At 37.5% G+C, this 144,179-nt stretch overlaps 2 protein-coding genes across 16 annotated transcripts in view; both read left to right on the top strand.

Moving 5' to 3' along the window:
• Positions 1-17,641: 17,641 nt before the first annotated feature.
• On the top strand, positions 17,642-93,817 carry fuss (SKI family transcriptional corepressor fussel). 5 transcript variants are annotated; one of them, XM_087340286.1, is made up of 9 exons: positions 17,644-17,779; positions 26,413-26,460; positions 34,972-35,113; positions 35,892-36,440; positions 37,671-38,291; positions 80,606-80,657; positions 81,947-82,072; positions 89,854-89,946; positions 91,588-93,817. In XM_087340286.1, the coding sequence occupies exons 3-9, from the start codon at positions 34,997-34,999 to the stop codon at positions 91,698-91,700; spliced, it is 1,671 nt and encodes a 556-aa protein (XP_087196412.1). In that variant the 5' UTR covers positions 17,644-17,779; positions 26,413-26,460; positions 34,972-34,996; the 3' UTR covers positions 91,701-93,817. The 5 variants fall into 5 exon arrangements, 4 of the variants coding, with proteins under 4 accessions (XP_087196414.1, XP_087196413.1, XP_087196412.1 ...); XR_015532540.1 differs by lacking the exon at positions 26,413-26,460 and having other exon boundaries at positions 81,955-82,072; XM_087340284.1 differs by lacking the exon at positions 26,413-26,460.
• Positions 93,818-132,187: 38,370 nt separating this feature from the next.
• The window catches only part of EndoA (SH3 domain containing GRB2 like, endophilin-A), a 103,060-nt gene continuing 91,068 nt past the window's right edge, over positions 132,188-144,179 (top strand). For all 11 annotated transcript variants that reach the window (XM_087340695.1, XM_022080940.2, XM_022080885.2 and 8 more), the window contains exon 1: positions 132,188-132,384. The gene's annotated coding sequence lies outside the window, so the exon portion shown is untranslated. The remainder of the gene's footprint in view (positions 132,385-144,179) is intronic.

The raw sequence follows: 144,179 nt of genomic DNA on the forward strand, positions 1-144,179 counted from the left end.
AATTCTTCCACATCTGCAAATGTACAGAATAATTCCCATGCGGGGTGAAAGTCCACATAACCAGAGAAATGTTTAGGACGTCGCCGGTCTACTTTCTTCAATTGGGCAGATATAGGCCTAGCAACATATTTGCCGTTCCCATGAGACCTACTGTATATCAAAGTCCAGTGGTTACCTGCCTACCGCGTTGTCAAGTTTCACTGGTCTTGACTCTGCATCGTTTGTAGTGATCTGTTTATTTTCTCTGCTAATTCTATATTATTTCTCTGGCCATTATTTTCCACAGACCTGTTCTCCATAATCCAGATACCACATTGATGAGTTCTGTTTCGTGTGCGTTAGTGGACTTTCTCGAGCTGTTGTTTCTTTAATTCTGCTTATAGCTCTTATCTTCCTCTGTACTCGTGTCTTGGATACCTACATTCAGTTTCGAGGTTGGCAAATCCAACCGTCAAACAGGCCTACGGTCTGCGCTAGTGTCTCCTGTTATGCGGACGCGATCATCCGTAACTCTGGCGGTACTTGATACAGAAGATCGCCAAGGAACACAGCAATAACAAGGAAGCCCAGAAACCAGAGAATCTCAAGCCAATGAACGAGTTGTCAGGACACAGACAAGTCACGCCATTAGACTTAGCAAATAATAAACGTGAGTAAAATAAAACAAATATTTTAGTGCTTAAAGCCGCGCTAAAGACGCAAAATGACGCTTGGTAAATCATTTATTGTTATGAACAAGGCTATATTTTTGGGATCTTCCTCTGTTTTGGCTGCTAAGAACTGACTGACGTTTCGTATGTGATTTTTGCCTCCACTATCAGAGCGATAAGTATGCTAAGCTGATCGCACAAGGCAAGTCTCAGATTAATTATTCTAGTTGTGGCAATACAGCATATTCTGGTTAATTGGGCCATCGGTTAATCGAGGCAGCTGTTTATTTGGGGCAAATCTTGAGGGACAAACGTTTTTAACTCTTTACGTGGAACTTCGCATAATTGGGGCAGCCGCTTAACAGGGCCAAAGTGTCCTAGTCCCGGTGTGTCCCAATTAACCCGAATCCACTGGATATCGGTAACATATAGTTATGGACGTATAGCGGCCCGCAGACCACCGGTTGATTAAGACTGGTCTAAAGATGACAGCCTTTTTGGAATTCTGCGTCGTGTAATCTCGCAGAAATTAAACGACATTCCAGAAGTACTTACTGCCTTCATCATCAGGGTAATAAAATGGGCCTAGTTATCAATGCGTATTCATCTACCTATGCGCTTTTCTAGATGACAATTCATCAGGATAATTTATCTGCACACTGACTGCTTACAAAGAAATGTCTTACGCCATCTCCCGTATACACGGAGATTTAGCAGAGCTGACCGCAGAATATTGATTTTTCAGAATGCGAATCAATAACAAATGAGCTGTAGATGGCAAGCAAGTGTGTGTCGCCATCTGACGAGGGTATTTCCAACTAGAACGAAGTTCATAGTGAGAATTCATTCAATAGAGGGCAGGAACAGTCAGAATACAATATTACCTACGTATACAGAATGTGCTAAAGCGTCCTTGTCCTCTAATTCAACACAAATGGAGTAAGAGGCTGGCTGGTCCCCAGAGTAGTCTGAATGTGGGGGCGTCCCTGCCTCTGCGAGAAATCGAAACCTGAGTTCGAGTCTCTAGTCTTTAGCCCACTGCTTGATGGAACATTGTGGCAGGACTTCATTCATGGTTAATATCAGCAGATATCGAAGGGGAAATTGATTTAACATAACGCACCAAAAACCAGTATAAACAATTTATTTGTCACTAATACCTGGGAATAATTTATTATTCATATATGCAATAGATTCTTTCTTAAATTTGTCAGATATAACCTCAAAACTTTCCTACCGTCACCATGTTTGTAATTGATTATATATAAACAATATTTCATGCATATATATACTATATATATATATATATATAGATATTTATGTATCCAATATAAGTGCCATATTTTAAATACATCGCTCCAATTGGTCTTTTGTCATTGCGATAAAACTGAAAGCTAAAGAAAATGTTCGCAGGATTGCTGTGTACGTTTCTTAATTCAACAAACGTTTACCTTCACAGCATTTGCTTATTTTAATTAGGTCTGTCATGATACACAATTTCCAGACTGTATATAACATGTTGCTTGTCCTTATCAGCTCCCCATTCGAGCGTCGACCCCATGTTCATAGGAACATTTTTTCTTATTTTTGATCCTGGAACACGCACACAAAGTTTGTAAACATACTTTTGAGTCATCCTGTATAAGTTACTGGATACTTGGATATTGGGAACGATCCGTTCTTCAAGTGCCTGAGCACTGCGGGCCCCAACTTTTTTAGTTGGCTTGATCAATAGACATTCGGTAGGACTCCTTGGACGAGGGATCGATCCGTCACACAGGACAGCGCAACACAGAAAAACATCCATGGCTTGAGTGGGATTCGAACCCACGGTCCCAGCGACCAAGCGGCACAAGGCCCACGTCTCAGACCGCGCGGCCACTGCGGACCCCCTCTGTATAAGTCACCTAATTTTAATATCAGAGCCTGTATACTTTTTGACGTTTATATAACACAATGTTTCTAAGTTTACATTGAAGCAAACTCTGTATATTGTATTTTATTTGGGTTGGAGGGACTTACACAAACTACGCCGTCTATATTTGACTTTGCTGTCTTTAAACGTTCCAGAGAGGCGCACTGGCTCGACTACGACCCTGCAGGCAAGCGAACAATTTTTTTCAGATTAATAAATAATAATAATAATAATATTAACAACAACAACAACAACAACAACTATCACGCTTGCTAACTCAGCGAATTGGGTATGAACTTTATAGTTGGGGTTACACTCCCAGTAGCTTCTGTTTCAATGAAAGCCAGGACATCTTACTTCGAGCTGAAGAGAGCCGAGGAGTAAAACTGACCTCTCACTTCTGTGTAATCGAGAAATTATATTCACCTTTTCCACTCATCCTGTGCATCTTCATAAGTGATGATCACGGTAAAAACATTAAAGCAAACCGTTTTCTGGACATTAACTATCTTCCAAGATTAAATCAAATCAAATCAATAAAACCACTACGTTTTGGAGATGGGAGTCTATCTCCGTCTTCAGGTAAAACCTACTCTGTTGGGCCCAATCGATAGAGCTAATCCGTATCTCTGGACCGAAATCCCATCTCCGAAACGTCGTGGTTTCATTTATTTTATTTTATTTAATTTTGGACGGTGGATATTGTCCAGAAAACAATTTGCTTCAACAACGCACCATCGTCACAAATTTTCAGAGCTATGATAAAATTATGTTTCTGTCTTAAACTTAGTTTACTAAGCTATTTTATGATTGGGGATTCAACATAAACTACTATTGTCTTCCGTTTCCAATTTAATTATTTTCCTCCCGCTCTTGTAATAAAACCGATTCATAATGGAATGAAAATACTCGATAAGTTAACCTTAAGCCTAAATGTAATCCATGTAATTTGTAAACGTGTGTTAAATAGCCTAAATCAAGAAATAATTCGTCTCAATGTCTTATGGAAGAAAAGGATTAAGTAAATTTAGAACGCCTTTTGAATATCTGCTTTGGAGACAACCTTAATTAAAGCCCAGACTTTGAAATTCGTACATACAGACATACGCTATACACTGTATGTATATATCACATAGGCTTACATAAATTACATTCTAACAGTTGAATTTCAGCTTTTATGATAGAGAATTTTGCAAGGTTCGACCCTCTTTGAACAATAACACCCAATTAATTCTGACTCCTCAACATTGAACATGTGTTCAGCACACCCCGATCAATAAATCAAGATGTAAATGATGATCATAATAAAAATGTGTTCCGTCCGGATACTCACGCTTCATTCAACGGATATAATGACCAGTTATTCCTACATCTGCACGTGTAACACCGTAGGGGGGGGAGGGGGTTGCAACCACCGAGCTGTAGTAAATTCACTATGCCAAGTGCTCTTGCACTCATCTGAGCTTCGAAGCTCCAACTGTACCCATAAATTCTCGAAAACTTCTCATTTTCTCACTCACTAACTGAATAACAAACTCTTAGGCCCAACTACTAGAAAAAAATTACCCGCATTTTATGGAGTGAAATATTCATTACCTTTTCTTTAAACTCCGCCACTGAAACTTGCCCTGAACCAGGTTATTTCAGTCCACACGCCACGTGATTTATTTAAGAACATTTTTAATATTATAATTCCACTTACACCTTGTCCTTGTAAGATGTCTATTCTTTTCGGTGTTTCAGACTAAATCTAAGCGTGCATTTATTATCTTAAAACTTTGCATACCGTGTAGTATCGGATCACTATATAAAATCACATATAGCCTACAAACAAACAAACCTCATGAGGTTGAAAAGCGTCTGGCACGAAATATTTGTGTTTTAAAGTGTAAAAAGTTTGTTTGTATATGCAATTTTATATAGTTGCATTTATCATCTCGCACATAAGTGTTAAAATCTGTTCGAGTCTACCCAACTCCCTGAGATATGCGTGTGTATTTTATATTTTTTCCAAATAATGTCGAATCTGACCAAATATAACTTACATATAAACGGTTCTTTAATTGTTATTCTCTAATAGGCCTATTTATAATTAGTTTAAGAAATAAATACCATTAAAATGAGAGCAATTTCTATAATCTAGAGAAAATCAAACCAAATAATTTAGATAATCTTAATAGGTACCTTAATTAATCAGTTTTCTTGTTTAAATGGAATATTCGAATTGTGAAACGATAAAATGGTGGCAAGTACAATTTGAATCATGCATGTCGTAATTTAATATTTGAAACAAAAGTAAAATAATGTAGTCTTGTAGGGCTTAAAACTTAGTGTGAATGCTTCACTGAGCTTCAAATTCACTGCCTCTTTGTATCACACAAGATTACGATTAGGCTACTGTGACCAGCATTTCATAAATGTTCACCATATAAGACGTTTAGTCTAGATTTCTGTGCAATTACGCTGGGTTCCTCAATATTCCACATTATTTTCTTATTCAGGGCTAGAATATCTCACAGTTCATCACAATAAAGATAGTACCGTACCTAACCAACACAATCATTAATACATTAAATAGCTTATAAAATAGTGTTACAAAACAGAACAAACAACTTTGAACTGAAAGGTACGAAACTAATTTTTGATACCATTATCATCCCAGGAAATGTATCGTGGATGCCAGTGACTTTATCAATGTATAATCACGTATAAATCGTAGATGAATAAAATAAAATACAACAGTTGGCGAAATTGGGTACTTAAAATCCGCTTTCGAAAAACGAACCGCGGTTTGCTACGGATTGCTATATAAATTACCAATAGGAGCTGTTTAAAATAATGAGTAAAACTTTAATAACGAGCCCTAAGTGGCCCAAACCTACGGCTACTTTAATTAGGTCTATAACCAAACGTTATTTGTTCTCCGTATTAGGCATATATTTTAATAGTTACTAATGTTATTGTAAAATTTAATGTTGTTCTTTAATATATTTAAAAATTATATATTGATCCAGGGTATTAAAATGGGACATTAGTTGCAGCTGAAAATCTGAAACTGCTTTTGGTATAAAATATAATTACGTTTGGCACTCCAGACACCTGCACTACGAATTTGCGAACTCTAATTTAGGCAGTGCAGACAACTTCGAAGTTCGAACTAAGATATTCATGTTGCAGAACTAACCATGATCGACAAATCACCATTACCTATTTGTAATCCTATTAGCCTAGAGGCATAACAGTACATCGTTAAACAATACAATCCTTGTTGTAACAGTTGGTGGTGAAATTAACCATCCCTCTCAGTAATAATGTGAATATTGCCCCATCCTACTACTCCCTGCGATGGGTTATTTGCTTAACAATGTTACTCACCCCATCCCACCCCATTCCACCCCGGCTCGTTTCAATCCCCCGCCTATTATGGCTCATATAATATGATCCAGCTTAGCACAGATCTTATGCCAGACTTACAATCATCAGATATAATCGACGTTAAGAGAATCCTGGCTCCAAGGCGACAACATGATAAACAGAATACATCGCCCTGATGACGGAAGCAGCATGGACCTCTGAAATGTTGGTGGAAATCTACCAGACTACACGGCGCAATAACCCAAAATACAGCAATCTTCAGAATACGGAATATTTGTTCCTGTGAGCCAAACAAAATTATGTTAATTAATTTAAGGATATTGTTTATTTAACGACACTTTTTTATAACTTGTACTGCATGCGCCGGAAGATAGGATGTTTAATGCATAACAAATTGTAAAAGAGGTAAAAGTGGTCGCAACTTGTTTTATGCAAATATAGTGGCATTTGCCTGGAGAGGCCGAGGGAAGGACATCCGATCTACGGGACGATAATTGAGCCCTGAACCTCCCGATTTGAGAACAGAAGCTCTGGCCACTCTGCCACGACATTCGGCACGAGCGTCCATCTGCATTGCCTGATATCAATGCCAATTTCGCTTTAGTGAGAATTTCCCACAAGAAATACACATAAAATGACAAGCCAGATTTTAAAATTTACACTGATGTAATAGGTTTACCGTTTACTGGCGTAATAGAAAAAAGTACTTTTTCTTTAAACTTGGGATAAACAAATACAGTAAGAATTAATACTAAGTGTGATTTCTCTGTAACATCTTGGATTCCCTTGTATCTTCTTCATCTTTCGTCAACCTATTAAAACCACTTTTCTCTTTTTAATATCTACTCAGAAACTTGATTTCATTAATCTCTTTATGACATCTTCCAAGTCATTTGAGTTTAGTAGGCCTAATATCTTTGTAAATTGTTTCCAACCGCTTGAAGTCACTGACATGATTCAGATGTTCTTGTTTCGTGACTCATGTATTCTTAGATTAAACCAAACTCGTTTTAGTTAGAAGTTTACTCTAGCAGCAATATTTGTGATTAAACCATTCAATATTTCAGTTATTGTTGAAAACATACTGACAAACGAAATATTAAGACAAATAAAATTTTTACAAATATGAAATCTTTGTTGCAAATTAAATATTAGATAGCCTACGTTATTATCCACAGATTTTGAACATATGTACACGTCCAAAAATTTAGCCATTATTTTTGCTAATGTTTATTTAAACAAATATTATAGACAGTGCGATTAACCGGGTTATAATGGACCATATACATAAAAATGAAAAATTTAATACGAATTAGGGCTATTACAAGTCTTAATTTTGTGCTTTATTATAATTACTTTACGCCTACAGCAGTGGCTAATCCTGATCTAGATGTCAGGTCTTGTGGAAATGCAATACTATTAAATTTGCCCAACAGTTGCGTGATTGTTATGACTATTATGCCACTGTTGTTTTGTATGGTAAAAATCATCTCTTTTTTTTCCTTCAATTTTCTATGTCTGACTAAGCACTACTTGCCATACCGAAGCACCCCCCCCACCCCCACTGGCACATAGAGTCATCAATTCACTTCATAGAACAGGCTTTCTGTCGGGATATTACAGCACATAGGCCTACTTTACTCGAAACAGTGAAATCTCAGCTCGGCCACTTGATACAATGACGAGGGCGGTTTGTCTATTTTGGCACTTACAGGTAAATACAGTATATTTACGACTTCATCATCTTTTAATTTTTTTAAATTCACTGTGGAAAATAATCTCCTCATTATATTGGTAACTAAACAAAATATGCAGCTGAGACACTGTATTTATACAATCTTTAAATCTATAACCGTTAGCCTAAGTCAGAAGCAGGCTTTTTTAAAACTTCCAAAGAGCCTTTTACCTACATAAAATAATTCTGTACAAACCGAGGTTGCCAAAAATATTTTTACATCCCAGGGATAATGATTCATCAACACAATTCTTTTCATTTCATAAATCTAGCAACTTGGTTTAGCGGAAAATCTTCAGACTTTTATTTACAAAACACAAGGTCCTAATATCAGCTTTGTTAACGACTATCCTAAATTTAATATTTCCTTATTTCCTTTTAAAAAAATTACAGTTCCTCCGTTATATTCTATCTGCGTATCATTATCAACTTTACATCACATAAGAATCGTCGTTAAAGGCCCTAAAATCAATTTGCATTATAAGTAAGAATAAAGGCAATCAGGCTACATAAGCCGCTTTCTCAATCATGAAAGCCGAAGTTTTCCCACACGATAGCTGTTGTTACAATCTCCGTCCCACAAGAAGCTTTGCACTGAGACTGCAATGTTGTGAGCCTTGGGCCACTGCCCTGTATAGAAGACGACTGATTCACTTTAGATCGAACAAAGCAACTCCGAAATCACTGATTTCAACTACGAGAAGAATGGAATGAAGTAGCAACTAACTGTTTCGTTCTATAAACGCTGAGGATAAATTTAATTAATTAGAACAGAATTAAATTTACCTTTATGTGACAGGTTGCTTGTTAATTGAATTCCCCGAGGTTATACCCTTTGATGTAAAGCAGGATCAGTTATTGCAAGAATATAAATATAATATTCGTGCACTGTGGGCCTACCATAAAGAACAATTCAAAACGTCCCTTTAATACCCTCACTAATCCTACAATACTAGATCTGCTGAAGGAGTACTGTGTGATGTCACACATCATCATGTACCTTTCAAGATGATTGGGGCAAGTATGCTCCGGGCCCCGGTTTAATAGGAAGCCCCAATTAGCGAAATTAACTGCAGACCACATCCTGCCACCCTCACTCACCTTTGCTACAAAACACAGCTTGCTTCTGGAGTTCCACATCAAGAGGGCCTCCTCACTAGTAATGTTGATTACGTTAGACTTCGATAAAAGTATGGTGTATGAAAAGTAACAAAATGTGTAATGTTTTTATTAGTGTAATGTGAACCTGGAAGGTGAAAAATATTTTTTTCCCGTAAGTTGAAGCTATGGCTTCTGCTTTTCAGATAAATATAAGTAGGCACACTTGTTTTATATTTTGCGTACTCCACTTTTCAATTTTAAAACTTGTTTTTTCCAAGTTATGAAGGAGTAATAATTTATTTTCATGTGTACAAAAAATCAACACGAATAAAAATAAATATAGTACTGAAAATCCTTTCATCGACTACGAGAAGGCATTTGATAGCGTCGAACCCGAGAACTTCTGGGAGTCGCTGCGGCAGCAAGGAATAGAGGAGGAGTACGTCTGCATTTTGCAGGCGTGCTACGACCGCTGTTCCACCACGCTCATCGCTTACCAGAGAGGGGTCGTGGTGCCGGTGGAGAGGAGCGTCCGTCAGGGCGACCCCATCTCCCCAAACCTCTTCTCTGCGATGGTTGAAAACGTGATCTGTCGCTGTTGCTGGAACGATCAAGGCCTCCTCATTGATGGACGCCGCCTTAGCCACCTGCGCTTCGCTGATGACATTGTTCTCATCACCGCGACTCCGGGTGAAGCCTCCGAGATGCTGGTAGGGTTGGACAGAGAGAGCCACGCCGTCGGTCATAAGATGAACATCAGGAAGACCAAGACGATGCGCAATCGATTTACCGCCGCTGCTCCGGTCGCCGTCGGCGCCTTCCAGCTTGAGGGCGTCAAAGAATAAATCTACCTCGGACGCCTCATCACAGCGCATAACGAGCTCAAACCAGAGCTGGCGCGGAGACGGCGAGAGGGATGGGCAGCATTCGGGTCCATCCGATCGGTGATCGACGCCACGCAGAATGTAAAACTACGTGCGCAACTCTTTGACTCCATCGTACTGCCGGCACTTTGCGTCGGCTCCGAGACGTGGTCTCTTACTAAGGGCCTTGCGGAGCAATTTCGAGTCGCCCATGCCTCCCTTGAGCGTCGACTTTTCGGCGTCACCCTACGCCAGCAGAGAGACCGTCATCTTCACTCTGCTGACATCAGACGGATGTCAGGCGTTAGGGACCCATTACGGCATGTGGCGAAGCGGAAGCACCGCTGGGCAGGCCACGTCGTGAGGCGAAACGACGGAAGATGGAGTACCGCCACTGTGACGTGGTACCCAGGAGAAAGGAAGTGTCCGCTGGGTCGGCCCCCTGCTCGTTGGGCAGACTCTCTTGCCGTCGAGTATAACATCAGAAATATACGTGGCCATACCACCAGACAGGTCCACCCGAGCACTGGACAGAGAGGAATGGAGGAAATGCTGGGACCCGCGCAAATCGAGCTGAAGAACGGGTCGTTTAAGTGCTAAGTGCTAAGTACTGAAAATCCTAAATATTATTAAAGCTGAAATAAAATGTGATAAAAGTGATTAAAATTAATATTTATTGTGTTTAAAATGTTTTTATTTTATATTTCATAATTTTCGATTTGATAAAATGTTACCGAAAATAAACTAAAACAGCGAATATAAATTGTCTAGAACTGAAATTGTGCTGATATTTCAGGTTCTCACAGCTGTGAGTATGAAGATGACTGTCATTTTTGATGATGGAAGCAGTAAGGACCTCTGAAATGTCGATAACTTCTACCGGACTACGCGACGCAACATTCCAGATGGCAGGTATTTCAACTGCAATTCTGTTTGTAATTAAAGTCCCACAGTGCTAAATTATATCAAAGATGTTTAGTATACGTGTGTGTTTAAGTTCTGACACGGCCTATTTCTCGACGCGGATGAGTGTATTGGCTGGAGTCTGGTGTCCATATTCCTACGCTGGCCAGTTATAGCACGTAAGTCGTCCTATAAAACACACGGCTTCGAGTCCAGGCGCTTCGTAAAGTCACAATGCTTCCAGAATTTACTATAAGTTATGTCTTTTTGCAAGTTGAAGTAAAGTAATAAAGTTTTGTTCCACTGTTAACGGAACACGTTGAGGGAAAATTATGCTAATGGCTTTATTATTACAACTGGTGGGAAGAACGGTTAAATAAAAAAAATCTTTCTATAGTATCCGGTTTATAATGTTCCCTGGAATTAATGTTAATCATAGAAAGTTAACTATAAGAATATATACAATTACTTTTGTGGAATATAATATTTAAATACTATATTACTGTAAAAAATAAGCATTTAAGTCATGTAATTATAAGAGTTAAAGAATGTTAACATTTTAAAAATGTATAGAATCTGCATCAAATACTGATAAACAGAAATAAGATGCATAGTTAAATAATAAGAGTAAATAGTTTAGCTGCTTGCTTTTTGAGATAAAACAATTGAAGCAGCCTGTCTGTTTCGTATAACGATGAAAATAAGAATTTCCACAGAAATAATATTTACAATTGTTTTGTATGAGCGTGAGGAATGAATATAAATTATCATTTTGAAAACAAAATTTTACATTAAACTGGATCTTAGGAAAGTAGACTTTGAGGCTGGTAGGTTGGCGGAACTAACCCACACCACGTCCAGTGGTGAGTATTATTGTTGGTCTTGAATGTATGGTTTCTGTTGCCACAAAGTCAGTTAAGCGACGTCTGTTTGCTCTTAGCGACTTGGGCCTGGTCTCTATCGGGCCACTGAACGACCCGAGCACCTTGAACACTTTTGAACTGATGACGAGGTGAAATTCAAGTCGCTCTGGGCTGTTCAAACACTGAGACCCGATTTCTTCTCCGTCGAGAATCGATACGCTGTTCTATCGCAGGAACAAATGTCTCGATTCCTCTAACGATTATACTTAGTGGATAAATACGAAATCGGTCCCTTAACTGATGTTATTTTGGACGTTATTATCGAAGTATTAAACAGGAGTACGGGATATGTTCCGAAGCTATTAATGTAATTCATAGCTGCAACGCTGCCATTACACTTTATCTGTCATTGCTTCCTGGATTTTAACATACTAAACACAAAAGAGGTCTCGTTGAAATTTGCCCAACTCTTTACTGATAACAAGTCTACGAGGTCTGTATGAAGGAAACTGCTTCACTTACTCTTATCACTTAGCAACTTATTCTCTTGCATTTAAGTACGAGGTGCGATCGGAAAGTTTCAAGACTGTGTCAATAGAGGGCGAATCGGATGTAGCACGAGCTTCTGCCGCTAGAAGGTGCGGCCTACATTCATAGTGAATCAGTGTGCCAGCCGACATCATCGAATTAGCATTTGTTTCTTAGTTACGGGCGTTTTGGTAGTGCATTACACCGACCCTCCTGCGATTTCGGAATGGCGTGTGCATCAAATTTTGCCAAAGACTCGCCAAAACGGCTACGAAAACCTATGAAATGCTAAAGCAAGCATTTGGGGAGTCCGTAATGGGTCGTGCACAAACTTTTGTGTGGCATTCACGTTTTTAAAAATGGCCGAACCTCTGTCGATGATGACGAGCGTTCTGGACGACCATCTTCGAGCACAACGCCCGAAAATGTTACGAAGATTCGGCAGGCCATTCACGAAGATCGACGTCGTACCATCAACGACTTGTGCGACATTGTTGAAATAGGCTATGGGACCTGTCAGCTGATTCTAAAGGAAGAACTCCACATGCGACGCATCCTGTCTGAGGACCAGAAGCAGAATCGACTTCTCGTTTGTCAGGAGCTCAAAGATTTTGCAAGAACCGACCCCAACTTCCTTTCTTAGCTCCGTGTGACTTCTTCCTCTTCCCAAATATGAAAATTCAGCTAAAGGGAAGGAGATTTGAGACGATAGAAGAAATTCAGGCAGAATCGCAGATGGTGCTTGACAGGCTGACAAAGAAAGATTTCCAGGGATGCTTCCAGGCTTGGCAGCGGCGCTGGGATCGTTTTGTTCACTCCCAGGGAAACTACTTCGAGGGTGATGGATGAATTTAATACCTGAGATAAGTGTACGGGTTTTTATACGCGCAGTCTGGAAACCTTTCTATCGCCCCTCGTAGATAGAGCGCTCACTTCTTTTGTCCGGTATTGATCCGACGTTAAGATTGCAACTGTAAAACCCGATTCGTAATTAGTAGGCCAGTAGTAAACAAAATGCCAAAAATTAATTACTGTGAGTCTTTAATTGCTTGGGCTATGATCGCGGGACAGGAGAGTGTATTTGCTGATCAAATGTGCCTGGAAATTAACATACTGTACCATTATTGGTGTGTTTTGATCAACGAATACTTTCATTATTTGGAAATTTTTAAGTTCACAGTTTAAATTGTGACGAGCGCTCATATATTTGCCCCATTTGTGGAAGGGAATGTGGAACAGTGGGGCAATCATATGAAAGTAAATTTTCTACCGAAGTGATAGTCGTGGTGGAATTCATTATTGCTTACTTTTCAGTGCGTGTTTATTGCGACAGTTAGGTTTCTTGTGTTTCTCTGTTTATCTTTCAGATTCACCTAGCTGCTTTTTGTAAGAACATAACAAGATTTATGATTATTTCCTAATTGCCATCTTCTTTCTCTGAGGAAATGGGACAATACTTTCAGGAGAAAATCGTTTGTTCTGCTGTACTCTTTCGATCGAGACACGGTTGTAGCTTCAAGCTGATCTGCTGCATTGGTTAAAATAACTTATTATTTTGCCCAGTTGTCTTGTGTAAACTATTGCACACACAGTGAACATTTTCTGTTCTATAAGATTTGCTGTTATCTACAGCAACTTTTCATAACAACTACGGCAAAGAAATACACTTAAAGATCACGGTTTCACAGTGTTGTAATAGATTAAGCTGCATACTAGATATTTTAAACACTTTTATATCATATTTTTAAAATGGTAAAATACTTAAAATTACATCTCACGCTATTTATCAAGTTTCCCTTTCATGAATGCTATTGAAAATATTGTTTGGTAATTGCCAGTCAAATTGTCGCTCCGATCAGTACAAAGTCTGTGAACTGCCATACAGAAATTTTTAATGCGTACTTTTACCGCACTTTGCTGTATGTAGTATAATCGTTTCGCATTTATTATAACGTTCATCTTAGACATGAGAGAAGGAAAGTAGCAGAAAGCTGAAGAGAAAGGCTTGTATAGGCCTAGAACTTATGGGTCTGTTAGTTTAGGTCAGATACGAATTCGGCGATCCGCACCACGAAAACAGCACGCCGTGTTATGTCTCCATAGTAAAAAACCTTTAGCTTTTGTGAGGGCCACAACTTTTGTCCGAAACATTAACTATTGTTCTAGTCAATACTGAAGCAAATTAAGTGAAATATGTAAGCCTATTCAGTTCCTCCTATAGTTCTAAACCGGAAATCTATGGCCCGTAGGTCTAGACCTAACAATATCAAAAGTTGAAAATTGCTGTCTTCAGGGTGGTTGCGCCATATAATCTGGTAAAAGTTTACCGACGTTTCAGAGGTCCTTGCTGCCCTGATGATTTATTTATTTATTATTAACTGCAAATGGGTTTATACCCGATGGCAGTGGTGCTACAATAAGACATAAGAAAACAATGAGACACAACAAAACAACACACATCACACAAAATAACACACCACACTCAAAATAAAACAACTCATAAGATTACAAAACCATAAGGCAGAAGTATTTAAACACAACAGAAAACCGTCATGAACCGATGCACTCACATTTCATCAGGACCTTCTCTTCACTTCACTACACTTATGAAGCCATCCCATCCTCACCCCGATTTACCTCCCTTCACCTCACTTCACTGCACCCACCCATGTACTCCCTTCACTTCACCTCATTTATCACTTTCCTAACCTTCTTCCTAAAAGTACTTGGTTTACAGGAGAGAGTCCTTAAAACATCCGCAGGTAACTGGTTCCAGAGTTGGATGGTCCTATTTACAAAGGAATATTTTCCGATGTCTGTCCTTTGCCCTCTGCTCCTAATTTTCCGAATATAATCGACTGGAACTGATGATGTAGGCAGCAAGGACCTCTGAAACGTCGGTAAATTTCTTCCAGACTACACGGCGCAACAACCCAGAAGATAACCAGCTTCTTACTGGTCGCCGTCAGAACCTGAAATATCACTCATTAAAATTTGCTCAACCTGCGTGGTTTTAGGCCTTGGACCTATAGCCTATGTGTTTTTGCGGGAGAAAGTAAAACTTTTGCACATATTGCGACTAATTTGCAAACAGTTTATTATTACTCGAAGCTGACTTCATAGAGCAAATCATGCCTAAAGACGTAACTTGGCCTACGTCCGTCTAGGTTAGTTAGCACAGACAAAATTTGTCATCTTCGCCCACGGACAAAATGAACGAAGCGTGAAGCTGACCACCCACCTCTATCTAGTGCCGAGGTTAAGAATGCGTGGAGCTTCACCTCCTCTCTCCATTACGCCTTACACTGCGGGCTTATACACAGGAATAACTTTGACTTTACTCCCCACGCCGTAAACACTTAGTATTGAATTTTTTATCAATTTAAGATTACCTGATAGGCCCCTAGTTTATCGTTATGACCACAGTCTTCCCCAGAGATCGGTTGTCTCACTCGACAATCCACGAAGTGGATGAGTCGAAGTTAATTAATTAACACACCCCTTGCTTATTCATTTTATGGGTAGGTGAAAAGAATGGGTGGAATATATTAACACAGAGCATGAAGACACATGTCCGGTAAGCAATCATAGTCAATGGAATCCGTAATTACTTTGATGCAAAACCGAAGCGCCCTGAGTAATCAAGTTACAATCTTCTCGTTAATAATTCAACCCCCTTCACTGTTGTGGTTGTGTTGGCAGTGAGTTTATGCACTTAAAATGCGGGAAAGAATTTAAAAATTTACGACTCACTGACACGAAAGTGAATCAGTAATGATGCAGTCTTTAGTTATAATTTCGTTATCAGGAGTATGTCTGCTCTCGTTTGTTTCTGGGTTTATTTATTCTGTATGCGAATAAACCTATTCCATATTTTAAAATCGGAAGTTAGTTTCTCCTTTCAATCTGTGACAGAAGTAACGTCTTAGAACATTTAGTGACCAGGTATGTTTTTGGTCATTTGAATTTCTTCATGCATTGACTGAAAACAATTTGAAGAAACTTTCTATAGTAAAAGTAGCTAAGTAATTTTTCTAAAAAAATTTTATCACATGCTCTGGATCCAAAATTTGACTATTTCAGCCAAATGTTTAGTTTCGGGAACATAAGTCACACGGGATCCAGCACTGTTTTTTACATTCTGGCAAATAGATTACTATGTTTCACTGTCGTAACTTGCTATTCTGTATTGCTGTAGTTTACAGAAAGATGTGCTCCATAAAAAAATATTAGGCTCGCGTGTTTCAGAAAAGTGCTCATGAAATTCCGATCGGAACACCTGAATAAAATCACAAACTGAAAGTTCTAGACATAGGTACATGGGAGGATCGTATTCAAACGCGTCTTTCAAAACTATTGTGTGCCGTGTGTTGGATTCAAATGCTCTCGGATAAGGTCCAATGTGCTTCTGTGAGCACGAATATGAACATTCGGGTTCCGTAGAAGGTGTGAAATTTCTTATATAGCTGAGTTTGTTGTGTCATCATGTAAAGAACAACTCTTATCTACTGAATTGGTGCGTAAATAAATAAGTGCATCGCAATGTACATTCATTACTACAACGGTTTCAGTAGAGCCCTGGAAGATCAAGACCAGGCACGTCATATTATGTCAGTCGCGGCTTACTACGTTTCTCTTATCTACAGCTGATAGAATGAAGATCCTCCCCAGTGGTCAATTTCAAAGCAGTGGTACGAAGCCTGCTTCAATTAAACACGTAATGATGGTTGAAAAGCCACCTTTCCCCAGCAAGGGTCGCCAACTATCCTAGGATGTGGGGTAAGTTAAGCAAATGCACAGTTCCATTAAACACTGTTTTGCTGACAAAGTAAAATCAATAAGTTTTCCTACAGACAGACTATGTTACTGTTAGCTCAGTAAGTGAACTTGTTGTAATTAGAGATCAGTCTGATATTTTCAATATCTTTACTGCATTTGGTAAAATTCCTTAGCATCGACACTCGGCCTATTTCCCCTTACACTAAAATTACCAAATAGGCGTACATTATTTCTGAAAACGTAGATTTAGTGGTGAATGACTTAAGCCCATAGTACAAAAGGCCTTCAGTTACTTAACTGATAAAGAAATCATCAAATTTTGGAACCCGTCACAAAAGCTCAACATTATAGCTTATCTAAAGCCACTTTGATCATATCCATACTTTTCCCCTCATCTTCTGAGATTCATTTTAATATTATCCATCCAATTACGGTTATGTCTCAAATAATATCTTCCCTTAAAATTCAGCGACCAAATGTCTGTTTCATTCGCCATTTGGTAAAGAAAGAAGAAGAAATTATTAAAACATCTATTCACGAAATTACTGTTCACACAGACCTCATAATGAGGTATGCTTAGCACACCGCCCTGTTTATTTAAACAACTTAAATTTCGCAGAAAACAAAATTACCTTAACTTTAAACTGTATGTAACGCGTTATCATACACAACGGGACTGACAGCTTTTTTTTTAGCAATTACCTTCCGCTCATCAGTGTTACATAAGACGTAATTACAAGGTGTCGTCTTGAACAACAGACATTAATCAATGTGACACTCGGCCGTCTGCGCAGAGGGCCCACTCAATGAGGTCCGGGGGATGGACTCATTCATCTGTAGTTAAAGCAAGACTCGGCCTGCCGATTGGTTACCATCTTCAGTCACGTGACTACACAGGGGGTGGGGAGTGTTCAGAGACCGCCCATCGGACTTGGCCGTGGATGTTCTGCCTGCCCTCAACTGACTGCCCGATTCGACCCCATCACGTACGGGTTCTCACGTGTTCAACGATGCGCTTACAGATTGTGTAGTGGTGTGGACACATCTCATAGGAAAACTATTTGAAGGTATGTGGTAATTCCTAAGTACCCTTTCTGAGACATCTTTAGCAATGCCCGGAATATCTTTCTTACCTCCCAGGATGAAGTAAGAAACTTAAATTTTATTCATGATGTTTTTTCTGGGGTTTGGCGACTTCTATAGTAGTCGGTAGATGCCAACATTTCGGAGAAACATACAATCTCCATCTCCAGTCCTGAAGATGGCGACAAAACTTTTTTCCGAAACGTTTGCATCTACTGACGAGTCCGGAAGACGCCAAACCCAGAACGTTTGCATCCTCACCGCCGTAATAACCTCAAATCCCACTAAATATTCTTATTAGATAATGGTTATTTGGAAGACCACGACAGAGAAGGAAAATTCGAGTGTTCTTGTGGATTGGGTTGTACTGGCTCAGAATAAGGACCATAGATGATCCTCATAAAAGTGGATCCCAATATTTTGATCCGAACGTTATGGCTGAGTGGTTTGCACTCCTGCTTTGCATTCGGGAATGTCCGTGGTTTCAGTTTCAGTCCATGGACCAACTATCCTGACAGGGTTCTTGTAGTTTATCTCAGTCCTTTCAGGTGAATGGTAGGATAGCAGCTTGCCCTAAATTACGTCATGGAAACTCCCTTCTATATGTCTAGCCCTTCAGATTAAAAATTAATTAATCATATTATAATTCGCCGCCATACACCTGTCGTGTAAGCTACTGACAGCGTCGTCTAACAAACAACAAATAAGGTCATCATCCAGATTGTAACTTACTGTCACACATCATTAAATTGTTTAATTTGTTACGCTGTGCGTTTCAGAGGTTCTTTTTGCCTCCATCATCAGGACGATCGCCCTGAAAACCTCAAATCCTCCTTAGCGATTATTGCATTTAAACATGGTCGTGTTGGTCGTGTTTGAGGTTCTTAAGGTGGCGAGTCTGAAGATGGCTCTCTTGTGGGTTATTGAGCTGTGTAGTCTGGTAGAAGTTTACCAGGCCTGCAGGTGCAAATAGCCGAGAACATCAAAATTTGGTTTCAGAACCTCATTTTTGGTAAAACTTTTACTATACCGCTGGTTTGCTCAAGAAAATGTAATTTCTATCCTATTTGAAATAGGCATTCTATTCGTTTAAAATATAATTTCTACAAACATATTTTAATGTAGACCTTGGACGCCAAGATATCTAAATCTGTCCGATAAATTTAGGAAGTAAAACATAGCCAACGTTCAGGGGAACAGAGAATATTTCTTTGCTATTCTCTCACTCTGTGCAGATCCTAAGTAACGAATAAAATTAACCTAGACCTCGAAAACGAAGAGTAATAGGTCAAAGTTAAAATATTTAGGACGGCAACAAATCAAAATTGTATTCTTGAAGAGAAACAGTTTCTAATCTTTAAAGGAGGTTATACAGTACATGAAGTCAGAAATTGACTTTAATAAGCAATAACACAAAACTATAATTTTACCTGTTTTGTACGGGGCGTGAACACTTGTTTCCCACGTTAAGGGAACAACACAAACTGAGGGTTTTTCAGAACAGGGTGCTTGGGGAAGAAGAATGTAAGTTTCTGGACTGGATTAATCTAGCTCAGGTGAGGGGCCAGTGCCCGGCTCTTTTTAATATTATAACTAAATTTATGGTGCGATAAAAGACGAGAACTTCCTCTCATGTTCCTAATAGCTTCCGAGAAAGACCTCATCTCTGCGTAGTTACTTGATAGGCCTAACAAATCCTGTGATATGTTGGCCTAATTAACAGCAGAATAACGACAGGTGAAACGGAATTTCATTGACAATTTATTTATTATTTTCTTGAGAGTGTAATTTGTCAACCAAAGGTCTATTTATCATATAGGGCTAAATGTTTGACAACTAATTAAATGTAAAGTAACTTTAATTTTGTTACATTAGGACTGTAAGGCTAAAATTTGCTAAGATTAAAAATATAACCCCATAAAAAATTACCTATTATTTTATAAACAAGACGTTATCCGACCTTCACTTTGAGACCAGCCAAAATCCGGATTGAGGAAGAAGCTTAGAACTGGTTTTACGATAACATGCTGCTTGGTCAGACCTATCTGACATGAAATGAGACATTGACTGATGAATCCGGAGTAACTGTGAAATGATAATTATCAGGAGAAAACGTAATAATTCGTAGAAAATCCTGCTCCAATGCCATTTTTCCACCACGAATCTGACTTCAAATTACTCGCGATATGAACCCGGTTTTCTGCTGTTAGAATCAGATGTCAAGAGATGTTTTTTATAATGGACGTAAATAGGAATGGAGGGTGTGGATTTGATTCATCTGGCTTATGATAGGAACCTGTGTTAGGCTCTTGCGAACACGTAAATGAACGAAATGCAAGTCTTTTCAGTTATGACAGACGATTAATAAGTTCGTGATTCAAAGTGGGTACCTTTAATTTTGCGTTGCCGTTAACAATACAAAGAGCTCCAAGCAGCCTTAAATGTTAAAGGCAAATCTTTATTAGGATTGCAGTATACAAACTTAGTAAAGATGTAGCCTAAATTATATTTCTTTGGAGACTAAACGTCTAGTTGGTACGAGGTCGAATGTTATCCAATAATATGGCATGTCTTGGTTTAAAATACAATAAAACAAATAACTAATTTGCAATGGTAGGTTTAGACGAGCGCCACTTCATACCGATTGTTTCATGCTCGTAGTGTAAGTAATTACTTCGCTGATACTTCGCCAACACAAGGAATAAATACATTTAATCAGACTGCTATTCCGCGTTCTTGCGTCGTGTAGTCTGTCGCATAGCCAGACTAACGATACCGATGAACCTGTTGCCTCCATGTTAACCGTTCAAGCTATTACAATTCAATTTATTCTTGCTGATTCTTCCTCACAGGTATTACCTAAATGTAATTTTGGCCAAAATTATTTAAAAAAATAAGCTGCCTGAGATGGGGAACGTGAGCTCCATTTCAATAGGCCTACATGTCCACTAGACATAGCCTTTTAAAATATTTCAAAGAAAATTTATTTAACGTGTTCATCTTTGTGTGAAATTTCGTTCTGAGACGACGTTGACGTATAAGAAGTGCGGCAATTTGTAAAACACCATGTTCTTATAGTTCGATTCAGGCAGACAAATCCTATTAAGGCGCAGATTATTCAACGTAAGAACTTATAAGAGCAAGTTCAGTCGACATTTCGATTAGACCTAGATTCTTAACTTCACTACAATCGGAATCTCCTGTCTACTAGGCCAAGTGCTTGTCTGTGACGCAGAGAGACCTCCACTTCTGTTTCGGCCGGTGTATTTCCCATTCTGAAAGAGACTTTTATCTCTCTTAAAACAGAAAATCTAACGTCTCGGTCGAAAGGTTAAGTCTTCTGCTTCGTCTTTGAGATATCCAGGATTCGAATCTCAGCCACAAGATAGGCAATCCTGATCGAGATTTTTCCTGATTCCCCTTCGATAACAACCTCCAGGCAAATAGGTTGACAGTATCCTATAATAGATTGTTGCTTCGACACTATTTTCAATTTATTAATTGTAAACTGACATTGACATTTCGGTATTAAATCTGTTTGTTAAAGTTTGCAATGTTGTACATAACTTCCTGTCCACTTCTAAATAAGTATGTGTCAGTTTTACCATTTTAAATTCGCAGCTATCATCTTATACTATACTATTAACTCTCATCTTTGATATCCCAAGTTTTATTAATTTGAAATGATAAGTTAAATTCAATTTATGTCGTTGACGGAACGTTATAAAATATCCAATTAAATCAGTTAATTAAAAACACTGGGATATTTGGAACTGGCCTTTTACTGGAACGTTAACACTTTAAAGCGTAATGTGAACATGTTCTACCACCTGCTCTAACAGCAAGTAACACTGCCTTTTGCTTATAATGTGTATTTTTCGGTTACGCATAATTTTAGAGTAAACAGCGATTATTTATTTTAAGAGAATTACCATGGTAAATTGATCTTTTTAATGACTGTGGCTTGAGTTTTCTTTGAGGTAAGGACTGTGTTGAAGAAAGTATTTGCTGCCTTTTACCACATCCTTCCCAATGCATCAATTACCATGTTACCGGTTCCCAATAGATCTAAACGTATAGAATGTTTGTTTGTGTTATTTTCCTGAAGAAATGGAACCTACTCTTTACTAGATAAAAGACTATGAAAGACTGTGGAAGGAAGCGGTCGTGGCCTAATATAAGGTGCTATCATGGAATTTTCCTGAGAGGTCTGGGAAAACCACGAAAAACGTCAGTCAGGATAGTCGGTATTTGTACATAGATTTACCAAGGACCTCCCTAATACGAAGCAGCAGTGCTAAACACAATATTTTGTGCAGCGATGAGGGAAGAATCGATCGTCTAAATAAATTACTATCTATTCTTGGTTTGGAGCGACCGAATAAGACCAAGACAAGAAACCACTTGGATAATCTGTTCTCTGCAGGAATTCAAAGTTGGAACCTAGTAGGTCTAAATGCGAGTGGAAAGCATTACCGCTAAGCTAAACTATTTGGTTACGTAACTGTCTGACAGAAAGAACACTGTAATGCTCACAAAATTTAAAGATTATAATAAATCGGTCTAAGGCTGAGTTTATTAAATACGCCCTACCTTTTTTCTTTTTCGTCAAATAGGTACTATTCAGTCCCTGACATTTATGTGCAAAGATGAAGATCCAATCTCAGGTTTTCAAGTAATATTCTTAAAGATAAGTAGGTTTATTACGCCTACTACGAACCGACAATTAACTTCAGAAGAAGGAAGTTGAATTTGCGGTTTTAACTGTGGTGATTCTGAAAATAGCTGTCTTCTGGGTTTTTGCCCCGTGTGGTGCTATGAGAACGTCCTAATGATGGAGGCAGCAAGGACCTCTGAAATGTTGGTAAGCTTCTATCAGACTACACGGCGCAATAACCCAGAAGACAGCCTTCTTGAACAAGGACTCTGTATTTTGAAAGTTGGCTACTGAGCTAGTCCGACATGACCTTCATACCAATTGCGTGAGTAACACGGTGAGGCGTACGTATACAGACTAAAATAAAATACAGTGGAAATATCGTATGTGATTTAGTATTCAGCGTGATTTATTGCAGCATTTGTTTTGAACTAAAATGCGACGTTTTCATGTCCATTTAAATACGCGTCATGTTTAATAGACCTATAAGCTATATCAATATTACAATTTTGTAGAATAAATAATGATATGTCGGTATAGTCACTGCACATAGGCCAGAGCGACATTTGACGCGCAAGACTATGAAAATGTAGATAATACGATGGATAAACGATCAACAGATTTCCCGGAGGACTCGTTACAGGGACTGTCGGCCTATCAGTCTTAGTGTTTATTTAATGACTGTCGTGTCGTAACACGCAGACCAGACACGTCATGATAACTTACAGGCTACTCAGTTGAAAGAGTTCAACATAGCCGGACCAGGTAAAGGCTTCTGACCACGGAGGACGCTGGAGGCTATGAGACGGTTAACAGACTCTTTTGAAACGATTTACCTGAAGACAATTAAACGTATGCATAGGGAAATGAAGTTAGACAACATGGCTGCTCACTTTATTAATCTCGACACTACAGAAGAAGACGTTTGATTACCTTTACATCTGGTAGCTATATACCTCGGGAAAAACCTGGGTTTATCTGAACGTCGTGGCAAAGAGAAAAATTCCGCAATGCCGCAAATAGACACCCGGTTGTCCAGTCCGTGGTCTAGACACTACACTGAGCTGTCCTATTCTGTTGAATTCTAGCTTGATTCACGAGTTATTTGGCGGTAGTCCATTTTAATAACTTTCCCAGCAAATGTGTTACTGACTGCAGAATAAGTGACAGTAGGTTTGTTAACAGCGCTATATGCCTCTCAACAGCAGTGGTTATTTAATGTCAAAGAATACAGTCGATGTCAAGAAAAATTATATTTAATTCTATTACGCACACCGAGAATTTTATCAATTTTACCTTTATTGAAGCCATGATAGGGACTAGGTTTGGTTACTATTTAGACGTGTTTTAAATTTCCAATTTTTATCTTGTTGCTAGAATGATAATTAAGGAAAATTATTTTTTTAAAATTTAATAACGGTCTGCCTGAAAGCGACTTCGAGATAGTACGATTACACTAGGCCTATCACTATAGTTACTCGAGAAGAACAAACAGAACCGAAGCGAACAGAGTTTTCGAAGCACGTAGGCTGCCGGTAGAGTTGACACGCGAACCAGTGCTAATGTGCTTACGAAATCAGGAAAAGCTCCGTAACACGCGACAAGAGCCCATGAATAAAATACAAAGGACAAAGCAACACGCAGAGAAGCCTCGTCTACAACGGCTCCTGTCTGTATTCTCTAGTTTTAATTGTTCATTTTGTGTCGCATATTTAACGACACCTATTAAATTCGAACGAATGTGTCGCTTAGACAATTATTCCTACGCGTATAGTTCTGTAACGTTTCATAGGCTCTTGCATGCCTACAGCTGTGAATAGTTTGAAATGAATCAACAAATACTACAATAATGATAAGGATCTGGTTAGATGTGTCAGGGAAGTGATTGGCTACGATCCGGGTTCAGTTCCCTCTAGGGGTACGGATTTTGCTTCGCGGCCCCGCCTAGGTCAGCTGTGCGTCTCACCTAGGTTCGAATTCAGTTATTGGTATCAAGGTCTATTTCCCCGGACATAAAGCGACCGGAGCGTCAAGCTGACCTCTCCCAAACTAGATCAGAGGTGAATAATGAGTGGAGCTTTACATTCAATCCTCCGTACGCGCTCAAATCGCGATGCTCAACAAGAAGGAACATTTTTTCCTGCAGGAACTGAACTAAATTAAATTTATTAATAAAGTCTTCTCGGGCTATCAGCCGTGTTAGATGGTGATTAATCACCGACGTTTCGAAGACCATCTCTGTCCTCATTTTCAAGGCTGTTTACTGTGTGGCTAGTAGCGCTAGATAGCCCGAGAAGATTTTATTAATGAAAGCCGCAGTGAAAGCTTCACATCATATAAATCCAATTTCTTATTTATTTACATGCTGACGTAATAGTCAAAAAGCCGGTTACAAATTATGCGCGAGTTAAAGAGAAAAAAAGAGAAGAAACAGACATAACAGATAAATACAAACAAACAGAAAACAACAACAACAAGAAAAATGATTTGCTGTAAACTTTGTAATTTGTGAGGTTTAGTAGGCACGTTTAAGACATGCAGGTTACTTACGAATAAAGAATCTTGTAAAATGTGAGCAGAATATCTCTGAACCTCTGCTAGTTCAAATACTCTCTTGGCTTTCGTATGTGGAAGCCGACGCAAACTATAAAATTCAGAATCAGAGACATCGGTTTTTGGCTTTTGTACTTTTCGTTTTTGGTCTAATTCAAAGAATTTCATTCATGTTACAAATTACATACATAAATCCAGGACTTAATTTCCTTACAGCGTAAAATAACGAACGGCTAGCCAACGATCTGAATGGTCTAAATTTGAAATTTCAACTATATTTTGACGGTAAACAACCGTTCATACCCGTATTTTGATTACAACTTCATATCGGCTTAAAATAAAAGCCATATTGTATAGGAATATTTGTTCTTATTGACTGAGTTTAAATAAAGCTTAGGAAATTGAACAACCGTGGAAATACATCAGACACAGAGAGTTTCAAGGATTTCAGAACGTAAAGGTAAATACATTCATATCACTCAATTTCCGTGATGAGTAGGCCTAATTATTCGTATCCTTCAGTAAAAGGTCCAATTCTGTTCAACTCCTATGACGTGCAAGTACCAGAGGATGCAGCCCCTAGTAGCACTTGGAGAGGCCGACGGGATGTGGAAGGAAAATAATTGTTTTTCTCTCGGACGGCAAAATCCCAGATAATTGGACAACTAATATTTTGCTTGAGAGTTCTACATATTGCCTTTATGCCTACTCTGTGCATTAGGCCCAATAGAGAACGGCTTAATTAACTTTTTATTCCTTACTCATAACATTTTAACCTACAGTCGTGATTGATAACTTAGCACCCTTACTTCATATTTGGGAGCCCCGATTTTGATTCTTGCTTCTCAGTGTTTTCCTTGTTCTTCTCAGTTTCTCCATTTAAACACTAAGATAATAACTTAAAATTAAATAAGTACCTTTCATTTACTTCCTTCTACACTCACCATCATATCAAATCTAAAACTTCTTGACGATGGTGAAGAGTCAATTGAATAAAAATTTACTTGGATATTATCCATCGTCTAGTAATAAAACGTAAAAACGTAAAACGACGTTTCGGAGATGGGGCTCTATCTCCGTCTTCAGGTTCCTACTCAGTTGGGCCCACTAGATAGAGCTAATCCCTATCTCCGGAGATAGTAAATTTTTATTCAATTGACTCACCATCATCCTTTAATTTACTTAATTTTAAACAATGCACCTGAGAATGTTTAGTTAAATAAACTGAGACCTTTGTTCCATTTTTACTGATTCCTATAGTGGGTTCTATTAGTTTGTCATTCAGTTATGGATGAGGTCTGAAATTAGTTAGTGTAGAAGGTTACTGTAGAGAAAATTAAAATCTGAGGGTTTTCTTCGTGCTTCGAAGTTACTAAAAACAACAATTGTGTTGTTTCTTGGTTCTAGGCAGGACTTCAACCAATAGGGAGAAATCCGACGTGTTTAACTGACCAGGTATGCGAGAAGCTGATTAGATTGAACGTTTGAAATATTTAATTGCATTTTATTATAGGTAACAGTCATTATATACATGCTACGATACTCAATGGACTAAATTATATCAATATGGAAGCTGATTGATTGAGCGAACTAACGCATGCACCTTTATTAATTACTTATTTACTTAAGTACGTATTTGTACAGGATCAGTTACAATACCAAATCAACAAATAATGCAAGATTTTAGGTTCTGTACTCAAGAATAAAACAGAGGTAATCATAAATGGCGTTAAGATATTTGGACGGAATGGGAAGGAAACGAATTATGGAAACAGGTACCTAAATTCGCTAGAACTTTATTAAGATTGAGTTTAGTTTCGGGACACGTTTATGGACTTAACTGCTTGAATCAGATGAGAACGGCATAATAACAATAATTATATAGCCCTGTGCATAGTTATTTTATTATTAATCTTAGTACAAACAGCAAACTATTAATCTCATATAATGCGTTAAAGCTATCAGTACACGAAATGAACGCTTAATGCTGAAATAGTATCTGTTTGCCGCTCTTAATTCCTACCCAAATTACTGATTCATTTTCTTCTAACGAAACTGGTATGTAGACCCTATATGAAGAGAAGTTTCTTTGTGTGTCGTTATTAACGGTCCCACAGATAATCAATTATCTTTTAATACATAATCGTTTTGTCCGATGCTTCACCGTCTCCTGTCTGACAGACGACCACAGACGGTTGTTATATAGTAACATAAAAGTGATATCATATTAATCGCTGTTCCGTTGGCTATCTAAGAGTTTCGTGAGAAACTTTCACTATACGAAGCCACTTCGATACAAAATGAAACATTTATCAAACAATAAATAGGTTGCAGTAATAAAAATAAGCTTTATTACTTAAGTAGTCATTTTAAGACATTTCAGGTCGAAAACATAAGCTTTTGTAAATTTAAATTTAATTTCATATCTTTATCTCATCCAGTTTTATTTACTGATTTCGATCATTTTTAAGACGTTCATTAGCTTCGTTTTCTAGACCGTATGTTCTTTTTGGCTGGACAGGACAGACATTTTTATTGACCATAAGATCTCAAAGGAATGTTGGAAACTGATCCAAAATGGATTAGGTTAGAATTTTGCAATCCCGTTAAAGGTAACAATTATGTAGGGTCTAACCGTACGCCATAATGCGATTCCTATTCGTCAGAGTGTACGCCAGAAGTCCGTACACACCGACCCAGTGTGGCTCTCAATTGCTATAATTACCTATACGGATTACCTGCTTTCAAGTGATCGTTAGTGTGGCAATGACGGGCTAATGATTACTAATGCATTGCATTCTCTGTACACTCTGTTACTGATCAAACTGGTCCACGTGAGCTGCACTGCATTTAACTTTAAATAATCACACAATTAATACAGTTACCACTCCTAATTGAATGTCAAAAGGGATCAAAAATAAATTCAACCCTGTCACTCTTGTGCTCTCCTTAAAGTTCCCTGTCGTCTGCTCGCCACACAGAACAACGTGGTGCATGCGCATTAGTCCCACTATAATATTACATTAATATGTAAGAATCAAGGTTCTCATGGTGGTGAAAATGTGGAAAAAACCTCAAATCTTACTTGGATGTTCTTCACTGGGTGTTAACGCCATGTGACTAACATTTTGGAGGAACTTATAATTTGTTGTTTTATGTAATACGGGTTTATTAACTAACTAACAAAGCATGGAAAAATATGGTCTATAGCAAATTGTCTCAGCCACCTTGATATTTTATTATATAGACTTATAATGATGTGACATTTAATTTTAAGATTAATAAAGTAAGAGTTTTGAAATTGTACAAGGCAACTTAAAATATCGCTGTTTATGACTGAAGTAAGACCTACGCCATATTAAAGTGTTGTAAAATTGTTTATAAGATGTATATAAGCTATAAGAAATCCGTCACTGGTATTACAAATGATGGAAAAGAGAATTAAGTAAACCAAAATATAATTCACTGTTTTCATATAACTTAATTGGAGATGCCTATATTGCCTTTTGCAGTAGGCGTAACTCAGTCCCTGCTAGTCTACCCTTGCGTGTATGATTGTGGCGTTAATAATTAAATATTCGAACAAGATTCACCACAGTTTGATGAATTCATAGTGGCTTGAATTGACTTTCTCGCTTCAGCGTTAGCTTCCTGAGGAAACATTAAATTACATTTGCATGGGGAATTGTTGAGCATACAGTTATTGTAGCAGAACAAGTTTTATTCTGCAATGTCGACGTCCGTATGTATGCCTGTCTGTTGTTTAGATAAAAAGCTACGTTGTGCAGTGCGTATATTAGAGAGGCGTACATAAATAACACGAAATATGAAAGGTTATTAAACAAGAAGTAAGAGAAACACTTCCTTATTAGACTTTTCAGCATCACTATTCAATTTGCTCTAGAGGAAACTTCTACATAAGTAGTAATCTTTATTGCAGTTTCTGATTCTTAAAGGGTTCGTTATCAGACAAAGCACCACAGGAAAATGTATCAACTTCATGGAGCAAAAACTGATAGCCGAACAACTACTCAACAAATTCCCTGACTTTTTATGGAAAACTAAAGTTTATTACCGTTTTTATGAACACCCGCCACTGTACTATACTCTGATTCAAATTAGTGTAGTCCACAACCTTCCACATTCGGTTTATACATTTTAATATTATCCTCACATTTACATCCGTGTCTTTCGAGCGATTTCTTGAATTCGGTATTCCTACCAAAATGTGTATAAATCTATCAGCTTTGTCATGCGTGTACATGCCTCGGCCTTTATCCTACTTAATTTGATCATCCTAATAATATTTGGTGAAAAGCATAAATTATGAAGCTCGTCACAAGGGTAGACACAATTTTTCCATCCACTTGTCACTTTCTCCCTCTTCAGTTCGGCAGTCTCTTCATAGACTCCTTAATGTGAGAGACCAAGTCTTATGGACGTAAAAAACAACAGGAAAATTTATTTATAGCTTTTTAACTACGCTTTTTCAGTAGCTCAGGATATACCTATAGCGTCGAATGAGATGATGAATTAGAAAGGAGGCAGTCGTGGCCTAATTTTCGGTATTATCCCGGCATTTTCATGGAGGGACTGAGGAAAACTACGAAAATATTATTGACGATAGCAAGTCTCCGGGCCGAGATTTGAACCCGGGACCTACTGAACAGGAACATTTAAGGTTTCTATAGCTTTAAGTCTCAAAGTTTTAAATAAGCTTAGTATACAACAAGACGAAAGATTCTGAACTGGCAGTAAGAATTCTCAGAATTTAATCTGCTCATAGTTCCTTTGTGAATGGAAGTTTTATTTGTTACTATAAATACAGAATATTTTAAATTTGCCACATTTTAACTGTGATTATACAGCAACTTCGTCTTGCATTATGACGCGACATATGTTGAAGTTTAGAATATGAGGTTATCACGGCGGTGAGTCTGAAGATGACTGCCTTTTGGGTTGTTGCGCCTTGTAAACTGGTAGAAGTTTAACGACATTTTTAGAGATCCTTACTGCTTCCATAATCTAGGCGATAATGATAGAGGCAGCAAGGACCCTGAAACGTCGGTAAATTTCTACCAGTTTACAAGGCGCAGAAACCCAGAAGACAGTCATCTTCTGTTAAAGAATTTTGTTTTTTATATATGCGTATTAGTTTTGTTTTGTCAGCGTATTTAAGGATTTTATAACTGTATAGGTTAAGAATGATTATGACGATTAATCAGGGATCTATCAAATGTGATTCAGTGGTGCTTACTATGTAAGGTACTTAAAGTGGATAGGGTCATTGGAGAAAACTTAGTTATATTTCTGACACACTTATACATCCACAGATTGTCAAAAGCAATCAGCAACATTAGGTTCCAAGCTGTGTTTAGTGAGACAGTTGCCAACTGCCCAGCGCTGCGTGTTATCAGACGCTATTTAAATGTCAGTAGAACAAAAGAGAAGCAATGTGCATATATCTTTTTATTGACATGATATTAATATTCATAAACAATAAATATAAATTTGCTTAGTGCTTAATCAAAAGAAAACTTTATGAATTTTCATGTAGAACAACTGGATTTTATGTCGTTCTATGTTAATTCTTCTTTTAACAGAAATAAAAAGGAATATACCTAGTGAAGGTTATATGACTAACGTTATTGATTTCAAGGTTTCTCACATTACAATCTAAAAATTGCACTGAGGAAATTACGAAACATGAACACCAGAAGAAAACTGATTTACTGTCAAAGATTATTCTGATAGACTCAAAGAATTAGTAAAGCTATTACATATTATAGACAAGCCTAAACGGATTTACAGTGCTGACGAAAGAGATGTAACTCTTTTGTTACTTTCACATCAAAGCGTAAAATAAATCCTAATATAACTATATTAAAAGTTCTGATTCCTTGATTCCTTGCTTTTATTAATACATCTGAATTTAAATATCTTTTATAAGGAACATTTTGTTGTCATTATTAACTGCACTGCGCAGATAAAATGGCCAAAAGTATATTTTCAACAAATTAGTTATTTTCAGACACTCATGATAAGAGACTAAAAGATAAATGTAAAAATATTATTTCACTGTATCTAAATTACTCAGATATCGTGATTGTTTCAAAAAGTTTTAATATTATGAAAAGCATAGAGAGTTTACCACTGCCATATCAACTTCAAGTACCTTATTCCATGGAGAAGTTTTGTTTCAGATATCTAGGTACGGATATTTTTATTATATCACCGATAACGTTTATAATTGAACGATTATTGAGTTATTTAACGGTGCTGTTTTAATTACAGAGTTTAAATATGATATATAATATAAAATGCATTATAAGTGGTAAGACATGAAAATTAATTTTGCTTGTGAAATGTCGTATAGCTACACAGAATGTTGACTAGCTTTGAAACAATAGATTAAATTTCTAATCAAGTTTATGAAATTTAATATAGGCGACGATATAATAATTGCACTTATAGGTCTATTGCCTTGTGTAAACTATTTATTTATTCCTATTTATTTTATTGAATAAGCTTATGTAAGTTGTCAGTCATTACGACCAAAGAACTATGCATTAATTAAATTCGAAGTCTAAAGTTACTTTATGAACAGTTGTATACTGCGCAGAGACGAAGACTGTCAAATAACAGAAAATCTTTACTACTCTAAAAGTCTTTCTACGACGGTTTAATACAGCCGGCTCTTGTTCGCGATACAGCCTTCACTTGTTTGTTTCTTCTAAATAAAGAGACACCCTCCCATACGACTACCCCGTCCATCACCTACAATTTAATTTCCGGCGTCACAAAAGCAGAACAGTTTGTTTAACGCATTCGCGACATGGCCGGAGTGTCAAATTGAATTATCTAATCCCCTGGGAGTCAGTCAGGGGGAGGGAAATTTTGTTCAGGATTCAGGCGCAGTTCCAATTAAAATTGACCTGCTCTTCTACCCCACCTCCGGTTCTATTAAACAAATTGGGAAACAAGGGAAGCCTGTAGCTACTCCAGGACTTGAAGCAGTACTCAATCCGAGTTTCCACCACTTGCCATTTAAAACGCGAGCGCTCTGTTCACAGTTACGTAAGCTTACTGCTTTCAAAATGGCGACTTAGAAATGGTTTAAAATAGCGCCCATTTATAATTTAGGCTAAATAATGTAGTTCGCTAATCTGAGCTATGGTGAACAAGGCGACAGAGTCTGACTGTAAATCGTGTTAAGATGAATCGACAGGCTTACTTATATCATAAAGTGTAAATAAACTCAGTCTGATCAATTGGCAAAAATAAGTTCTCATGATTAGCGTGTTGACATTAATGTAAACAGGTTAGACTTACAACTTTGAAACACTAGGAAACATAAATGTAAATTTAATTTCCATGTAAAATATACGTAGATCTTTTAATATCACTGTAAACTTAAGTCACTTATATCAGCTTTAATACATAAAAAAATTCATATAGGCTATTAATTCGATTTAACAGTCTTTCTTGAGTCGCTGATAGTCGCTCAAGTGGTTAAGGAATTCCACACTTTTTACTGAACCTGAAGGCTTTTATTTTGTGTCCACAAAATATCGCTGCCGGATTCTGTCCTGAGCCGGATTATTCCATTCCAAATTCTAACCTAACCTAACTTAAAATATTGCATGTAATTTGCATTTACACTTTCATGCTGATGCTCCGCCCATCTCATTGTCCTTAATTACACCACTCTTGTAATACTTAGCAAAGAACACAAATTATGAAGCAATCATATGCAGGCCTAATGTTCTTAATTCTTCTGTTAATTAGCTATAAATAGGCCCTCAGAATTATTTTCTTACACTCAACCTGCCGATGGGACAACAGGACATGGTTCATACCTAAGCCAATATAAAACAACAGACAAAAATATAGTTTTGAATATTTTAATAAGTGGGTTTTTGCAATCTATATAGGCAATGCGAAGAAAAATAATGTTATGAAATGATGGCAGTAAACATTCCCTGAAAATCAGCAAACCTTTCGTTGACGTTCTTTCTGATTTACCGCTGTTTAGTATTTAAACACTGTCACTTTCTTTTGGAATTTATCGACTGTCTTTTACCAAAGAACAGCACATCGCATAAGCCTATTAATTTCTCTCAGCGTTTGTTCCTAGATAAATTTCTCTCAAGGTTGCAATACAGTGATCTTCGTTATCGGTCGACTCTGAATCTTATGTTTCCCACATCTGTCAGTTAATCTTTAACACCATTGTTTCTGTATCAGTCGTCGGTTTCATTCATCCGCCGTTTTAATCACGTGACATTCGTAAATACGACTCACAAGATATGAAGTCTCACCGCGCGCTCCATTCTGCCATCTTTCCATTTGTTCGACAGGCCAGTTACTACACTGACTTGTTTTTGGCCTCCTAAAATATGATTACGATAAAATTAGTGGCAATGCCCGCGCAGTCAGTTAAGACTTGTAAGAGGCCAAGCGTAGTCACGACTTTGGGAACAATAATGAAAATTATTGCTGGTTTTGCAAATGGTAAACTAGCATGAATACCACATACAGCAGCAAGAAACATTGTAGTTGACAAAAAAAAAATAAGGATGTTCTGGCCAAGTAACTAGTCTGATTCGATCTTGTATGTTTACCTTTTTCAGTTACAATTTCGAATTTCACCTTAAACTGACCCCAACACAGGTCGTTCAAAGAAAGAAATGTCGAAACATAAAAAACGTTACATTTAAACGGGAAAGAGTTATAGATCCTAGACCTAAGATAAAGATTAAAATATAATCTCTCACTATGAAGGAGGAACATAGATTGCAGGTGTTTGAGAATAGGGTGTTGAGGAGGATATTTGGGCCTAGGAGAGAAGACGATGCGGTCTGGAGAAAACTGCATAATGATAAACTTAAAAATTTATACTCCTCCCCCAGTATTGTCAGGGTGATTAAGTCGAGAAGAATGAGATGGGCTGGGCATGTAGCGTTCATGGATGAAACGAGATGTGTGCATCGGGTACTGGTTGGGAAACCTGAAGGGAAGAGACCGCTGGGGAGACCTAGACGTAGATGGGAGGATAATGTCAGGCGAGATCTATGGGAGATGGGAGTTGAAGGAGACTGGATTTTGTTGGCCCAGGACAGGGTCCGGTGGAGGGCTTTGGTTGATTCGGAAAGAATTGCGGAAAACCGATCACCGAAGCTGATCAGCATCGGCAGAAGTCTGCAGAGACGACCAATACAAAGACTGAAATATTTTAATCCCCGCAAACACAACTATCCAACAGCCTCATGTCGTGATATTGATTATGACGCTGAATTCGGTAATTTGCATTCTTACATAATGTTTGATGAAGTTTTCATAATTGTATTGCTCAATCTAATTTGAAATAACCGACGTTCCGAATTCTTATTTACGTATTCTACAGAGTTTCATGTTGTTATGCAAAAGCCGAATATACAAATACGACGTTTGTTGCAAACTGAAACAAGTTAACGAAATATTAGCAAATCAAACCAACTTAATCTGCATTAAGGGACACAAAGATAGAGCTTTGAACTGAAGCCACAGGCCCTAGTAGTCCTTTACGTGAATTAAAATCTTTCCTAAGAAAATTTAACAGGTTATTATTTTCCGGACATTATTTTTATTAGTTTGGTAACTGTACAACCGCATCGGTTGTAATAAAAAAGCTATCTTTATAATACATGTATGTATTCTTGGCGTGTATAAAATCTTCAATTATCTCAATAGTCTAGTTTTAGTGTTAACATTGAATACAACTTTTATGCCATAATCACGTTTATCAGCGAATTTTAATAATATCCATATACTCTCCGAATGATGAAATAGTTATGAACGTTAAATTTAAAATAAATTTTAAGGAGAGCGTGACTTATGTCCCCCTCCAGTTTCTTGTAGTTATGAGTGAATAATGTATTAATTATTGAAGGTTTTAATATTAGTTAACATATAATTTGTTCGTAGGCTGCAGAGTCAAATTCTCCTGGGAATGGAGTCTAACACAGGACTTTCTCCCACTTCTGCAAGCCACGTAACAGAATCACGGAGTCCAAAGGAGCCAAAGTTGTCGTCCAATCAACCGCAGCTTGGCTCAAAATCAAACCAGGTAAATTAATTCACAAAATCGAATTCCTACAGAAGCCTATTTGACAATTACGTGATAAACATCAGTTCGTACATCAATATATCACACAAAATAAATTTCATCTTTCATTATATTATCGACGTTCAATGGTGCTTATACACCATCCTATAAATAAACTTGCTTTCGTTTTGACCCAAGTCACTGGATAAATATATTTGAATATCATATGTTTGTTCCTGTAGCTCTAGTCTAGGCTACACAGCGTCGAATGGTATGGTTACAAATTAATAATTAATTAGAAAATATGTGGAAGAAAGCGGCTGTCTCATAATTTATGACATTAATCCGGTAGTTGTTTGAGTTAAATGACGAAAATTACAATAACGCAGTTAGGTTACCCAGTTTGCTGGCCCAGATTTGAATCCGAGACTTCTTGAACATGAAGCAACTATACTAACCACTCTTCTGCAACGTTCGATTATTATCATAAATAGATATATCTATGTAGACGTTCATGAGAAATCCTTGTTCATACTCCAGAAGGTAACTAAAAGTGCTGATAGAGATACCTCGATTTTCAAGGTCACCAGAAAAACCTGTTGTTCATCATAACATATCAAAATATTTCGATCTCAGGTGAGCATATTGCTGACAGAATATATCGATGTTCAGATGGGTGTGGTATAGTGACGCATGTAGGTCTTTAAATTTATTATATAACGAGACTCGATGATCAGGTAAGCACGGTGCTGATACACGAAGGGATCTTATAAAGTTGTCGATATATCTCGATGCTCAGGTGAGCACTGTGTTGCTGTACGGGATCCCGATCGTATCGCTTGTGATCGAGTCTCAAGAGAGGCTGTGCCTGGCGCAGATTTCCAACACACTGCTCAAGGAATTCAGCTACAACGAAATTCACAACCGGCGCGTGGCTCTGGGGATCACTTGCGTGCAGTGCACCCCGGTACAGCTGGAGATCCTTCGGCGGGCTGGAGCCATGCCCGTGTCTTCCCGTCGCTGCGGTATGATCACGCGACGGGAGGCCGAACGCCTCTGCAAGTCCTTTCTGGGTGACAATAGCCCTCCTCGCCTGCCGGAAGACTTCGCCTTCTCTGTGCACCACGAGTGTGCCTGGGGGTGCCGCGGGGCTTTCTTGCCCGCCCGCTACAACTCCTCCCGGGCCAAGTGCATCAAATGCACTCTCTGCGGCCTATTTTTCTCGCCAAACAAGTTCATATTCCACTCGCACCGCACAGGGCCTGCTGCCAAGTACATCCAGCCCGACGCCGCCAATTTCAACTCCTGGAGGAGGCACATGAAGCTTAGCGGTTCACCACCAGAGGAGGTAAGTAAGTAAAGTAAAGTAAAGTTTGTCCCACTATACGCCATGCAGGCGTTTGGGGTGAGAGGAGGTATAGCTCCTCTCTTCCTTGACCTCGGCACTAGATGGGGGTGAGTGGCCAGCATCACGCCCCGGCCGGCTTTACCCCCGGGAAAGGACCCCGGTACCCATTGTATAGGAGGCTGGGTGGGCCCCAGAGCCGGTCTGGACGCAGAGGCTAGAGGAAAAATCCTCTGCCCCCGTCGGGGATCGAACCCCGGTCGTCCAGCCCGTAGCTAGTCACTATACTGACTGAGCTATGGAGGTACTTTTGTTTTGTCCCTCTTATTATATTGCATCTTAATTGTTATTCTTATTGGTCAACTTGTGTCGAAGATTCAGGATGATGTTTGAGGTTCTACGGTGACGTGTCTGATGGTGGATGTCTTCTGAGATACAACAACATTTCTTCTTGTAGATATTGAGCTTTACAGGAGCTTCTTGCCTCTATCATCAGAGTGATAATGCAGCAATAACCTCTGGAATGTCGGTCAGTCAATACCTACCGTGCTACATGACAGCCATCTCAGACTGAGAATGATTCAGCAAAAGTGATCTAAGAAAGGAAGTAGCAGAAGGATGACGAGATTGGAATTTAACTTCTTAATTCATACTCTTCGTCAAATGACAGGTTGATGAAATCCATAAGTAATCTTATGGGATGGCCGGGAATGTGGCACGCATGGAAAATATGACATATATAGACTTACACACAATTTTAGTAGGAAGATAGAAAAGAACAAATAACTTTGGAAACCCAGACAACGATGACAAAAATAAAATAAAAATTGATGTTAACAAACTATGGCTTTTCTAAACATGTCAATGGACCTTCGAATTTCATAAAATTCTTGAAATTGGTATCAGCTACTGTCTGTTAATCGAGAATGACAAATTGTAATGAAGTTAGTTTGTAATTATTGGCAATTACATTTGAGCTAAAAGTTTTTACAGAATTGGGTACGGGATTACTTCGTTAAATAGTAGAAATGGAAAGAAAGAATTTATTTTACTAGTTTGATTTCCATTTCCTACTTTCCTACAATAAGGAGCAAGAGAGAGAGACACAAAGAGAAAAAATAAAGGAAGAAATAGGAAAAACAAGAAAAAGAACAAAATAAATAAAAATAAAATTAGACGTGGTTTCGATCTATGTGCACAGAACAGTCACATAGACTACGTAAACTGTTCTAGATCATTCACGCCTGGGAAGACGTCAAGGCGATGTTTAACGGTGGCACCAGAAAACGTCTGTTGGCATCAGCGGCTGTCGTTCATAACCAAAGTCATCACCCCCAGCCAACATCGACACCAGCAAAGCAAGCCAAGGTAACGCAAGAGCCTTCGACGTCCACAGTCCCCTTTTCGGCGACCCCTGCTCCTATTTCCGCCCCGCCACCTCGCGTTCCACCATTCCCTGATCTCCCACTACCACTTTCCCGCAGCCTGGTCATGGACTACGTGTGGCACCACAGCACAGGAAACATCAAACACCATCAGTTCCCGTTCCCGCCCTACGCGGCGGCACTTCCCTGGTTGGCGAAGCGAGGGAGCCCTTTTCTGGGTTTTGGTCCGACGCCGCATCCCGACGGATCGCTCCACGCTGCGGTGGGACCGCAGCCAGGAGACAGCAAGTTATACCAGTCGGCTTTCCGGCCGGTGTACCCCGTACTACCTCGGCCCTTGGAGTCAGAGCAGCAACCCGACTACGACCTGGAGGCCTGTAGCGACGAGGAAACTGTCGACATCGAGACGACAGAGGAGGACCCACCCGCAAGCACAGACACTGCTGCCAACTGCTGGAGCAAGGATCAGGTCAGTTTTACTGTTGGGCACTTTGGTCGTGTAGGGTGTACAGAGTGGCAACTGTGTGTCTTCTTGAAAAAGACGGGACAATATCACGAATTCACAGATGCGTCGTAGATAAACTGTGATTCAGAAGTATTATTTTGGTCTAGCTGTAACAGCCTAAAAAAATGTTCATATTATAAGTCTACAACGGGATAGGAAAAACAAGGCTATAAACATAAGCACAGAATTGTTGTTAGGAAGGTGTTTAAAATGACCGCTTGGAAGTCAAAGGGCACGGGAGGATAAAATTAGGGCGTAGCCTATCTTACAAGAATATGTTAAGCTGGCTTCGGTGTTAGCGGTTTGGAATCTTAGTGTTCTGTTGCCACAGTGTGAAGTGAGATAAGCTTTTCTAAAGACATTATGTTAATTATTTGTCTGTCGTGTACATATACGACAACTGAAATATTTGAGTTATACTAACCGATGTCGGCTGGAATCCCTCCCGGTATATTTTCACAATTTATTCTATTGCAGTGAAGTAAGCAGATATTCAAAAAGAATCCATGTCCAAATGCCTCGAAGAATTAAAAACGCGTCCTTTCTACAGAGGTCTGAACATCTCTGTCTGAGTGCATGCCTCCTGTACGAAGTGGTTTATTACGGTAACTTTGGTCTAAATTGTGTGAAAATGAACTTCAAAGTTAATTTAAGTAATCAACTCGAAAGATTCCGCAGGAGAGCAGTTTCAGCTTAATTCGAGTTTAGAACAGTCGTTCCGAACGTACTAGTTCGCATGCTAACGAGCGTTAAGCAACACGCACGGTCATGCGTGTCCTTATTCCAAATTACTGCAGATTCTAGAGCTACAATCCGACGCGAGTAGTCACGGATTTGGATCACCGTGGGATTTCATTCTGTCCGATGACCCCTTTGCCACTGTCCAATTTGTATACAACACTTCCATTTTAAGCAGCATAATTACGTGCTACATACAGAGCTTTGCATTATCATTGCTAGGTATCTGCAGAAGCAGTTTAATTTTGAGACGCTGATAGTTTCTTATCTGTCCGAGGAATTTCCAACCTTTTGTGGAATCCTAAAATTAAGTAGGCCTATTTTGTTAGTATGGAGTAATGAATTAACCTATATTACTTTAAGATCCATTTTAAAATTTTATTCCTATCTAATTCTGGCGTTCACAAGTCAAATGTACATTTTAGGTATACCGCTAATATTCTGTATGTATATCTTAAGTGCTCAGGCACTTGAAGAACGGGTCGTTCCCACTATCCCCCAGTATCCCAGTATATCTTAAGAATGTACAAGGTAGAGTAGCAAAGCTCCTAAATTTGTATATAGAAACCTCTCCGGTTTGAATGAGGGTCTAATTATTTATCTTCATGCTCTCATGGTTTTTTTCAGTCTTTCGTGTAAAACTAAAACAAGTCTAGTACCTTGAAGTAGTACCAACTTATGTTTCATGGTTATCTATTCATACCGTATAAGTTTCTATATACAGTTGAAATAGCGTTGTTCAAAAAGTAAAGCAATGAATTTTATTGATGAGCTATCGCGACATTTTTAAAACTTGCAGTAGAATGATTACTATCATATTATTATTAATATTATTCCACCTATTCACCACTTTATAGGGTATTTACTTCTAAGTACCCGAGACAAACCTTGCCGCTGAGGTACCTACATAGTGCAGCAGCTATTTCCGAAATACATTTTGTTTTTAATATGTGTTACATGTATTATATAGTTTTATTGTGAGGGATGGCTATATATTTTACTTAGGCGTCTTTCGAATGATGTATGAAGATCCTAAAATTTCAGTTTACTGAAGTTCCCTGATGTTGTGTTCGCCCGGGATGTTGACAAAGTATTTTCTAAGTGACTTGGAGACAGTTCCAGTTGCTCCTATAATTATTGGGATTACTTGTGTTTTCACTTTCCACATTCTCAGTATTTCAATGACTATTATTCCAACTATTCAACATTTTACAGGGTATTTACTTCTATGTACCTGAGATAAACCTTGCCCCTGAAGTGCATATTGCAGCAGCTATTTCTGAAATACATTTTGTTTTAATACGTGTTACATAAATTATACAGATTTCGCGTGAGGCTTTATATATTTTACCTCAGCGTCTTTCGGGTGATGTGTGATTTTCCTGGAATGGCTGTTTTCTGAAGTTCCTTAATATCGTGTTTTCCCGGGATGTTGGCCAAATGTTATTGTCATTGTTATCATCATCATTTTCATATCATCATCTGGGCTCTACAGCCCTTGATGGTCCTTGACCTTTTACTTCTTAGACATTGAGTGGTCAGCCCGTCTACCCATACAGGACAGCACATTACAAACGGAAAGACACGGACCCATGGTCCCAGTGTCCCAGTGAACAAGGGTCACGCCTCAGACCGCGTGGCCACTATGACCAGCTATATCATCTGTCTGAATAAAAATATTAATCTTAAATAAGCCTAGGCACAGCAAAGCTGTAAATAGTTAGTGGGCTTGTGTTATTTATGCTGTTCAGATTGTAAATATCAATGTGCGTAGTCCCAGAAGTATTTTCAGTTAGAGAATTTATTAATTTTGTCTCTAGAGTACTGGCCTTTTACATCAAGGGACTTACAAATGAGATTAAAGACCTCTGTTAGAAGCATATTCTGTTACATTACCGACACTCCGGAAGGAAATGGGTTTTAATCCAACTTCGTGTTAAACTGCTTTTCTTATTTACCAAGTATAATAATACATCATCACTGTCGTGATATTGGCGGGCCTTAGTATTAGCGATGTTAAAATCATCGGGTTCTGATTTTACAATATTAGTTTGGTTACTTAATTAACATACACGGTTTACATTTAATATTTAAGTTAATTTAATATTCTGTATTATCCTCCTAGATTCATTATAATGATTGCTATCTTACGGTAAAGGTGGAATAATAATTTTAAAAAAGTAATGAACGTCTGAAATATACCACAATCCAAAAATTATTAATAATTTATTTAGATTTAATTTAATGATTATTAATCAGAGTATTTCATAGTTTCACATTTTGTAAATTTATGCTTGGTTAATTTTATGTTGATTATGTATGGTTTATGTTACTGTGGCGCTTATATAACAAAACACATTCGTATATTCCAGACTTTTGAATAGGCGTAATTCTGATTATATTAAATTAATGTACTGCAACTCCTGTTTATTTATTAAATAATTGGATTCGGTTAATTTATTACGTCTCTTTATTTATACCAACATTTTCATATGCCGGACGCTTACAGTGGTAGTTGAAAAGACTTGCTACATTCAATAAATTGGTTAGTGTTAAATTTTCTTACGCACAATGTTTGTTGTTACAAATTCACTTAGTTGTGTTTGTGAATCGTAATATCAGAGAGAAATAGTGTCGCCCTTGTGTTCGACTGACATGATTGTTATTCTTTTCAATAAAGTTATTTTCAAAATTTTATGGAAGTCGCTTGAAGTGACCAGTTTCTATTATGGTCATACCTGTTATTCAATCGAAGTCAAATTCTCCCACCCCCCCCCCCTCACACACACACAACAAATGACACACGACACAGCGTGATACGATCAGCTCCATCAATAATTCACAGCAACTTTCCGGAACTTTTTCACTCGTTACGAACAATGAATGCAGTGTTGCTTGCTTCACGTTCGTACAGTCCATGTTATTCTTACAAGTCTCTCGTTTGTGGGTGCGCTTTGCGTTTGGGCGAGCTCACATTCCAATATTACTTCACAAAGGGGTGTTTGGGTTAGTTGTGTTGGAGCTGCGGACACTTGAGGTCGTTTTACTGACACTGCCGATTTGTGATACTAAGTACAGACAAATATTCCGTTGCTTCTAAGATGTCTCCTATACAAAGTAAATTTCAGGGCAAAGTTATTTGTAGCCAGACGCTATTGGTTGTGGTCAATGTAATTTATGAAAAAAGAGGCCGATACAGGAGTTCCTACGAGCCTCAAGAAATCCCAGGAAGGAGTAGCAGAGGCGATAGGAGGTCTATTAGAAGAATAGTGAAAGAAATTTAAATCATAGAATCCGGTGCATCCACTTCGTTCACGACTGCTCATAAGGAGAACTTGTATCATCACCTAAATCGAAGCTGGACAACTTCAATTAATGAGTTATTCGTATGACTGTTAATGACTTTTATATCATCGACAAGCAAAGAATATCCATTCGAAGTTGGCCCAGTCAGTCGGGTTTACAGGGAGCCCATCAAATGTAACAAAAGTGTTAATAAGGTTATGCTTTATACGGACAAAAATAATAATCGACAAATCCTCACGGAAAGCCATAATATTAGAGCTCTGAGGATATCATATTTAAGGAGTATAGCGAAGTACAGAAGTGAAGGTAGTCCCATAGTTCTAAAAAAATCCGGAGTTGTCTTGTGCGTGTCTTGAGTATTGTGTACGTACAGCAGATGTTTTTCGTTAGACTAGTAGTTGCGGACCAGCATGCTGCTGTGAAGTATGTACGTTGCTTCTAAGAACGTTCTCCCACTACTTTCCCCTACATTCCCCTAAGACGCCAGCTAGAGGCCAAGAAGAATAACACGGACAGTATACAACAAGCTCGTATTTTTAGTCCTTGTTCTGCAAACTCACAGCACCAAGCGCTAATGGTCTGGTAAGTAAAGGGAGTCTTCCAATTAGAAAAACTTCTAGAATATGCTTTAGAATTACGAGTAGAATCTTAGAGACATTGTTAATTATCCAGTTTTAGTGATATTAAAATGTAACATTCCGGTACTCCATAAGAATGCATATTGTAAAAATTAACGCCTCTATTTATTTCAGACAAACTTGTAAAACGCAAGTATCATATATAATATACGTACGGGCACAGAATTATTTATTAATTTCAGTTCATTCGCCACACAGAAAAATTACTTCCATTCTGAGTCTTAAAAATACAAATTAATTAAATCAAATTTTTATCAGAATGGATGTTTGGTGGCCCTATATTTGGTGATACAGATTACCCCATACAGTTCCCGTTAGACAATAAACTAACTACGTAGATGGCCTAAGGAACACGAAGGTTCGTCACCGAATTAACCAAAGCCCTCAACCGAATCCTGTCCTGCGCAAACAAAATCCAATCTCCTTAAAATACTATCTCCCATAGATCCCGCCTGACATTATCCTCCCATCTACGTCTAGGTCTCCCCAGCTGTCTCTTTCCCTCAGGCTTCCCAACCAAAACCCGGTGCACACCTCTTGTCCCATCCATGCGCGCTACATGCCCAGCCCATCTCATTCTTCTCGACTTAATCACCCTGACAATCCTGGGGGAGGAGTACAGATTTTTAAGCTCATCTTTTACAGTTTTCTCCATAAACCATCCTGTTTTCTCCTAGGCCCAAATGTCCTCCTCAACACCCTATTCTCAAACACCTGCAATCTGTGTTTCTCTCTCTGAGTGAGAGACCATGTTTCGCACCCATACAAAATAACAGGCAAAATTATTGTTTTGTACACTTTAATTTTCAGTTTCTTAGAAATCAGACGGGAAGACGAAATATTTTGAACTGAAAAGTAAGAAGCCTTTCCGGAATTTAATCTCCTCCTAACTTCCTCATGAGTATCATTTTTATTTGTTATTGTTGTTCCCAAATATTTGAACCCTGTAACACTTACAAAGGAATAGTTTTATTTTCCGTCGTTTCACAAGCTTATTGTTAAAATCACATAAAATTGTTACATTTTTAAAATTGACGACATGTTTCGATATACAATTCTATCATCGTCAGGTCTATCAAAATTAAAATTAAAATCTGGTGTATCTGTTGCTCTGCTTATATTGATTTTGTTTTTACCCGTTTTTGATTTTATTACATCTCCAGGCTTCTTCCATTTAATTTTGGAGACTGCGCCTGGGTGCCTATATCTGTAAAATCAATTTTAATTTTCATATCGTGATTCTGGCTACCGACATAGGAAATGGAATAATTTTACTCTAATTTTATATTTATTTTAAGGAATTACTCAAATATATCGTATTACAAGCAAAAGAAATGCAATCACAAAATATAAAGTATTATAACATACCGGGTTGTGTGTGATGTGCGTGTCCGTTGTTATTGAATAAAATCAAAAACGGGTAAAAACAAAATCAATATAAGCAGAGCAACAGATACACCAGATTTTAATTTTAATTTTGATAGACCTGACGATGATAGAATTGTATATCGAAACATGTCATCAATTTTAAAAATGTAACAATTTTATGTGAAATTTTATGTGATTTTAACAATAAGCTTGTGAAACGACGGAAAATAAAACTATTGTATTGAGGAACACAAGCAGGATGCAATTAAGATATAAACTTACAAAGGATTTATTAGCCACCCTAAGATAAATCTGCTTGCATGGCTCCGTTTGCGCCCGGCCTAACATGTACTTAGTTTTCTCTGAATTCACTTCTAGCCCCACATGTCTACTAGCCTCTGGTAAAACTTCTGCGTTCCTCTTTATTGTATTCATATCGTCCCCCAATAAATTAACATCATCAGCGTATGCCAATAGCTGATGTGCCCCATTCAACTCCAAACCCACCTGCCTATCTTGGACTTTCCTGATGACGTATTCTAGTGCGAAGTTAACGAGCAATAGAGACAAAGAATCTCCTGGTTTCAGACCGTTCTTAATGGAAAATGAGTCAGATAAATATTTACCTATACGAATTTAAATAAATTCCATTTTTGCGCCACCCGTTATAATATTTTGTCCACAAATTCAATGTTTTAAACCGGTGACCATCAGATCCCACCTCTTCGCTGTTGAATTTATTCCGATTTGAAACTTCTAGCTATCGTTGTGTAACGATCAAGAGATATAGTTAATATTAGAGAAATCTTAACAGAAGAGCTGCCTGTGATGTAAATGACATTCCAATTTCTTAGCCTATAAATTTAATATCTCTCCTTACATGAAGAAAAGTGTTAGCTTTTGTAGGAAATTTCCCTAACAGAATCTATAATCCTTGCAGTAGAGGATAAAATAAGGGAACAAATTAGCATTTTAATTTTCCTTGTTTCAAGGATAAAGATGTCGAAAGAGTAAATGCAAGATTTTACTACATCTGCAAACTGTAGGCCTGCATGGATCACCTGGTCGCGTTAAACAATGGCCGTTCAAACGTGCCCGTTTGGATGTGAAAAGAGTGCCAAGAGTAGACCAGAAAGGAAGATTAAACAGAGCAGATTAGAGATTTTTAAAAGCAGCGGATGGTTTTAAGTTATCCGAAAATAAATTATAACAGAACCAAACTTAAAGCGTAAAATTTAAACAAATTGATTGAAGAACCAAAAGAGAAATGATGCACACATACAGGGCTGACAAAGGACAGCGGGATTACAAAATTATGTGAATGAAAACCCAGCGGAAGAATAAGATTAGGGCGACCAAAAAATACGGTGAGATCAACTACAGACGAAGCGGGTTCTTCAGCCTAACATGTGAAGGGGCTTTACCAATTTTACTCCTTAGCGAAAATCGAGGACGATGAAATTGCTGCAAAATGCAGCACGCGTGAGAGAGATGAGCAGTCTATACATTTTTCTTAATGGAAGATGAAGGAAAGTGAACATTAAAAGTGATTTTAAAAGAATATGGTTTCAGGCTGTAGACTGGATTCACTGAATTCACTGATTTTAAAGAAATATAATTTGAAGAGTTAGACTGGATTCATCTGGCTCAGGATAAAAACCAGTGACGGTATATTGTAAATAGGGTTCTGGTTCCGTAAGAGGCAAAGACTTGACCAGCTGAGAAACTATTAGCTTCTCCTTAAGAAGGATTCTGTTCTGCGGACTCAATCTCAAAGTTTGTGATTAGTCACGGTCCGCCTTATGAAGTTTGTCATGAGTTGTTTTGGATGGTTGTGAAACGAAGACCCACAACTGAGAGAAAATAAATGGTTTACCAGAATTTTGTACCTTTTAGAGCTATTGCAGTATTAATACTATAATCAAATCAAGGAGGTCGGAATGGGCCAGGCATACTGTACGTGACGTGGAGGTAGAAATTTTGTAATCAATCGCGGAACTTATAAAATTCCCACTTGGAAGACCAAGAACGTTGTGGTGTAACATTAAGACGCATCTTATACAAATCCGATGTGACAGTGAGAGACGGATTAAAAGAGCTTAGGGTCGTACCTAGCGGCGGGTAATAGTACGATTTTATGGATATCGACGCTGAAAATTTTAATTCTGCTACAACAGTATTAGCATCAATGCGTAATCGTTAACATAAATTTTAAATTTCACGAATAAATTCATAGCAACTGTAAATGTTGTTACTGTGTCAAAAATGATCTTAGCATCTTTAATATCATCCGCTTTTCGCTAAGAACAAAACGAACTACTTCAGTCCCATTTCATAGTCGTGGTGTCTGCCCTACTCTATCAATCTTTAAGTAAGGGCCTATTATGACCGCGGTATGAAACTTTTCGTGATCGATACAATCAATTTAAAGTTGCTACATTGTGTCTACCTGTTGCCTTCATAAATCACCCATCACACACTAGTACACTCCTACACACAATACTGTCACTTCGGCTTCAAACTTTCCTGTTGTTACATTTAGTCGTAGTGTATGGTCGTAATTGAAATGTTTCTGTGATTACCATTGCAATCAAAAAACACTTTGATTTGTCACAGGAAAGTATTTTTGCCTATCAGTGCCTGAGAATCATTTACAGAATGATTCTTAATTGTATGTTTTAAGTATAATAACCTTGTTATGCTTTTAAAATCAAGCCAAATATGTCCTATAAACGCTGGCATCATTAGAAAGTTAAATGATACAAGTAATATATTTAGGTTTCACATAACAGCGTCTTAATGTTTACAAAATTTGCTGAAAATGCTCTCCATTAGTGTAAATGAATAACTGAGCCCTGTGCCGCCAGTTATTTCTGGTACCCTGAAACGTTTCAGGTATGCGTCATATTGTCGCAGCCGCTCGAATAAAACGCCACATTTTGTACCGCATACTGACTGCTTTCCAGTAAACTCGTATGTCCTTCAGATGGCTGCACAGGTAAAAGTCGGCAGGCATGAGATCAGGCTATCGCGGAGGCCACAAAGCAGGCCCGTTTTGTCCTATGCATTCATCTGTAAAGTTAGACACCAGAACCAGTTTTACATCGCGAGTAAAATGACCAGGCGCTCCATCATACATTAACCACTGTCGTGTTGCCAGTGGTACATCCTTCAGTGTTTTAGGTAATTCTTCCCTTCCTCCTCCTTTCGTGGCTCTACAACCCAGTTGTGGGTCTTGGCCTCCTCCTTACGGAGGTTTCCTGGTATTTGAAGTGTGCATTTATGAGTAGTGAGTGACTAGCTCACTGCCTCTGCACAATTTATACTCAATCTTGATTTTGTCTTTCATCCAGTAGAGAATCAGGACAGACTTGGGTGAAAAATGGCCGCTCAATTTTGCTTATGAAACATCTCGTTTATGCTCGTAAGGTTCTTTTACATGCCGTAAATCTACGACATGGGACCTTCGGCTTTACCTCCCCTCCGAATGATGTGCTACGGATTATTATCACCCTTAAAAATTCATCGACCTCGGCCGGGTTTTAACCCGCGAACCCTGGGTCCAGTAGCGAGAACGCCAACCACTAGTCCACCGTCCGTTAAGAAATATAAATAGGGGGCCTCTGAGAGTCAAAGCTGCAGCTTTTAAGGTTCTATGAGTCGACCTTAAATTCTTCCCGCCCAAACATTAATAAAATTGATGCTGGAAGCTTGTTTCATGAAAAAATGCAGATTTTAATCATATAATTTGTGCATGCTACGACAGTTCAAAATACATGTCCATTTATCCGTGGTTAGGACTCGACTGAGAACGTCTGGATTTTATCCTGCTACAGCTACCACTGGGAGGATGATCTTCAATGCTGAGAATCCCGTGATTTTTTTTAACGTGGTATAATTGATATGCATTCAATAATTGCTCGTTCAACATCATCCACGTAGACTCAGAACCACTGCAACGAGAAGTTAAATGTCTGTTGGTACTAGCATGAGGAGATCCTTTACTGGCATGCAGAATATTTTCTTAAACTATGGAACTACTTCGATTTAGTTTTCTATCAACATTTGCAATATTTGGCCACAGACAACTTATTTCTTTCAAAAGACGATCAATAGAAATTTGTATCCTTCGATTCGAAAGCCTTAGTCGCGGATGAATTTCAGCATTAAGATGAACGGCAGGTGAACTGTTGCTCTATGCTTTACCTTACACCAATAACATCAGTTAATTCATATAAATAATGATGGCGATTATTCTGCATTAGTATGGATTGTTTTCACTGCGTTAGCCTACATGGTTTTTTAATTAGTGGACATGTGAAACTCATTTCTTTTTACAAATGCCTATCTTGGACCATGCCATATACATTTCTTAATTATCCTCTCTCAGAACAAGGGTGTATTTTCAGACAGTGTAACGCACATACATAGCACATAAGCATATATGCAGCTTATCTTCAATTTCGGATTTCGGATGTTATCTTAAGCCTTTATTTCCTTATAATGCAAGTACAGCAGACCTGCAGGTAGGCTTCAACATAGTGTTAAGAAAAATGCGTTGTAATAAAAAACTGAACTAAATTACGAAACAAGTTAGCCTTACTGTGGATACGTTTATCTGCATACGATTATTATTTGGTCTAAGTCGGAATGGACATCTCGAATTGAAGAAAAAAGAAGTTAATGCACAATTATGGGAAGGATATTTTTCGCTTAATGGAACGTCTTGGGAGGGAAGACGGAGATGAAAATACATCTCTAGGAAGTTAAGAATTGATTTTGATAGATCAGATTCAGATTCAATGATTGGTAAGCATTTATATTAGAAGTGTTTAAAATTTTAGGTTTCTAATCTCGGAGAATGAAATGATTTTTCCAAACCAGAATTCGTACAAAGACAAAACAGATTATGAATGAATTCCAGTGAGACATACAGACTCACACATTTTCATCAGACATCCAGGAACATAATTTTGTTCCCGCCTGGAGTGTACTGCTTCACCGATGTTTGCTTACGAATTCTGAAACGGAAAGTTGAGTGACAAGCGGACAATATTGAACGCGCGCAAGTCGACTGTCATGGTTCAGTTGACCGGAACGGAGGGCGGTGAGCTAACGGTGGCTAATTGCATGGGGCCGACAGCTTCAACAGGACAAAACGCGTATCTAAGTTGGCCTGTGCCTGTGCCTGTACTCTTATATTTACTGAACTAAATTTTCAGAATCATGCTTAAACCGGTGTTGCAAAAGAATAATTTAAATAGTTAAATAAATATTGCCTTCTATAGCAAAAACTTCTATTCTTAATTTTTCCGTCTGTTTTTTCTGTAAAATTATTTTAAATTCATTTCGTGTACAGAAAATTAATGAATTTTTTTTAGAAGAACGACAGATTTTAAAGATAGTGTTGTAAGTTTAATAAGTAACAATATTTTCCACAATTTCACGAGAAAGTAAAGGCTCAGATTAAAAATAACAAAGTTGTCAACAAAATTTGAGCAGGGAAAATAAAACTTTGAAGAAGAGCCAAGAGATATAAAAGATTAAATACAATTAAGTACGAAGTAATATTGAAAGAGTTAAATATTTATTCAGTAAATGGGATAATGGAAGATAAACAGACCATATGAACAGAATGGATAATGACAGATGAAACAAAAGACGGTCATGATTTCTGAAGAGGCTTATACCTAGATCGTGGAGGACAGAATAATAAGAAGATTACTAAGGCTCGATATAAGTACCTTCGTTTATGATAAAGATGATATTGGATTAACGCAAGATATCCCAGACTTCATTCAGCATTTTACCTCTTACACGCCATGCAATATTAGCTTTTGGCGCTATAATTAATATGCAGAAGTACTCCGAAAATTCATCATAAAATGAACTGGAAAATCCAAGTCAACCATGCGATGGCCATATCCCAGTTTTCTCTCAGAAGGGGCAGTTTGTGTAACATGTAATTACGGAGATTAACTTTCAACAGGGCGGCCTTTAGACCGCTCTTGTGCGACCTCTCAGTCTAAGCAAAAACATACGCCCAGAACAGACCTTTACTTAGTTTGGTGACTGGCGTACTTACTTGTTCTGGATGACATATTGTTTGCAGTAGGAAATTAAATGATGACCACTTGAGACAGAGTTAACATTTCCACTACCATCATCATCACCCTCCAACTCACCCTCATCCCCTTACAAACCCCTAATACCTTCATCCATTAAATCCCTGGATACATCAGGCCTTTAAAACATGCAGAAGGGGGAAGGGGTGGTTTGTGTTCAACAAGACGGAGGGGAGGGTGGCTCCTGTGCACAATACAAACAACAGTAGCAAACAGGGTGTAGTGTAACAGTACTGAATTCAAAATATTACCAGGTTATGACCTATAAACTTTGCTTAACGCTGATATATGCAGGTCTTACCTGATTATGTCTATTTAAAGTAACTACAGTAGATTCCGGTTAATTGGGGCAGCCGTTTATTTGGCACAAATCTTAAAGAACAAACCTTTTATCTGTTTACGTGGAACTTCGCATAACTGGGACAGCCGCTTAATTCAGCCAAAGTGTTCTAGTCCCGATGTGTCCCAATTAACCAGAATCCACTGTATATAAAATTACATCAAGGATTTTAGAATTTAAATCTCAATTTTTTGGGGGTACACCACTTTATTTTTCATTCAATTAACTAACAACTTCAACTGTCATTCTATGACTTTATAGTGAAACAGAAGTGACTATTGTCAACCGAACATTCCGCCGTCCTTATGCCAGTGGTTAGAACTGGCGAAGATTGCTATGAAATTAGCTGAATCGGAAACAGAGTATTAACGTTCTACAGAGTGTCACAAGAATCACAAAATTTAAAGTTAAATATTTTGTTGGTTTGATAGAGAAATGTCAATTTGGCTTTCCCATTGGTAAAACTGAACTCACGTGGTTGTAACACGTAGGCGGTTTAAAGAAGTTTCGTTGTATTTGTTCGTTAATTATTATTCAATTGTTTATACTTCTTTAAACAGTACAGAATATATTTATTATTGAGCGTTATTTCCGAACGCAATCATATTAATAAGTTCAACGGGCCTATCAGGTGACCTTAACTGACGCTGATATATCAAATAAGTAAACAATTTTTTTTTGAGTTTCTTTGAATATGTTTAATCTGGTTGAGGTTTGAATCATAATCTGAAAGTTACACATAAGTTAACTGCCACTGTGGGCAAGGAATTATCTTGCGTCAAGGAAAATCAAGTACTTATATTTACATTTGTTTATTGGTTTATTTAACAGCGCTGTGTCAACTGAAATAGCTTTAGACTGTAACATTAATTACGATTGTGAATACTGAGTTGGAAGCCTGGACCTTTTTTTAAAATACAACTCCACCATTGTCTGTGAAGACTGAGGAAAATAAAACAGTCAAGATATCCTCTCATCTAACAAGATTTAAACCGGGGACCTCCTGAATACCACTACATTCTGTTAATGAAAGCGAAATAATTAAATCCACTCTAATTACTAAGACGGAAGATGTCAGTAGCTGAACTAATTTCTGTGGTTACAGACCTATATTCCTTATTGATATCGGCCAAGATACCAACAGGATATTTCTTTCAGGACAAGACAAAACAATTTTATTTACGTAAACTATCTAACTGACTTAACTAATTAGCTCACAAGTTAGGTCTTATTGAATAGCTGAAAATCGCTCAATTGGCGAATAGATATTTCACGTGGAACCATAATGTTCATTATTATATTTTTAACAATACTCCACTGGGCCATGTCCTAAGCCACTTTAATCCAGTCTTTTCCCAGTTAAGAACTAATTCAACGTAAACCCCTCTTTCTTCTGTTTTAGATCGCGCTAAGTAATCCATCTAATTGGGGACCCTTCATGATATTTTGTAATATGGTACTTTATTTACGGTGAGTGGATGTTGTCTCAACGCTCAGACCCTAAGCTGAAAATCACCCCCTGTCGATTGTCCGCGACTATTTATTCAACATAAGCTTATTCGCAGCTACGTTCGTCCACAATACGGAGACGCGTTGTGCAATGATGAAAAAAAAACACACTTGTTTACTATGTAAGATTTGAGGTTTTCACAGCGGTGAGTATGAATATTTCTGTCTTCTGAGTTGTTGCTCCGTGTAGTATGGTAGATGTTTACAAACGTTTCTGAGGTCATACTGCCTCCGTCATCAGGGCGATGAATGTGCTAGCCCCATACACCCTATTGGCACATTCATCGCCCTGATGACGGAGGCAGTATGACCTCAGAAACGTTTGTAAACATCTACCAGATTACACGGCGCAACAACCCAGAAGACAGAAATCTTCACACTTATTTAAATTTATCTAGAAATAGATCTCTCTTATAGTTTTACTGTAATAAACGTCTATGACTGACTATAAAGCTACTAGCAAGCCGACTTAAATGATTATCCCCTTCATCGATAAAATCAATAAAAGAAAATTATATATTAATCAGTTTGTATTTAATTGAAACTGTCGTCATAGAAGTATTGTGAATGTCTGTAAGAAATAATCTTCGTATTCAGGAGTCCATTCTAACTGAAACATGCTGTTATCTTAGCGGAAGGAACTTTTAAGGTTATTGTTCACAGATCTCCCTTCCTCTCGCTCTGCCGTGGCCTAGTCTAGTGAAAGAGGGTTGAAGCGTCGTCTCGGTTGGGTGGGCCCGTTCAATACACGTTTAATCAAGTGCTATTTGAGCGCCTTTTTGTGTAGCCTGTGTGTATATTAACTATGGAATACGACGTAACCTTTTACAATGATTACAATTCTGTTTGGACAATCTGCTCCAAGTTGACTTAAAATGTCAGACGTATGCGGTGACACAACTGACTACCTGTCATGTCGATAGCATTTGTTTTCATTCTCCAGAGTCATGTTGCCCCACGTCCTATTTTTATTACAAAAAATCACACAAGTTGTACATTTATATACCTGGTTCTGTTCAAATTTAATACTTTTACAAGTTGTTACTTGGATCGGTGATATAGGTTTGTTGCCTTTTACCTAACTTACATGGAACTTAGGCCTATAATAAACTGCGTATTTTCTAAGTTTCCTTCTTTTGACAGAACTATTACAGCATTTTTAGAGAAAGGCAGGCTGCTTTCTGACTGTGGAAATATTCTGAAAAGTTAGTAATAACACGACACACATAACTTTTTTCTTCCTCGTACATAATGTAGAAGAGAGTGTATTATAATAGCACAAAAAGAATAAATACAAAATTGTATCTTTACGGAAATCCAAGTCATATTTGTTATTTAAATTGATTAAACCTGTATGTGGGTTATGAAAAGTTGAATGGATCCACTCCTGTTTCGGTTGAATACGTGCCTTAACATTTTCAGAACGGAGTTTAGTTTACCGTCTTCAAATTTATTGTTATTATGTCTTCAGATGTATCTATAAATTCGCCTTTGTTAAGGTAAAGTGGTTATAATTCATAAAAGTACCGGAAACAATAATTTTTTCACAAATGTACACAGGCATGTGCATAGAATTTGGACAATAATGCTCCTATAACATTTCATCATCATCATATAGGCCCTATAACAACAATAATAATTCGGTTGTATTTTTTTTCTTACACCCCTTTACCCTAGCAATAGGTAATTGTGCTTTTGCACTTGTTATTACATTAGGTATCTACTAATTTAAGCGAGCTTTATCTGGCTTAATGCTCACGCGTAACTCATAAGTGTTCATATTTTTATTTTAATCTATCTGATTAGTAGTTTATGTAACTAAGCTGTTTCAATTATGAGTGCTTTGATGATAAATACTAAAGGCGAATTGTGAACTAGGGGAATATAGAGGTCATTCATCTGAAGAATCGCGGGCTGTTGTACAACCTTCAGACAATATGAATTTATTATTTTCATCAGAGTTAACGTATAACTTTTCAAATCTACAAGTCAAATGGGAAATTTGTTTTGTACATTATAATCATCAGTGTTTTGTAAAGCGGGTGGGATTATAACAAGTATCCGAAACTAATAATAATAATAATAATAATAATTTAAAGAATTAATTATTCTTATAAATTCACCATTAGAATAGTTCTTTTTGTCATTATTTTTAAAATAAACTATTACAATTTTATGTTATGAAACAATTAAATTTTTGTTGTTAAAAGTTTATATAGGCTATTTATTTGTATCTGTATTATTTATATTAAATGCATTAGAGAAAGAGATTTCCTTGAGGTGTTCACATTTTATCCCATTGATGAGGAAATTATGTCATACGGAATACAAATGTTGATCATTTTCATCACATACGTCCGTCAGTGAATCTGGCACGCATGTAAGACCAATTATCTATGTAATTAGTAAACCTACCTGCTTCGAAGTCTATCAAGAGAAAAAAATGAAAATTTAAAGTTCAAATTAAAAAAACTTTTCTCGATCAGCGTTATCATCATTTGATGTAAAACAAGGCAAAACGTCAGGTAAAGGTCAGCGTACAACTTGTAACCACAGGCGAGAAGAAGTTTCAAATGTCATCCATCTATAAATCAAAACACGGCTCGATATTATAATCGGCAGTAAGGTCACAACCGTGGGTTTACCAGTCTGTTGCCTCGTCACACACAAAGCACTGTTCCGCTGGTACAGTAGGCCACCAGTGTGCATCATCAAGCAATAGGGTTGAAGAGCATTACAATCCACAGGCTAATACTATAGTGCAATGCGCGTTAAAAATTCCAGGGTAAATCCCCTTAATTCTTAAAAGTTAAAGACAATATTGTTTAAAGAATCAACATAGTTTAATTGTAACGTAATTACCAAAGGCTAACAGGAACATGCTATAAGGCTGCAATAACTTAATGGCGGAGGTGCTTTTCAGCAATTCCAGTGTCCAGTTTTCTGTAACAATTCTTTTTGTTTCATCTTTTAACTGACACGTAAAATTTAGTGTGATGTATGAAAGAATGAATTATTCGGATCGATAAATTCAGTTTCGGAAATGAAGGGATCTGATATCACGTTTTATATTACGTAATTACCGAGAAGTTCTTTGGTGATAAGACTTGTTACCGTATAGCGTTATACATTAAACCGTGTGTCTATATGATCTAGCTACCACTAAACAGAAAAATAAAAGTAGCAAGTAAAAGTAAAGCTGTAAGATCTGAATCTTTTACTGCGACTAAGTGTAATGAATTCTTCTCGGGTTACCAGCCATGTCAGATGGTTAAATAGAGAAAACACCAACGTTTCGTGAACCATTTCTTCGTCGTCCTCAGGTAACATCAGTAGCCTGAGGACGATGACAAAGATGTTTCTCGAAACTTTTGTTTTTTCTCTATTTAACCACCTGACATGGCTGGTACCCCGAGAAAATTCGTTATTCTTAATCGTTGTAAAAAAGCAGAACAAACTTTAAATTCACGATGATGATGATTGTGTATTCATCTTTCTAAACTAGTGATAGCAGTCGGGAGAAAATCCGGACTCTTTCGTGTACAAAAACTTATACATAACTAACGATTAGACAATCGAGGCACTAACACTGTGGAATGGGAAGACAAGAAAAGAAATATATCAGTCCATTTAACTGGAGAGAGGAATGGAGGAAAACTCCCAAAATGTCGTATATAGCGTGTTAAATATATCCCATACAGTGAATAATATACAAAATACAAATTTCTGTCTACGGTTCCGTTAACACTATAACATTTCATTAGCATGGCTTAATGTAACATTGTCAACTAAAATTTCCTTTAATTCACAAAGTTTATTACCATACGTTTACAAATTTGAAAGAATAAATAAAAGCATGCCCTTGTTTGAAACTTACACATTGCATTAAATATTTACGTATCTGTTTCAGTTCCTCCATGCCCGATGTAAAGTAAGAGGAATATACAGGGGGAATTTTTAAACCTTTGAATGTCCCTGTAATGAAGAAGTACATTACATAGTTAAATATGGCAGGAGGTATACTATTGATTTCAATAATCACTACTAGAGTTCTCTAGTCTGTATAATTATGGAGATGCTATCTGCACACAAGCACCAGGGAGGTGCCCTCACCCCATCCGCCACACTTCTCAATTGACACAGCTGCGCGTCTCCACCCTCACCGAATAAGACTTTTTTTGTGTGTTCTGGTTTGGAGACGCCTGGATTTCAGACTACTGCGATATGAACATCGGGACCAATTTAACTGATATGTGAAATTGTTTATTTGGACATTGTACATCGTTTGAACTATAAAATTATAAAAATACAAGGTATTGAAAGCTGGATTCTGTTTCCGTCTGAAGAGGACAGAAAGCCTCCTGGTAGAGGTATTTTCAGACCTGGAGCTCCTCAAAGTCTGGGATTAGCTCAACTTATGTAACCAGATAAGTAGGCTTGCTCCGCGCTATCGTACATAAACCGACCATTAAGTTGGTGGGAGCTGAAACAGTTCTTGTTCAAATCTTTATTTATTTATTTATACTGCTTATTTAACGACGCTGTCAGGACCTCTGATTATATAAAATCAAACGATACGATGATTAATGAATAATAAATTGGAAGTGGTATCGAAGGAAACGGTCGTGGGCTAATTTAAGGTATTATCCGATCATTAACTGCATGGATAGAGAAAACTAAGAACTCCTCAGTGTAGATAGTCGATCTCCAGGCCGAGATTTAAAGGCTGGACCTCCTGAATACAAAACAAACGTGCCTATCATTCAACCACGAAGTTCGCTCTGTTGCTTTATTAGTTTGTAGGCCTACAGATGGTGCAGGCCTGTAGGCAACGCAAATACGAACCTAGTAGATGAAGCAGTTTAAAGAAACGAGGTCTAAAGAAGGAAAAGCAATATCAGATATAACGAATATAAGAATTAAGCATAACTCAAAAAATTCCTTATTTTGAATATGGGAAAGACAGACAGTATATTTTTAAAAGGGTATAAGTAATACCTATTAGCTATCAGTAATACATATGCACTTTTAAAAATGTTGACAATTGAACGGTCTAAAAAGAGAACATAAATATTCATCGGTTTATTGGAAGGAACATAATGAAGCACAATGACCGTCATTTTACAATTTATTAACACAAATTAGGTAAAACACGTATGTCTTTTCTATTAAAGAGATTCATAATTTCAGAAACTTGGATTAACATAAGACAGTCACCATACACAGTGCTCCGATATTTATTTAAAGTAGTATAAAATATCTATGAACATAAACTGTCCTTGTATTGCCAATGACGGATTTATACACGCACCATAAAATAAAGTAAACTGTGTAGTCTATGCAATTTTATAATAATTGAACTTCTAGCATTATGTTAAGGTATATCGTTCAAAGTGATTTCAATATTAAATAGTTCATAATATAGTTTATTAATGAATAACAATGATAAATAATAAAACAACAACAATAAAATTTATGTTTAAATGCTTTTAGAGTTATATAACTAAAGCATAAATTCTATTTTGCCTTCATGCAACTCTCAGTTAATTTTAGGGGACAGACATAACTTTACCGTTCTGGGAGTCACAGAACCAGGGGCGACAAAGTAACTTTCTGAAATTATTATTACTGAAGCAGCGTATTTAAGGCATAGGCCTATTATTATTTTGTACAGTTTCTTGATAAACAACTTTCTTTCGCTTCAGACTTCGTCTGGGCAGTCGATCCTGACTTTAGTCCATAGTTTGTACAGGCTCGCCTACAACTTATTAATTTTCTAATGCTGTGTAATTCTTATATAGAGTAATCGAAAAGTCACGTAACACACATTCAGATATTTACTGATGACTGCAATTAATTGCAATTCGATTGGATTTATAAACATTCAACATACAAGATCTCTGTGATTATTAGCCCACGCAGGACCCATTTTGCTGTAATCCGTTCGCTCCAGTTCGTCAATTGTCTTACAACAGTCGAAGTTAAGGATGTCTTTTTTACATGTGCAACGAGTGTTCAATGTCGAACACTACCTGCCATCTCGTTCTTATTTGACTTGCCAGAATCAGTTTAAGGATATATTTTCCGATTCTCCTATGTCAAAGAAATAGACAGTGTCTCGTTAGGTGAACCGTTTCCGTCACTGCTCTCCTCCGGGTTGATTTAAACACGAGGAAAAGAGTGGTAACATGAATCGTTAAAACACTTAACATAACATGCTTTTTTGTCCGATTTCAGCGTAACTTATTTTTTGACAAACAGAATATGTGCGAGAAATTGATTGCGTGACTTCGATCATTTGGTATTTTCGGATGTTCCTGACGAACCAAACGTAATCTACAGTATTACTGACCCGTACTTTGTCAGATTATAAGTAAATGCTTTAGTGAATAATAAAATGTTCAAGTAACTTCTCTTTGGACCTGTGTTAATAATTACACTAGAATAAATTGGCAAACATCTCTCAAGTAAATTCAGTGCACGGCCGGTTCTATATCTTTACCCGTAGGCCTGTGATGACGATGTAAATTTATATATTTGTGCTTATTTAACGACTCATTTATTATCTTAGAATATATCATTTAATGATCGAATACTGGGATACTGGGAACGACCTGTTCTTCAAGTGCCTGAGCACTGCGGGTCCCAACTTTTCGTTGGCTTGATCTATAGACATTCGGTAGGACTCCTTGGACGAGGGATCGGCCCGTCGCAAGGTCTCTTCCTGTACACAGGACAGCACAACACAGAAAAAACGCGTACAAACAACCTAGCGGCACAGGGCCAACGCCTCAGACCGCGTGGCCACTGCGGACCCCGCTTTAATGATGGGACATTTAATTAATGATAGATTGGAAAGGTTGTGAAAAGAAGTGGTCGCGACCTACTTAAAATACCATGTATGCATTTACTTTAAGAGGTAGGAAAGCCACGGCAACCGGATAACAAATTTCTGGACCGAGATTTGAACCCCGATACCTGCATCGTAACATGGTGTTAAACAAAGTATAAAGCATCATTGTTTATGACGTGTCGTGAGAGGTGACGTCGCCTCCAAGTTTTGTATCTCCTTGCGCGGGGCGACGGAGCTGAAGGTGCGGGGAAGGGGGATAAAAATGGGAAGGTCAAGCTGACATTTCGCTTAATAAAGAATAACGCTAACCCCCGGCCCCTATGGAAAAATATCGTCCACGTAGTAAATGTTGGCTAATGTTAATTTTATACGCCCGCACAGAAATTAATCCGTCTTTATTTCCCTCAACATCTGAACCACGATATTTGCAAGGGATAGCATATGCATTTCGTATATGTAGTTACCAGTTTCGTTGGAATTACCCAACAGCTTTCGAATTCGGAGACTTTTCAGGAAGGAAAAAGGCTTTTCTGTTTATTATATTATTATATCTAACTTGGGACCTCTCTTATTAAATTCCTGTATCAACTATCTTTATGCTAAGACGAATTATTACAAAATTCTATTATTTACTGATTATTTAAAAATATATATAGAGGTATCAATTCTACTGAAGATTGTAAAGTTATGCAACCTTATATTGATACAAAGCGACAGTATATGGTGAAAACTATACGGAACTAAACATTCAAATAACCAAAATCACTTCTTTCACAATCAACAGTACCCATTTAATTACTACGATGCCTCAGTTTGGTCGAAACTAGTGTATGCTTTATTCGTAAGGAAAAATCTCACATTGACTGATACTAGTAACTCAGAAAGTATACAAAGAACATTTAATAATGTGTGTCATTATTGGTTTTCAGTTTGGCATTTCAAATAATTATGATTTAATTCTGAATTGTTTAAATTTTATAACTCCATACGACATCTTGAAGTGTTTTAAAAAGCAAAATGAAGTGTCATTACAGCATGGACGGTGTTGGTATTCGTGTGCCAACAAGGCAAATACAAAAATTTGGGTAAACTTAGTCCTTCAGCTGAGTGTGCCATTGCTAAAAATTATATAGCTTATGCAGATTTTTTTGTCATTTTCATTAAAATCGTTGTATTCTTTGATGATACGTTCTCTGCGTTGGAAAATGTTTTCCGCGACTGTTTTAGATTTAGTTTAATTTTGATTAAATATGTTCTTTCGTAATGTAAAGACGAGCCAAGTTAGCTCAGTTAAATTTGACGGACTGGACGATCGGAGTTCGATGCCTGGCAGGAAAATGGATTTTTCTTCTAGCCTCTGCATCCAGACCGGTTCTGGGGCCCACCCAGCTTCCTATCAAACGGATAGCGGAGGTTCTTTCTTCATGGTAAAGCGCGGCTGGGGTAGGACTTTCGTCACTCACCCCATCTAGTGCCGAGTTCAAGAAAGAGTAAGAACCGGACAAATTATGTTAGCAAAACGTTTTAGCAGAAGCTTGACAAAGCCCTACTACAATGACCTTTTTTTTTGGATTGTTATGCCAATTTCAGTACATGATGTTCTTAATATTCTTTACACTAAAATCCATAAGCAATTCCGTAACTTTGGATCAATATCTGAAAAATGTCCTACCGTTTCCTCCTTTCCAAAAAGGGAGACAAATTTACATTTATGGATTCAAAATACGATTATGTAATTACTAGTTTCCGATCTACCTCAGAAGGGACAACAGTGCAGTAATCTATTCGTAAATTTTGAAGTGAGCTTTGATCTTGTAATCTGTGATGAATGTCTGTAGTTAACTGATATCCCTATCCTCTAGCGTGTATCAAGACGGAGTGCCAATCGAAATGATCCTTGATCATTTTTGGGTATTACGTTTATAGTATTTTACGCATCTAATATTTTAATTTAAATACATTTTGCTTATTGCCTTAGCAGCAAATGAACATACTAATTCAACGGCAGTACATTTTTTTTATTTAAATAATATCGATGAGTTTTATATTTCCGAATAATATAATTAGGTTGCTGGAAACTAACTACGGTTCATTAATAGGATAATTTACTTCTGAATTACAAAGTGCTGATACTGAAACCACTGTTGGTTCTTCAGAAGTTAACTTAAATCTAAAGGATTCGTTTTCCTTTATTTATGAGATATCTGTTAAAGTTTTTTCGTTGCTCCTCGTCAGTTCCTACTCTTATTTTCTAGTAAATCTCTTATTTTGAGTGGTGAAAAACTTGCGTAAAATTAAGTAACTGAATTTGTTTTCATGTTATGTTAGCCTGTAAAAGTAATTGTTCTGAAGTAAAACTGAAGACTGTAGGGTGACCAGGGCAGCGTAGGGGATTGGTCGATGTGACCTTCTGTGGACTGACCCCTCCGGGGTGCCCTCAACAGTCTGGTGTCCTGTAAAGAGGTCTTCGGTAAATTTGCTCCAGCTATATTTGCGTTGTGGTGGGAAGACTTCAAATCTAAAATAAAATAAAATAATCATGTCTGTTTTTGACAGAGTTACCTTAAGACCACAGTAAAGCTAAATTCAACGTTGTCTATCAAAAATTTTCCTGTCTCAGACAATGGACAACGTGTTACATACTTTATAGGGTCTCTTACTTACATTCGACATTTATGACCTAAAATACTAGGTTTGTAAATTTTAGAGAACTGCATTTTAAAAATATGTAAATAAAACTGATTCACCCTTTAAAGGCCCTTTGAGCCTAACCAATTATTACATCTGCTATAAGGTTCAGTAAAGCTCCACTTTGTGTTCCTGGGTTTATTATGATTTTCATTTAACAACGTTAGCCAGTTGAACTCTAACGGAAAACGTGTTTTATTTGAGGTACGGATTGAATTCTTAGGTAATGTTAAGACGAGCTTCGGCTTCAGTCCTAGTTTCTCCGCCTCAGACTAGTAAAGTCTCGCACTTCTGATTATTGGTGAACAACTGTCATTTATGGGGTTGAAAAAGCTAATTTAGCAACGTAATACCTTTGTAAGCCTTTCAAAAGCAAACTCATGTTGATGTTAGAATATTTGCTTTCGAAATGAGATAATAGTCGAGCGTTGGGCTCAGAACGAATTTCTTATGCACGATCGCGGCGCGTAAATACGACAGATGTTACATCTAAGAAAGAAAATCGCGTATATAATAAAACGCGCAAACCAGAGACTCATAAATCGGGGTATATCTGTAAATATTGCTGAGATATTTCTTTAGAATTTAAAATACCTTAAAATTTGCGTAACAGGGACAGAATTCAGAGCTTTACATCTTGGTAACCTGATAGCGTACTCACACGTTGTGTCTTCATTTGTTTACGGTCATTGCTGTAATCTTTCAAACAGCCGCCAGAATAACAAGAAGTTGCTTAAACAAACAGAACTCTAGTTTTAAACTAAATTATTCCAACCGTTATAACGGAGCATATTAACGACGCAACGGAAAATTAAACCTTTTTGCCGAGTTTCTCCTCTTCCGCAGTTAAGTCAACACAATCATTCTGGTTCATTGTTGCAACAATAATAGCGTTGTCTATCTTTGCTAATGGGTTTTAATTCATGAACATGGGAGCAGCATATTCTCTGTGTATTTAAAAGGAGAGGTCCTGGAGCGTGTAGGGGTAGGTGGAGGGGGGTTTGTTTAACCTCCGACCGACCCCCTCTTCACATCATCCGAGCCTTTGTATGGCCCACTAGCTTTTACCTAATGAAATTATCAACAGTCTTTGTATAAGGGTTACTGGATTATAAGCAAAAGAATTAAAGATGTAGATATCTCCCTATAATGAAATTTTGTGCGGACTATTAATTCGAGGTTCATCTTTGTCTAATTTGGTTTAATTTTGCATCAGACTTCATGAGGAAGTACGAGTCCCATTGGGGGCTGGGGGAAAGGTTAAATAGCGCACATACAATGCGCCTAGTGACTAATCCGAAGCAGGCTTCCTTGTATCCGAAAACGATTTTACACAAATCATTTCCTCAGGCGAAACAACATGAGAGATAGGGGTCTTTTATCATGAGGCGATCATTTCATTTGTACTGCTTAACATTGCGCTATTGACGATCGGACAAACACCTAATTGCCTTCCTTGTAGGGTGTTTATACATATAAACACTTAGTTTTAAGTTTATGTCGATGGTGGTCTTCTAGACTTTAACAATATGTGGGTAGAGACCAACATTTCGGAGGAACATACTGCCTCCATCTTTAGATAATTTCTGCGTTACAATCCAGAATACCAAAATCGACATCTAAATCCCATATACAAAATTATCTTTCTTTTTTTGTACCGATCAATGACTGATGACTGGAAGTGACGTGCTTTAAGTTTCTACGATCCTACAACTGGACAGGAATATCAATTTGATTTCACAATCTTGTGTGTTGATCAGGGACTTTTTGATTCATTTTGTCATGTGACTACATTTCACAGTTAGACCGGCCGTAGGAGTCCGTCAAGTTCCTTATCCAATGCTTACAGAGGGCTCTTACCCCGGATAAGGCGACTAGACAGTCAGACGGAGTAATCTTAGTCTAGTGTATTTGCCTTCAAGACCCATATACCTCCGTACTGTGATGGTTAGGTACTTAGGAAAATTTTATCATTACGTTATACCTTAAATAACAACACTACGATATAGTCATTTTATAATTAGAATTATGAAGATAGTTAAGATTTTTTTGTGTCAATATGTCCTTATGTTTCATTAAACTTGTGGAATGTATTGGGAATTATAAGTAATAATATTTCAGGATTTTTCTTTCGTAGACGACATGATATAAGGAATATGTGTGGAAACTTTCAAAAAACATTTTTGTTATTTAGGTTTGCCAATGTACGTACAATGCTTTCAATATTGAGGTTGCATTGCTGATTTTTAAATGTAAAACAAAGTCAACTGTGTCGGATCCTAAATTGTCTGATGCAAGGGAAAGCCAAGAGTCAGCTATTCTCTTTTCATTCGTCTAGAGTATTTGTAGGTATGGAAGCTTATTATTAAGATATTGTGTGATATTTTCCTTGATGTTCAGAAAGAACACGGTCAGAAAATTCTTTGTGTATCATTACAACTTTTACTAAATTTTCTAAAATTGCTTAGATTTCTCCTACGTAAACATTCTTAATCCTGCTGATACCATAATAATAATCATTACGTGATTAAAATGAAAATAAATACTTATAAATATGTAAGACTTGAGGTTCTCACAGCGGTGAGTATGAAGATTTCCGTCTTCTGGGTTGTTGCGCTGTGTAGTCCAGACTACACAGCGCAACAACCCAGAAGACGGAAATCTTCATACTTATAAATACATTATTTTAATCAAATGTAGTAGACCTATAAGCGAACATTCGATACGACAGTGCGAAATAGGCTTATCCCATGTTCTACATGTATAAAGCAACATTCGAAACATATGACCGAAGAGTTGTGGGTAGTGTATACTTGGGGAATTTATTTTCTTCATCAATAAAACGTCTATCACAATTAACATAAAACCATAGTCTATTAATAATAAAAATTAACCTGCAGTGTGACATATCCTAGATTTCCATCTCGCACTGAATTGCTTTTCTGCCCTAAAATATGATTAAAATCTATACAGTGTTTCAAATTTAGTCTGAAAATAATATTTTCAACCACTGCTCTATATTTTTATCTGGAAACAGATTAAATTATCTAATTAACTTAAAATGCATAAGACTCTATTAAGTATATAGCTTACACAATAACCAAATTATAATTCAGTAACGTACAAATAGAATTAAATAACGTCTATTAACATTTTGTTGAAGGTACAATAACAAATTACACAGCAGGCTATAATTTCAATACTTCATATTGATCGCGTTATGTCTGACGCCTCCTATTATCTTATGATACCATCTTTTTGGTCATAACGAAAGACGATACAATAGTTTCCAATACTTATATAATATCTTCAGACACATAAAAAAATAACAAATGGCAGACAACTCTCTCTCACAATTTTGTTTCATTATTGGAGGTGTTATTTGACAAGCTTACATTTGTTTCTCCAAGTGGAGCTCTACAATAATCGTATAGCTACGAATATTAGTCCCAAGCATTATATAGATGCGCATCAAGCTTTGTATTATTATTATCGCAACAGTTTCTTACTTTCTTGTAGCCTTTCATTACTTGAAAGCAGTAATATCTCTTCACTGCCATTAATATCACATCATGACTATTCGAAACACCTACACGTCTCTTCAGCCTGACTACTCAGCATGACCCGTCTATTTCAATCTCGTCAGGGCTCTGTAACTCGATTTCTTATTAACGTTTTAAACGGATCATAATATAAACCTTACTAATTTACATATGCATGCACAAGCCTATATTCCTAACATGTCTCCTTCAATCTTGTGACAAAAGTAAGTTTGAGCTTAATTAATACAGTGGAACATCGATATAACGCGGGTTTCGGGGGACAGCTTCAGTATCCGCGTTATATGTGAAATATGTAAAACATATGTAATCGGATTGGGGGACATGATCACAGCCGCGGTAAAACGAGGCGCGGTATATCGATGATCCGCTGTACAAGACTATGTATGTGTGTGCGCGCACGTTTGAACGTGAAAGTCTGAGAGAGAGTGAGAGAGAGAGAGAGAGAGAGAGAGAGCTTTGAATGTAAAAAGCACATTCTGGTTACATGAGCTTGTTTTTTATAACTTTTAACACCCTGCTAATTGGCTGGAAATTAATGATTTTCAGACATAACAATAGTCTATTTTCATACTTTCAAAAACTTAAGTCTTTGAAAATAATTAACTCATCAGTTCCGATATAAAAATAATATAAATATACTCCAGAACTTTAAAATGTCCTTTAATAATAAAATATATATGCAATCGATGTCATTAAGTTACTTTGAATGTTTTATTTGTGTTACGTTGTGTGAACTCTACTGCTTGTAGTTCTAAATGGATTAAAATTAAACTGAAACGTCAGGCATTGAAAATAAGGAACTGATAGACAGATAAGATTTTATTTTTGTTTTTAACATCACAAGCTATATGTGGGATATTCGTCTATCAAGACAGTTTTCAAATGAGCAGTATAGCATTACGCTAAGATACTTTGAAATATTTGTTCCGTAGATAGACAAAGAACAACCCAAATTACACTTTTCAGATTTATGAGCACTTCAGTGCGTCAAATAAAATTGGAGGAAAGTAAAAATAAATGGACAAGTAGTTCTTGGAAGAACTTACGATGTCTACATTTTACTTGATGTTTCGATCTATTACATATGGCAAAGCTAACAGAAACTTCCTCACAGAAGGAAATGACAATTCTTCTTGTCATTGGTACTACGCTTTTAAAACAAATTTTTATTTACAACACATTCTGTTAAGACCTTCCGTTTATGTATTGAGTTTACAAAATAACTAGGTAGACCATTGTGTTACACTTCAGTGCAAAATACCTCGCGAACTCCTGCCTGTAATGTGTCATTAATTAAACTCGAGGCATATTTATGATTGCATGCGATGTATCACTATAATCGTATTAACCCTACAATGTCCAACCAAACATTCATAATATAATATTAATTACTAAATATTATGTAATATTAATTAACTAATTTACTTTGTTAAAAATATCAGCTAATCGTATGGACTTTCTACATTCAAATATCTAATACTGCATATGACTATGTTTCATCTGCTATTTTATTCAGAGATAAAATATACCTGTAGTACAGAGCAGACTGAGACCAATTCAGGGACATACAAAGTTGGAGCCTAATACGTATTATTAATGTACAGTCTGAGAAACAAATTAAACCGGAAGTCTGAGGCTGTGCAGATCAGTGACATGAGGTAGCTTCTGAGCCGTCTTTGTTGAAGTCGCTTTATTTTCACACTACAAAATCACTTTCTGGTTCAGAAACGTGTTAGCTAGTCCAATGCTCCTTTCAACTGTTTATTTTACATAAGCCAAAGTTCTGTCACGTACACAAGCTAACTGGCAGGATTTCATTAAACTTTGTTTGAATCTGACGTCACTAGATGGCTCCCTATTTATTTGCTTCTGTGATCAAATGAAATGACATTATCGATGTTCGTATTCTGGGTAGAAACATCGTGTGGACGTGTAGGTAGGCACTAACGTTTCGGAAGAACATAATATCTCCATATTCAGGACTGAAAATTATATCTATATACAAATATATACGCAGTTATTGTCAAGGAAACCAGCGTCGCCTTGAGAACCTCAAATCTCATGCGGTCTAACAGATTGGCGGTTACCCGAATTTTGGTGTGAGGAAGACAGACAACTTGTAACTTGGCCTCTGAAATTTATTTGGCGAGAAGTTACAAAAACATCTTACTAGTAAAAGTTACCAAATGAATCACAATGAAAATGAGTTCAGTTCTTGTTTCGACATGTCAACCAGACCAGATGTCTACGTCAGTTCGTGTAGGGACTGGAAAAAAATGGCCTTTGTGAATACTTCAAAAAATTAGAATCGAATGTATTTTTTAAAGTACTGGCCAATTTCTTGCGGTCTAAAATCCTAAATTGATTTCTAACCTGCTGTTTCATATTCATATAATCAAAATTATTTAAATATGGGTCTTTCTATTGTGAATACATTACAAAAGAGAATTGGTGCATGAAAAGCGAACGATCTGCGGTGAGTAATGCATCATAGAATGCGCCATCAATACTCCTTTATAACAACATCTGAAACGAGGATTCAGTTCAGCAAACAACAGCTCCAATTTCGAACATCCTCTCACAGTAACAAGGCTTAATCAATGATTAACCAGTCTCTATTAGGAAAATCCATTCAGATTGATTAAAGTTTTTATTTTTAAAATTATTTCACGATAATACACTTCAGTAGTTATGAACATTTATTTTAATAATTTCCTTATAATAATTAAACGTCAATATTTATAGACTTTGTTTAGTTCCTTTTGTTTATTACACACGTAATTATATCTATGATATGACAACATTTCTCCAATAGCAAAACAAATGACATTAGCATATATGATACATTCCCATTATTACACAGGATTACTGTAAACAGGGATAGCGTTCCCTTGCTTAATGGTGATGGCCAAACACTTAATTTGATTAGACTACGTAATTCATTATATGCCATCAAAACTTGCTGCCATGTTGATGACATCAATATATGTACGTTAAGTCATAATTCTCATCCAAAGCAATTGCAAGGTAATTTTCTGTTATGTCTTTGTAGGACATATATAAATAAATGCATGGTATATGCATAGCAAGAGTTTTGTAAAAAAATTATGTTTTATTGTTACGTATGAAAGCAGACCATAAATGCAATTCCGATAAGATTTAACGTTCTATATAAATAGAGAGTTATTCTCTACATAATTTACTGTAGACTTTTCGTTCTTTAATTTAATTGAATTACATATACCATTACAAAGAACGATAGAAACTTGTTTCTTACTAATAAATCACAAAAATGTCTTACTTTTTAAATTCCTTTAAACGAGGTTACCAACAATATTTGATATTTCAAAGATAGTACCAAGCTACAGTAGACTGAAATGTCACTTGGGATATACATAATTTTTTCCGACAAAACTAGAGACACACAATTGAACCCTATAACATTCAAAACTGCTTGAGAAATGAACCATATGTTCGCAATACACAAATGTTGTATAATTTACTAACTTTCATAATAAAACATTTTCCTGAACTGAAGTTTCTCAATTCGATTCCACTTGAGTCAGACTACTAGTAAGTCATTCCACTAACAAATATTTGTAATTTATGAATATCAACTATACACGTTTAATGTTTCAATACTCTTATGTTATTTTTATATTCTTAAAGTTAAAGTATGTATCATTACATTAGTTTTCAAAGGACGAAAGAGTGGAGCGAGACGATCAGAACACGTTTATTTAGTAACTCAGGTTCTTGTACAATTTACAGACATATGTAAAAACTAGAAAAATTCACCCACACTTAGAAGGACTCACATTATCGAGCATATGTAAAAAAAAAAGGAACAGCTCGATACGTGTAGGACTACATTACATATCATTATATCATATTCAGTCTTCAATTTCCCCTTTGTTTGTTTTTTCCGGTTCTTAACGTTTATAACTTAAATCCGGATTGATATTTGACATTTTAATGAATCAGTGATGGTACTAGAATTTTAGAAGATACGTGGAAAGAACAGAGACATATTTTGTTCCTGTTGTAGCCATCAAATGACACGTTTATTGCATTGCATGAGATTTGAGGTGTTGACAGTGGTGAAGGATTAATGTGTTGTTTTTCTGGGTTTTGGCACCGTGCGGACTCGTCGGTAAATGCCAATATTTCGGAGAATCCAAGGCCCCGAAGATGGAAACGTTGGCATGTACCGACGTGTCTGTACGGCTCTAAAACCCAAAAGAACATAATCAGATAACAATGTAGTTGTTGCAGAAGTTTCAATGTACGTAGGCTTACCGAAATATGTAACTATTGGTAGTTTTCAAGGAGGTCTTAGTTCATACATGAGCAGTGGGCCTGCTATTGAGGGCTGTTGGCTTTCATTCTGATAATGGAATTACCTTAAGTGAAAATATTTAATCTATTTTCCCAATTTGTTGCACGTATTTCGAATGGAATCATAATTTTAGACAGGCTAAAATGTATACATGTTGTTGTTATCTAAGCTTATATTTCTAGAAGATGAAATATCTAGAAGACAAAATTATATTAATCGCCATTGTATGGATCAAATTCTGAAGGAGTTGACAAAATCAGGGAATAAAATACCATGTTCTGAAATCCGCAAACTTGTTAATTCTGTTTTAAATGAGAAAGATTTGCTACAGCAGCGGAGGGAATCTGAAACTGTACGACTTCATAAAAGGGCAATAAAACCAATAATTTTCGAATAACAACAGTCTTACCTAAATAAAATCTACAACAAAGAACAAAAGAATGCGTATATATGTAATGCATTTCTTAATGATAATTGTCTGAAGGAAATAGATTCTTTGCTATGGTAATTAATATTTCGTTCCTTAAAGCACGATGAATTTATTGACCAGCTGAGCGACTATTAGATACTTTAAGGAGTGAGTTGACATGAGTGTTAACCAGGCTAAACAAGAGAGTAAGGCTAACATACAGTATTGTAATTGTTGTTAATCCTCCGACTCATTTGTTTTATGCTGCCAATATGTGATTTGCTGATGAAATTGAATGGATAGAGGGATGTAGAAACAAGTTTCTGTTTATTTGTAGCTATTATTAACACAAATAGTATTAATACGATTAGTTAATATAAGACACACTTTATAGGTGACTACTCATGACTGGAAAATGCCTAGTGCAGTATTTCATTCGTGTGATGGTATGGGCCTATCAATCCAAAAATATTGTTGTATAGGCAAAAGACTTTACTGTCTGTAACAAGTTACTGGCGTTCATGCATATCAAGGATGAACGTAGTCGTAAATATCATATTGGATATTGACAACTTTATGCAGGAAAAACTTGTATGGATAATCGTGTTTATAATTTTCAGTTCCAAGCCAACGTCACGGTCGAGTGGTTAGAACTCTATTATCGTTGTTTCGGAATCGATACATCTCAGGTTGGAATTTCGACTCGGAATCTGGCTATCCTCACTACTTGTTTTTCGTGGTTTTCCCTAGTCCCTCCAGATAATGCATTAGACTTCAGAGTTATGGGAAAAAATGTAAGTTATGCTAGCAGATAAGATATGAAGCAGTATTTCCTTTGGAGGCCTACAACAATATATGAATATTATAACAGTAAAAGAACGTGATTTAGGTAATTAGTGTACAATTTTAAATTGTAGCATTAAATCCACGACATTTTTATTTGTTTTCGATATGTTTAGTCAGATTGAGGTCTACGGAGATGTTAATTTCAATTACAGTGTGTCCGTAAAATAATGGTGGGGTAACAAACAGTCATAGTTTTGGAACAAAGCAGATAGAGACATTAAATAAACGTTAAAATAAAGAGAAACTCTCCAAGAATCTTATCTGTTCAGTAGATTTCGATATGCGCTCCTTTAGTTGCCCTGCAGACATCAAGACGATATTCAAGCTCTTGCCATACACGACCGAGAACATTTGGTGTGATAGATGAAAGAGCTTTAGCGATCCTTTCTTTCAAATGGTCCAAATTTATTATTTGGACAGAGAACACTTATTGCTTCACATAACTCCACAAATAAAAATCCAAAGGGGTAAGATCTGGAAAGCGTATAGGCCAGGCTATCCACCCTCCTCGTCCGACCCATCGCTTAGGAAATGTTTGGTTTAGGTAATCCCGCACGAATGTGGCAAAATGTGGAGGAGCTCCATCTAACTGGAGAATGAAATTATCCGGTATTTGGGGCACTGCATACCCTTCTAACATATCCAGGAAGTTCTTTCCCGTCACAGTTTGTTCAGCAAAAAAAAAGGGGCCAATGACTCTGTCTCGTCCAATTGCGCACTACACATTAACTTTCGGGCTATCACGTTGATGTTCCATAATGACATATGGAGGTTCATTACTCCATATTCTAACATTATGCCGATGGATTCGTCCCGAAACATGAAACGTAGCCTCATCACTGAAAATTAACTTGTCTAAAAATTCTCGGTCGTTTATGGCAAAAGCTTGAATATCGTCTTGATGTCTGCAGGGCACCTAAGGAGCGCATATCGCAGTCTACTGAACAGGTAAGATTCTTGGAGAGTTACTCTTTATTTTGACGTTTATTTCATGTCTCTATCTGCTTTGTTCCAAAACTATGACTGTTTGTTACCCCACCATTATTTTACGGACACACGGTATATGCATACATTATAACTAACCAACTAGATGGCTTACCGAACTCAAAGGTTCATCACCGAATTAACCAAAGCTCTCCACCGGTCCCCGTCCTAGTCCAACAAAATCCAGTCGCCTTCAACTCCTATCTCCCACACACCCTGTCTAATATTATCCTTCCATCTACGTCTAGGTCTCCCAACTAATACCTGGTGCACAACTCTTGCTCCTTCCATGCACGCTACATGCCCCACCCATCAAATTCTTTTAGATTTAATAACCCCGATAACATTGGAGGAGGACTGTAAATTGTTAAGCTCATCATTATGCAGTTTTCTCCATACACCATCCTCTACTCTCCTAGGTCCATAATATCCTCCTCAACACCCTATTTTTAAATACCTGCAATCTATGTTCCTCCGTCAGAGTGAGAGACCATGTTTCACACCCATACAAAGCAATAGGCAAAATTATTGTTTTGTGTATTTTAATCTTCAGGTTCTTAGAAATCAGACGGTATATTACTTTAAACTGGGAATAAGAATGATATTCAAAAGGCGTAGGGACAGATAAAGAGAAACAGCGATAAAGCTATAGTCTGTGATTATAAAAACAAAGAGAGAAGACACTAAGTTCAAATATATTAAACGTGTGGCACTCGTACAGGTTCACTGGACGCCACATTTAGAGTCACGGTGTATCCTCAGTTTACATATGATCTTCAAAGATTCGACAGTACCCATACGTAATATGGGATTTTGTTACATAAAAGCAAGAAAGGAGGTGTGATGCAAGTAAGAAAAAAAATAGTCATATAGACCTATTTGCAAGAGCATATCTCGCTCTAAACCATCCTGAGAGTCTTTGTTTTAACTAAATGAACATTCATGAACCCCCTTAGGACACGAGATCATTGACTGATAATTATTACTTGTTTATTCTGCATGGTGACTTCGATGCTACTTTCTGATTCATTGGTACGTCAGAGAGCTTATACATGTACGTAGAGAGAATATTTCAAAGTCCGCTGTTGCAGTTTATTTTTAAACTTGTTTTAACTTCCGATTGAACATTTGAAATAAATCGAATGGCTCTTCTCTCCCTCACTCTGCAATCGATTCCGTTCCAGTCGAGAAGATACTTTTATAGGCAATGCCGGTAACGAAACAAAAAACAATCACTGTGCGAATCAACTCCAATATTGGTGACGTGAAGAGAGTCTGAAAGAGTTCGCTTTGGAGAAGCGATAGAACCCCAGGGATCTACAACAGGCATACACTCGAAACACCATTTCACTCGCCTTTATTCCTTTTCTTTCCCAGAAAACAACTATGTTGTGGGATAGCTTTAAGTGAACGACTCTTTATAAGCACAGCAGTATGCTTCTTGTTCGTCTGTAATTCTCTTTGTTTCTGTAAGACATCACGTCCCCAAGTAAAGAGTTCATTTCCAGTAACTTTTATGACAGTACTAGGTGATGGAAAATTACAACGGTAGCAGATAATTCCCTTTTCCTTCTCCAAAACGTTTGTATCTACCTAAGAATCTGCACTACGTCACAACCTATAAGAATAGCAATAACAAGAAATATTACGCTTGCTGACTAATCACTGGTGAGGAAGCTAAGGTTATTTAACAGCCCAATGTTCGAAGCCCTTTGCCACAGAGAACACAGAAAATAATAGAGGAGATAGCACCCTATAATAGGTTATTAGCGAGGACAGTGTCTAACGACAGAAAAACTCTAGCCCTTCAGACCGGGGATTGCGCTATGGAACGGATATATATTTACATGAACATAAAATATTAATTTATTTAAGTTATAACAATTATAATTAAATTGTAATCGGAACAGGCCTAGAGAGTAATAAATGTTTTATGACGATTATGATATCAGTGGATTGAAGTGTGATATGTATACAATTGTCGCAGCTGATAAAAAGAAAATGTTACTCAAAACGCAAAAACTACTTTAATCTCCGCATGTGATATAGCCTGATGGTTATACCAGGATGACTCGACCGACAGCTTCTTGTGTGACAACGAACTGCTCCACTTGAATGTGAGGGTGGCATGGCCCTAGGAGAACTCACATCTTGTAAACTCTTGTATTAATGATTCTTTTACTACCCGGCAAAATTTTGGAACAACGATACATTAAGAAACAAAATTATTTACTTTTCATTGTCTGTATTATATTAAATGCCTCTATAACACTAACTACCCCTGATTGTCCACTAATGTACCTAGGCCTCATTTTCTTTCACCACGTCAATTAGCATAAGCAGTATTAAAACTATTGTGACGATGATGCATTATTAAAATAGCAAATTATTTGATATTCTCCATCGCACTAATTTAATTAAAACACGACTGGAATCTGCCTCCCTTTTTCAGGTGAAACCTATTCTGTTGGGTTCAAGCTTTATCGATTGGGCCCAGTAGAGTAATTAAATAATCCATGCTCAGGTTTAAATGACTGGCTGATTAGTGATCATTCTCGTAAGATCCGTAACAGTCAACTGTGGTGTTAGTACCTGGGGGTTGGAATGTTGCTAGTACCAAAACCCGCCATTGGTCACGATTGATAAAACGCATTATATAGCCCAACTAAAAGTTTTCTGTCTTTTTACAAGTTTTCACGGCGGCTGGTATAAGGACACCTCTTCTGCGATGTCGCGCCATGTAGAGGTGTACCGGAATTTCAAAGGTGCCTTTTGCTTTTATTATCAGGGTGATAATTAATTAGGTATGATCCCTGATGATGGAGGCAGCAAGCACCCCCCGAAATTTCGGCAATTTTTATAACACTATACGGCGAAATATATTCGTTAATTCTCATGTTCCTAAAGCCCGAAAGCGGATTGATATCAAAAAAAAAAAGAACTTATACCCCGTTCCTTTAAGACCCATTTTAATATCATCCCACCTTAAATGCACGTGTCTCCGAAGTAATCTATTCAAGATTTAAAATTAATTTGCTTATGTATTTGCGTTTCCTTTACGAGTGCTAAAAGTTCCAATCAAACATCGGCAAAAGACTATTCTACAGAAATAATTTTATGTTGTTAGACTACACTAGACAGGCGGCATCCGTTCAACAATCTTCAGATATATTTTCTTCTGTCTGCTTCTTTCCAAAAGCTCCCCTGACAATTGATGTCACGCTTTGATGAGCTTATTGTGAACAATCTGTAACAATAATAAAGAAAATAAAAATGGCTCAAGTGTGTGATTTGAGACAATTATCAGGATAAGCACGCAACGGTTGCGACACACTGCTATCATTTGTTTACCGGTACTCGGCACGCACCACGCCTGTTTTTTGTTTCCGCTTTCAGATTTGTAGCCTTCAAACATACGAACACCGGTGGAACAATATTATTATCTGCTATGTACTTCTCTTGTAATGTACAGGTACTGGCATGTCAAATAAAAATTTAACATTACTTCTATTATTAAATATGTTTTTATGAACCGGGTTTCGTAAAATTTTCTTCGACGGGGAAGACATGTTCTCCTCGTCATCGAGTCAAGAACGGCTCTGAGACCCACTCAGTTTCCTACAAAATTATTTTCCTCCTGGAGGCAGAAACGTGGGGCTAACCACACCTCCACCTAATGCAGAAGTTAAGAATACGTGGAGCCATACCACCAGTGACCTGTAAGAGTCGATAACGCAGTATATAAGCACAATGATATATGAGTTGCGCACAACGTACACTGTCATATTTTAAAGCATAGGAAATGATATGGGAGCAACACATAATACTTAATACTGTCTTAGAGGACTTAAATGGTAAATTGTGAAATTTGTGGAAGTGGTCACGGTTTATTTTAAGGTACTCAGGAAAGCTATGACAATTCTTTTAGAATGTCCTATTTTCGGGCTCAGGTTGACATCGGGTTGCTAAAGAAATCGAGAAAATTTACAGATAAATATTTCACCGCCATGGAAACATTCCTACTTACAATTTTAGTTAATCCCCTAAATTCAAAGCCTTCAAGAATAGGGAGATTGACTGGACATGCAGTACGCACGGAGAAGATGAAAATTTCATCAGGCAACATTTTAGTCGGAAAAGTTTAAGGGGAAGAAATCGATTGGGAAACCTCGACTTAGATGAAAGTATAATATTAAAATATATCTTAAAGAAATATATTTATCTTGCTTAGGATGAGGTCCAGTAGCGTGCACTTGTGAACAGGTAACGGACTTTGATTTTCCATACACGGCGGAGAATTTCTTGACCAGCTGAGCGGCTATTACTCGCCGTGAAGGACTCTGTTTTATGTAGTTAGTAGGCTAATGGTGATGGCAGCGGTGGTTCTGCTAATAGCAGTTGTGCAGACAGGTTAATTGTGACATTCAGTTCTGGAAATTGCTGGTACGACGATTTAGCTTTTAAAATAATATCGTTATCATCATCATAACAGCGCAGTACATGAAGAGGATAGAAACCTATGTTAAGAATTCTTGGTCACTTAGGGGCAGAGACGGTCATATAGTCGTTGGATGTGTTATCTTTTCTTAAATTATTCTAAACACTTTAAATGGATGAATATTTAATTAAATGGCGATCTCCATATAAATTATGAAGAACACAGAATAAGAAACACGCTATAAAGGAACCATAATTCAGAATTTTTAATTTCGCTTGTATTTCAAACTTACGATGGAACGTCAGTTATGATAGGACACTTGATTGGTCTTCATCATGAAGTATTGGAGAGATAGTCACACGGTTCACGCGCACTGCTATAAGCGTGTATTGAGACTTTTTCTATCTCAGAGCTTTATAAATACTAGAGAATGCAGTATTTCTTTCCTTAAATAGGATTTATTCCTTTACATCACAATATTTGAGCGTCGTAATCGCCAATAAAAGAAATCGACGAAAATTCCAAGTTAAAATAATCAATAAAATGAGAAAGTTTCAAAACAGAAACCTCCCGAATTAAAGTGGGAAATAAGGACAGTCAGATAAACACACAGGTGAAATAGGTTTTGTAATTTTTTAAACTAAAATATGATTAGATGAAGTGAGATATGTCATAAATATCGCACGAGATGTGTAATTAAGTTGTGTTTTCATTTTAGTTAGTCGCGACTATACTGCAGCAAGCACGATTGCCTAGAAATGAATAAATTATGATGTCGCTTATCACAGCATTACGTCACAGTATATATAATATTTAATAGGGCACGATTCACACGCGAGGGCTTTACCGAGTATTTAACGCGCCGATGTATCGAGCTTACAGTTTTATCGATGTGTTACTATCTAGTAAAACTTCCAGTTTTAGATTAATATCAGCGTCATAATTCAAAATTTCTTTACTGCTGCTTACTTCTGTTAATCTGTAATTAGGCGCGTTATTTTTCATTGTTATATTGGTAGTTCTGCAGTTCTGAACAGAGAGAGCAGCATCAACCACCTACAATTAAAATAACTTCTGTTCATTTATGATGTGCCACCCCTTCGTTAAACAAAATTGGCGAGATTTAATCTGTTCCAGAATACACAAATCTTCCACACGCATTTTTCTTTTTTCAAATTTCGGATTATAAATGTTCCTAGCGAGAAAAGAAAACACCATACCATACGTTCACTATTGAAGCGTTACCATTAGTATTGTTCACATGAGCTTAGCAATAGATTAATAGAAATAAACGAGTGAATTTCAATCTGATGTTAGCACTTTACTTACCACTTTTGTTACTAAAATACATGAACTTACATTTTAAATGTTTTATTTCTCTACTGATCCATTTGTTTATCGGAAACTGATTGTTGATTGAACAATGTAGATTTAGAGGACCTTGATTATGTATTACAAACAGATCAATAAACTTCTTGTATCGTCTACTGTTCTTTAAAGAAAGGTATTCATGAAAGTTAATTAACACATATTACTTGACAACTTTAGTTTCCAATTATGCAAATCATATGTATTACGCCATTTTTGGGTATAGTTAACTAATATTAATTTAGCACAATGATAGTAAAGTCTGTGGTAATTTAATGAACTTATAAGCATGGGGTCGTGGGATCGAATCCTCATCAAACCAATTATTTTGTTTGTTTGTTCGTTCCGTTCCTATCTTCTTATTTGACACTGTACAAACAATTACTGCACCAAAGTTATGTATTTTTCGAAAATCTTATCATACATTGTTGTATGACCCCACAGTAAGCAGCGCTAGTATCGATCCCACCTCATAGGTTCGTTTGTCTGCCATGTTGGTATTACCGATTGTAGGAAATTAAAAAGTACAAGTTTATTCCAATTGATTCTTAAAGAACGTATGGACGAAATTATTTCAACTTATGTATGAGTTTATAAATAAGCGTATTCCTAAAATGTCGTTATACTGCAATAATCTCTATCCAACGACGATGTTATCGCTTGCTTGCCTCTCTGTTTCTGTGATCAAACTCATAGCATTAAGTATCTTAAAAAGAAATAGGTAGAATTTAAAGAATAATAACAATAAAAAGAATATTTTGCGTTTATTCTGATCTTAACTTAATTAAACTTCATTAAATTTACTTGGATTTAATAATATATATTTAAACAATTTTAAAATAGTAGTATAATTCTTATTGATATTGTTAATATATGCTCTCGTATTTAGTTAATTCTTAAGGAAAGAAAATAAGTTTATGTAATCACCGTGGTATTCGCGTGTGTGTTCCTATTTAAGATTCTGAAATAGTTCACCGACTTTCACCGAACTTGTTATAAATGATATTCCACTTGAGATCACTCAAAATAACTTTCTGTTTTAGATGGTCTTTAACTTTTAAAGCTAGAGTTTGTCTAAACAATATTTAATTATTAATTCCGTACCACAAAGAAAACACTTCAACATAAAGTTCAACTGGTTAATGCTGTTTAAGGAAATAACCATAACACATAAATACAAAATGAAGATTTCTTGATTGTTGAAGCTGGTAGAACATATCGTTAAAATTGGGATTTAAAGGGTTATTAGATCTTCGAAAAATATGCAGATTCTTTCAACAAAATGGCATCAGTGCAACAGTTGTGTTTAGCTGACGGTTTAACAGCTTTAACATATGAACCATTGGAGCTAAGCAAGTGCAGTTTGGTATGGAGATAGTGCTAGAAATACCCACAAATTATGAAGGAAATATTATTTGTAAGTCATCAATTATAAATATGACGATATTCGACAAATTTAGCACAGACGGAATCTGCATGCCTATTTCAGTGAGAAGTTATTCCCAAATATGAAAAAATTAACAATAATGTTTCATAGTTAAAATTGAAACAGTAAAAAGAATTTGACCCAGATGGGATTCAATAGTTTCACCGTGTACGAAGTAGCTAACTCACGAGCTGAATTACATTAGTTTACATTGCTGGATTATAAACTCTAAATATTCAAATATAGCATTAAACGTAACTATTGTGTATAATTCGAATCTGTCCAATATGACAAGTGTCAGAAATTCTTGTTGCACTTTTACATCTAAAACATTTTTACTTACTAGCTTGGGACGGTAAAAACTTTTTGCCTTTGTTGCAGGAATACTTATATCTATTTATTTTAAGTCCATTAACACAACCAGCAGTACCAGAAGGAATTTAAGTCAATAAAATTATGTTAGATTCCCACTTTTGTTATGTCGTGTATTCTATTTTCAGGCGGCTATCAAAGTTACTTTTAAACATATATCCTTCATCTTCAGGGTTAGATGACACGTTCCTTCGAACTCTGGTGACTGGCTATACTACTACACTTACATAAGGCAATTCTTTTTACTTCAATTTAAAAAAACGACACAACTGGACATTGATACCTGAAGATGTCAGTGTAGAACCATTGTAAAAAGCATTCTTGCAAAATTGCCACATTCTTGGAATTATTTATAATTAGGTACAAGACATAGAAATAATATTATCTTATTTTAGTGTTACACTTTATTCCATTTAATTGCCTGTCTTTAAAGAAGGAAATATTCAAGTTATATTAAGTGTTAGAAATCGTAAGGATAGCCGCTAACTTTTCTACAGGATATTACAGGAGTTTATAATTAACCACGATGTTTTAACTGCAGAGGTTATATGCTTTATAATAGCCGTCACAAAACTGCATCCTTAAAGGCAAAATCCCTTACCGCGCGAATATGTCACTAGTTTAGAATTTCTAGCTTTGCTACGTAGCGAGATCTGAGGTGTCATCAGTCTCCTAGTCTTTGCTATTCGTAAGATTTTGCTGTGACCTTGGATAATGCTGTTTGATGACGGCTACTATACCACTGGTTAAGCTTGAAGCATACATTATGGAGATAAGGTAAGTATTTTATAAGAGTCGACTGTTGCTTATTCTATGATAATAATAAGGAAAATGAAGAAAAAGCTCAGCCCGGACGACTATTAACTCGACCAGGTTTTGAACAGTTTATATCGTTGCAGGTACACTAGGCTGCTCTGTCGTTTTCAGGATGTTAAATTGGTAGCTAATAGCATTTTGAACTGTTTCAGGAGCGCGCAGGTGAGGGGCGCGCATTAGAGGAGCAGTCTGAAGCCGTAAGAGGTGAGTGAGTAATCAGCCGTTGAGTGTCTATTCGTGCCATACCTACATAAAATTTCAGTTAATAAAATTTAACAAATTCTTAAGCACAGAATATATGGCGAATACCATATTTTTATTGACTTACTTTTATTCGATATTTGAGTTTTTACCGAAACATTTCCCACAATTTACTAACAACAGAAATGAAACTTTACTTCTAACTGTATTTTTAATAAGAAGCCGTAATGAATGGATTACACAGTGTTCTTAATTACTACAAAATGGGCCTAAGTCTCTGTTGAAACAGAATATTTGTATCCTGAAGGAGACAGAAATTATAATATAATTTAAATATTCCGTGCATTTATAGTTTTATAAGTTGTTATAAAATGTATCTAATGATAACAGCACCTGGAAAATAGAATGTTATACCATCTTGCTGCCTTGCTCCATTGTATTCGTCCTGATGATGTGGGCATCAAGCACCTCTGAAACGTCAGTAAACGCCTACCAGACTACTGCTCAATCATCAATAAGACAACCATCTTCGTGAGCTACTATCAGCGTCTCAAATATCACTTTGCTGCTTGACCTTAGTTTGTCTAGCGTCATCAAATAATTTGAAAAGTTATTACTGAATCATGAAAGAGTTTGGAAACTATAGTCATGGTTTATTTAAAGATTTCCAATAAAGTGACGGAGGAAAATCTTAAGCAGGGTATCCGTTAGCAAGGCCGAAATTAAAACCAAGTGCCTGTAGAGCGTTGCTGCCCGACTTCCTGACTTTCAACTGTCTTAGTTCTGAGTGCTAGACCGCGATATCTGGTAAAAGTATCAACTACTAAACATGCTAATGTGTGGTGAGATAGAAGACCCTAAGCTCCAAATTTGTTGTTTTCACGTGGACAACTTTCTTGTTTTGCCTTAGCCTTTCTCTGTTGCTCTGTGGTAACAATGCTGACATACTTCAACGTCTAGTAAGTTAGCTATTTACCTACACAGTGTATTTGGGTATTTCATTCTCAGTCAACTGCTTCCTGTCACGAAGACACGGTGCATTTTCCTAGAAGTATGAAGCGAATTGTTAAATATTATTTCTGCGAAGTTCAAATTTTAAGGATTAACCTTTCCTTATGATTTAATTTATTTTTACTATCATGTGTCTTATAGGTATAATAACATAACACAGCAGCGGTGAAAAATCATTCATTTTCATTGATGATGGGAATCTTATCGCAGTTGTTAATGTGAAGATATAATATACTTTTTATTATTAATGCAATTATAATGAAAATTCCTGCATTTTGCAGGCAAACAGGCTCACCAAGAAACCCAATCGTCTCCACAGGAGGGAAGAAGACTATGGACAGTGGCAAGGTTATCAGACAGAGCACTCTATCGGCAAGAAATGGCGAGGCATCTCCACATTATGCGAGGTATGGTAACAAGTTATTTTCCTACTTTTTTCTCTGAGTCTCATGGAAACAACGTCTTACGACAATAACTGAAAGTTATCAATTCCGTAATTTTAACTCCATGGAACGGAACTCTTGAGAAGCTAATAGTCGCTCAGCTAGTAAAAATTCAACCATCGGAGTCTGCTTTCTTGTTGTTAGAGGAAACTAAAACAACTTTAAAATATTTTAAGACAGACACATTGTCGCTGCATTGTCACAACTTATTTTTATTGTACAGATATAATAAATACTTGAAAACAAATTCGTAAGGTGGGCTATGTGGGATATACGTCGTGTTTAACTACAGGCTTGCTACATCCGGCAGCACTGTCTGGTTGAGTGGGCTAATTCTTGTAAAACGCAGCCCAGAAACAGTATCAGCTACATTAATCAGACTCTGGACAACGTACATGCAGAAAGTTGGTTCTACACTCCAGGGTGATTACAGAGCCCTTCGTTCGAGTAAGCCTCTGACATGTAAAGCAGATCTTGTTCAACAGAGCAAGTCCTCCATGGTATGCCACAGTTTGTAGCTACAGCTGCCAGTTCTGACTCAGATTTAACAGCTCCAACTACGAAATTCTGGAGCCACAGACTCATCATACAGCACCCCATCCCAGATAGACTAGAACGTCAGAAAATCTATGTTTCATTCGCGAAAAGCAGAAAGTGGAGAGAGAAATTAGATCATATGGATCTGATATATTGTAGATAGCTTCCGCTGCGAGGTCTCAGCGAAGAGTCTTGGTCCGCTCAAACACTGATGATTGGGGGATCTAATCTCAGTGTAGGCATAAATGTTATTTTAGCGTCTTTCAGTGCTGATTTATGAAGAAATCATGGCAAAAAGTAAAGTAAGAAGTCCTGCTGGACGTCTTATACGTCACAAAGAAAATAATAACTCACTTTAAGCTGAAGAGCAGCCAGGTAATGCGAGGATTTCACGGTCTTGAAGATGTAGATGTTGTTGTTCTTGGTTTTAACGCAATGTGAAGTCATAGGTAGATATAAATGTTTTGGGAAGTCATACTGTCTCCATCTTCAGGTCTGTAGAAGTTTATCAATGTGCATGAAAATTTTATCAAATAATCTACACCTGTCTTCTAATTATTAAAATTTCCATACCTTCAATTAAGTAGTTATGTTTAGGGTTAACAATCTAAGAGGCATATTCGAGACGATCCTAGTTCAAATACGGGTAGAATTACCGTATGCTCTGATTATTATTTTTTCAGTTTCTTCTCGCGAATAGTGTCTTGAAACAGTATAATCGCCTCATCAGAAATCCGGAACTACTCAACATCAAATATCGTCTTTTTATATTATTTTACGCAAACTATATAATCGTTGTTACTGAAACAGTGAAGATTTAAATAACCGAAGGACATAGAATACAGAAGTAACTCGATTTTGGGTATTGCAGAATCAAAACCTCATAAACTAAAAACTTAAAACGCAGTTGTTTGAGTTTATCCGATTCTTTTCAGGTACTCATAAGCGTGAGGAATCTCGTTTTAAATTTCGTACCCAGTACCATATTAAGATAAATGTAAGTCTAAACTCGCCATCGAATATTCTTCACAAAGCCCAACGCATTCCTTGAGGGCACAGTTAAAATTAGTTGAGCCCACAGACAAAACTTAATTTAAAGTTGTCATGGAACTTATTTTACGCCAGGTTCATATCCCCAACAGAGTGGGACGCGGTTTTAAATTGGAAAACCTTCTTTTATACATCGAGGTGTTTTCTTCTGCAGAACCGTTTGATGTGATATATCGAGTACTGCAAACAGCTACGTCATTAAATAGATACTGTGGTAATTAACAACTTGGAAATTAACGCTTTTCATGACGACCTATTCATTAACAAACATTTAACTGTGAATTCTACAGTATCAATAGCGTTATTCAGTTAACAAGCAAATACGTTCTAAAGACAGTACTGATTCACAGTGAAACTGTTAAGCTCAGTAGTTAATACCGTCACAGGGAGAATTAAAAAAACGGTTTAGGAGCGCGTGTGTCCCTGAGACCTGTTATAATTATAACTGTGATGCAGTAATTGGAAGCAACCACAGGTTCATTTAGCAGTCAGACAGACTGGCGGATCGAGCCAAGTGGGTAATAAGCTTATACAACTCGTACACTCAACTGAACCAACACGATTTCTCTCTGTTACTGTGTTCCGTGTTAAGGGAGAAAACTGTTCTCTCTGATTTACTGTACTTTCAGCCTGTTACACGTGCAGAACTCAAAACCCGCAATTCCGATCTCACTAAAAACAACTGACAGAAGCAATTAAATTGTGTTATTTAACATTTCAGTGGGTCTTCATAATCGTGTGATCCGGTCTGAGGGACCCAAAACTTAATGCAAATAAATAACACGAAATACAAAAAAAATAGTAGGATTTGGGGTTTTCACGGCGGTGAGTCTGAAAATGGCTGTCTTCTGGGTTGTAGCGACTACACGGCGCTACAACCCAGAAGATAGCCATCTACGAAACACTAATTTTCTGTATGAATTTGGTAGATATTATAGGTTACTAAATACTGTGTACAAAATTTTAGTTGGGAAATATTAAGGGAAAAACCACTTAGAAAACATAGGCGTAGACGGGATGATATTATTAAAATATATCATAAAGAAATAGTATGTGTAATGGATACGTGTGATTCAGGAGAAACCTTAGCGGCCGTCTGTTTTGTGCACGTTAATGGCCGTTCTAACTACATGAAGGGAGGGTAAACTTCTTGACTAGCTCAGTAGCTCTTAACTTCTCAAGGACTCCGTTCCATGAGTTAATTAACACGATTTTAAATTCCATATAGAACTACGGGAACTGTAACCACTTTGTAAATTTAAACTTGTCTCTTTCCTTACTTGTTTTATGTTCTGTTCACCGTTAACGTATTCTTTGATGTTTATATATATTATTATTTACTTCACTATTAAATTCCCCTTCAAGATTGACTGGGAATCCTAAAATAGTGCTTAAACATAATTTTATTTAAAAGTGTAACAAAGAAGCACGTAAAATTTAAAATTATTACGACAAAATTGTGTGGTTTATAGACTTTGCAAATATAATTTATTTACGTCGAGCATACTTTATGATTTAAATCAAACTACGAAGAACTGCATCATTAACAATTAATTATGACGGAATATCCTCATGTCTAATTGGTGTTGAAGCACACATTATATGGGTCCCAGTCAACTTCCTCATACTTAGCTGTATGTATAATAAGCAGAAATATTATTAAGTGTAATGGTGGTCAAACTTAAAATTTGAGTCGAAATCTAGATATTTGTTCATTGAAATGAGTTCTTTTTACTGTGTTTGTAATATTAAGAATCAGTAAAGGGCCACATTCTTACCAGAATACAGCAGCTGGTCGGACTAAATTTCTCGAAGGCCGTTGTTTGCCCAGTCCTGTTCTGGTATAATGGCTGCTATTTCTAGCATTGAGACGTGTTTGGTATTGGACTAGACTGTACTGAGGAGTGAGCTCTGTTCAGTAAAGAAGGAGCTTCGATGAGTTTCTTTTATACCATTTCGTGTCTGCTACAAATGACAGTCGTCTCAGATTAACGGATTCGTCTCCAGTCAATGTGAAATCTAGACGAAGCAATCGAATACAAGCCATGACCTTAGAAACTGGTGAAAGATTTTAATGGAATTTCGTGCAACCTCCTGTCTTCAATAGAATATCGTATCGAAATGGAAATACCAAAACACCGTATTAATTACGTCTAAAGAGCAAAAAGGTATATGCTTGTTCTTAGTATGTAAGGACATCGAATAAAAGGGTAATAATGAAGAGTTTCCGTTGTATTTAATAAAATCTGTGCACATAGTTTTGAAACTGTAACATACTTTTAAAACTTATTCTATAAAACGTCCGTCTGAACACTATTCATTAATATTCTCACGTCTTATTGGAAAAGTAGATTTATAACCTCTGCAGTTACAAATGGCAGTTAAAGAAGTACATAATTAAATAACTTTAACTTTCCGTGGTTTTGCGTTTAATGGAGTGTCTACATAATGCATTACTTTATAATCCACTGAATACTTCAATAAATCAAGATTCTCTCAACATAAAGTATCATAGCATATTTTGAATGTTGCATCAGTAACTCTAATTTGTGTTGCGTCTTCGTGAAAAAGCAGGAATTTACAACTCAGTAATCATTTCAAATATGATACCTTATTAAATATGATGATTTGAATAACTATAACAGTGGTAGATTAATAATGACAGGTTCACTGTTTTATATATCTTCTCCTTTACTGTACCTATTTTTCATTAATACCACAGTTCCGCAGTTAATCTCTCTCGTCTCTTCTTAATGTGTTTTTATTATTTTGAAAAAAATTCTATGATATTTATTTCAATTTCATGGTAGCTGTTTTCAGCAAACAAATAATGTAAAGAAATCTGTCAAAAATCAGTCACTTGATGATAGTAGGAAGGTCAACTATCGAAATGTTACAAATAATTTCGTAGAGCACAGTCATTCTTAAGATGCAAATACTCGCTTAGCTGATCAAGAAATTGCCGGAATTTTATGAGCCCCAAGGATTATTGCCCCGTTCAGCACATCCCACCACTGAACCCTATTTTGAACCAGCTGAATCCAGTTCACAATCTCATATACCAAATCTTCATAATCCACTTTAATATTAATACACCATAAGAGATAAGGGATTAAAAACATCGTGTCGCAGCTCACTTTACAACTCTTAAGTCTTGAAGTCTCTAACGATGGTACATAAAATATGTAAAACTATTAATTTTTATTAAATTATAAAATTATAAAACTACAATGTTTCGACTGCTGGATTATGCTTCCGTCTTCAGATAAAAAGTGGGAAAAGAATAGAGAGCCTATAAATTGGGCCCCCCGTGGTTTAGATATCATGAGACCTGGATTTTATAATTCATACGACTGACTAAGTCAGAAAGAATAACTGTACATAATTTACAGTTCGTTCCATGAATCTGCATATTCAAGGTCACGATTTTTCCTGTACTATTCTGTATAAAATCTATAAAATAATATATAATTGCTATTTTAAACAAGTGAGTGTATCGATGACACTACGTCCCTACGTTTGACTGTTCTTAAGACCACCAACATAGAAATAATCCGAGTCTGAGTTTGAACTGGATGAGTCTCAACGTGGTTCTGTAAATCGTAAATGGTTCTTTTCTCGCTTTTTCTTCCCACATTGTATGTTTTTCATTTCTGTTTTCTTTTTAAACACCTATTCCGACGGAAGTCTTCTTGCTTTACTTCGTTCGCCAAATCCTTTTCTTGTGCTCAAGAAAAAGCTTACAACACATTCCGATCTTCAGGTATATTCCGCTCACGTGAACGTTTTTGCAACAAGAAACTGAGTTTTGGAAATGACTGTCAAGTATTACAGTTATAACCGTTGTAACAATCAATATTCCCTATGAAATTCTTGAGTGTTTTATTATCATAATGATTGTCTATTAATATTAAAACCGTAACTATTCCTGAGACGCATCGAAAATAATGTAGAAGACTTAATGTATTTTAGTTACAAATGAACAGATTATTAAACAAATCTCGTTTTAAAAATCCTAGTGCAATGTAATTAATCATTTCAATAACGATTTAGACGAACGATTACACACTGGAACAGAAGACATGAAAACAGATAAATACAAAGACACTTTAAAATCTGAATAAAAACGAAACTTGCGTTACAACACAAGAAGAATATAAACTACATAAATGTTGAACAGTTAACCGGAAGTCACTTTATAAAAAGACAGTTCAAAAAATGAAGAAATAACAAAGAAACTACAAGCGTAGTTGAAGAATTAGAAAAATATATAGGTTATACAAGTTAAATTAAATAAAATTTTGGCTTATACAGAGAATGCAAGATACACGGATTCGTAAAACGACGTAAACTACGTTTGTTCCGGAAAGGCAAGGAGGTTTAGAAAGACCTAATAGAACACATTATATAAAGGTAGTTAAGCCTTTGAAACTAGCAGAATTCAGATATTTGGGATTTGCAGTAACAAACGAAAATTGCTTTCAGTAAAAAGGTCATATTAAATTCGAAGGATGTATACCGACAAAGACCTGTGGATATCTACGTGACAGCATTGATGTCAGTGTCTAATAAATAGAATACCAGAGTCGCTAGTTCCGCTTCTCGCCACACATGCATTATCCTTGTTTACGATATACCATTCACTTCAAAATAATTTTAGCCTCTCATACTCTCCCTAAAAACATAAATATTCAAACACATAAAGTGTAATTTTACGTTTAGATTCAATCTTGCGTGAAACTTTTTCTTTAAGAACAAAACGATTAGGAGAATATTTAGACGCAAGACAAAAAAATAACAGAAGTAGATATTAAATCTAGGTCCAAGTGAGACTGTAGGTTCTCACGCCGGTGAACATGTAATGACTGTCTTCTGGGTTGCAGCGCCATGTATTTGTTTTATTTAGTGTTCTGTCTGACGACAGGTCCATATGAACAGGATCCTTCCATCCTTTTCTCGGACTGGGACCTGTTCATATACGTTCTTGGCAGATGATCCAGAAGTGATTTACCATTGCCTTCTGTGTGTGAATGGAGTAATTGTTGGGATGCCACGGAGAAACCGGGGAAGCCCCCGGAGAAAAACTCCGTGTTGCCTAGACCACGGCCTTGCCCAACACAAGTTATAAATTCGGGCACCGCCGGGAATCGAACCCGAAACCCCAGGATTACAAGGCCAGCGTTCTAACCGCAAGCCTGGTAGAATTCTACCGATCAGGGAGACAATCAGGCCTAAACCGCATGAATGATTTGAGGTGTTAGTACTCTGCGTCTTGTGTGAGGCCAGAGCATTTTTGCCAATAAATTCCCATGTTCCGCCCTAGGAAAATTCCGAGATAACACCTTTGTACCTCGCACGCTACGAACGAAAAATTCCTGAAGCCTGACGCCGCGACTGCGATGTCAACAGATCGAGTAATTCTTCTATGTGCCTCCTGACTTCTGTGCCTCTCGGTTGCCATCGATACACACACAATGTTATTTTTATTGAACAGTCACAGGTGCAGGATATTCTTCGAAAAGTCGATTTATACTCTGTTTGTCAAAGAATAACCCATATTCTTTCATCTCCGTGTTCACAAAAGCCGGCCACCGGACTGTATCCTGAGTTAGATGCATTCAATTCGCTCCATTGATTCTTATCTCCCTAAGGTCCGTCTTAACGTTACCTAACTAGCTAACTAGCCACAAAGGAAAGCGTTAAAATAGTCAGGATGTCTTTTTCTGTCTTCTTTCGTAATTATTCTTTCACATTTATCCATCTAGTTGATCCTGTAGGATATGTAATTTGTGTATTTGTGAAATTGTCTTCAAGTGAAAGTAAAAAGAAAAAAGAAAAATCAAAACCGACTCTGCTTCCAGCTCTCGTTCATTGTCGCTGTATCAGAGCTGCTTTCTTGCTAATTTAAATTTGCAAAAATTTGAATTATATTTAATTATTTTTGGGTTCGATTCTTTATTATCCTGAAAACACTTGGCCACTTCTACTGGACGATTCCAAGATCTACTTACTTATATCAGAGCTTATTATATCCTTATTTCTTCGTTCAACAGATGATTATTTGTAAACGGAGAATTAGAAAATTCATGAGCGAGGTATAGAGCAGTAGTAAGTTTGTAGAGAATACGCCGAATACAAAGTTAATTTCTGTTCCGCAGAACTGGCAGCGCCGTCTGGAACTGAGCCGTGTTCTTACTTCAGTCTCGCAGAACCGCTACAAAATGTAGAGAGAAGACATGAGCGCCTCAGAGGTTTGTGTTTGTCAATACGTTTTGCAAACAGTACATTCCGCCATTAAGCCCTGCTTCCTAAATATCGCTGAAAAACTCCGCTGCATGTCTCTTCAAGAACAAACAAATTATTTCAGTGATACTATCTTGAACGTCTGTTACTCAACTGCCAAGAAATTCATAATCTTTTATAAAGCTTAAATATTTGTTACCGTGTTCCACTCTGCTCTGGGCTAATTGAACCCAGTACATACACTCACACGATATTTATTTTAGTCACTATTTTAATATTATTCTGCATGCCACGCGACCTCTTGACTTCGTCTTTTATGAATTTATCACCGCCCTCATGCCTACTGAATGCACTGTCTGAGTTCACCTTTTTCGTCATCCTAATAATCGAGGAACAAAAATTATGAGGTTCGTCAATGTGTTATTTTCTTCATCCTTCTATTACATCCTCTGTCTTAGGTCTGTCTTGTTCTCAATATATTGTCAAACATCCCCAAGATATGTTCTCCCGTGTGAGTGAGTGAGAGATAATATATAATTAAGTTGCAGGCGAATAATCCGTCAGGTCCGAGACCCCATATGACATTTCGTAGCACACCCTCCGATAAATCTCAAGCTGGACGACATCCCTTGCCGGCTGTCCTCACCGTTCTCAGCTACCCTCCACATCTGGAGTCCGTCTCCTCCATCTTAAACCTAACGCGCCTGAGAACAATTTAACATGGGACAGTAGCGTAGTGTTAGTTTGTCTGCATTCTGACAGCCCTTTAGCCCTGGCGTCATAACCCGGAAGAACAACATCGCCATCTTCACTGCCGTGAGAAACTCAAATCTTACGTTAAAAAACCTTTGTTACTCCCACGACACCGACAAACAGAAGTAGTTTACTTTAAGGGCTCCATGTACCATTTTTAGATAAGTACCAAGACCAGTCCTTATATAAGGTGAAAGGGTCAACTTAAAACGAACACAATATTTTAGTCGTAAAATCTGAAGGGAAGCGACCAAATGGGGAAAATTATTGAAGAATATTTTAAATAAATAAATAAAACGGGGGGGGGGGTGTCCCGCAGTAGCCGCACGGTCTGAGACGTTGGTTTTGTGCCTCTTGGTCGCAGGGACCGTGGGTTCGAATCCCACTCAAGCCATGGATGTTTGTCCGCGTTTTTCTGTGTTGTGCTGTCCTGTGTACAGGTAGAGGCCTTGCAACGGGCCGATCCCTCGTCCAAGGAGTCCTACCGAATGTCCATAGATCAAGCCACGAAAAGTTGGGGACCCGTAAAGAGTACCGGAAAATGTACAAACATTGTTAAACCGGAAAAAGAAGAAGAAAAAATGAAATAGGGTGTGAGTATATGCACTAAAGTCAACTAGCGGAGGACGTGGTCTTGTGGGAACATAGTAGTGAAAACTTTCGGGCTTTATAAAAAGCGGGAAATTCCTTGGACATCAGAGCCACTATCATCAGCTTCTAAATGAGTAATCAGTTCCTTGGAGTCAATATTACCATAATAATATCACTTAAGCCTTCTTCATACTTTACAGTTTGTATTATTTACCACAGATTACAATATTTTTAAGTTTATATTTACTGACGTACTTTTCACACTACACACACATCTGTAAATACGAGCTACTCGTGTGTTTCAGAAGCTCAGAGCGCGCTGCAGCAGTTATCGACCAAGATGGTGCTTGATTGCTCAACGTGCCACCAGCTGTACAACAACTCAGTCATTTCTTCTGAATCAAAACTTACGCCGTAGAACGTTTGGCGTCAAAGAGCTTTTCATCTTTTAGATAACTGGCTTGGACTGAGAATTAAATGACGCTTGCTGCTGAGTACTACCACGCGTTTCTTTATAATACCGAAATTAATGGTGGGCACTTTCCATTGTGCGAGGCATAAGAGTGTCTAATATACACGGTACGTCGACGGCAGGGTTCTACTCCCTCTTCAAGTTGATTGGTTGTCTGGTTTCCAACAGGTCTATTAATATCAGAGGTCAGGATCGAAACCCATGCCTTCTGAATAACTATATCCTTTTTTATTCAAAGGATTCCAAAAGATGGTTATCTTCTGGGTTGTAGAGCCGCGTAGTCTGGTAGTAGTTTACCATCGTTTCAGAGGTCATTTCTGCCTCTATCATCAGGGGGCGAAAGCTGGTAAACTATTACCGGACTACAAGGCTCTACAACCCAAAAGACAGCCATCTTCGGTCTCACTGCCATAAGAACCTCAAATCCTACTTAAAAGGATTCCAGGTTCGGTTGCAATAGCTGTCATTAAAATAGAGGCGGGGAGAAATATGTAGTGTTATGATAACCATTTACCCGGAGATTCACTTTTGGTAGAGAGTACTTATTAACAAACGATAATGGGCTGTTCTTAAGTAAAGGACACCTCAATATAGGTTTTAACTCGTTTTCCTACAAATCACATCTATTTAAATTTGACACTTCGATCAGGTGGTGATAATTTAAGAACGTATGTTCAAAACATGATGTTCGTTATTTTTAATCAACATATGAGAAATCTAGAAATTGCCCTTGGAATACAAATTCAGAAATAATGTTCATATTAAAACTTGTTATTCTAGTCAGTAGCGAGTGTTATTGCTGTGATTTACATTGTCAGCTGTGTTATTTACAATCACTCTGTCCATAAAGTAAGTTTCCGTGCTGCATAACATTGCAGCATAGTTGGCAGCATTATGTGTGTAAATATGGCTGCATCAACTTCAGTTTTGATGTACATAGAAACTTTTACCTAAATATTCGTCGATCTGGTCAGAGTGTTTTATGTGACTGTGGTTGTTTCATAAATAGAAATTAGATGCACGAAGTTTTGTAATTAAATGATCAGATCATATTTGAACAGTAAGACTCAAAAGCCAAGTAAATCAATGAAATATTTCAAGATATCACACATGAATTAGTTACGGAAACTGTGTTCCATATCATTGCGTTGTCAGCAGAACAGATTGTTAATTTTCGTTACTTTCATTTCAAGGCCCTAACATTTTATAAATGGTTTCACCGCATAGAAAAGCGTATCACCACCTAAAATGCACGCTTACTTTACTTTCAATTTATTTAATTATTAGATTTGATCTACAAAAAGTAAAAAAATAAAAACATTTTTCATATGTGTTTAGTGATTGATCACATAGTCTCATATTTCATAAGTAATTCTCATACAAGAATTCAAAACCGTTGTCTGAAATACAAAACATTGAATTAATAATTTAATTATAGCCATTTTACGTTGTTATTCGTTAAAAGCTTGGCAGCTGTTTTATAAAAGAATTACCGGAGTTTTGGAAATGCTAGCTATATGGAAAGTAACCTTAAAACAACAACGAGGGGTTGGCTATTCACTTATGCACATTGCAGATTATAAAATGCATGGAAGTAAATATTATGGAAATAAATGTTATATTCGGACGGATATGTTAGCTGAGATCTCTGGTTCTTACGTCTTTGAGTATGAAGACGGCAGTCTTCTAAATTGTTGCGCCGTGTAGTCTCTTAGAAGTTTACCGACGTTTCACAGGTGCTTGCTGCCTCCATTATCAGGGCAATGAATAAAGCCGCTCATTAACAACTGGTGCAAAAAATACAAATCTCGTTGAAGACTGTACAGTTAGATTAAACGGTTATAAACGTCCTTAATCTATGTATTTCAACACATTTATTTTGAGAGATAATGTTATTACAGGTGAACGCCAAACTTGACCATAGGCTGGACATAATTCCAAATCATAGCACAATATGTTAACCTCGCCCACATGTAAATATTTACAGATGTTACATAATGAATGAGAATATTGTAAATTAAATATTATATAGAAATAAAAACTAGATTAGGGTGTGAGCTGAATCATCGTTTTCATTCACAAATCATCAATATCCAAGTCCTTAATTAAAAGAATAATATATAAATGTTGTTAAATATACTGCAATAAACTGAATTTTTTAAATCTTGGACAGTATGAAGCTAAGTACAAAGTACTAAGTACTAAGTTATAAGTACGTATACGTTTTAGATAATTCAACTAAAACGTTCTTTTACACATTCTAGTTGTGTATAATTTCTGACCAAGTTTTTAAAAGCTAAGGTGTGCTGATAAAATTAAACTACACATTTCTTTGTTTTCTTCTTCTTCTGCTTCAAATATATAGGCCATTGGCCCGTTTCCGACTTCAATAGAATGCATCCTCCCATCTAGGTATAGTTCGTTCGATATTTCGGTATCCTCTGGGTTTATGATTTAGTAATATTTTTGGAAGTCTGTCTGTTGATATTCTTAATATATGTTTACACCATTTTGTTTTTTGCTTTTCTATTCTCTCAGTTAAATTTAATATTTTCAATTCTGGACGTATCTGTGCTTCGTTTTTCATCTATAAGATTGAATCCAGCTACTAAACGTATGATCCTCATTCCTGCTGACTCAATCTTTCTTTTGTCAGGTCGAATAATTGTCCACTTTTCGCTTTCATAAGTCAGCATGGGCAATTTTAATTGTGTGATTTGTCAAGTTTTTGTCTCAAGGTTCTTCGTATTGTTCCGCACATTCTCTGAAATTTATTTAGTTTTATATTCATATAGTTTTTAAACAGTATAATACATTGAAACCTAAATAATTAAAACTTGATACATGTTTTATTTATTATCTATCACTATTGTGATTTTTTCCCTGAAATGCGATGGGTTTTGTTTTCACCGTTGAAATTCTCAAGTTAAAGCCATTTTCTATAATTGTACGTCTGTTGACTGCTATTTTAAGACCTTATTCCGATTCACTAAAATAGCCTAGCCGTCTGTGAATAAATTGTATTTTACACTGTGTTACTTATTTTAAATTCTTTAATTAAAACATCTTGCCACTGTCTAATGACTTCGTCAATAAATATATTAAATAATATTGGAAGCATAGGACATCCCTGATTTTAGTCCTTGCTTTATATATATTTCCTTATAGCTAGTTGATTTTACCTTATGAATTTTTATCCTTATTTCTGTGTATACGCTTTGAAAAGTTTTTATTATGTAACCAGGAAATCCTTTGTTCTACATTGTGTTCCATAGCTTACGTCGGGGCACTCTAACAAGGCTTTCTCGTAGTCTTGAAACAATGTGTTTGTTGACAAATTGAATTATCTCCTTTTTTGAATGAGTTGCTCCATTATAAATATGCAATCAGAACATGAGCGCCGTTATGGAACCCACATTGTTCTGAAAGCATGTGTTCATTAATTGTGTTCAATCTTCGAGTTATAATCTTAGCATAAACCTTGTAAGTTGCGTTCAATAAGGTAATTCCTCTATAATTGTTACGAACCCGTCTGTTTCCTTTTTGCAAATAGGGCAAATCACCCCTCTTGTCCATTTATCTGGGATTTTATGCATGTTCCAGCATATGTTAATTGTGTTTTTAATCTTGCTCTGATTTATACTGGTGCATATTTCAGGATCTCGATATTCATGTCATCATTACCCGGAAACTTTTTATTCTTGAACAACTTGAGTATTCCTTCTAATTTGTCTAATACAGTAGGGTCAACAGTCACTAAGTCAATTTAATTTTCAGTCTCATTTTCCCACAAATCCTTATAGAAATTAAGCCACTCATCTTCTGTTATATTAATAAACGCTGTGTCTCTTTCAGATGAATTCAGATGTTTCATTGCTTTATAAGCCACATTTTGTGTACGATGTATGTCATATTCGGTGTTGCTTGTATTATTATCCCAGCTTTTTAGAGGAAGCTTTCTTACTTCTGTGTTTTGCAACAACACATTTTCTTTTATATTATGTTCTGCCTGCGCATGATTTAGCTTGTATATACTTCAGATATGATATTTTTATCGCACAAAATTCTTCACGTTTCCTCAGTCCATATTTGCAACCCCTTTTTGTATTTTCATTTGGGCTTTCTCCCTAGGACTTCATTTGCTGTTTTTAAAACAACACATTTCTTTTATCAAATACCTTGAATAAAACTCTCTTATGTGTGTACTATATTAACCTTCCCTACGAAATTCAGTAAACTTCATAAATAATGTAAGTAATAAAACTTTTTAACTGACTCGTGAAAGTTAGTGCATTGCAGGGAAAAGGTATTCAATTATTCATAGGCTTATGTATTAAATTTATATCTAAGAACTAAAGGGAGTGACGTCAGACATCTTTTATACTTTTCACTACGTTCTTGCTGCCTGGTTAGTAATGAGGCTTCTAACTAATTTAATTACATTAGCTATACGCTCCAAAGGATGTATGAGGATGTCTGTCTTCTCGGTTGTTGCGCCGTGTAGTCTGGTAGAAGTTTACCAACGTTTCAGAGGTCCTTGCTGCCTCCATCATCAGGACAATAATGGAGGTAGCAAGGATCTCTGTAATGCTGGTAAACATCTACCAGACTACATGGCACAACAAACAATCCAGACGACAGCCATATTCAGGCTAACCGCCGTGAAAATCTTAAATCCTACAATTTTGTGTGAGACTTGAAATTATCGAAAATTTGCAGCAGAAATAATTGAACGTTCGTTTTCAAGAATATAGTAAATACTAAGATTAAAAATCAAGATAATGTTTTGAGCTTTCAGAACAAATCACGGACAGAATAACTGTTAGGTTCCTACAGCTCTTATAAACTTGAACCGCATACGACTGAGAGATTGAGACAAATACTGCGCTCCAGTATAATTTAAATTGGACTTACAGGCACATTTTTCACGAGATGTTGTTCAGATGTTATTTGAACACACCCTATAATAACAACATAGCTTACGCGTTTTGTCCAAAAATATAGCAGAAGCAGTTGGTTAGTTATTTGAGTATTGCCGTAAAAATTGCCCGGCAGAAGAGAGATGCTCAAAGCTGATAACATTTTACCAAAACTCATTTAGACAAAGTCCTTGAGTAACTAATATTAGTGCAGCTGGTCAAGAACTTTCTCGCTGTTTTATGGACCCCGAAAGTTCAATACATGTTCGCAGGATCCTATCTTCGGCCAGCTGCATCCAATCCACAACTTGACACACCACTTCACTCCCCTTTAGAGTTCCCTGCAGTTATAAAACAAGTTACCCTTCCACTTCGACTGTTGAAGACAACTGACGAACTGGCGCGAGCAGGTTACAAAATGACGTGGCCTGTGTGGGATCTTACATCGTCAAGCGATATTGAATGTTTATTAATCCAAACAAACTGTTTTGAATTGCAACCATCAATAAATACTTTAATTTAGATTTTGTGACTTTACGATGTATGTGGTGTATTTCCTGCCCTGTTAAATAATGATTTGAAATGAGGGAGTGGTCGTAATTTATCTGTATCGCAGAATCTGCTTGGAGAAACTTAGGAAAGTCATAAAAATACTTCTGTTGGGGTCGTTAGTCTCCAGGTTAACGTCTTCCGTTGTAGCGATAAACTGTTACACATTTTTAAAAAGGTGATGTTAATTATTCAAAGGCTTTAATTCGGAAAGCTGTTGAATCGAGCGTTCAGAAAACGATTAATTATTTTTAGATATGGATCTATGCTTCTTGTTTCAAATAAGATCCTTGTTGCGAAAGTCATACGAATCTGTTGAATGTGAATTTTTTTTCTCGTTAAACAAATTCATTTCCGCGCGCCTTAACACATTACTTTATACTAAAAGGTGCCAAATATTTTTATATTGAACATTCTATCATACATGAGAGTAGAACTTGCAAAGCGAGGAATGTAATAAACATCCGAATTTATCGTAACAACTTGTGACAACACTAGTGTAATCAGCATGGAAATTATAAAGACCAAAGGATTGTCAGTTGTAAAACACGGCTGTGACATTTCCGGTTTTAGTATTGTACAAGCACACAGAGCAGGCCTTCCATCATACACCAAGAAACAGATCTGAAACTAAAGATGATGATGATACCCACATGAGCTCGCGTGACAGTTCCCACAGCACGAAAATTCTGTACTGCCTAAAGTTCATCCAAAGAGAGATATCAATCACGTAATAAGAGGCCAAATCAGAGACCGAGGACTTCCAGGCTGAGGAGGAAGCAGCTGTCACCGGGTGTCTGATTAACCAGCAGAATTTAAGGTTACGTATCTGGAAGAGACACCGAAGGGAATCATTCCAAAGGTTATATGAGACATGTTCTTACCTTGAAAATTGATATTTATAGCCATTCACAGACACTTCTATGCATTTCAGTTCTCAGTATAGCCTACCTTTAGTAGTCACTTTCAGTGCTTATTAGCGTTTAGTAGCTTAGTCGCTCGCTGTTCGCTAACTATAAATAAAAACTTAAGCAATCTGAACCAAAACGTTAAAATAGATACAATAAGCCTGTCAGCCCGTCATATTAATAAGTTATCAGCCTAAGGTTATAAAATACGGAAAGTAACATCAATATTTTACATCATAGGATTAGTTTGTGTTGTAACTTATTATAACGTGTCTATAACCATAAAACAAGTGAAGAAGTGTTTCTGTGTATAATTTACAGTATTATATAAAAATTCGGAGTTGGTTCAGGAACGTGGCTGATGGCGGACTTTTGTGTTGTCGGTGTTGAACCTGCGGGTTCTGCTACCAGGGAGTTAGTTATTATAAAACGTCTGACCTTGACGTAATTACCATTTTATTTCGTATTCCGAGAGAGAAAAATATTTACCTTTTCAATCTACTGTTCTAATACCTAGATCTGTCAACAACTATTATTTACTTTCTGAAGAAGGAGCTCTTTTTACCAAATGAAGCAACTTAACAACCAAAAAGACCTTCAGACTCGAACGCACGGTCAGAGGGAGCTGAGAAGTAAAAGTTGGGAAAGCCAACGTGGCAGATATACACAATTATCATTCTGAGTATCACATTCTATAGGCTCTGTTTTCTATGTGATTTGATCTCTTCTTAAAAAGAGAAAGGAGGAAGATGCCAAACCCCATACATTTATTTTCATACATTTTAAATTTTATATTGTGCTTCATGAATAAGTATATATTCATTGAAATAATTATTCTATCATTTATTTGCCACATATTTACACTCCATTGCAGAATACTAAGTGACGTTTCGGAGGGCAAAGAAACGGAAATTCTATGACCCGGACAAGACCACTATGACCCTTAATTACATTACCCCATTCCAAACAGCTGTAATTCACGGTTGTTCAACAAACGGAAACATATCTGTAGTATAGTACAGAAAGGAAACCTGGTAAAATCCTAATGAAATAATTATTACATCAATTTATCTTTAATTTAAGTAAATTAAATAATTTTCAAAATGTTTCACTCAGCACCTATAATAATTTTAACGTAACGTTGTTATTTAACGCTATATTGTTAAATTTTCTTCCTGTGTTTTTACAATATATTTGCTAAGTTCACAGTATCAGTTCAAACGCGTTTTAATCCTCATTTTTAACTTTGAATCTACGGGGAAAATGGTATACGATTTATTTCAGACCTCAAAACATAAGCGATATGGCTGCCTCCCCGATGGCAGTCAGGATAACACAGATACCACTCGAGAGCTAAAATCCCTTCCGCTCCAGTGTCACTTTAATTTTCCCCCAATGTTGTACACCATAATAGAAAATCTGAACAAATCCCAAGGTAGTAGTCAGCAAAAATAGGATTCACCCTCTTCCACAAAGATTCGTCTCAGTTAGTAGTTCAGTTAAGGGATGATTTGAAGGAGGGGGTTATTTTCGTGAATGGAAGTGGAGAGTGTGGGGAGGAGGATGTGTCATTGGTGAGTAAGTTGAGTTAAGCAAACTTGATAAAAAGAGAGCAAAACAAGAAAAGAAAGAAAAGAGGATAGAATTTATTACATAAGCCCTGACTTGAAATGGAGGTTTGCGCTGGCTTCTTAAGACGGTTCGTTACTCCACACAGATTGGTCATACGTTTCTGAGAAGGGCCCAAGGGAGCCGTCAGCTAAAGCCACCTCATTTTTAACACAAGGACGTGAGATACGTGACTCCATTTTACCGTGGTATTACTCGGACACTTGTGGGCTAAACCAACCGAGCGAAACCATAATTAGCATGCTTTCCTCGTCCTGGGAAGGTGGGGGACCGTAAATGGAGACCACTCAACAGCATTGTTAAATTAACATTTTCATTGTCATTTATAAGACAATAAATTCCTTGTAATTTATAACACAACTTCCTGCCTTATATGCGTATGAATCTTTGTCTCTAAGAAAATATGCTAACCTAACAGAAACGTAGTAACAGCTGGATGGAGACAATTACATAATATCTCTTCATAATTTATACTCTTCACCAAATGTTTATAAATAATGATAAGAATAGAAATAAGATTGGCGGGAGACTTAGAACGCACTGGAGAATAAAATACAACATTTTATAAGAAAACCTGACAGTAAAAGACCACTTGGTACACCCTATAAGTAGACGGAAAGATAATATTATTGAAATGTATCTTAGATATTTTATATATATATGGGGCTTGAGGGTCTAAACAGGACTAAAGTGGCTTCTGACTGAGAACATTAAACAATTTTCTGAATATTTTAATAAACGTTCGGTTTCCAATAGGCGAGGAATATTTCTCGACTAGCTGAGCAACTATCAGATTTTCAAGAAAAACAATAATCCATTAATTAATAAAAACTATGACTACTTTTCTCACAACTAAGAGTTTATTTAATACTTGGATCATCATATCAAATGAGTAAATGTAAATTTGAGATTAGAGGTTCTCAAGGCTTTGAGTTCAATAGATGGCTGATTTTTTGGTACCGTGTAATCTGGTAGATAATGTCGGATGTTTCAGGGACATTTACTTCCTCCATATTCAGGAGAAAGACGTTCGAGCACCATGTCAGAAGGTGTATAGGTGGCGTGAAGGCAAAGCTCCCTCCTGATATCTCTTGGTACTAATTTGATTTGATTGGTCAAATTCAGCTCTCCGTTTCACTGAACTAACAGTGCCAATTACAATAAACAAATCAAAGAATTCTGACCCATTGGCTAGACATTTTCCATCCACCCAGCTGGTCCATTCTGTATTGACTGTTTCATCCTATTGGTTTATGTAAGATATTCGAAGGCATGACAATATTTAAAAACATACGTACGAAATACAAACAAGACGTTCTGAGAATAAGATGCCTCTACGGCGTTTACATTTTTGCAAATCCTTCAGTGTGTTGTATTTAAGAGGTCCCGGTTCAAATATCGGCCTTAAATTAGTTCACGACCACTTCCTTACACATCTTTCCAGTTTATTATGATTCGACATTATATATTTTAAGTTAGTGAAAGCGTCGTTAATTAAACCGTAAATTAATTACGTGAACAAATAAGTAAAGGAGGATAACATGACATCATGTAATAATTTAAATTTATTTTATGTCCGCTGGCACCGATTCAATGTACCTTCTCGTTTCAGCCAACATTATCAATTCATTAGTCAAATATAATAGAGGGGGGCAGACAAATACACGGACATAATAATATCACAAGCCTCTATAAGGGATTTAGGATGAAGATTCATGGAAATTTGTTGACAATCCACTGAGACAAATTAACTGAACCTGAAATCGAACAATACATCGAGCAGACTGACAGTGGTGAAGCGTCTGACTCGCATTCAAGAAGCAAAGTATTCAAATCCCAAATGCGAACAGGCTAATCGGAGATACATTTATCGATTTGTCTCAGTCCCATTTAGTCAAAATCTTTAAAATAGGCTCCGGCCGCTTCCTTCCACGTCCCTCACTGCAGTTTCTATGACGTGCAGTCTTTCAATTTCGAGTGAAATTTCTCAACGCCCAGGTCCGAGTTCAATACCAAGACAGTTCATGCGGAATTTCTGGCTGATACTGCTACTGTGAAGTGTACACACACAATTGAAAGATCTTATCTCAATATGATTCTATAAGAATAGATCTCTGTGTGTTGGAGTCACTCACTCACTCACATCTTTACGAGCTGCGAAACAAGCGTCCAGAGACAATATGTCGTAAAATGAAATAAAAAGAAAACTGTCATTCTGTATACCAAGAAGAATGTTATGCACTTCTTTTAATATCTGGAAAGGGTTTTATTTTTAGCTCGACACCTCTGCTATTGACAGGATTCGCTGCAATGTCAACAATTACCAACAAGCTGAAGAACAGAAAGAAAATAAATTCTTGATCACGGGTGATATATGGAACTTTGTGTGTGTCAGTAACAAGCAACTTAGCAAGTCAGTATGGAGATTACAGTCTCAGAAAGTGTTTGAGTAGCCAGTTGAACTGGCGTAGCATCTAGCTGACAGGAAATCTCACGAACAACACAACTACATGTTTCGGCCGGAGCGGTCATAACCAGGTTCTCAGTTTGTACAGAAGCTACTGCAAATCTTCAATGAAAACAATAGTTTTTCATTAAGTGTTTACTTTTACCAGGATAAAATAGTAGATAAAATATACTTATATTTCGAAGATGGGTGCCTTCTAGGGTTTTGCGCAGTGTAGTCTGGTAGAAGTATATCGATGATCGCCCTGATGATGGAGGCAGTAAGGACCTCTGTACATATCGTCCTCTACCTTGCATTCAGATCTTTTCCCTTAGCACATATCCCATGAAGCCATACGCCCCAGCAGAGACTGTACAGCGCTGCGGACATGAATGTTTCATGCAACCATTCTTTATTTCGCATGGCCGAGCGCATCAAAACATTCGGTTAACAGGGAATTCCCAAGGGAACATATTACCTGACGGGAGGAAGCCAATAAAAACTATTACAGGAGGCGCGGACGTTTAATTTGGAGAATTTATTGCCCCACAGTCAGAAACGATGTTTCTAATTTTATAGGCGCTTGAGGCAGATTCCAGTGAGCGTTACTCGATCATAAATTCGATTCTGTTTGTAGTACTGGCATTCTTTCCTGTCGCTTAAAATGGTAGGTTGGGCATTTGGATCGGAGGAGCTTACAGTCCAACAGAACTCCAAGATAATCTTACGAAGTGGAGACGTAAAATAAGATGATCACAATTTATAATTGCAATCAATATTAATATTTGATAGAATAAAGCTCTACACGAATTCTCAATCTTAGTTGTGGATGAAAGTGGATGATCGGCTTCACGCTGTGCTCATCTTAACCCCAGAGCCTCAGAGTGGGAACACGTATGCCGGCGAAGACTGTCTCCCTGCCCCTACCGGAAAGCGATCTCCGACCACCTAAGCCGTAGTACCTGAGCTATCTTGGTTGATTACAGCAGCAGTAACACCCAACTACATAACAACAAATTTTTGAGAATGCAATGGTCGCTCAGCTAGTCAAACAAATTACTTTCCTCTTTCGAAACCGAAGATTTATTAAAAACATCTGGTATCATGTTTAAAAGAGACTGCAATAATAACAATAATATTAACGATGATGATAATAATAATACGGTGTAACCCATGCCTTTCTTCATCCCATAAGCATATAGTTCAGTTTCAGGACACACTGTTGCATAAAATCGTGTACAGTATTACGATTTCAGATAACACCAGAAAATTTTACAATGCTGTAATAATAAGCTACAACAGTTACCAAATATTCTAATGACAATTTATGTATAGACAGAAATTCTCAGACCTGACGGTCAATTATGAAGCCAGGTCTTATTTATATAAACAAGCCCACAATACGTCACTGACTGTACACATATCACAACACACAATACCATTTAAGCAGCTTTTCAAGGAAAAGGTAAAAAACTATATAGCTACAGTATTTCAGTTAAATTTTAATGAGGACGACTTGATTTTCATGTCTTTTTAACATTATTTTTTCCTTTGATAGAAATAGTAAAGAAAAGAATGAGTAGGACTACTTATATTTTTCCCCAGCACAATCTTTTTCGAGTTTCTAAATTTAAGTACAAATTCCCAGCTTCCCCTCTCGCTTGGTCGTGACCCCTGCCCTACACCTCTCCGTCAGCAGAATCCAGCTTCACCGCAGTTCCTCTAACAGAATGAAAAGCTCATGTATCATCAATTCAGTGAGTTGTTTCGCAGCCCGTACAGTCTGACTAGCCAACAAACTGATCACGTGCACTATTAATTACATTGACCATTGAGACCTTTCAGTACTGAAGACATAAACATACCTCCGTCTAAGAACCACGCCAAGAAGGCTTCTAACATTAAACTTGAATGCATTGTGACATTTCAAGTTTTCATGTTGACAAGTATGAGGAAGGCTGTCTTCTAGGAGTTGCGCCATCTTGCCTGGTGGTTATTGACAGACGTTTCAGAGGTAATTACCACCTCCATCGTCAGGACGATCGCTTTGTACAGTATTTTTTACCTGTGTGTTAGGCGATCAGATTCAGGCTCAAGTAACCTTTATCCTCTTGAATAGAGCGTCTAATACTCATTGGATAGGAGGAGTGGTGGAACGGAAGAATGTGGTACTAGAGCGGTTGGGAAGTCCTGCATGTGATGACGAGGGTAATCTCATTGTCTCTACCGGAATACCTTATTTTGTAACTTATCACTTTACCGACAAATCTAACATGGCATAATATTTTCATACTAAAAAGCAAATTATTTTGGGGACGAGTTTAAATATATGCCATATTTATCCGCAGAATTGCGTAACATAATTATAACCAACACTTTGGTAGAAGAACCCAAAGGCAGAACACTCAGAATGTAAACATCCGCGACTTTGAATTGGACGAGTTCGAATCTCGTACCGCACATCCTAAAAATCTGCCCCTGTAAGAAGCAGCTTAATATTAACGCCACATCTCCTTTCCGATATTCCATATGGCCGCTTCGTAACTCATTGAAGACTTTTAGTTTATCCTGTCTTAAAAATAACAGGCGACCTGTAGAAATCGCAGTTTCACTTAATGCATAGCACGATCACACACGAATGTACAACCACAATACAGGGACCACGATCACAAGCGGATCTTAAGAGAGGCTTCAGAGCCTTAAGTAAGACTAGCATATGTGTGCTTATGCAATATAAATAGATAAGAGGAGGAATTCATTAAGTGTTTTCCATATATATAAAGGAAAGTTCCCACTGGAACGTGGCGTTGAAAATTACAAGTGGCAGATTCATATAAATTTCATGACTTTTGACTGTATCCATCCACTTTGCTATATCCCTTCATTTGGTCTCATTTCTGCTTTTCCAGTAGACCGGCTTTACTATTTGTGACTTGTTTTCATTTCTCTTAATCAGTCTACAAAATTGCTGGCATAGTACTTAAAATATTCAATGACATCTTACTTTGATATTTTTTCCAATTCATCTTTTTCAAATTGCCCTAATGCTTACCAGGATAAGACCAGTGCATCATTAAGTAAATAATCTATCAACGCCTTAAACATGTGACCATTACTAATTCACTGCAGTAAACTTTATGTAACAAAGTTTTACCACCAACTTGTAAACTATTTATCATACTGCCAATCTACAATCTTTTACGTTAGTCCAGCAAAATTCTTATACAGTTAAACTAAACATGCAATTTTACGTCTCTGGGTGAAGCTGGAGGTTAGAATATTTTACTTGCCACACTCATTTTATTTATGATGTAATTATATTTACAGATTACCCGACGCTCTGTCCACAAGCTTCTCAAAAATATATGTGACGTGAAACTACAGAACCAATCGAAATCTTGTACAAGTCCAGTGAATTGTTGCCAAGCAACTGTGAATGACGAGTTGCGGGTTGTCTAACGTAAGGCTCGAAGGGAGTGGAAGTTATTCGCTGGCCGTTTATTATTCTTAAGTGTGCTAGAATTACAGGCAGGCAGTATGCCGTCTGTCAACACTTATCTCTGGTTCTGCACGACTGATATTCAATGGCGGTATGCTGTGCTCTGCGTCACGTGAATTCGCATCCCAAACGACTGCGAAATTAACAAATACAAATTTTATGTTATGGTTACTGAAATAGTTTTAGGTTTTTAGTATGCGAGACAAAAATCATGCACGTGGCTGAAAGGTAAAACGATCTTTAAACACTTAACAGACTGATTTACTTAGAAGTATAAATGAGAATTACATTACCATTAAATATATTGTAATTTTACAAAAATTCTCCCTATATTTTGTATGACAAACGAGTATCGATTTTTCTTCAATAATCTTACTGCTGCTATAGTCCGAATGTGACCTAATTTCGACACTGCGTATACAAAATAGTAGGCTTTCGCTTTTCATAATAATAATTAGTATAAAAAGCGTTAACTTTTAACGTAACGGAAAATCGTAATTTACATTGGAAACATTACTAATATATCTACTTTCCTTGAAGGAATATTTGAAAATGTCGCTGAAATTTGGCTGACGTTCTCACAAACATTGATTTCTCTTGTCCTTGACGATGTTCAGAATTTTAACCTTCGTTTTCCCTTTTCAAACAATTTTAGATTTCACCAAGGAGGTTGAATTTCTCAGTAATAACCTCGTTTGTTCCTGGTAACTTCGCTTTGACATGAATTAAGGGAGTCATCGTCAACCCATATATTCTCATAGGCACATTTTTTCCAGTTTCAGTAGTGACCCGAATAATCACTCTTCTATAAGTGAAGGTTTAATTATTATTGATAAGATTCAGTATATTTCCCGGAGACTCAATGTCACAGCAAAGTGGTAATCTTTTATATTAGTGTAGTCCCAGCTTCAAACCTCGGTTTGAAGACCGGTTGCCTGATTAAGGTTTTTTGTGGTTTTCCATAGCCTCGTCAGGCATGTGCCGGAATTGAGCTTTAAATTAAGCCATAACCGCTTCTTCCCATGTCCTGTCCATTTCATGATTCGTTAATCATTTTATCATTCAACGCCTTATAATCTGAGATCCTCACATCATCGTTAAATATTAGACAATTCCACCGAACGTCGTTGTCGAATAGTTAAAACTCCTGCTCCTTATTAGGGGGGGGGGATCCCGGATCCGGATACCGGCTATTTTGACTGGATGTTTCGTGGTTTTACTCAGTTACTCCTGGAAATGTCGGGATAGTACCTTAAATTAGGTCACGACCATTTCCTTCAGATTCATTATCCAATATCATCCTCCCATTCGACCCTACATAGTCTGAGCTACTGAAAAAGTGTCGTTAAATAATCTATAAATAAAATAAATAAATAATTCCGGGTAAGCGCACTAGTGGAGACCCACTCTCCAGTTGCTTACTTTAATACCAGTCACACCCACTCAGCAAACAGGGGTGCGGCAGTCAGAACCCGCCCTGATTTACAGTCGTCATATCTGTTGCGAGTTTAGGTTCCTTAAAGCTTCTGTGAGGCCATGCTAAAATCGAAATACGTTTACTGGTTCAAATTCCTTCCCAGTAAAATATATTAAATGTAATGAAATTTTTTCTATAGCAAAATTTAGCTACAAATATACATTTCGTCATGTAACGACCAACGGCCATGCCATAAGAATGGTCGATTTAAAATGAGAGAAACGTCTAGCACACGTGGATAAAATGAGATATGCGTACACAATTTTAGTCTGTAAGGCTCAAAAGCAATAGAACACCTGGGTTAGTGTTTTTGAAATGTTTGTTCATTCTTGGTTTTTTCCACCTATCCAAGAAAGATAAATATTCACAATTCAGTGAATGGAATAAATACATTTTAATAAGCTACACCATCACATACGTCACAATTGGTACTTAGTGAATTAGGTAATCTGGTGTAGGTGTTGAAAATAACCACCGTTTAACCATGTATCAAAATTTACTTAATTCCATCCTTCTCTTTTCGACCATTGGCCTAAACAACAATTGAAGACTCAGAAACGTGATTTTTAATGACCACACTGCCACTTCTTGCACCCATGTCCCTGATTCATGGTCTAATTTCCCTGAAATGCGAGTAAAATTGTAGTTTCTACATTTGACGTTCTACACTTGAACCTACTTGACATGCATCCTCTGGTTGTCTTGCTTTCTGGCAGAGAAATTACAATTAAGTAAAGGAATACAGAGGCAGAGCAGTAAAAATATCAAACATCCCTCTTAAAGTTGCTTACAACATGAGAATTCAGTCTGCTGTTATTAAGGAGCTTAACTTTTCATTTCAAACGCTCTCCTATGAAACGACAATCTAAAAAACTGAAAGAAAAGAACCATTGAGTACCAGATTCATACGGGGCACAAAGAATTATACATGTCATTACTACACTGCTCCGTATTCCAGATACTGCTTCCTAGAATCCATAAGGAAAACAATCAGACTGAAAGAAGTATAGAAATCAATTTTCATTTAAATACAAGAGTACAAAATTATACTCAAGAGGACAAATATTTACTTCTTTGATGTTTTGCATATCTCATTTATTTTGGTGTCTATTTTGTATTTATTTTATAGTATATTATTTTTACGAAGTTAACCGCACAACTGTATTTATCCGCTCAGAGTAAAATATAAATTTTCTTTGTATATATTTCCGGTTTAACAATGTTTATATATTCTTCCGGTACCCAAAGTTACTATTTTAATCTCTTGGGTTTTTTAACATTTTTTTCCCGATAAATGGGGAGTTGGCCCATTGCATCAACCCCCAACCTGGAGGACAGGGAAATTTTTCTTTTCAAGGTTTTCTACCTTTAGCCTTTGATAATTCAATATCACACTACAAGGCAGTAGTTGCTACTTTTGGTCCGCCCCGGGTATTTTATTTTCCCGGTACTCACCATATCTGGTTAGCGTTCTCCTATCCGCCAACTGGGAGAGTAGCAAATCCACACGGGAATTTCCTTTGTATTTAATTAAATACTCACCACATCGAAATTAGAGTGTTTTAGACGCATGTCGTTGGCCATAATTTAACGAGATTTAAAGTTATATAATAATTATTTATATGTCGAGCTTTATTCAGGAAACTTCATCCATCGAATGGCACTACAGCTAAAGTTCGGGCCTTGACCTCTTCCAATGTGGGAGGTTTCCTGGCCTTTGAAGTGTGCATCTGTGAGTAGTGAGTGACTAGCTCACTGCCTCTGCACAACTTCCACTCAATCCTGATTTATTTGTCATCTAGCAGAGAATCAGGAAAAACATGAGTGATTATTATGGAAACTGATATTACCTAAATTACGATAGGATCTTCATTCAAACTATGGATTGCGTTAGATAACCCGAAATTAAATTTGCTGTACAGCTTCAGTGTAGAATGATATGTAAAAGTAACAATAATCGATGTTATTTTTCCGGGAGGGCAGTTCATGTTCTTCGCTTCGCCTCGTCCAGATCAGCGCCGGGTATCGGAGAGAGAATTATTTCGCAGGGATAAAGCTGGCCGCTCTTAATCGGGCAGTGGAGAAGTTAATATGTGGAGTACTTCTTTACCCTTCATACATTTCCATATCTCTGTGCTCTGACACAGTGACAACTTCGTATTTTTACTTTAGTGCACTCCCCAAATACCAGTTTTAATAAAACCGCTTATAATTTCAAAGGGTGAGAACCACCATATGACCTTGTTATTTTGATAATACGCCCAAACATGCATAATTACATTATAAAAGTAACACATTTATTTGATGAAATTGCAGGCGTCGGCAGTCTCAGTGAACATTTAGAACCATTTTTTTTATTATACGAGAACGTATGAAGTAATTTAAGTTAAATTGCGTTAGATATTCTACGTTTTTCAGCAGTTTCGGAAGCGTAAAATATCGACTAGAACAATACGTGCCGCGAATAAGTAATGATATCTACTTTCCTTTTACCATATGTGGTAGGAATTAGACTATAATTTTATAATTATAGAATTTAGTGTCCCATTTTTGTCAGTTTTCACGTAGGACAGATTTCGACTCCAACGAACTACGCACATATAAACTCAAAGATTCACAACGCATAATGTATGTAATATTTAATATGGGTTATTTAAAGGCGGTTTTTCAACTGCATACATTATTATTATAGCGTTTGATTGTGAACAACATTTGGAAACAAAGTGGGAAAATGTGGGATGAGGTTTTCACGGCGGTGAGTCTGAAGATAGTTGTTTTCTGGATTGTTGCGCCGTGTAGTCTGGTAGAAGATTACCGACGTTTCAGAAGTCCTTGTTGCCTCCATCATCAGGGAGATGAGTGGTTCTCAGTCCTGCTTCATACCTCGACTAGGAGCTCCCACGGGGAACATTAGCTGGATGCGTTCTTGCCCACCCGATCATTTCTGCACTGCAACACACATGCAGGTCTTCATGTTAAGTCACAATTATTAATGTCCCAATATTGCGTTGTTAACGTCTTGCGTCACATTGAAGCCAAAATATAGCTAGCTCACGTGTCTAAAAATAGAGAAGTTTTATATTTTTTTTATAAAACAAGTTATTATATTTCCATTGCCTTCCAAAACTGTAATTTTTTAAAACTACAACAGGACCACCTTTCCCCTTCCCCGAACATCCTCTTCGTCCGACCTCATAAAAAACTTTACTTTAAGCATAAACGTTTGCACTCCAGCGTACATTTTGCATATCCATCAATGGAATCAACGTTTTCATCTACATCGTGAGATTCGAAGCACGGACCAAATGAAACTACGAAGCCAACTGTGTGACATACGGCTGGTCACGCCGCCTTGCGGTGCAATTAATTAACTCAACAACGGGGTTTCAAAAGTGTTACGAGTTATGTGGTGAATCGATTACATTCAAGTGCTGTTGACAATGAAGCATTGTGTCTGTACCATATGCTACACCATGTCAGTGTTCTGCCGCTCTCTGCAGGAGAAAGGGAGAGAGAGAGAGAGAGAGAGAGGCTCCTGTGCTCACAGTCTTTCACTGAGTTCACAGTTTCCCTCGATATGGTACTCCATCCAAATGCATAGAGGTCGCGCGAGTAGTCGTGGCACCTAAATGCGCGATGTTTAAGCCGAGAGAGAGGAGTTCAGCAGTAGTGGGGGTCGCACAGCCTCAGCTGCGGTGACGTACCGAACTAAACACAGCTAGAGCTACAAACCAACTGAACCTGACACCCCTCTAGCGCGTGCTTTGAACGGGTCCATCTCACACGACCAAAATCAGTTCTTTGCGCAAGTGCCATCACTTCTCGCTCGGCCTCTACATACAAAAAGCTGGGGAACTGTACAATGCAACAAGACACACAGACAAAACTACTCGTGATAAACACCATGTTTATGGTAAAATATAGTAAGAAACAAAGGATATCGAAGTAGGTTTTCAGGTTCTCACGGCGGCGAATATGAAGTTTGCCGTCTTCTGTGTTACAGCACCATGTATTCTGGCAGAAGTCTACCGACGTTTCAGAGGTGTTTCCTGCCTCCTTATTTACTAAGGGAACATGTTCAATTTAAAAAGACTTCATGTGCTGTTTTTTAGCCTGCTAAAGTTTTATGACACAAATATTTTATTGCAGGAACAAATCGATTGTCCCATCCAAAAAGAAGTTCTGGACAATCGGCTTATAAGCCAGCGTACGTAAAACCTGAAGTGGCTATGAACGGATTTAGTGATAGGACTTAACTCAGGCTTCGATAGTGATCAACACGAATAATCTACCTTCATCCTAAATTCATTCACTGAGTGACTTATTAAGAATTACTTTTCTTTCGATTCTGTGTTACTCATGGTATTTAATGTTTATTTGTTGGCGAAACATTTTTCCGCTGCTGTTGAAATAAAATTAAACACAATTAAGTAAATAACAATACACTTGAAGACCAGAGGTACAATAAAGAAAATCAGGCAAATTATCGATAGAATACAATTAAGCTTCTAGCAATGACTACGTCCTTTAATGAAAATTATATCGAAATATTTTTCAAATATAAGTTGTAGAACTTATTTATATATATATATATATATATATATATATATATATATATATATCTATGCTATACTAGTCACTTTGTGAAAAGAATAATGCTACACGTGTGAAGTTGGTGTTAAACAGACGATAATATTATTTCTTCCTATTTACGCAGTACTTGCGTTCATTAAGAGACAGACTGTGAGTTAATATTAGATAATAAAATTACTCCCAGAAACAAATTAAACGGAAAAAGAATTAATTTTGTAAGTATCTAAGAATATTTAATCCGGAAATCTCTGTGCTATAATTAAGGAAATAAAATAAAAGTATGATTTGACATTGAACCGTGTGCGGCGAAGTGGTGTTCTGGAATACCGTCACAAGTATGATTCAAAATTCCACCTCATGAATTCAATTCTGACTGATAATTGTGACAGCATGAAAAGAGAAGCCCTTCTAAGTCAGTCTACAAAACAGTGCAGATGTAATTGCGTCTTATGGAGAACAGCCATAGTTGAAGGCTGGCCCTATGTCAGGATCTCTACATAGTTGCAAATACAAACATAAATGCAGAACTGCAGCTAGGCCTAAATTTGTGTTGGATTACTTTCTTTTATAGAATGGTAATAAAAAACAGCTTCCTATTCTGAACCAATGACACGTGAAATGATACGAAGAAACTCGATGGTCCATTAGTGAAGAAGGCATCTGTAGAGAGCTTTACAGTTTTGTTTATCCATTTCCTCCCTTCCTTAAAATCTAGTTTCCCAGGGTAGTTACAATCTTTTGTTTTATGTAACCTGTAAGATAGCCCAGCTTGAAATCTGTCATCGAAACTCAGGTCGAGCTAGTTTTCTTTACCAGTGTTCTTTGCAAGAGCTAAAACAAAGAAACGCCCAAAACGAAATCCGTGTGTGTGTGTGCGCGCGCGCCCTTTAATTCGTCTGCATAATTCATCTCAGAAACTTTTATCAATTTTTTATTTATCTTGGTCCCAGTCCGAGAAAAGGATGGAAGGATCCTGTTCATATGGACCTGTCGTCAGACAGAACACTTAATAAATAAATAACCTACTACGGATCCACACAAAACATTCGAATAAACTTAATTCTTTTTATAATGGCACAAAATAATCGCTGCTTTATATGAAGCTCGAATTATATTTTATTTTAATAAAGATATTACTCATTCTATAAACATAATTTGTTCGATACGACTTTTGGTTTTGTAAAGATCTGAAACTTCGGTTGAAACGCTTAGTTATGTGTATTTAACAAAGTATAAAGTATATACAGGGGTAAGGCTCTTTCCCACAGTTTAGTCGGCCCGAACGTGACGGTAACCACTCATATTAAGAATGCAAGGTCCTATACCTCTGACCCTCCGTGCGTTTTTGTGATGTACTGATTATACATACAGGTGTGTATGTATTTTTACCGAACGTCACTGCCGATGGGTAGCACCCTCAATTCATATTCGGGAGGCGCCATGTGAAAACCTTTGCCCGGACACTGGATACCCTGACTGAGGTTTGTCTTTGCTTCCTCAGTCCCTTTAGGCAAATGTTGGGAGAATACCTTAAATTAAACCACGATTGCTTCCTTCTACATCCCTCACAATTCATTATTCATCAATCAGCGTACTGTTAGACGCTGTATCTCAGCTACTGTCAGCGTCTATAAGTAAACCATAAATAAAGGTAACAATGTAATAATATCAGATCTAAAACAATGGCTCTTTATATGCAGTACAAATTAACATGAAAATTAACGTGACGTGGTGAAATCTTTGTCCTCGTTTTTAATAATCCTCAGTTACTCCGTCATGACCTTAGTCTCACATAGGATACAGTCAATTCCTGTCTAATCTACACAATTCATTGTTATCCTAACAGACACGTAGTACTGCCTGAAACTGCAGAATGTCTGTGATACGTGAATTTGGATTTCATGATTGAACTCATCAACAGACATTTGTGAAGTGTGAATTCAGAGGGTTAATTGCTACAAATAGTAAGTTCGTGATGGCATAAACTTGGCTCTTTCAAACAGAATAACCAGTAATCCAATTAGACATAAGTTAATGAATGCTTCAGAAACTTACACTAACGCACCTGATAGATGTACAGTCACGTCTGACCATGTCTTTGTTTTAACGCCTCTCGAGGAACATTCTGAAACCCATACGATAAGCACAGCGAATGTTACATGAAACATAAGCCAATTGTCTATTACCGGAACGTGGATTTGGCAACGTTGGGACAGTGAAGTAAGAGTAATAGAGGGCGGTGGTGCTAAGATGTCTCCCAGGAGACTGCTGGGGACGCCGTCCATTGCTTTTGTTACGAGACCTGAATAACGCTATGAAAAATTGCGGTGTGAAATTGTTTGCCAATTATGTGTATCATTAAAACAGGCCATCTGGCGTGTAGTAACATATTGCTCAATGGAACAGCCATCCTTTGTCGTCTCATTACAAACTACAGATTTCTTGCTCCGTGCCATTACATTTGAGCAGCGATTATAATTGTATCCAGCATATTTTATTTTTTTTCTAGGTGTCACGGTCCGGTCTCGGATTCGAAACTCAGCCCGTAAATACACTTTCCTGGCTGGTTTATCATATTTTTCCTCATTTTCTACAAACAAATGGTGAGATGGTTCCGCAGAATTGACCACACCGCCTCATCCTACTTCATCTACAATTTATCTTTCACACAATCGTCAAACAGCGACCTACAGAGTTGAAAAACATCGTGAAGTAATCCAAGTTTTAATATTTTATTTTATTGGCGTAAGTGGTCACAAATTCATGGATATAGTTCCTTACTTTGAGAGAGGGGTCCGCAGTGGCCGCGCGGTCTGAGGCGTGGGGCTTGTGCCGCTTGGTCGCTGGGACCGTGGGTTCGAATCCCACTCAAGCCATGGATGTTTGTCCGCGTATTTCTGTGTTGTGCTGTCCTGTGTACAGGTAGAGGCCTTGTGACGGGCCAATCCCCCGTCCAAGGAGTCCTATCAAAATGTATATAGATCAAGCCAACGAAAAGTTGGGCCCCGCAGTGCTCAGGCACTTGAAGAACGGGTCGTTCCCAGTATCCCAGTATCCCCAGTACTTTGAGAGAAGAACATTGATTACAAGTGTCTAATCACAAACTACTCAGCAACGTATCTGCTCTTAGAAGGTATGAAGTCAGCTCCTTACGTAACAAGGAATCACTTTGCAGGCCTATTGTTATCAAGGTTAAATTTAGGAAAATAGGGTGAGCTGTCATGTGACGAGGGTGGTAAAGAGAAGAAATGTATTTTGTGGGGAATACTGTTTGAAACGTCCACTTGGAAAAACTTAAGAGGAGAGAATGGGAGGTTACATGAAAGTAGCTGAGGATCGTATCCAATGAGGTGAGCTGACGCAGTGGTACTGAACCTTCGGTTTATGCTACCTCGGGGTCCGTTTTAGTTTTAATTACTCGTTATAGGTGCCTGTGGATCATTGCGACATCAGCTCCCACGATGTTTTTGAAACAATGTTTTGTGTTATTCCGAGTGTAATCGTCCTCACACATCTACTGGATAGGCTTACACGTAGGCCCGACACATTAATAACTTAATATTCCGTAGACCCAGCTTTCCTTCGGAAACCAAGTTTTTATAAAAAGGAAAGTTAAGTACTGAAAAACAAATATCGTCCTAATGCATTTTATAGCTGCGCCAGGATATAACAGAGTCACCACATACAACACGGAAGCTGCTCTTTATGGTTGCGCTTAGCGACATTCTTCCTCAGTTCCTTGTGATGTTCAAGGAAGTTACTGTCTTATAATCGGTTCATGCTTTCAAGAAGAAAGTAGATGTCACCGAATTTAAATCAGAACTGGATGGACTGAAGAAGAACATTGAAAATCCGTTAGGTTTCTACTTTTAAGCGGGATTCCCAAGTGACGCCAACATTCTGATTGCCCATTGTCTGAGGTTATGTAATAATTACATACGGCGTTTCAGGATCTAGTTTTACTATCGCCTTCAGGTGACTCGTTATACTGACAGATTCTACTTATCTTTCATATTTTGATCTGTTAGGATATAATCGGGGACCTTTTCAATGATAGAATACCCACAAAAGACACAAATAGGCCCTTAGCAACAGCCAGAAAAAGAACCACATCAATCAGAAATCACGAAGGGTACCGTAGTATCAGGGTCTGTCGTAAATCCAAGGGATACTCAAAAATACGCAAGATTCGAAACAATTCGGAATACGAACAGCGCTGAGAAGCACGTTCACGATTAAACTAAAGAATATGAAAACAAGAAACAAAGAGCTGCAAATTCAGATTCCTGCAGTCTACAGGAGAGAAGAGGATACAACAAATGTGGGAGAAACAACCAAACATAAAGCAGAAAAAGGTTTCAGGGATAAAAACTAACTCCCTAGTAGCAAAACCCGCAGGTTCAACACCGACAACACCAAAACCCGGGCGTTTCACGGATACCGACCACAAAATACTTTGTAATAAGTAAAAATCATACACAAAAAACATAACAGGAAGCTGAAAGTGTCTGTATAGATCAAAACAACAGAATAGGTCGTCAACTAATCAAGTATAAACAAGTTAAAGTGCACATACATTTTACGGACACTGATAGCCTTATCAACATGTTCGATTGTCGCGGTTCTTAGATTTGTAACACTGAGGTTCCTTTTGAGAGACAAACTCCTATTTTTTTCAGTACTGTCATATCCTACAGTTAAAAGCTCAGAATGGGGATTAAATTAGATCTGCCCAAGTGCATCTTCTATACTGTAAAGTGTGTTGTGTGTGTGCGCACTTCTGCTCCTAGACTCATTACAAAGCCTAGAGATAAAACTACTTTCGCTCAACTTCACTCTGCACTGTTGAACCCACTGAGTCAGACTACCAACAACAATACTTAAAAAGACACTAGTAATTTTCTGCCAAGGTTGCAACAATCGGATTATGTTTACGAGAAGGAATAGGGATGTAATCAGGGGTGGCAAAAAGTTGGAGATTCATCCTCCTACTAACGATCCAACCACTTGCCTATTGAAGATTTCTGTCTTCTGGGTTGTTGCGCTGTGCGTTGCGATGAATCGCCCTGATGATGGAGGCAGTATGACCTCTGAAACGTTGGTAAACATCTACCAGACTACATAGTGCAACAACCCAGAGGACAGAAATCTTCATACTCACCGCTGTGAAAACCTCAAATCATACACTTGCCTATTCTTTCACACATTTTGAACTACATGTACAGTCACCCCGACCCATGCAGTTTCGGAATTTTTGTATTTATGTGTTTGGAATCCATCGGTAATTTGTACGACGTTAGCTGGTTTTTTGAAATAAGAAGCAACATATATCTTACAATCTTATTTTACTTTCACATAAACTCGTTTACAGTTGAAAACTGTTCACTCAGGAACTCACTTACTTAACAATGAGTTTGTTTACTCGATTTCGCTTTCTGCAAAGCTTTCCAGTAAAGCGAATACCGCGTAAATCTGGATACACTCACACACGGCCTATATATGTAACGCTGTTAATAGGATTTCACGCCCTTCGCTACATTTGAAACATTTACAGTCATGAATGTGTCTTCAAAACAATAAACCATTTAAAAAATCGGGATATTAAATGATAAAATATCCTGAAAACTTCTTTTATTTCAAAACTACCCTACTTAACTCAACGAGTCTCCATTATAAAGATCGGTTGGCTAATGTTGATCAGTTAAGTAACCATTATTTATTTCGGAAATGATACAAAACGTAAATATATTCTGTGAACAAAATACAGTATTATTAAATGTAAAATAATTTGGTATCTATAGTTACCAATTTCTTTAAAGTGTTAACAGTTTCACACCCCTGTTAAAATTGATTGATTCAAACCATAAATCGTAAAAATAAAACACAAAGGACATGGATACCGGCCTATCTGTTCCCCTCTGCGAATTAATGCTGATTACCAGCAATTGGACGCGTGGCGGTGTGGTCGCACAGCACGTGTGTGGGGTCTCAATTAGCAGTGCAACTTGTAGAATGTAACCCCACTTAACAGCTGCCGTTACGTCATTGTGTGCAGCCTACCATTTCAAAAACAATTGACGAAACAGCCTTCTGAACTCAGACTCACGACCTGACTTATGTTTCCTGCAAGGGACCGGTTCCTTACTGTTTACATCTTGCATTTCGATGACTGTTCACACCTAAGCGCTCATTGTGGCAAGGCTGGAGAAAATTACACTTCAGCTTTTGTTGATTAATCTTTCTGGTCTGTTCTAATTCAGAATTAATTTCATAACTAAAAATCCTCACCCCTCTACAACATATACGAGCAGTTTCTTGTGAAACCTACAAAAGTCTAGTGACAGATATTAAATACATGGTGCGGTGTAACTAGTGTAAAAAGGCACCAAAGTAACTTCGGAACATGTTATTTGTAGTTTTATTTCGCAATCTTCAAGATATAGTGAGACATTAGGTTCTAAAGACAGCAAGTTTCTTTGAAACATCCATTAACGTCTACTGGACTATACGGTGCAACATTTTAGAAGACAATCATTCTTGGACAGCCTGTAGTAATTATTGGTTCTGCGTTAATCTTTATAAGTGCAAGACCTGATTTCCTGTTATATCATACAAAATTATAAATTTATTTTGTGACGTTAATGATATAAACCTTTTCACTCTGTGCTGATTCAAAACGTAACTAGTAAATTCGGATCTACAATAGGCGCTTTCACAAAATACTAGTCCCTCGGCTGATCAACAAACCCAGATTTCTACGGAACCCAAAGGTTCGTTGCCGTGTTCGAAAAATCCCGCATATTACATAGACCTCTAAGCAAGAGTAATAACATAAAAGAAAAGTAAATTATCCTCAAGAATGTTTGTTATAAACGCTTCATATCAAGGTGCGGGGTGTTACGTTAACCACGTTAGTTCGGCCAACACTTTGAAAGAACGAAAAATTAAAAGTCTAATTTATTGGTTCATTGGTACTCTATGCACTCAAATAAAGCAGAAACGATCACGTAACACATCGTAAATCAGCTCCAACTAGCACATCACATGAATTGTTAGATATAGAAGCTCTGCCTATTACTCGCCTCGTTTAGGTTTATGGCCCTTGTCTGTTTGCGCAGGCGCAGTTAGAAGAGACACGATTGAGTGTAGGTTTCAGGAGTGGACGGTAGGCATGACCATCCGAGCTAAGATGTTAGCCACACATCAGTTGCTAACACGGTTCATGGTTGCGTGATGACGTGTGACGTACGCCCTGTACCACGTTAGTCATGATTTTAATTGCGTAACCGTTGTACACTTATGTCGTGTTGTGACTTCTGATTACACTAGACAACAAATTTTAATGAGTTGTATATATCGGAAATGAAACTAATCAATTCTTATGTATTTTCGTCCGCTAAATTCGAAAATGACAATAAGAAAGCTTAGTTAGTTCGCGTTTTGAAGATATTTTGTACTTTCTAAAATATCACCAATAAATTCGTCCATATGATATGCAAATGTTTAAAAATTTTCACCTACCTTATAGACGTTGTCTTTTGGCCTTTCTTTTGTATTTTACCTCAGGGGCATCTCTTACCACCGACCAGCAGTAATCAGCTATCATTGATTCGCTCCATTTCCCCTGATAACGCCTTTCAAGAGTAGAAATATCTTGGTGAAATCGTTAGCCATGTTCATCACTAAACGATCCAAGATTATCAGGGAAAAGTTCAAGTTAGAGTGGAGGAAATGCATTTTAAGAGACATTGTACCCCATTTTACTGTATGCTTTCAACAATTTGTCTACTAATTCCCTATAATTTTTTGTAAAGGAATCTGACGAACGCGATAACAGGATATTTTAACATTTTCTTCAAGTACATTCCATTGCCTAAGTTGCGATCCTAGCAACTCTGCCTTATGCTTAGGCAAATCTAAATCTCTCACTAGATCATTCAGTTTACTTTGAGTTACTCTGTGAAATGTAGAAGGTAAAGTTTCTGGCACAAACTCTTTATCTTGAGATGCCGATGATCTAGGAATGGTGTCATCTGATGGCGGTCATGGTGAGAATTCTTCAGGTGTGTAGGAGATAGGAGGGACAGGTACAGGTAGTTCATGGTTGTGGGGTATAGGACGAATGGCTGAGGGGATGTTTGGGTAGATCAGAGCATGTATTTTCTTATTGTTTATGCCGATGACAGAAGGAATCATACAGAAGTAGCAGTCGTTTACATGATTATGCGGTTCCCGCCACACCATGGGCACAGCGAAGGGCATAGACTACATTTTTCCTTTTAACCACTCGCGTAGATTTGAGGAACACTTCAGACAGCAAATATGCCCTGTCCATGCCACCCACTTTGCAACCAAAATAAAGATGGTACGCTTTCTTAACGATGGGGGCCAAGTTTCGTTTTTGTAATTAAAAGTCACTTCTCCACGGATATAACAAACGTTGTTAGGATTATTGACACATCTATGCGAAATTTTGTATATTTTAGTGTTACAAATTTCTCATTTAAGTACTCACAACGACGTTTTTGCTGTTTACTACATAAGTATTCTAAGACGAAGTGAAATACAAAATCCGCACTCCACAAAACACTTGTTTGCCAAACAGAACAGAACCAATTTATTAATCATCCCTTAGGGATGTTGACTAGACCTGCAGAAAGTAATAAAACTTCTCCACCCTTGTACAGGTTGTTTCTGAAGTAAGTAGTCCATTTCAATTCTAAAAATTACGAAAATAGAGCGAAACAGCTTGGTATGAATATCTTCGAAATGCGAACCAATCATGCAAAATGAATGTAATTTTCGTGTTTAGCAGCTCAAAATTAGTAAAAATTGGTTAGTTTCGTCTTCGATATATTTTGGCTGTTAAACAGTGTTATGTATCATGGAAGATTAAACATGATTTAAAAATTGAATTGCCAATATTTTCACTACTTCCTTCCACCGCCTCGGGTTTTGGCTAACACTTTTGAAAGTCACGCTCCGCCATTGCCCATAACCAAATGTTATCATGATATCAGTCAAGTGATCGTGGAAGTGAAAAGACTGGTCGGTCATTCAGTTGTTTGGCTGACTAACAAGTTGCCTGCAACAATGAAAGTGCAACCAGTGGCTCCTTACAGCCCTCGACCCATGCACTTGCAAGTAGCAGCAGTCTGATATGAGCCTCCAAGTCGGACACAATACTTCGCCCCACAGCTTATTGGGATTTACTTGGAGGGGCAGAGAGATAATTATAACAACGTGAGAGCGACCGAGCTATACATTACGTAACAAGTTAGCGTCTGGTTTACCAACCAGGCTTTTGCCGTCCAGAAAACATGCATCTCGTTTCGGAGCTTCGTCTAACAATCACCTTGTTTCGTGAAGCGTGTTTTTCAATGACAGATAGTAAACACATTCCACACGCCTGACTTCCGGCAAAAAAGAAATTTGTAAAATTCTTCTGAGTATACCAGTAAAGGTAGGCCTAGACCCTGAAGAACAATACGGAAAACTCCTCCGAAGCGTTGATTATTTTAATATTTCAGCGCAGTAATAAATTCAGAAGGCTATGTAATGATTATTATCAACTATAAGGATTTATACTTTAATTCGTATAACATTACTAACGTTTTGAAATGCCATAATCGTAGACTACTGAATGACATTCGAAATAAGAGGACAACTTTCTTCTGACAAAATCCGCTTAGAAATGAATTTTTACAAATTAGTGCAAGCATTCCATTGAGAAAATACGTTTAAAAGTATCATAAGTACAAGATCATGGACTGATTTTGGGGGGGGGGGGGGGGGGGGGGGTAGACACAAAAGTAACAAACGCTCGTTGCCATTTTGAAAACACCAAATTAACTGTTCCGTATGTCGTCGTCTTGATTTATTTCAAGACACAGAAATGTATAACACGTGTACCTACTATATAGCCAGTTTATGTAAATCAGTGTTTTCCGATCTCGATAGATCCTAATGGATTTCTTTAAATCAGTGTCCAGCTAATAAGACCAACAAGAGAGTAACTTGAAAGGTTCTTATATGCATAATCATGAATCGTGTTACCCGACACACATTAACATGAAGGTTGTCGTTCTATTGGAATTATGTTGGACTGGGTAGGAAGCGGTTACAATGCTATTTCAGGTGATCATGAAAATCCATGGGTCCATGTCAGTTTATTAGGCGTTCTTTACGCTCTAACGTGAGCGAAGAACACATTATGGGCCCATTCGTCTCACTCTCTGTCCCGTTCTTTGCAACAATGCGAGCTTCTGGTCCCATTGTTGGAAATCGCTGTAGCACAACAACGGGATCCAAGGGTTGCCATTGTTGTGTAACAATAAGACCGGAAGGTACGTTTTATTTGTAGGTGGAGGCATATGCACTTTTCACACTCTCAACCTTTTAAATGCTTTTCTGTAATCTAACAACCATTTAAAATGGATATTGTAATATAAATTCTAAGTAAATAAAAGTGTTATCTAACATATTTCAGGCATCTGACAAATTTCCGGGATAATATAAAATAAACGTTCGATGAAAATTAGTAAAATTTAAAATGTATCTTGGCAGAAACACATCCCCAAGTTTCACCAGTTACATCTCTTTATAGCATTAGATTTAATATTATGAAATGAAACTTTGTACAACTATAGAAGGTCATTTAGTTAGTGCAAGGAAGAATTGACAAGCCTGGATAGTCTTCGAACGTGGCACAATACTCTTCTTGTCCTAATCGCCAAGTCGGAATTAAGAACGAAAACTAACAAGAATGTTTATTTTTAGTTACTATCAGTAAAAACATACGTTTGATAAATATTATTTATATTAATATTAAAATATCATAAAATTATCTTTATGAGTAAGTCGGATAAGAATAAAAAATAAATAAATTATTTTTGATTGTCTGTTAAGCAACATTCTGAAAATGATCAATTTTAACCTCTACCACTGGTTATCTTAGAACCCACATTCTTACAGCTTATCTCAAACACACACACTACTTAAATAACAACATTGCTTATAATCTTAATAGAGTATGTTACCTAAATTTGAAACAAAACGACTGAAATGAGTAATTTACGTGTTATTTTATCATACTCTAAAACACTTGAAAAGAAAAAAGAAAAAAATTGAAATAAAAATTACTTTCAGGAATTTTCCAACGACGAAAACCCTATAACATGCCGAGTATCGTTGTTGAGTTGTATTGTTTCAGATCTCGCGATAGGACACGACACAGGTCTTCTTACGTCACATGGGCCACTCGTTTATGACGTGTGAAAAATGAACATATTTCTAATTCAGAAAGCCCCAATGTTTTTGTTCAGTCCTATACAAGCACGTGGTAGTTTCTAGAGAGCCGTGATTGAGTTGCGCAACCAAAATAATGATCTCGGCTTTGAAAAACATGGGCAAAAGCCAACCGACTGGAAATCTATCCTCAGCCAGGACTTATTACTTCCATTTATAAGCTTCAGGGATCCTACCACCAGTTGTAATCCGATCAAACAAGAACTTGTGATGTCATGGGGTGAGGTGATTGTGTTGCTGATACGAACAAACTGTGGCTAAGTGGACGCTAATACGGGTCTTAATGGCGGCCCGCGACTTGCAACCTCATTTGTTTCAACCATTTGTTGACCAATGTTCAGCCAGTATTTATCAAATAACTTCCTGCTCGGAAGAAAAATCTCCCTCTAAGAGTAGACATGTCATAGTCAAGTGATTTATTCACATATGTTAAGCAAAAGGTAAATGCAAAATTGTCCCCGTTTATATATTCCGTGGGACTAGATAAATCTCTGAGTCAATCTACACGTAGTGGTTAAGAGAAAAATACCTCCATGCAGGGAATCTAATTCCAATTGTCTACTCCGTAGCCAATCACTATATTGGATGCCCGATTCAACAAATAAAAAAAAGATTTCTGTCTTCTGGGTTGTTGCGCCGTGTAGTCTGGTCGATGTTCGCCAACGTTTCAGAGGTCATACAGCCTCCATCATCAGGGCGATGAGGTTTTCACAGCTGTGAGTATGAAGATTTCTGTCTTCTGGTTTGTTGCGCTGTGTAGTCTGGTCGATGTTTAACAACGTTTCAGAGGTCATACTGCCTCCGTCATCAGGGCGATTCTTAGTATGAAGATTTCTGTCTTCCGGGTTGTTGCGCTGTGTAGTCTGGTAGATGTTTAACAACGTTTCAGAGGTCATACTGCCTCCGTCATCAGGGCGATGAGTATGAAGATTTCTGTCTTCTGGGTTGTTGCGCTGTGTAGTCTGGTAGATGTTTAACAACGTTTCAGAAGTCATACTGCCTCCGTCATCAGGGCGATTCTTAGTATGAAGATTTCTGTCTTCTGGGTTGTTGCGCTGTGTAGTCTGGTAGATGTTTAACAACGTTTCAGAGGTCATACTGCCTCCGTCATCAGGGCGATTCTTAGTATGAAGATTTCTGTCTTCTGGGTTGTTGCGCTGTGTAGTCTGGTAGATGTTTAACAACGTTTCAGAGGTCATACTGCCTCCGTCATCAGGGCGATGAGTATGAAGATTTCTGTCTTCTGGGTTGTTGCGCTGTGTAGTCTGGTAGATGTTTAACAACGTTTCAGAAGTCATACTGCCTCCGTCATCAGGGCGATTCTTAGTATGAAGATTTCTGTCTTCTGGGTTGTTGCGCTGTGTAGTCTGGTAGATGTTTAACAACGTTTCAGAGGTCATACTGCCTCCGTCATCAGGGCGATTCTTAGTATGAAGATTTCTGTCTTCTGGGTTGTTGCGCTGTGTAGTCTGGTAGATGTTTAACAACGTTTCAGAGGTCATACTGCCTCCGTCATCAGGGCGATTCTTAGTATGAAGATTTCTGTCTTCTGGGTTGTTGCGCTGTGTAGTCTGGTAGATGTTTAACAACGTTTCAGAGGTCATACTGCCTCCGTCATCAGGGCGATGAGTATGAAGATTTCTGTCTTCTGGGTTGTTGCGCTGTGTAGTCTGGTAGATGTTTAACAACGTTTCAGAAGTCATACTGCCTCCGTCATCAGGGCGATTCTTAGTATGAAGATTTCTGTCTTCTGGGTTGTTGCGCTGTGTAGTCTGGTAGATGTTTAACAACGTTTCAGAGGTCATACTGCCTCCGTCATCAGGGCGATTCTTAGTATGAAGATTTCTGTCTTCTGGGTTGTTGCGCTGTGTAGTCTGGTAGATGTTTAACAACGTTTCAGAGGTCATACTGCCTCCGTCATCAGGGCGATGAGTATGAAGATTTCTGTCTTCTGGGTTGTTGCGCTGTGTAGTCTGGTAGATGTTTAACAACGTTTCAGAAGTCATACTGCCTCCGTCATCAGGGCGATTCTTAGTATGAAGATTTCTGTCTTCTGGGTTGTTGCGCTGTGTAGTCTGGTAGATGTTTAACAACGTTTCAGAGGTCATACTGCCTCCGTCATCAGGGCGATTCTTAGTATGAAGATTTCTGTCTTCTGGGTTGTTGCGCTGTGTAGTCTGGTAGATGTTTAACAACGTTTCAGAGGTCATACTGCCTCCGTCATCAGGGCGATTCTTAGTATGAAGATTTCTGTCTTCTGGGTTGTTGCGCTGTGTAGTCTGGTAGATGTTTAACAACGTTTCAGAGGTCATACTGCCTCCGTCATCAGGGCGATTCTTAGTATGAAGATTTCTGTCTTCTGGGTTGTTGCGCTGTGTAGTCTGGTAGATGTTTAACAACGTTTCAGAGGTCATACTGCCTCCGTCATCAGGGCGATTTCCCTGATGATGGAGGCACCAGACTACGAAGCACAACAACACAGAAGACAGCCATCTTCATTCATGATGAGTTTTATCCAAAAGAAATTTGTACTATTCGTACTTTTAAGCCACAAGAACGTAGGCCTAACTAAGTTGCCAGTACCTTGTCTTGAGCGTGTGACTTTTCCTTCTCTGGCAACCGGTCAACCTGTTTCCAACCTTCGTTATTTTCCCGCCAGAGCGCGTCCTGGTCTTGTGTTATTTTCTTAAGTTACACGGGGACGAGCGTGAGTCAGTCTCTGCCGCGTGATGGCACGTTTCACGTTCTTACTGTTAATTTCAGCCCAAATTGTGATTCTTCTTTCTGGCTGAAAACTGGGGCGCAGAGAACCCGGCGCTGGACGGTATTTCATTCTTGCTTTAACTGTCGGTATTTATTCATATGCCTGTTAACTGCTTGTATTAATTTATGTACAAGTATACTCTGTGTAGTTCTTAGTTTGTAACTCACAGTTTGTGAATAAACAATTTTGTTTTTTTCTGTTGGGTATGGGAAGATAAATTTTCTCACGCCTTTAAGACCGAGGTCGTAAGGTGAAGGTCTGAGACACAACCTTGGCACTGGAAATAGGTAAGTGGATAACTTTACGGTCCGACTGCTTTATCCCGGAGAAGAAGGAGACATTGATTAATATTGGATGGACTAGGGAAGACGTCAAAGATTACCACGACCCGGTGGCGAAGAGAAAATTTCCTGACCGTGCCGAAAAACGAGTCCCTGCCGTCAAGCCCGTAACCAGTCATTTTACTGAACTAACCCGACCTGAGTACCGACTGGTAAGAAAAATATTTCTATAAAAGTAAAACAGGTATAGTTCTGAAGTGTTCCACAGAAATATGTAATAATCGTAAACACAATAAAAAGACTAATCTTGCAACAGTTCCGTTTCTATTGGACGTTTACTGCAAGCCCATTGTAATACGTAAGCTATAATCCTATTTAAAACGTATAATCACTTGGGCTGTGACATTAAAAATCTCTCTGTAAGTAAAGCTCTTAAGTCATTATTCGAATGTATTATACTATATAATGGAGAGTAGAAATATATTACGGATTATCTGTCGTTGGAATTAAAAACAGTACTACATTTTTAATTAATTAATTAATGGTCATTTTTCAACCCCGCTCGAAATTCAATTTCCTAAGTGAATAAATTAAAATCTCTGTTCTGCCCAGATTGTACTGTTTCCTAACCACCTGAGCAGCCGGCACTATAGACAGGTCAAATCATGCTACTGTAACTCGTGTTTCTCTCAGCAACTATGAGAAATACGAGCAAAAATTTAAAAACTTTAAGTCGCGTCCGGGCTGCAAACCAAATATATTTCTTGCAAAGTCTTAGACCGATGTTATTTCTGCGAGAAACTACGTGTTTGTCTCGGGTGACTGTCGCGATACAAAACAGCTCAATTTTCATTTATTGTAATGGCATTATTTCGTCACTTTACCAAATCTCCCATCTTGCCCCACTTTCTATTATAACATCGAATTAGACTAGTAAACTTTATGATCATGGATGGAAGAAACAGGTGATGGTTTCTCTGGTACAGTACCAGCCTTTATGAAGTCCTGAGGGAAACGACAAAATACAGGAGAAAATTCGAAACTGATATCTCACGAATTCAAGCGTAGCGCGTTTAATCCTACAGCAAACTAATCTATTTTCTGATTATTCAAGGAACTGAATGATGAGAAAAAACACCAAAACGTTATTAGTACAACAACACGGAATTCGAACCCCTATAACTTTCGCTGCTGATAAACCAAAGAAGTTAAAGGTAACCTGTCACGTTTGTCACATTCTGACTGATTCAAACGTAGGGTCTTTATTATGGGAGGCTTATACTAAATTGTTTGTTTTAAACCTGATACATATTACGGCAAATTATCCATATAATTTGGTTAAGTTGCGGCGTGTAGGGAAGGTTACTCTGATATTCAGTACATAATTACAGCCTTATTTTAAAATGCTCAGCGACCAACGAGAAAACCGATTGTACTATGAAATAAATATGATGGCCAGATTAAGCCTATCGTTTTATATCTATTCTAGTTGCCCCTCCTTGTTTGCATCACAGCGCGCTCTGTCTGCTCCAATGGTAAGCCGAGACTATGATAGCAATCAGCTGTGGCTGCGTCATGTGAATACACGGTGTTCCAAAATCTTCTTCATGACAACAGCAAATATTATGTTAAAAATAAAATTTCCCACACAAAACAACTAATTGCTTTTGCTATTCTCATTGTAGTTTCTCAGTAATGTTTACTTAGTCAATCGATTGTTTAAAAACCCCAAAAAGTTATATCGCTAATTCGAAAAAAAAGTGGAATGTGACGGGTTTTATCCGTTATATGTGCCAACGCAGAGTAACGAGGCCTATTTAAAATTCAAAGTCAGGCGAGACAACCTCTTGGCCGAGGGCGGACCTCGGAAGATCCAGAGTAAACAGTCGTACCAACTACTGAAGTACAATTTTCGGTTTATGTTTTGTTACAAAGCACGTTTTGACAAAAGAATCAATAACAAAACACTTTTTTATTTTGTAATGCATAACTATTAAAACCGTAATATTTACTTTTGCACCTAGATTGATTATCATTCGCATAAATGAAAATAGATACAAATGTTGATTAAGAATGTATGGAAGTAAATTCTGCTCAAGTTGTATGAAGTCACGACATCTTCGTTGTCTAAAATTGCTGGATTTCAACAGAAAACACGGCACAGCAGAAATAGCTTAACCTGCGCACAGTATCTGGATGCAGACATCTTGTTAGCAGTCGTCCCAAAATGGAAGCTCCAAATTACAATCGGCCACGATACTTCGAACTTCTCGATGTCTTCCGTTCTGACTGGATGTCTGGTTTTCTCGTGGAACGGATTCTTCCTCAGTTGATTTGTAACTGGTCAGTGGGGCAAGAACGTACCGATGGCTGGGAGCGTTCTAGTCCAAATTGGAACCACTTTCTACACCGAAATATCTAGATTGGCAGATTTGTTTGGCGCCACTTGGACATTTTCTTTACGGAAATGTTGCCAACTTCACAGACAATTACGGACTCTAAAAGACGCAAAGTTTGGGTCAACTGTCTCATTTATTCCAAATATTTCTAAGGTCTATTACATTCCTTTTGTCGCATTTATCCTCAGTTTTCATCTCCCAAGGAAATCCACACGTACCTCGTTATAAAACACGTAGGCTATGATCTAATTTATCAGAGGCTTTGATGATACAACAAAAGGTTATAAAATACGTCTTAAATACACAGGAAAGCTGTAAAATCCTCTTAGGCCTATTCTACATGTTCTCTATTGATATCAACCCGGAGCTAAGGACATCCAGGTAATCGCTAGTGTGATTAGTTTTAACACTTAAATAGTTCAAGTTCAAATTTAAATTCTAGGAAGCCGATAAAATTAGCAGGATGCTGTTTTGTATATTTTTGTTCCCCCATCGAACAATAGAATTACGGATTGGATGGCCCGCTCGAGGCGATTTCCTGTTTTCATTATTCATTGTAGGTGCAGGCCTACAGATACTTCGTCCACGGGGCCCTATCGTACATTCAAAATAATCGTACACAATTCTGAATCGTAACAAGCCAGAGGATCTGATCCGTGAAATATATAAAAGTTTTAAGAGTTAATTAGGCCTACATTACAAGTCATAATAAGGTAAATATCATCGTTAATGAATACAGTTTGATGACGATGGATTCTTTTAAAGACTGAGGTTATCATCACAGTTCTTGATCTCAGTTCAATCCACAAAATGCCAGTCATGTATACCGATCTCCTGCCCGCTAGCTATTAGAGATATCTGTACCTATCTGCTAGAACACTTCTATCGCACGAAACTTAGAAAAAAAAGCAAGGTGCACAATCCCTTATTCTGATTTATTTTTCTTCTTTCTATGGCACAACAGCCCGAAGTCGAGCCTTGGCCTCCAAGATCCATGGTGTCGAAAGATAGAATGATTTGTGTATAATGAATCGAAAAGAATTTGAAAGGAAGCGGTCGTAGTCTGATACAAACCATCATTTCGGGCGAAACAGAAGGTCGACAAGAAAACACAAGTCAGAATAACAGAAATTTAAATCCAATTTTGTATGCAGGACCTCACTTATATGAAATATACACATATGAGATTTGAAATTTTTATGATGATGAAGATCTAGGTGTTGTCTTCTGGGTTATGTTGCTGTATATGCTTGTCAGTAGTTACCATCTTTTCGGGAGGACTTACCACTATCATCGTCTAAAACGTGAGACTGCAGATTCTCGATGATTTCCAGTCAAATGACGGGGGAACATTCCTTTGCCGCCCCACGCTTATATTTTTCATTCGACACTCAATTATCAACTGACAGAGTTAATAACACATATGAGGGCGAATCCTTTAGGCTTCTTGGTTTATTTATCGGCACTTTGTCAGCGTCATACCTTATAGGCTTAGGGCACTAAATGATATGGAATAAAGCGGTTGTGACCGCTTAAGGCATTATCCCAGCCCCTATCTGCAAAGATTTTGGAAATTTTTAAATTAACTTCTACCACGATAGAAGGCCTCTGAGTCGAGATTCTAATCTGATACCTCCTAAATACGAAACAGAAATGGTAACAAACACATCGCTGCTTAAATAATGTAAACAAAATTAATTTTCCTTATAGGTATTGCATAGACTGCTGTAAAATATGCAGCAGATTTTTGTATAAAAAAATTAATAAGCGTAGATTGTAAACAGGTCACATCTCATTACAAGAAATACATTAGGTAATCGACAATACGATGCAGAATCTGAAGTAGGAAATAGACAACATGGAAGAAGTGTAATGTACTTTATTTTATGCAAGTAGCAAATCGACATGACAATAAATGGTGCGGTAAACACCAATAAATACTGCCAAATTCTTAATCCGTTAAATGAATTTCTTATTAATATAAAAGAAGTTGAACAGCAATTCACACTGCAAAAGCATCCATTTTGTTGAACTCCCTATACTGATTGTGTTCCGTCTCTCATTTTACGGACAGTGGACTCCCCCTCCCCTCCCCGTGCAGTGGGAGGCCCCTAATTCCCAACGTTATTTAGCAAAACCGTAATTAAAATCCTCGAATCAATTAGACCATGTTTAGCTTGAAATTTGTTCATTTTAATGACATTTCAGTACAATGTGGACAAGTGAAGCACATAGTAGGATTTGCCAATGTGTTTTTCAATTATAAACTCGATCTGGTTTTATTTGATGCTGGAAAATAACGGAGAGGGTGAGAGGGGGGGGAGGGAGTGGATCGTAAAGAGAATGGAGATATAATACGCTTAGTTCACGAAACACTGACTTCGAATATAGACTGCGCTGCAATTTGCCCCCACCACCAAGTCTCCCCTGCACGGAAAAGTCACACTAGTGTTGTTATGCTCTAACTAACCCTGAGAGGCCGTCACACAACGCAAAAAAGACGCATTTGCAATAATATGGCTACGGCATGCATTAGTTCTACGGTTATTCAACAACGCTGTTTTAGCTGCAGAAGTTGGATAGTGACGAAAGCAATTGGAACGTGGTGGTGAATACAGATATGAATTTTAAAAGAGGCGAAGGTGACACTTTATTTTGATATTTGTCTAAATATAATAAAAAAGTAAGAAAATTTCGCTATAGCTGGTAAAACAAACGAAATTCGGACATGAAGTGTTACTGAAATTTCTAAACCGAGTGTACCTGTTCCTACCTGCCAGAAGTCCCACTATATGACCTGACCAATGGGTGAACGACCTTCGAACTGTCAATGTTCTAATCTTTGTGGTATTGAGAAACTCAATAATCTGCAGGTGTTATGTAGCTTTAAACAAGATGTACCGATTTAAAATACAGGGGCTAATTTAATTAAATAATTGTATTCAGCACAGTCCATGAGAAGCTGATAGTCACTTATCTTGTCGGAAAATGTTCCTTCTTTCATGGAACACCAAAATTCAACGTGTTCACCAGAAGCCATAGCTGGAAAATACCATGAACAAGAGGAATTCAGTCCACAACTTCGAAAAAGATGTATTCTAATATTGTTCTGTTTAAGCCCACGCCAAGTCCCCAAATTTTCCATTCCCATCACGTTTACAGAATAATGTAATTAATTATATTTCCTCTGTGACGTGTGTGCTACATGTCCCACCTGCCTGAAATATCTGAAGAAAACCTCAGTTAAAATTGCCGGTCCCCCCAGTTGAAATTTCAACCTGTGCCTTTTCTCACTAAACGCGAGTCACACCGTCGCTGAGTAAAATTCTTGGTGGCTCCATCTCAAATCCGAACTGTCTATTACCTGTTAGTACTGTATCAACTCCATCTAGTGGCAGAATAAAGAATTTGAGGAATTGTACCTCCCCTATTTCAGTTACAATATGCTGAGATAAATAACTGTCTGTTATTATTGTAATGACAAAAATAATTCATAAGTAAATAAATTATAAATCAATACAAGTGTAATACTATACAGAGAGCAACGTCTACGTAGACGTGTGCCATCTGTGTCGGAACTGCATAACTTTTCCTTGCTGGGGAAAGTTACTCACTGTATACGCCTGACATCTGGAGACTATATGTCATACCATTGTAATTGATGTAAAATGGCGCTCTAGATTGTCAGCTGTTCGTTACTCTGTGGTAGGTGTTATGTATATAATCCGCAGGGGGCAAAGTGTTCGTTCCTTGTTCATTAATTTCAATTATATTAGTATCCTAACAAGTTATATAGCATAAAGTTGTGTCAGCACTCTTCTGAACCAACGTAACGTCGGCTTCATCGTTTGTGTAAAAGGTATGTTCATTTTTACAGACTATTTGTGTGTATATTACTGTTCATGGCGCTGATTCATATCATACTCATATTTCTTAGTAATTGTAGGTTTATTTTATTAGGAATTTGAAAGGATTATTACATCGTCATATTAAAGACTTGGTATTGTAACTTACATTACGTTTTAATATGTTAATAACAGAGAAGAACCTTTATCTCTTAATCTATAATTTAGTAAAGTTAATAATGTATGGTATGCAAATGATAAACGGTTCACACATAGTAGTAATATGTTTACATATACAGTAGATAAATTATACTAAGTATTTATATCATATAATACAAGAAAACCGTAGTGTATATTATGACTTATTTGTAAATATTAAAAGTTCATTAACGGAGTAAAATGAGTGAGATTTATTGTGTTAATGTCACTTTAAATTGTGCTTTTTTATTTGTAAGAATTTTGAGACTGGATGGTAAACTTGTGAAAATTTTTCTGCCTGCATAATATGCACTCCTCTGAAAACATGAGAGGCTGGCAATTGGTCTGTGATGCTTATTCATATTTCTTGTTATGCCACTGTGAATAGCAGAATTAGTTAGAGATTTTTCTTGTTTATTTACAAAGAAGTTCATTCACATGGAAGAACCAAAATTTCCAATCGCTTAAATAGATTTCTAAGTGGTTTTCTAAGTTCAGAACCAGCCATTAATTTAACATTCTTTGGAGTGAATATCTTGTTTCTGTTAGAAGAATTATCTCAAAAAATTATTCCATGTTATGAATACTAGGTAAAACATAGGTTGATGTAAGAAAGTGCTTTGGCAATGATATGTAAAGTAGCACAAGAATGTCCAGTTGACTTTATAAGTCAAAAACCAGCATTTATTTTTTGAAATGCAGGATGTCTTGCTCTGTGCCATAGTTTGAATGTTTTAAATACATATTTAATCTAATGATACTGATGGATACTCTTAGTTACATGTTGGATATTAGTAACATTTTATGTTCTTGCTGTAAATGTTTTGAGTCTACTGACTATGTAACTTTTCCCAAACTGATATTTTATCACTCCTGGGAGACAGGAATTATCACCATGGATGCGAAAATCTGACTACAGTATTAAAATTCAGAAAGCACTTTTAATGTGTATTTTGTATACTATGTTATTCTCCGCTAGTAATTGTCTTGTCATTCAGTAATACAACATTTGCGGTAATACCCTCACACACAGCAAAAAGGATTAATACAGCTAATGGAGAGGCTTGAGTGAGTTAGTTTGGAATGTGATTTAGAAATTAATGTCTAAAAGACCAAAACAATGATAGTTGACTGTGAGAATGACAATTTTCCCGACAAATATTCAATCAGCAAGTACGATGTCATTGACCACTTCATTTATTAGGCACCCTAATTAACAATAAGGGATGCTGCGAAGCCAAAATATTTGACGCTTACAACTGAGTAGATCCGCCATACCCCAGCTTACACTTATGTGGAAAGATAAAATCATAACGCACAACATTTAGATCAATCGAGTTCAGACATGTCTTCTCCGTATTTATCTATGCAGCCAAAATGTTGACTATGCGCGTGGCTGACCGTCACAGAGTAGATGCATTTGAGATGTGGTGCTGGAGGAGAATGTTGAGAGTGCACTGGATGCCTAGTGAACGAGATGTTGGATTGACACCTTAAAGCAACTCCTCCACACCGACATGGAGACTGCTGTCCGAGGAACGGCTAATAGGACTGGATGGTGGGATTCAGTCAGACGAATAATTTCTAACCTGGAAGGAAGTTAGTAGAAGGCACTGTTACCACACGTCTGACAAGATGTTAAAATTCAGAAGGCACTTTTGATGTGTATTTTGTATACTATGTCATTCTCTTGTCGTTCAGTAATACAACATTTGCGGTAACACCCTCCTGTAGACTGTGTCTGCAGAGCACAACAGAACTGTGATTGAAGAAAAATGTCAGTCTTTGAAGCCTGATGTTTGCACTTTCATCAGGTTAAAATTGCTCAGGAACCAGTTTGAGAATGATTTTCTGAGTTATTCAGTGTATGTGAGTTTTAAGCATCATATTATAAAGTCATAAGTTAACCAGTTATCTGACTGATTTACATGCTTTGAGTAGATTGAAGAATGTGAATTTTACTCATGTTTGAGTTGCTCAAGGTGGTGAAGATGTTGACTGTCACAGTCTTGTTGGTTGCATCCTACAAGCACCGCATGGCATCACCACAGTCATTCAGTTCGTACTTCCCGGGTTTGGTGTGCAAGATACTTTGATGCTGTCAGGTTATACTTTAAATTATTCATACTACTTAAAAATATAATTCATTAATTATTTAAGGATTTGGACCTATACAGATTAATGCTGTGGGTGGGTACCTTGGCAATTTTGTTGTGCCATGTCTGTTGCTAATCAGTTTGTATCACCAGCTGCAGAATACGATTCTTATACATTTCTTTAACCACACCCAACATGCATTCAGCAATTAAATTTTCTTCACACCAAGCAAAGATGTCCTCCACGTGTCCGCATTCTACATTCTGCATTAATTTCTTGTCCTCTTCTGTTCTTGGTTTATTTTGTGAGGCTTTCAAATGCTGATATTTTTAGTGTTGAATGATAGGAAGACTATAGAATGATGGAATAGAAAGGCTGTGGAAGGAATTGGTCATAGCGTGATTTAGGTTACTTTACCATTAACCCTTTGGACCTGAAACTCACTAATATTTAAGAATTCAGTTCCTACTGCAAGAAAAACAATAAATGTTGAACTAACTAGATGGCTTAGGGAACCCAAAGGTTCATCACCGAATTAACCTAAGCCCTCCACCAGTCCCTGTCCTGGGCCAACAAAATCCAGTCGCCTTCAACTCCTATCTCCCATAGATCCCGCCTAAGATTGTCCTCCCATCCACGTCTAGGTCTCCCAGTGGTCTCTTTCCCTCAGGCTTCCCGACCAATACCTGGTCCACACCTCTTGCCCTATCCATGCTCGCCACATGTCCCACCCATCTCATTCTTCTCGACTTAATCACCTTGACAATATTGAGGGAGGAGTACAAATTTTTAAGCTCATCATTATGCAGTTTTCTCGATGCCCCATCGTCTTCTCTCCTAGGCCCAAATATCCTTCTCAACACCCTATTCTCAAACACCTGCAATCTGTGTTCCTCCTTCACAGTGGGAGACCATGTTTCACACCCATACAAAACAACAGGCAAAATTATTGTTTTGTGTATTTTAATCTTCAGGTTCTTAGAAATCAGAGGGGAAGATAAAATATTTTGAACTGAGAAGTAGCAAGCATTTCCGAAATTTAGTCTCCACCTAATTTCCTCGTGAATATCATTTTGATTTGTTATTGTTGTTCCCAAATATTCTGGCTGTTGATGCAGCACACTAATAATAAATAATTGAAATATTTTAACTTTGTCATAGTTTCAAAGGATTTGCCTGCCTGTCTTCTGATGGGTTACTAACTTGGACATAGTTTTTTCTCACATGTCTCCATTACAAAAATAAGTTATTAAATGCTGTTTATTCTGAGAAGCATACTAAACTCTTTTATGTACTCTGTGGGAGAATAATTTAGCTACTGAGCCTTAAAATACATGGTTCATATAGTTACCACTCAGCTTTGAAGCATTAATGTTTTGACTTTATCATTTTTCACGATGTCATGATTGAAATCATCACCACAGTCAGATTCAGTTCGTTAGCAGGTAATATTTAAGATGCAGTAAAATAATAAAAAAGAGTGAGATGTATTTGAATAACGTTATGCAATAATAAGATTTAAAAGAAGAGGAAGATTAGCACAAGATTTAATTCACTGTCAGAACTTCGCATATGCATTCAGGCAGACAAAGCTACGATCTCATTTGCAACAAAACTATTGTGGAATGTTGTAACACTGGATGAAAACTTATTGTATGAAATTAAACTCCTTATGCCATCAGCTGTATTTAATATAACGAGCTTTCTCTAGGTCTTTACTACTCAAAATAAAATACGCCTGTTATTGTCAAAGGAAATTAATTTTATATACTATCTGCCCGTAAAATCATTGTTGGAGGGTTAGAAATGCCAGGAAGATGAATGAACCAGCAGTCGACAGAGAAAATAGCAGTTTTTAAATGTTCAGGCTGCAGGGAAACTGCTGTAACCAGACGATCCCTACAAGAGACTTTTCGATGAATATGCCATCAGTGAGTTAAACGGCGATGAATCATTTCTACAGAGCATATTTTTCAGCTTTGTAGCCACGTTCAGTTTCCGGGCGTGTCCTCAGAAATAACGTAGGAGTATGTTGCACGTGTTCATCAAATATCAGCGTGAATCCCTGAAGGTTAATGTATGATGTGTATTGACACACGAGAGGGTGTGTGTAATGGACCCTTTTCAGGGGCGTTCGTTCCCTTGCGGAACCCCCATTAATATCGCTTTGCCCGTCGATACTCGTGTAATAACTGGAGAACGGTTTAAAGGATTTTAAGATTTGTATACTGGGAGAGTATAACTGTAGTGTGTTGGCACATCGTTTCTTCACGGTACGTACCTTATGGGCAACATGTTAGGGAAGCTGTTTAGTTCTTCAAGATCATGTGTGGGAAGTAGTGGAGGAGTGTCGGTTAGATGTGTTCATTGCAGCAAACTGTACTTAAGCGCGTTGAACCTCATTGAGTACAGAGGTGACCTTCGATTGCTTTTCGTCATGTTTGTAGCATGTGTGGTTACGAACCACGTCATACCAACATGACTTTACTGACCCACTGTATGTGTGAAGAACCCCTGTATTTTCAAGAACTGAGACTTTATAACTTACCGGTCTTCATAGTTTGTGTTCCTTTCCTTAAAATTTATTTTATATCATTGAGTAAATAGTTACTATCTACCACAGTATACAAGTACCAGAAGTTCAGTGCTGTACTGGTCGACTTTTTCTTTGTGTTCAGTGAATACATTTCATAAAGTCAAAATTTAAAACAGTTGGCAGCGTGTAAGTATTTATGGGTGGAATAAGTAAAGGGAAATTTGCCATGTACTTAATCGATGTTGTGAGGGTGTATGGGGAACTGAAAGTGTACGTCGCATATTTAACCTGTACACTAATTGAGGTCAATGGTCAGCTTCCCGCTCTAGCAGATTTACTCCAGAGGAAGAGCTCTTATTAGACCTACCAATTGAATAGTTTGGTGGTGGACACAAGAGCTGATCAGAAAGTTGTGGCCAAGAGCAAAATCCCATCCCCTAACAAAACACAGTCCTAACCCCTGTTGTCAAGTTCGTATCTGTTCTTCAGCTACAGATTCTTTTTTAAATTGCAGCTACTTATTTGTGTTACATATTAACAAAGTAAGCCAAAATTTTGTTGAATGTCAGACGTGTTGAGCGTGTCAGTACATTTAAGTACGACACCTCGCATGTAACATTAATCTTAACCACTTTAATCATTGTGGTATGAAGCTACGCAATTTTCGTTATATGTGCGATGCTATTAAATGAACGAGAAATGATAAGGCAAAAAAAAGAGTGTCGTAAAACTTCATAAAGTAATGGCTCGTTCAGTATTGCTGTACGGACATTAAACAGCAAGGCATCGGTGTTGAAACGACTGAAATGTGGTCCCTAAGAACTTTTTCAGGTAACAGGAAAAGAATACCATATCAGAAAGCAAGCACTCGGCCACGATCTAAATTATTTAACGTAATAGGCAAAATATCTGAATATCAAACGAAATGGTTCCATCAAATGGAAAGACGGATAAAAGATGATTTAACAAAAGGCAGAAGAGGAAAAGCTGACCAGGCAAACGACGGAAGTACCATTTCTAAGTTGAAATATGGAGCTGAAACATCTGAGTAAGGTTAGAATTTCCATCCATGTCGTCTGCCCCGAGCACTAAGTTTATTACTGTTAAAGCTGAGTGTCCATCATCAGGGCGATGAGCGTCCAGATAGTGGAGTGTTGAAGGCAACCCAGAAGACATCCATCTTCGTACTCATTGCCGTGAGAATCTCAAATACTACACGAATGTTTACATCGCGTTATCGTACGTTTTCGTTCATCGATTCCCTCTCGACGACCTGACATGTTCGCTCGGCTGCATAGCTTGTTTTTCGTTGTGTTGCGTGCATATATCATTGTCATGGCGTATTCGTACGTGCCCGAGAGAGATGTGTTGGCCGCGGTGAGCTACCTCCAGTCTTTGGTTAGTTTTCTTGCCACTTTTTTATATTGAACATCTAGTAGTGTTTGGTCTCTAATCTGTTTAATGTTTTGTTATTTTAAGAACTGTCATCAAGTAAGTTAGAAGCCACAAGTGATTTTCTTCTGCTGCCATGTTTTCAGTTGTGAAACGATCTTTACCGAATTGATACATTTTCCCAAATCTTCAGTTAAAATTGCCAAATACTTATACCTCTTAGTTATGTCACGAATAGTTCTCTTCTGTTGTTTCACATTGAATCACGCATTCGAGGTATCGGTTTAAGGATCGTACTGGTTGAAGGTCGTTCATGATGCTCGTTTCCGACTGGCGCGAATGACCATGTTATTGAAGCGCCTGTGAACCAAATACTAGCATCTTTTTAATTAAAGATTTACTTGTAAATTTTTTCTTGGCTCACTGTTGCTTCTTCAAATGGGATTTGTACCAGCTGACAAGTCTTTCACATTTCATGGTCAAATGTAATGCACACGCGTTGGGTTATGCTATCGGACAAAATCAGCAGCTGACGAAACTACGTCGACGTTAAACGCCGACAGTCATTGGTCGAAGCAGTGAAATGAGATTTAACACGCCTGGGCATACAAACACACTTTCATACCAGCCTCGTAGTCGCGCTTTTGAGCAGTGTGATTTATCTGAGATATGAATTCTGTCTCGATACCTTTTCTTTAGGCCTCGTGACTCGATTTCGCCTTCCTCCGCGCAGGTAAATACTCCGTGACGCTATCATTTAAGCGTGTTTGTTTTTGTGTGAAGATTAGATAACGCATTGTATCCCAAAAGAGTGTTTTGTGCCGTAGCTTAGATTAGCGAATGTTACAATTTCATAACGCACACATAACACTTTGAGGCATGAATTATTTTTATATGTTCTGTAAAACATTAAAGTCAGGATTTCTGGTTACTGGTTTGAATTTTCGTCGTATTTAATTAGGTAGGAAGCGACACATTTTATAACCACACTATTATCACGAACTTCCGAACTGCGCTCTTGACACGCTTGTATCGTATTGTGAGTGTCCAACTTCGATTCTTGACTCGGAAATTGGGTATTGAATCTCAGGCCTTACGACGTTAGTTCCTACTAGCAAGTTCTAGGACAGAACTTTAAAAAAAGTGGAAATAGTAAGATTTATATCCCAGATATGTTGATGTGCCACTGTACACAAGTCCATAGTGAGCCTCTTCCACAGTTGTTACGTTGTATAGTCACTAACTGGTTCGTCGAGTAAAAACCGGATATAATACAATCACGACCACTGGGCAGACCAAGAAGGAGATGGGAGGATAATATCAAGAAGAATCTTAGGGAGGTGGGCATTGAGGAAGGTAAATGGATGGAATTGGCTCAGGATCGTGTCCGGTGGCGGGCTTTGGTGTTGTTGGTGTTGGACCTGTGGGTTCTGCTACCAGGGAGTGAGTTAGTTAATTTGTTTGGGGGGGGGGGGGACTATTAGAAAGGGAATCTTCGAGGACCAGAAGCCGGGAGGTAATATTCAAATTGATATTAAGGAAGTGAACTTCGATAACAAGTCGATTGAATTAGTTCAATATCCAGATAACCGACGGGGATTAGTTTTAGCGATTTTCAACCTTTCCTTTATAGAGATTTGTGTACCGATATCGATACTGGAGTTTATTGCTACACACGTGTACTCTGTGAATGCTAAGAGAGTGCAGTTGGAGGTTCACGTATTTTTAATCTCGACACCTATATAGAGGTCACTTGTCAAATCCAGACCCCTGGTTAAAGAGGCAGCTCTACCCGATGTACAGGAGGTTAATGTGGGTTCTGGAACTGGTTTCTACGTTGTGTGTACTGATGAGAAGATCGACCCCCCGCCCCACTGTCGAGACTGTAGCCAAGCCAGTCATTTTCCAGATTCGGCCGTTAATTTGTTCCAGATCATATTCATTAAGAGGCATCTTTTTCAAAATGTTTTAATTTCTCATTATTTGCTACAAATGTATGCGTATTTTACGGGATAGAAGTGCGCGAAGACATTACGAATTGGAACGTTTTAACAATTTATAGAATGGCGTAAGTTGAGCCTATGCTGCAGCTGGCGAGGGTACTGTCGGTAGTCACAAACTCGTCCACAGGGTGATTCAAATTCACACACTTTGACCGCCATTTACTTTTGACTAAAACCCTGAATTTAGCTAGTTTAAATAAATAATTAACTCATGGGGCAGAGTCCTTGAGAAGGTTTCAGTTCGCTCAGCTGGTTAAGGAATACTCCTCTTATATGGAACCATAATGTTCATTGCCGTGTTCACAAGAGCCTATCCCTTCCCTATGCAGAGCCAGATGAATGCAGTCGACACCTTCCAAATCTATATCCCTAAGATGAATTTTAATATTATGTTCTCCCGTCTATTCCGACAACCTCCAAGTGGTCTCTTACCTTCAGGCTATTCAAGTAGAATATGTAGGAATTTCTTATTTCCCCCTTGCGAGATTGGGTTTGTTCACTTTACATAATTCTGCTGCATTACGGTTAGTGCCGAAACGGCGTAAGCCAGTCCATAAAATTGCCTGACCGACTTTTCTCTTCTTCAGTGGGTGCTGTGGGCAAACGACCAGACCACTCACCTCCATCCAATGCTGACGGCAAGAATGAGTGAATCTTTGCTTCCACGTGCATCTTGTACATGTACATGACTTGTTGCCTAAGCACAGGGACATTTATGTTACAGTCTCCTTGTAATTATCGCGTCATGTGGGCCGAAGACTACGTAACTGGCTGGAACAACATTCGGCCCATACCGAACGCAGTATCGATCGCGTCGTTCAAGCGTGATACACCCCCGCACAGTATTCAGTAGCAGTGCGACCAGTCGTGCAGCTACAAATTCCCCTTTACTTGATCTCTGTGGAGAGCAACCGGCCCCCTGAAGACGGGAAAAGAAACTGACTTACGAAACGTCGTGTACGAGAGGGAGGTGTTTCTTGAGGCAGGCTGGATACTACTGTTCTTCATTAATGCAATAAATAAATTGCATTCCGCTTGTCTTTATGCGTGTACTGAAACTAGTCATGTGGTCTGGAGTCACATAATTTCTTTGTAATTGGAAAAGAAAAATGATTCAAATATAAATTTTACTTCCTTGGTTTTTCTTTTATTTATAGACTCAAGTTGGTAGCAAGTAACCTGCTCCTTGCTCTATGTAATTTAAGAATCATTCTGATCTTTTCCCTCAGAAATATAACACGGTTGACAATGTTGTGTCTCAGATCACTGTTCTTTGCTGTACCTTGGGACATGCCCCAAGGTAGAGCCGTGGTGATTTTAATTTAAAAGTAATTAAACAAATATGTTATTGTATTTCAGGAAGTAACTAGATACAGGTTATATGTAATATTTCTGGAAAGAGCAGTAAAGGATATTTTGAGCGCTAAAATAAATAATAATAACGTTTGTTCTGAAGAACAAGTAGCTATTGGACTTACTTTTTGTAAGCAGTTCGATTGCACTATGGGCTTACAGATGTAGATGTAACTGATGAAACTGGCCTTTGAATTCGTGAAAGAAATTGGACGCGAAATATTCGAATATTTTACAGAGACTTTACAACTTCTTAAAGGCCTGCGTCATCTTCCTTCGGTACAGATAATTTAACACAAGCCTGCAGCTGCAAGTCATTAAGTAACTAACTTATGGAGCAGAGTCTTTTTTGCGAAGCCAATAGTACCCTCAGTTAGTCAAATTCCCTGCATTTTATGGGACCCGATGTTTCATTAGCCTACCATGTCCATTCACAAGGATCCGCCAACAGTCCCTATAAACAGATACAAGATCCACACCCCCAAAGCTGATTTTCCCATGATACTTCTATTTTTTACTCCCACCTACGCGTAGGTCTTCGAGTTGTCTCGTCGTTTCAGGCTTCCCGACCAACGTTTTGTACGCGTGGGAGGTACGAAATTCATATAGAATTTTATTTAGAAAGTTTAAAAGAAAGAAACTGCTTCGGAGACCGAAGTGTAGATCGGAAAACATTGTTAAAGTGAATCCTATAGAAAAGCAATGTTAAAATATGGACGGAATTCGTCTGTATAGGATTTGAGGTTTTCACGGCGGTGAGTCTGAAGATGGCTGTGAGTTTCCTGTAACTCTAACCGTTTTCATTCGCACGGCTTACTCATCGCCTTGATGATGGCAGCAAACACCTCTGAAACGGTAAATTTCTATCAGCCTACACGGCACATCAATGCAGAAGACAGTCATGATCGGAATTTATCCGCCTCAGGATGAGGACATGTACATCTCGAACGTGTGGGTCAGTCCTGTTTGTAGACGTTGGATGTTCATGAATTTATAAAGAGAGGGATATTACAGTAAGCAATCATAGCAGGTCCTAAGAAAAATTACCGGGAAATTAACGCAGGACCTCAGTGTGGCAAATCCCCTGCCAGGATTAGAAACGGGTATTTTCTGGAAGTGATTTGACGTGTTACCGGATCCATAATTGCTTTATGTGCTACTTGATTCGTAACCTGCATGTCCTTCGACCTCTTTCCTCGCTTTTCTTGACATATAGTTATAACTAGTTTAATATCTGTTAATTGGAAGGAACCTCGTCGAAAAGGATGACCCCTTTTTAGCAAGTTTAGCAAATGATTGGTGCAGTCGCTAAAGAGAGAAGAAATTTTTCTGGAAATTGCTAATTGCTGAGATCATTTCACAGCTTGCAACATAATGGCTACGTTGGTGTTACCTGCAGTCCAAAACATTTTCTTCCATGTTTTAAAAATAATACGCGTGGTTTACTGAACAGGGTATCATGCTAGTGGGTAGACCAGTGTTTCCACATCGTATATACTTCCGACACAGTTGTCACAGTTTTGAAATTGGATGCAGGCCATGGGGTCTGGGGTGTGTGTGGAACACTCCATGTGACACGGGGGCTTCTATCCCGGGACAAATTTTTAGAAAAGACATGCCTGTTACGTCATTTCGGCAAATCTTTGAATTTGGGTTTAATAGTAAAGTTTAATTTGTTATTCCGTTATTTAATGTCGAGATATGCGTTTAATGCTCCATGATACACCTGTTCGTCAATATCTGTTGAATACCCAGTATCTCGCGGCTTGAAATAATCTTCCGCACGGCGACAAGTACGAAGTCTCCAACGGCCACTGCAGGGGCTTCATGGTGTTGTAGGTGCAACCTGTGACGAGATAAGCTGAAGGAGCAGTCTTATCTTCCTTCCATTTAATTATTTCTCGTTTACGATACCAGTAACTCAGACTGTGGGATGATTAGTCTATAATGAATTGTAAAAGAGATGAGTGGATGCAGCCGTGGCGTAATTTATGTTACTAACCCAGCGTTTGTCGGAAGGGACTAAGGAAACCGCATAAACCAAATGATAGCCGGTCTTTGGTTCGAGATTCGAACACAAAGCATCAGTTATAACTGCTGGGTTCCTTCTCTTTAATTGTTGTCGTTACGTCATTCTTAGCACGTAAACGGGGTGACCAAAATCCCTGTTTCTCTACGACACTGCACCGAGTGGTAACAAAATTTCAAGGACGTAGCAAATTTCTGCGAC

The sequence above is a fragment of the Zootermopsis nevadensis genome, unplaced genomic scaffold (assembly GCF_977971745.1).
Source record: "Zootermopsis nevadensis isolate Lab colony 2312 unplaced genomic scaffold, Znev_1.0 Znev_ptg000061l, whole genome shotgun sequence".
Taxonomy (NCBI): domain Eukaryota; kingdom Metazoa; phylum Arthropoda; class Insecta; order Blattodea; family Termopsidae; genus Zootermopsis; species Zootermopsis nevadensis.

Coding starts and splice junctions, on each gene's coding strand:
- fuss (XM_087340286.1), top strand. CDS start 34,997: ATGGAGTCTAACACAGGACTTTCTCCCACTTCTGCAAGCCACGTAACA. Junction 36,441..37,670: donor GCGGTTCACCACCAGAGGAG/GTAAGTAAGTAA, acceptor AAACTGTTCTAG/ATCATTCACGCCTGGGAAGA. Junction 80,658..81,946: donor GCAGTCTGAAGCCGTAAGAG/GTGAGTGAGTAA, acceptor TGCATTTTGCAG/GCAAACAGGCTCACCAAGAA.